We start from the raw sequence: 136,209 nt of genomic DNA, 5'->3' as shown, positions 1-136,209 counted from the left end.
TATATGGGTGGCAAGTATAAACAGCGAAGGTTCATCCTACAAGATAGAGAAAGCTTTTATTGTACAAAAATTGTGTATGTATGTATGTATGCAACAAACCGATTTATGTGCATGCATGCAAACATTTTTTACATTCACATAATCATGAAACAAAAATCAATCACTTTCTCTATTATTATTATTTTGCTTCGATCACTTCCTAGAACACCACACAAATTGCACGCTACTACAAGCCATGCATAACTTTAGAGCATTTGCTTTTGAACCAACTATACCCTTTTTTTATCGAAGATTTAACTTTCCCTTCGACAGAATAGTACTTATATTTGGCAACTCTCCTCCTCCTCTTGTTGTCAGCATCATTCCATGGCAACGAGAATGTAAATGCCGATGATCTTTTCTTGTTCCTTTTGGCAATTTTGGTGCTCTTGTGGCTGTGATAATAAGGATTATTATGACCATGCAATGAACGAGAGCGGGCGACGCCTTGGAGCCTGCCGCCGGTCCTTGGGATTTTCACTTCAATTATCTCAAGGTTCCGGCCGTGGTGGCCACCTCCGTTGGATCGGTAGGAGGCCGGCCGGAACTCGTTCATCATGAGGGAAGGTCCTCTCTCCTTTTGTCACTTTGTGCGATTGTTTGAGACAAAAGAGAAAAAAAAATAGCAAGAGTTTCAAATTATATATATAATGGGTGGCATCTTTTAACTCAAATTTTATTTTTATTCTTTTTGAAAGAAAGAGAGGCGGAGAATGAAGGAGCTCTTTTTTTCTGTTGTAAAAAGAATGGAAGGTGTTCAATTAAGATAAATATTTACTAAGAATTTTGGGGTTACAAATTTTTTGTGTTCAAACTCTATATTTGGATTTTGTACAAATAATTTTCGTGCGAACGATATTCGAATCCGAAGTCTCTCATGTTCGGCACATAGTCGTTGTACGATGATTTGATTGTATAGAAAGCACGATACATTGATCTTGCTCAAAACCTTTTTCCTTCGTTTCACGAGTATCCCCTTAGCCATTAGATCAAAATGGTCGGAGGTTGTTCGATCCACATTGTCGTTTTATGATTTATTTTTTTCTCCCCTATTTCTAGCCGTTTTCCAATTCTGCAAAAAAACAGTTATTCTCAAAAAGGCTCTCAAAAGACCTCCCAAACAGCCACTTTGATGAACAACAAAGTCTAAGATTAGATAAACCATGATACTTTGGTCAAATAAACAATAGGATCTTCGTAGTTTTCTAGTCCGAAATCTTAAAGTATAGGAAAAATTTTAAAACCGCAGGATTTTAAAGATTTACAACTTGAAGCGTTTAAAGTTTAAATCACACGATTTATGCGTTTTTTCGGACGTTTCCGCACTTTAAAATTCCAAATTGAAACATTTTTAGGATCTTCCAACTAATGATAAATTTGTATAAATAATCTCATAGCTGGAAACAAAAAAATTTTGGCCGAGGGGTTAGCTGGTTGATCGAAGTTCAAGGAAGTACTGCTGTATTAGTTTCATGACATAAAAGGAGCACATTACATCCATATAAGTCTTAACTCAATGGGAATATTTACAGATGAATGTTGGTGTACTGAGAGGAGTTAGAAAACTCGATTGTCAATGGTAGTTGGCCCCAGATTCTGTCTCCTTTTTAATCGTTGGTCTCTTTTTGGACTTCTTCGGGTTATCCATATGCGAGACCTGCACATTCATCCCCACAAACAGACAAGTTTAAGCAAGAACATGCACTTGCCAAGAAAGAGAGGGATAGCACAAAATTGCCTTCCAAATAAAATTTATTTTTGTTAATATACTCACAATGTAGGATTTCCACTCAATTTTATCGTGCCCCTCCGAGACATCGGTAGGCTGAGAGCAACTACGAACATGGTGGAATATTTGAAGAAGTACAACAGCATCCAGAGCAGCGTATTCTAGCTGCAAGATACCATTAAAGAGAAAGCAACACAATTTTAAGTTTATTCATCATAGATAATGATATAGAAAGGATATGGCACATTAAATACTCCATCCTTCACTTAAAGATCTTCAAAAGCAATAAGAACAACGATTCCTATGGCGTGACCCATGGAAACTAAATTCTAAGACGTTTTCTGACATCAGGCTACCTTCTTGTTTGCTCTTAATCTGATCTTATTGGTAAAGGCACATACATCTTTATGCACATAAGCAGTGGCAATGCTGTGCAAGTGTGTTTTACTGTACTTTCACAAATAAATAATGTGTTTGCAGAGAGGATACAAACTGAAAGCTACTGGTTCCCTTAGGCATAGGCATAAGCTTCTGTACCTTTTAGCTTGGCATAGAAGTAGTAGCAAGAAAAAAGATGAATGCATCACAGATTGGATATACCTGATTTTGACTCAAAGGCCGCTGCTCCCAGTTGCTATTCCTTCTTGTTTTATTCAAGCCTGCTCCCAATATTTTCTTATTTTACAATAAGCAAATAGAGAGAGAGGGACGAGGTACAATCATAAGCAAGCACTAAGTTAGAAAAAAAAAAACACAGTGGTGACTTGAAAGAAAGAGCTGAGACTGATGTTACGTTTAACTACCTCTGCAAGCCCTGAGAGACCACCTTTAGGTTCCTTGAATACATTCTGAATGTCCAGTAACATCTCATAGTGCTTGAAACATTCCAATTCTCCATAAGAGTGAGCCAATTGCTTTATATCACATTGAAAATTATAACCTACAAGTCACACAAAGCACACATTTATAATGTTCCGCTGTAAATGGAAAAATAAAAGAATATTCTAGTGGAAATTAAACTATTCAAAATAGACAGACATGTAGTAATATGTACGACAGTAGCTGGGATGAACTAAAGCATATAAATTGGAAATCAAATATAAGAGAGTAAAACTGATTAATAAATGTAATATTTAATCTAAGCCACTTCGTAGAAGGCCCTTAATTAAGAGTCCTAAAGGTGATATAAATACTTCTTGAGGAATCAGATTCTGTATATATAAGAATAATCCTTGGAAAACAAGAATGCTTTGATCTCATACCGAGTTTTAGAATTCCAGGAGATTGCAAAATGCGGGTTAGGCAGCTATCTAAAACATCAGGTACATCTTCAGCTAATTTAATCAAATCAAAAATGAAAACCATCTCATCGGAAGCAATTTGCATGATAGAAACCTGAAAGATGGAACAGGAATTTTATTATACAAAGAAAATGCATATGAGATGATCAAGTGATGAACATTTTGCACGTTCATTAAGAATAGCTGACAACAAACATTTCTCTGAAAAAAGTAACTCCTATCATCAAATTGTTAAACCCAAAAACACATTTTGTTTCTTTTTCTGTGAGAAATTTTAATTAGATGCAGCAACGTATTATGACTGAGGCATACAAAAACAATGCAAGAACAGTCCAAATACATTTATCACTTATCAGAATAAGTAGAATCTATTATAGTTGCCAATCAAAGCTACTTGGAAAATCCAGAGAAGAAGTAACTGAAAAAAATGGATTAATTACAGGAAAATGGAATGAGATGCAAGTACCTTGTTCATTTTGCATCCTTTTACATAATTGGGTTTCCATTCACAATCAATGCCCACGACCTTACATCCCTCAATGTGGCAAATTGCTTTATGCAAACCATCAACTTCATCAACCCAGATTATGTCTTCTACAACTACTTCCTTAAGATGCAAAAATCGACTATGCACAAAACCAGCCTCAGGTTCTGACCAACATCAAACAGGAAAATAACCCAAAATTATTCCAAAAGCAATGACTTGAAAATGAAAACTTTATCTAGTAAAGCAGATACCATTATCCAGCATAAATAATTCTTAAAAAAAAAATTATTAAGTATTTGCATTACCTCGGGTTTTGAGAAATCCTTCAAGTGAGTATCGCTCACACAGTTCATCAACCTTCTCTGAGTAACCGGCTTCCATTGCCAAATAAACCTTAAAATTAAGGAAGTTAAGTTTAGTATATAATCTACAAAGTAGTTCAAGAAAAAGGGAAATTTAGAATATAATCTACAAAGTAGTTACAGAACAATCAAGAAGAAAGTTATGTTCAAAATAAGATATACAGAGCAGTTCATAGTAAACCGTAACGATGGAGCCTAAAGTACATCATTCGATTTTGTAAGAACCATAAGCTAGAACAACTTCAATTAGAAAACATCAAAGCAAGAAGAAATTATTCCTGAATTTTTTTTATCCGAAAAAGAATTAATTTTTCATACTTAATAGAAAAGTTATGCAAAACTAACTAAAAAATTTTATATTCAAACACCCAAAAGGGCGACCAAGTAGAAAACTCTTGCAGTGACATTGTGTATTATAAGTAGCACTTACTAGGATGCTTCCAGTTCCAGGTGAGTAATCGAGAAAACTGTGAATTCATAATCAACCATACCCAAGGCTACTCACCAAATACTCTAGTAATCGCTTATCACCCTTTGTCTTTGCCTCTGCAATATCCCAGCATGCTTTTTCTGCTAGCCTTTTCAGTAAGCTGCACTAGACAGAACACAGTTAAATTTTCTTGCATTTAATTTTTGAGAGATGCATTTTGAGCCAGAGAAATAAGAGGGTTGAAAGGAATCAAGAACCCAACAGCACAAAATTCTCCTGGAAAAGAAAACTTATGAGAAAAGATAAGCCATACTTTTCTTTGCACTTGTGATATACGTCAGGAAAATCCTGTTGGAGATCATTTTTCTTTATAGTATCATAAGCACTTTTTAACATGTTCCTGTCTACAAATTGCTGTACAAGTAGGCATTGTTAGCCTATATGGCTATAAATATTGATTTTGATGATAACAAACCACATGTATTTTAAAAGCTTTGATAATGTTTTTAAAGTTTCGGATTTGGACTTATTTGAAATTATTTAAATGGTTTTAGGGTCATTATATAATTTCACAAAGTTTGGGCAAAGTCATAATTTCAGAAAGTTTGGGGTTAACGAAGAATTATTTAGAAATTCTAAAATTGGACTTATTTGCAAATTTTCATAACGTTTTGGGTCATACTACAGTTTTATAAAGTTTTGGGGTCAAATTGTAAATTTCGGGAAATATTTTACTGTAGCAGTTACTGTAGCAAGCGGCTTACCGGATACTGATAAACGGCAAGCCGGATACGGGGCAGTAAGCACCAGAACGAAAGCGGCTTACCGGATATGGTTAAACGGCAAGCCGGTTACGACCAAAAATGTGCATAACGGCTAGTAACGGCTAGTTTTTGAGTTCAAACTATATAAACTCAAAACCAATTCATTTTTGGTAACTCAAGCAAGTATAAACAAGTGCACACAACTTATATTGAGCTTCAAATTCGAAAATCTTCATAGATTAAATCTTCATTGAGCTATCATTTGTAAATCCACTCTTAAAGAGAGTTTTTGTTGTAATTTTCATTTCTCATCAAATTGTGAGAGTACAAGTGTGAGAAACACTTGGAGTGAAGAGATTGGAGAGATAATCTCTTGTTGTAAAGGTTCATTGACACCTTGAAGTCAATTGTAAACGTTTGAAGCCTTGGAAAGGCTTGGATAGTGAAATCCTCAAGCCCGGTGTGCTTGGAGGCGTGGACGTAGGCGGGGATTGCCGAACCACGTAAAAATCCTTGAGTTTGCTTTCTCTTCCCTTGCTATTTAATTATTGTGCTTTGATTGAACTTATTGCTTTCAATTTTTATTAAGACATTAGATTGCTTGTTGTGTGGATTTGTTAGTATAATTTTTAAAATTCCAATTCACCCCCCCTCTTGGGTTGCACACTCATATTTCATTTGGTATCAGAGCGAGGTGCTCTTGTTTAGACTTAACCGTCTAGAGCTAAAGATCAATGGCAACCCAATATGACTCAACATTTAGGGAAGGACAATCCACAATTAGACCACCTTACTTTGATGGAAATGATTACCCATATTGGAAAATTAGGATGAGAATTTACTTGCAAGCCTTAGATTATGAAATTTGGGAAATCGTTAATGATGGTCCTTTCATGCCTTTGACTAAAAATGAAGTCGGAGAAGATATTCCAAAACCTTCACAGGATTGGAATGAATTCGAAAAGAGAAAAGCTTCTCTAAATTCCAAGGCCATGAATGCCTTGTTTTGTGCATTAGATAAGAAAGAGTTTCATAGAGTGTCTAGTTGCGAAAGTGCTAATGAGATTTGGCACAAACTTGAAGTTGTCTATGAAGGCACAAACCAAGTGAAAGAATCTAAAATAAGTAGATACACTCGACAATACGAATTGTTCCAAATGGAACAAAATGAAAATGTGTACTCTATGTATACTAGATTTACGGACATAGTGAACACTCTAGGAGCCCTAGGGAAACCTTTTTCAAATAGTGAGAAAGTCAAGAAAATCATTAGGTCACTTCCTAAGGAATGGAGACCAAAAAGGACTGCCATTGAGGAAGCCAAGGATTTAAATATATTACCTATTGATGATTTAATTGGCTCTCTTATTTCTTATGAGGAAGACTTGGCAGCCGAAAGAGGCAATGAGGAGAAGAAGAAAAACATTGCTCTCAAAGCCTCAAAACATGAGAGTGATGAGGAAAGCGAGCTGGATGAGGAAGAGATGGATATGCTGGCTAGGAGGTTCAGAAAACTTTTTAAGAAATCCGGTGAGCGAAGAAAATCTAGAGACCTCAAGAACCGAAAGGAGAAGAAGGAATTAATCAAATGTTATGAGTGCAAGAAGCTTGGCCATATAAGAACGGAATGTCCTCTTCTCAACAAGCTCAAGAAGAAAGCAATGGTAGCCACATGGGATGATAGCGATGAGGAAACAAGTGATGATGAAGAGCATCAAGAAATGACAAATCTAGCTCTCATGGCAATTGGAGATGAATCGGATGATGATCTTGATGAGGTAAATGATCTTTTTACTTATGATGAATTATATGATGCTTTTAAAGAATTGCATGATAATTGGATAAAAATTGGTAAAAAGAATGCTTGTCTTAAAAAGAAAATGGTAGAGCTCAAAAATGAAAATGAATCTCTATGTGCAAAGATTACATGCCTAGAATTAGAAAATAAAACATTGCACGATAGTATTGCATTATTTGAAAATTCTAGCACTTCACATGAGCACTTAGAGACACACATGAATGACTTGAAAAATGAGAATGAAACGCTTAAGAAAAAGAGCAATGAGTTGAATGAGATTGTTTTGAAATTCACAAATGGGCAAAAGATGTTGGATAACATGCTTAATTCACAAAAATGTGTGTTTGATAAAGGAGGACTTGGGTATAAGCCTTATTTGAAACAAAAATATTATAAGAATTATTTTGTTAAGGCTACCTCCACAAGTGATCATAAGATTGTTTGTCATTATTGTAATGGGAATGGTCATATGAGTTATAGATGTCCAATTAAGAGAAATGTATATTATGGAGTCAAGTGTATTTGGGTTCCAAAAGGAACCATTGCTAACACTCAAGGACCCAAGAGTATTTGGGTACCAAAGCACACAACTTGAATTTGTTTTGTAGGTACCACAATCAAGGAATGGTGGAGAAGTTCCTTGATGGAAGCTTGTGAGGATGATCATGGTCTAGGCAAAAACAATGAGGCAAGATGGTTTAATTGTTTTGGTAATAATTATTGCCTTATTGATTATGAGTGATGGTCTTTTAAGCTTAGTAAGTATTTAATAATTCATTTGGTATCATGTTGAGTGGATCATGATAAATGGATAGTAGCTTGAATTTGTGAAAGTATGCTTGTATGTTTACATGATGGAATTATTATTGTGTGTAATATTGAGTGATTTATCATGATGGATTTGTTTGATGTTAATGTTTATGAAGTGTTTAAGCATGATAGTTAAGTGGTGTGTTTGATTTATTAACTTTCGAATGCTTATATGTTTAATTATTACGAAGAACAATTTTCAAAAATTTGGCATGAACTTGAGATGATGAAATTTTCGCATTAACATCTCTATTTATGTTATTGAATCTATTAAAATTGTTTGGAAATCAAATGAGTCGTTGAAAATCCTGAGTCTGCACATGCTGAAATGAATCGGTCATAACTTCTTTTAGAGAACTCCAAATCCAGATCTGTAAAATTTATTGGAAAGCTAACTCAATTATCTTTCCAATGGTATATAGCATGCACATTACTTCTTGCTCAATCAATACAGTTTTTATTCTGAATTTGACATTTCTGCATTTTATCCTGAGTCTGCACAGGCTGTAATGAATTGGTCATAACTTCTTCTAGAGAACTCTAAATCAAGCTCTGTAAAATTTATTGGAAAGTTAACTTAATTATCTTTCCAACGGTATATAGCTTGCACATTACTTCTGGTTCAATCAATACAGTTTTTATTTTGAAATTGACCTTTCTGCATGTTCTTAAGTTTTGAATGCTTATATGCTTCATGATTGTATGCTTGTTGGATGCTTATTGTTTCATGACTGTGATGAATGAATTATATGCATGAATTCTTGTGTCGTTAATTGTGTTATATCATCATTCACTTATAAAATTGACATAATTGTTTGATACGATTTCATATGTTTGATTTTGCATGCATTTTATGTCTCATGTACTAAATGGCTTATTGAAAAGTTTTAAATCTCAAAATGATTTAAAATTAATCAATTTTTAAGGCCAAAAATGAAATGGTGTGTGTAGTACAAGTATAAGAGCTAGCAAATATTTCATTTCCACTCATCCGGAATCTTATTGATTTCTCTCGAAACAAATTCCGGATAACCGGATTTTCAATCCAGAAAACCGGATTAGCTTTGGTTGCTCTCGGGACAACAATCGGATAACCGGATTTTGTTTTTCGGTAAGCCGTTTTCGGCTTTCAACTCTCTGACCAAGAACCGGATTTCCGGATTTTTTGTTTCCCAAGCGAATCGGCAAGCCGTTTGTGAAATTGTGTCTTGCTGCCCATTAACCGGTAAGCCGGTTAGTAAATCCGGCAAGCCGGATTCGTGGTTTATGTTGTTGTTCATCTTCTTCCTCTCTCGTGAGTTTTCTGCACATGTTCTCTTCCTCTCTCTCAAAACCGTGAACCACCCTCTTCCATTTCCAATCAATTCCTCTTCATTTCTCAACCATTTTTATGCCAAGATCAATCTCTTAAACCATTACGCATGCATTTCATCTTCATTAAACACTTCTCCATCATGATTTCTTCACTTGTTCTCCATCATTCCATCCTCATTCCATTCCCGCGTGAATAGTGTTCTCCATTTTTCTTTCTCAAATCTCTTCATCTTTCACTCATTTTCTTGTTAAAATCAATCATCCAACTCATTATTCATCCATTACTCTTTCAATTTTCACTCTCAAAACTTGATTTCATCATCTCTCCACATAAAACCCAAAATAAAAAAAAACCTAACTACCCGTTTCTCTCTCTATATTTTCAAGCTTCCTTTAGCCCATTTTTGATCCAATCTACATCATCTATTAGCTTCATTCATCTCTAGGATCGATTTTCTTGGCTCAAACAAATCCATTTCACTCAATTTTTGTAAACCCGAAATTGGATCTTTAAGCTTGTTTTTGTTCCAACAATGGTGGATGGTTGTATTATGCACCTATATTTTCATATGCATAATTGTTTTAATTGTGGATTACGGATGATGGTTGTTTAATATTTGGATAATTTATATTTGGATGATATTTTTCTGAATTCTTAGAATGAATATGACTCTTTGAATTAATTGCATGCTTTATTTTTATATGCTTCTTGATTAATCATTGAGATGTTCTTTTTGGTATAAATATGGATTCATATTGAATTTGAAAATTATATATGTGTCGCTTGATGAATGGATGGAGTTGTTGGTTTGGTATAATTGTTTAAGCTTATATGGAAACGTTTTTAACTATATTGTGTATTTGAGGATTTGTGATTTTAAGGGGAGACTCTGCCGAAATTTTTCCTCGCACAAAATTGGTAATATCTTTATCGAATTATTTTTGATGCTTTTGTTTCAATTGCATATATCTTTTTTTTTATGATAAATGGGGAGATAAATATGATATGTTTTTGGATAAAATCATTTCGGTTAAAATTTTAATTGGCCATATATTTAGGGGGAGCATATAATATGTTTTTGGATAATATGCATTTTGAACTTTTTTGTTGTCCAAAGGGGGAGACAAAATAATATATCATTTCAATATTGTCAAAATGAGGACAATAATATGCACTTTGAGTATTCTTTTGATGATTTTGATGATATATGATTATGGTGAGGACTTGATGATTTTGAGATATAATGATAATTTGTGAGTATATTACTATCTTGTATTTAAGGTAATGCTTGTTGTTAGGGGAAGATTCTTTCAAAATTTCCACTTGAACAACATGGGTAACAAATTTGCTATTTTTATTCTTTTCCTTTAAGTTTTCTTTTTGATGATGAAGGGGGAGAAGAATACATGTTTTCAAACTTATAAAAATTTGCTACTTTTGTCTTTGCCAATTAAGTTTTTCTTTTTGATGATGAAGGGGGAGAATGATTTAATTTGTGTTATGAAAATATATGCATGTATCTAGGGGGAGCATGTATGCAAGGGGAGTTTTTTTATTAAACTATTTTCAAATCATTTTTTAACTTGCATTGATTAAGGGGGAGCTTTTTCATAACAAGATTAAATTTTTGAATGTGTTTTGTCATCATCAAAAAGGGGGAGATTGTTAGCCTATATGGCTATAAATATTGATTTTGATGATAACAAACCACATGTATTTTAAAAGCTTTGATAATGTTTTTAAAGTTTCGGATTTGGACTTATTTGAAATTATTTAAATGGTTTTAGGGTCATTATATAATTTCACAAAGTTTGGGCAAAGTCATAATTTCAGAAAGTTTGGGGTTAACGAAGAATTATTTAGAAATTCTAAAATTGGACTTATTTGCAAATTTTCATAACGTTTTGGGTCATACTACAGTTTTATAAAGTTTTGGGGTCAAATTGTAAATTTCGGGAAATATTTTACTGTAGCAGTTACTGTAGCAAGCGGCTTACCGGATACTGATAAACGGCAAGCCGGATACGGGGCAGTAAGCACCAGAACGAAAGCGGCTTACCGGATATGGTTAAACGGCAAGCCGGTTACGACCAAAAATGTGCATAACGGCTAGTAACGGCTAGTTTTTGAGTTCAAACTATATAAACTCAAAACCAATTCATTTTTGGTAACTCAAGCAAGTATAAACAAGTGCACACAACTTATATTGAGCTTCAAATTCGAAAATCTTCATAGATTAAATCTTCATTGAGCTATCATTTGTAAATCCACTCTTAAAGAGAGTTTTTGTTGTAATTTTCATTTCTCATCAAATTGTGAGAGTACAAGTGTGAGAAACACTTGGAGTGAAGAGATTGGAGAGATAATCTCTTGTTGTAAAGGTTCATTGACACCTTGAAGTCAATTGTAAACGTTTGAAGCCTTGGAAAGGCTTGGATAGTGAAATCCTCAAGCCCGGTGTGCTTGGAGGCGTGGACGTAGGCGGGGATTGCCGAACCACGTAAAAATCCTTGAGTTTGCTTTCTCTTCCCTTGCTATTTAATTATTGTGCTTTGATTGAACTTATTGCTTTCAATTTTTATTAAGACATTAGATTGCTTGTTGTGTGGATTTGTTAGTATAATTTTTAAAATTCCAATTCACCCCCCCTCTTGGGTTGCACACTCATATTTCAGGCATAACATTGGCTTCCCCATAAAAGTAGCCCATTTCTCAGCTGCTTTGAATTCTTTGTTCTGTATCATTTTGAGGAGAAAAGACTCTCCAGATTGGCGAATGGAGAAGTGCTCTAGCAAAGAGACTGCTGTCATATATGACTGTGAGTCTATCATTGCAAATATATATTGCTCAATAACTGTCTTTGCAGTGTCGAACCTATGTTCATTTTGCGCCTTCAATTGGGTTATGGCTTTCTCAATGTCTGTCAACCTGACATCAAAAGCTTCAAGTATCTTCACCATTAACTTCTCATCATGGTCAACAAACCCCCCGGTGATGTCAAGAAATAAGTAGGCAGCTATCTCTTTTGCTTGAGTGGAGTCTGCTGAGTTGACTGTCGTTTTTTGATGACGTCGAAGAGCAGAAATGATCAAGTGACTGAACCCTTCACTATAGACTCCAAATATAGGCAGGACATTGAGGCATCTAACTATAAAAGTAGCTGGTCCAGGTTCAGGAGAATTACATAGTGCTTGTGAGACTTGTTGTTGGAGAGCCCGGAACTTTCTGGTTGCTTTGCATGTTCCTGTCAAATGTGTTTAATGAGAACCAAATATGCAGATTGTACCATGCAATCGCAACTAAAGTGAGCAAGAAAGGAAGAGTCCTTAGAACATATATTAGAAGGCCTACCATACCAGGTCTAGATTCAAGTTGAAACCAACTAAGTTCTTTTAGATTGGATTGCCTTTAGAATCTACACATTAGCATGGTAGCATCCAGCTCCAAGGCCAACCTAACCTTACCGGAGAATAATAGATTCCATTAGGAAAATTTAGTTCCTTTGGATAGTGAAGGACCACCATACATCAAATACTTAAACTTGTAAATTTACTGTACTTCTGTCATCCAGCCCGAACAATAAAAACTTAGATTGTAATTTTCTTTTTGTTTTCGCTTCTAAATGGACCCAAAAACATAAATGGGAAATTATAAAATTTGCAAAGAATAAAATTAGTCAATGATGGAAGAAACAGCTTACCATGAATATAACATTCTTTCAGAAGGTATAGGAATACAACAGGAGAAATGTTGGTTATGTCTGAAAATGTATGCACAGATACAGTCCATGCGCAGTCAGCTTTGTGTCCATTAATGCACGACTCGGCAACTCTTTCCTCCAAACCCATGCCCAAAAGACACAATGAAAAATCTAGAAAAGATATGAAATAATATAAATAGCACATTAAGTCCAGTAACAGAACATCATTTCTATAGTTCTATTCACCAATATATATTACTAGTTTAAGAATAAAATATCCACTTAAGAAACTAAGAGATAGATTGCAAAATCTAAAAATTTAACCATAACTACTACACTACCACTTGTTATGGGAACCAGGGATCAAAATCATCAAATAGCTAACCACCCATCTAGATTACAACTTTTTGCTTTTCATTTTCACATCATTCTTGTCTTCAGGTTTCTCACAAACCAAGCAGAGGGTAAATGTCACTAAGAAACATGGGATCTACCACTCACTAACTCTTAAAAAGTAAGACTTTTCAGTTGGTCATTCTTTCACACAATATATTACACACAAAAAGGAGTCCTTTATTAGTCAAATTAGCAAATAGAACTCAAATAACAGACAGACATTACTTAGCTACAAACACAAGAAGATTAACAGGCATACAAGTAAAATCAATAAAATTCACCCAGTCTGCAATTTAGCTTGAATGAGCTGACTTTTTATAGTTACATTTCATTAGAAATTTTTTAAAAAAATTAAAATAAAATAAAACTCACACTCCTATATTTTCCTTCACTTTCTCATCAGCCAAACACCATCTAACAATATATAAAACAATAGACAGATAAATAATGAAACTCACTCATCAACAAAAAAAAAAAGAAAAAAGGAAAGGATTATCTGTCCTTCAATAGAAAAGAAATGAGTACTAATTAAAACTCATATTCGTTTGTTATCCTTCATTTTCTCGGCAACCAAACAGAAGCGTCAAATCAAAATAAGCACAATAATCCAGACAGCTTACTTGCTGAATTAATTCAACAGTTTTGGTTTCCCTCTCTACAATGCTGCAAGCTTCTCTCTCTCTGTGCGTCACCCTCGTCTTTTGTATTTACACAGCGACTTCTGCGAATTGTGTGCATTTATACATCCGCACACAAACACACACAAATGCGGCCGGTGGCCCACTGGATTTTTTTTCCCAAAATGGCATATTTTATTTTTTTTCCTATCTCACTACCTTTTCAGCACAGAGAGGGCTCTGTCTGCCTGCGTGAATCCTGATGTTTCTTCCCTCGCTAACGTGTAGTGGTCCAGTGGATGGTATGGTGCGCACCTTGTATTTAAATGTAATTAAATGAGAAAATTGCAAAAAAGAAAAAACAATTTTAATAGAATTGGTTTCCTGCGGGCGGGATCAGATTTTGAAATGATCTCCTACAGTTAATCAAACAAATGGAACTGATATAGCTTGTAAGCAATGGTAGATCATGTAATATATGATTTGACTTTTAAGAAATTATGATTTATGTAAACATGATTTAAAAATAATCTTTTCATTTCACTTGTTTGTGCAGGAGTTCGAGCCCCCTCTTCTATAGTAATAGTAGAAATTGACTTTTTTTCAAATATTTAGAATTAAAGTTAACTTATTTTTAAATTCAAATATTCGAAATGGGACATCACAAAAATAACGTGCAAATTGCAAGTATCACAGGAAGTAAAGTAAAACGGGTTTAATTAGGTTAGACTCAAATAATAATTGTTATTTTAATTAATTAATCCCCGCCTGTCATAAGGAAGTACCAAGTCAACGAAAATCATTGCTGTAAATAAATGAGCTGTGCGATACCGGCGGCGTAGCCTATCAAAGCCAGTGGATAAGGTTGTTAAATTTTAAATAAATCCAAATAGTTAAAAAAATATTTTAATAAAAGAAATACAAAAATTTTTAAAATCAAATTTTTACTGTTTATTTTGGATAGGATTGGATAAGATTGAATTGGATAATATTAAATTACATATAATATTATGTTGTGTTTGATACAATATTTGATTGGATTATAAATAATCAGGTCTTATATTATAATATTACAATTTACAAGTAGTTGTTATTATTATTATTATTATTATTATAAACTAAAATTTTGTATTATTAATTATACAAATCAACCTTAATGATATTAATGAAATATAAATCATAGTTTAAATAATTTTTTTAATTTTTTTATGATATTTTTATTATTTTTATTTAATAATCTATTATTTTATAAAATTTATATTTTTGAATATTAATTTAATAATTAATTTATAATGTAAATTTGAAATTATAAAAATATTTAATAATTAAATAGATTAAAATAGAATTTTAATTTAATGTGGAATTAATAATGATTTTTAGTATAATTTATTATTTACATTATTAAAATTAATTTTTTATTACATTTATCACTTATTACTATAATTTTAATATTTATAAATTATTATATTAATTGAGTTATCAATATAATCAAATACTAAGTAATCACATGACCCCCCTTAGAATAATTTACTTTACAAAATTGAGATTAACTTGTGGGCTCAGGATAACTAAATCCTAATATTATTAAAAACACTAAACATAAGACTAGGATAAATTTTTTTTTAAAAAAAAAAAATTCAATCCCCACTTTTAATCCTTCAATGATTCACCGTGAAAAAGGTTAATTTGTCCTTTACAATTCATACCATGGATTGGAAACCATGCAATCAAATTCACGTGACTACCTTATCATATTAGATCACGTGATAAATTCACTTCTCTTATTGACAATCACTTTTTACCATGCAATCTGGTTACAGGCTGTTGAATCAAAATAAATTGAATAATGATATAGCCACAAATTCTTGTACAAACTTATTTTGTACAAACTGATGTGGCATGATAAGATTGGTTGAATTAAATATCACTTGGCCCACATGATTTGTTTTTATTAATTTATATTTTCATTTAACCAATGAATTAATGCCACGTCAGTTTGTACAAAATAAGTTTGTACAAGAGTTTGTGGCTGTATCATTACTCAAATAAATTAATCAAGTATACAAGTGTTAATTATTTTCTCAAGTTGATATGTCATTCCATACTCTTTAGATTTTTTATTGTCAATCTACAGAAATATCGCTCAATTTGGTTGTTATAAAAGCTGTATAAATTATTACAGAGTTAATTCTAAAAAAAAAAAATCATAACAAAAAATTTATTTAATTATGCTAGCCTGGTCCTAACTCATGATGTAATGTCAAATTTTACCCTTTAATTATTCATTGACAATAATTCATCTTTCCATCTTGTTTAGCCTACAATTTCACATCTCAATATTCCATCGTCCTGCCCAAATAGGAGGTTATTCTCACGCAGTCATTTATTCCTTAATCATGGCATGCTAGAATACTTACTATGTCTATAGTTCCCATCACAATTAGAAGTTGTTTGAATAATATGTACAATTAGTTTCAAAATTAAAAAAAGATTACCCAAAGACACAAGACAAAGCTACTCTTGGGCAAGCATATGAGATCATTCACTAGCCTATGGTTGGATTCTCATGAGGTATTATTGATGGAAGATGCCCATTATGATAAAATAAGATATGCATTCAATGCTAATACAAAAGGTTTCGAAATCTTTTTCAATTTTCACAACACAAATTATGGCAACCACCCAATTACTATTGGCCAGTCAACCTCCATTGCCATTGATGGCTGCTAATGTCATGCTAAAACCAGGTAGCACTTTCACAACACCACATGACTTTTCACGTCTATGCATCAAGTCTGGAAGTTTTGGAGGTGCCGTATGCTAAAGAAACTGCTGTATTTTTGGCTTTTTGGCTTTTACTTAAAGCAGAGCAAAGAAAAAAGCAGAAGTTGCATATACTATATCAAGAGTTCCATTGGAATCAGAAACCAGGAATTTCTAGCATATTAATCAATAATTATTACCACATGTGAATCTGCTTACCAAAGAATCACTACCTTCATGGTTTGAGGCCCATTTGAGCTAAGCTGGATCACCGTCCCGGTTTTCCTGAAGGCCTCCAAATAGTCTCAAGTATAGACATGGAGTCTCTATCCATCAACTATAATGGTGCAAAAGTTAACCTCCTTGTCTTCGCCTTCTGCAATCGCTGGATTGTCATCATAAACAACTTTGGAAAGTATCATTACATCAAATGTTGGGGACCGTGTTGATGAGTGTAGAGAATTTTCTCTCCAACTACACAATCTTCTCAAGGTTGTCCATATGTCGACGGTAAAAGGAGAACGAATTATATCACAGGCAGATTGTTAAGTAAGCTTTGAAAATTCATAAATCGGCAGACGGAAAGGGATCAAAATATCAACCAAAATAAAGTAAAGAATATTGAACCTCCAGGCCTTAGCTCACTTGGAATCTTGGCTCAACTTCTCTGAATTCCTAACTGAAGTTGAGAATTCATAACTGACGCTGTGGTACTTGGACAAGAACAAAGGTACTAAAAAAGTAAATGATAAGTACATTTACAAGGTCGAATAAGCACAAGCACATAAACCCTAGTGAAGATGATTGAAAAACAAAGGCATTAGAATGATGTTAGGCATCAACAAAACAACTGTGGTACTTGGACAAGAACAGTACCTATATATGCCTGGTACAATTCCATGCCAAAGCCATTAAAGTGGAAGCTGTTATAGGAGCAAACCTGTTGCTCTATAAAATTATTTACAAGTGATCAGCATCTCTTTCACAAGGAAATTTATCTTTCCGGTCATTTGAGCTGCTTGATGAACCCACAACCAACAATTCTTGCTTGAATATCTGAAGAGGTAAACTATATAAGTTGTTCACAATTTTCATCAAATAGGAATAAATTAAGAAGTCCGGTAAATAATTAGATAATTTAATGGAGAACCAATGCAAATTACAGAATGTATAAACAATGTACCTATTAGAATAAATGAAGAAACATATTGATCAAAATCTATGTTTACCGGAGAAAAAGAAAAGAACGAAAATTGTTATACTAGTGTCAGGTTGAAGAAATTACTTTTTTGAAGTGTTCTAATTCTTTCTCTAATTCTGCCTCAATGTTGTCCAGTGTGGGTTGTGAACTGCCAGGCAGATAAGGTTGATCCCTTGCTTCCTTGATTACCTGCTAGAAAGGGCTTTCAGGTCAATGTAAAAGGAGGGTGACCATCCTACGCAGCACCATAAGATTAAGTAAATGTCAACATGGAGAAGGCTACAGAGACTAGAAAGGAATTAAAATATTTTGAAGTCCTACTTAGTAACCACAAGAGAAAACTCATACAAACTACATGAGCCAGCAACTGATAAGTCAAAGTCCAATAATAGAATTTTTCTTCCAGTAATTTCTTAACATCTTCATTTATTCAGCACCACTGGAAGAATAATTTCCTATTATTTCCTTCATGTTTAATATAAATATGCTTATTATATAACCCAACAGAGAAACACAGAGTTGTTGCTCCTCTGAGCATTAATAGATTATAAGTTGGGTAAAAGCCTAATTTCAGCTGATAAAAGCCAATACACCAACACACTGTCCATAAATACTCTTCTCGTTTAACTTATCCCATTATTGAAAAATGGATCCTAGGAAAACAAATTAAACAAACAAATCCCATATTGAAAAAACCATCTCCCTAAGAATGGAAAACAAAAGGATATCAGACATAATGCGTACCAGTTTAAAACCTTCATAAGAATGGAAGAAGTCTACTCCTCGTAAATTCACACAATCATTCTGCTGTAATATAACTGATAAGCGGATGATTGCACAAAGTACTCTGAATTTCTGCTTTGCCTGGCAACAATACAAAAAATCAACAAAACACAAACCTCAGAAGTTCAAGCATAATAGATTTTCTACAGCAATTATTTGGATGACCAAATTCGCAGAGCATATGGATAAGTTACCTGCTCAGGAAACTCCTCTAAGAAAGCATGATGCGACCTTGGGAACTTTTTCCTGTGAAATCTTGTCAGCAGAGCTATTAGCTGCAGACATACCAAATGCTTATTAGCATAGAAAAACATGCTTAATATGCAAAATTACGACCAAAAACCAATCAATGTTCAATAGGCAGAAAACATACCTTGATTTCGTCAGTACTATATCCATAAAGATGGTCACCATTCTATTAAAGAAAAAAGATCAAGATGGGCAGGAAAAAAGATTCAACAAGAATGGATTAAGAAATTTCATCATTGATTGACAGAAGTTTGAAAGTATATAATCAAATTGTGTTCCTGGTGATCAGGACCTATTAAATGACTACTTTAATATTAAATGACTACTTTAATAGCCAATTTTATATACCACATATCATGAATGTTCCAAGAACATTCTCCAAAGGACGAACATAACATAGAAAGAAAAAGCACTCATACCATAATGATGTGACAAGACTGCTTATGATAACCCTTTTTACTGGTGAAGTGCCCTATATTGTGAAGCAAGCAAGCAGCTTCAAGGTATTCAAGATCCTTGTCCTCGAATGAGGCAATAAGTTTTACTTGATTGTTGTAAAGCTTATCACATTTTCTTAAACCTTCAAATATATCCTGCAGCAATCGTTGTGCCTAGCTTGTCAGACTGTACAAATAATATTAGCTGTAATTCAATTCAAATGCAGACACAATTAGCAGGACATTGTGCTTTTATCACGTCCTGCAACTTCAAACAACAATCCAATACAACAGGTGGTATCATATGACAGCAACAAAGATGAAACAAGGGCTGCTATTCACTTATGTGCAAAAATGGTGTCTTAAATCGACAATCAAATTAAAATTATGGTGTCATGCAACAGCAACCAATGTGACACAAAGGGTGCCATTAAATTATCGAAAAATGAACGGAAGTTGAGAACAAATTCAAGCATAATTCTCTAGAATAGAAACTACCACAACATCAACCGACAGTTGTTGCATCAACCTGGCGATTAGAGTTTCTATAGCTAAAACATGAATTTCTTTAACCATCATGATATAATTATGCTAAAACGAACACCTTACTGACGAAAAAGGACAGATCAAAATTTCAAGCTACCTTTGCAATGCTAGCACATTGAGCACCAGCTTTTACCCTCTTCTTATTGTTAAACCTCATTGCAAGCCTCACAACAGACCGCCACCTAGCATTTGCATTCAAATCATACCCATCAAAAACCTTAGCCAAACTATCAGCAACAATACCCTCTCCCAATCCATACCCAGAAACCTCCATTTCTTCAATCCCAAGCAACTCAAAAATCTCATCCAACAACACAGCACCTGCAACGATAAACTCTGATCTCCTCTTAAAAAACCTCTCCCTCCTTACCCTCTCAACTTCTCCATCTCCTCCACAACACAACCTCTCAACAATGCCCTTCAGTTCCCCTCTACTCAACCTCCAATCCCTCTTACAACCCCCAAAATCACCCACATTATCAACAAAATCTCGATCATAACCACTAACCACAGCCTTCTCAATCGCTCTAATGGTACCAGAAGAACCCACAGCCACCTCAAAACCACCCTCCTTCACTTTCTCAACCAACCCAAATTCCAAAATCACCATCCTAACATACTCCCTCATTTTCAAAACTTCCTCAAAATTCCCACTACAAGTCCCAAACTTTTCACTCAGACTCACATGCCCCAGATTCACTGACTCACAAAACACAACCTTTCCTCTCTTCCCAATCACAAACTCAGTGGACCCACCACCAATGTCAACACTCAAAACCAACCTATCAAACACAGGCAAGAACTGAAGCACACCCATGTAAACGAACTTAGCCTCTTGCTCCCCAGTCAACACATCAACTTCAAAACCAACTTTTTCCCTAACACGCTCAACAAACTCATCTTTGTTCTCAGCTGCACGCACTGCTGCCGTTGCAACAGCACGTGTGTGGTCTCTGCTTATGTTGTGGGACTGAATTATGTCTCTGAACATTAGTAACGACTCAACGGAGCGAGCCTGTGATTGAGTGGAGATTGAACACGAGGAAGACAAGTCACGGCCTAGAATCACGGGCTGTTTGAGAGTGTCTATTGTCAGGAATTTGCCATTTGGGTAAGCTCTAATGATCAAAAGCTTGAAAGAACTTGTGCCCATGTCAATGGATGCAAAAAGCGTTTGAGGGATTTGCATATACGAAGTATTTGTGGCCATTTTAATCAGTGATGGAGATTGTAACGATAATCTGAAAACGGAAACCGGTGATTAGCGGCGGTGACCGGTGAGCCGATGAGATCAATTTATTTTTTTAATATTTTTTCCCTTTCTAACAAATTGCAAGTGAAAAAAAAAATTCAATTTTTGGATATTAACATTTAAGTCCCTATATTTTAGAAAAAATCACAAGGAAGGATACGGTTTAATTTTTTCAAGCGGTCGGTGGTGATAGCTGACTTTAGAGTTTAGATCCATCACGGCGCCCAGCCCAATGGTACTTTATTAGCTGTAGTATCTGATACGACGTAATAACTTTTTTGTAGTAGTCATGAGTTGATGTTCGTCACGTGTTTCTTAATTTTTATTTTTTATTTTTTTGGGAACAGTGAGAAATTACGAATTGCGTCTTCAGTCTTTGGAAAATGATACTTACCCGAGTCAAACCCCAAAATTAACCCAAACGACACCGTTTCAATTTTTTTTTTTTTTGTGTTTCAATCTCATTAAAACGACGTTATTTTGGCTTAGTTAAGGCAAAATCAACAGCAGCCCCAAATTGTCTTCTCTTCCTCTTCGTCTCACAACCTCTGGTGTTGTATTTCTCTTCCTCTTCATTTCACAGTTCACAGCCACCACCATTGACAACCACCACCGACAGGCACTAGCAGCTACCATCACGCATACCCAGTCATAGGCACCACCACCACCGACAACCATCACACTTGACAACCACCATTACACGTACCCAGCCATCGTCACCACCACCACCGACAACCATCATAGCAAAAAAAAAAAATTATTTATACACAATAATTCTTTCCAACCACAGACCCTGCAATGTCTCTCTTGGTTTTGGAAAAAGAAAAAATATGTGCTTTGAGAATATTATCTTTGGATTTTTTAACTAAAAAAAGGTTGTGTTCGGGGACCAAAATTATAATTACCCATAATTGTTGTAATATTTTCCATCAGAATTATTAAAAACACATCTCAACCTTAGACTTTACTTCTGAAAACGATGCAAAAGTGAAGGCAAAAGCAGATTTTAAAAACCTAGCCAAGCTACATGATTTAAGTGCATTCATTTACTTGATCTGTCGTTTGCAGAAGTAGCGTCTTTGTGATGCATCGTTTTCAGAAGCAGATTTGGAGGAATTAGAGGAGGCTGTGAAGGAAGATAACAATGCTTTGTACTTGGGAAGAAAAAAGAACAAAATGAAAAAAGAGAGATAAATGAAGAAGCCGGTGTTTAATTTTAAAATAAAATAAAAATTAATTGTCAAAACGGCGTCGTTTTAAAATCTTCGGGGTTTGATCCGGGACAAATAGCAAAATTCTTAGTCTTTACATATACATTTATTATTTATTAATATTAGAGACATGCATGCTAATATAGCATATGCTATTACTTTCATTTTTTTTTATTTTATTGTTTTATGAAACAATTTAAAAAATAAAATAAAATGAAGGTACGATAGATGTAAGTCAAGAATTTCAATCACCATAAAATTTTTACAAAATAATATTGTTAGGCATTAAAAAAATTATTATAACAAAGTTATTTATTTATCAATAAATGAATAAGTTATCAATTTATTGATAAATGAATCTTATTAATTTATAAAGATATTTTTTGTTTTAAGAAGAGTTTTGTTGATAAAAGTACATACTCGTCTATACAGGTGCACAAATTATGTTTCCCATAAGTCAACAATACCTACTCAACGACTAGTCGACTACTGTCCATAGTGCTAGATTATCGATATTCTAATACAATATCTGTTATAACAGCTATTGGATATATACATCATTTTTTTTTTTTTGAGAAATACATCAATTTGTTAAAATGCCTACATTTGGAATATGCTGGAAAGAAAGAAAGAAAATAAAATGCCAAATGTAGTGCATGCTATGCACAAAATTAAGGACGTGGTTCAGTTTAATTTAGGGACAATAAGAAAATTAGATGCATATTTTGAAAAGAGTTCAATTCAAATAATTGAAGTTGGAAAAAAAAATCTTAATGTTATGAATTATACATTTTATTCATTATTAATTTTTGTATTTGATTAGTTATTAATTTATATTTTATTTGGACACTAAATGTTTTTAATTTAATACACTAACCCACATGAGAACCGAAAGATTTTATTATTTAATCAAGATTATTAATTTGTCAAATATTTATTTATCGAGATTTTATTGTAATAATATGCAAATTCTTAGTAACCTTAATTTGTCCATCTTAGTTTACAAAATGAGAAGTGATTCAATTTTTTTTTCCTTTCCAACAAATTGCAAGTGAAAAAAAAAATTCAATTTTTGGATATTAACATTTAAGTCCCTACATTTAGAAAAAATCACAAGGAAGGATACGGTTTAATTTTTTCAAGCGGTCGGTGGTGATAGCTGACTTTAGAGTTTAGATCCATCACGCCGCCCAGCCCAATGGTACTTCATTAGCTGCGGTATCTGATACGACGTAATAACCTTTTTGTAACAGTCATGAGTTGTTGTTCGTCACGTGTTTCTTATTTTTTTTTTAAATTTTTAATTTTTTGGGAACAGTCACCTATAAGTATGCCCACATTTGGAATATGCTGGAAAGAAAGAAATGAAAAAAAAAAAAAAATACCAAATGTAGTGCATGCTCTGCACAAAATTAAGGACGCGGTTCAGTTTAATTTAGGGACAATAAAAAAATTAGATGCATATTTTGTAAAGAGTTGAATTCAAATAATTAAAGTTGGAAAAAAAAAATTAATGTTATGATTTTATATTTGATTCATTATTAATTTTTATACTTGATTAGTTATTAATTTATATTTTATTTGGATCCTAATTTTTTTAAAAAAAATTATTGTTTTATACACTTAACGAAATTATTAATTTAATACACTAACCCACATGAGAACCGAAAGATTTTATTATTTAATCAAGATTATTAATTTATCGAGATTTTATTGTAATAATATGCAAATTCTTAGTAACCTTAATTTGTCTATCTTAGTTTACAAAATGAGAAGTGATTCAAATTAGAGCTTTCAATACAAAATTATATTATATAAGTACATATTTGACCTAAAATAAGTTTTGGGATTCTCCAATAGCTTATAACACATACGCATATAGTTTACCTAACATAACATAAGGGACTGTATAAGCTCCTGAGCAGCAGGCAACTAGCCTGGAAAAAAAAGGTCACAAAATGAATCTTTGAAGTTCCAGGAATTTTCCCAAATAAGGGAATTCTCCCGGAAAATCTACGCATGGAAAAACGGTAATCAAACAACAGAAATTGCTCAGAATCTGAACCCATGTCTCCTCTCCGACCGCTGGCCACTCACCACATAAATGAAACTATAAAAGCATCTCCAGAAAGATAACAAGCTTTAGTTTTTTTTTTTTTCTTTTTCACTTTTTGCTTGAAACAGAAAATACGAGTGAAGTTCTTCTTCGTTCAAAGGGGCCCGACATGGAAAGTGACGTGGTCTGGTTTGGTGGAAGCTTTGTAATTCATCATTATATTGTCTCCTTTTGAATATCACAAATTTAATGGTTTAGGTTAGGATTGATGATGGATTAGTTGGAAATTCAATGCCATAAATTTGAATTTTACACATACACACTTATACGTGAAGTAACGATAGATATTTTAAATTTTTTTTATCAAACAATATATCTTTTATTAAGAGGATAGTAATTATTTACTATATTCAAGTGAATTAGTTATAGTATCTCATCAATCAATTCATGAATAACACATTATTTAGAATAAATATATTACGAGTTACACAAATATACCTACGTTAAGATTCTGTTATTGATATACAAATTTTATTACTGTTCATGATTATTACAAGTTCGATGTTATACGTTTTTATTTTTTGTCCTGATTTATACAAGTCTATGTTATCGATACCACTATTGAAATCGTACATCATAATACAGTAACTAATGCTTGTTTTTCTAACTATTATGAACCATCTTCAACGTAGCCGTCAAAGAATTTGTCAGGAAATTCACATTCAACACTCGTAAAATCATATTTTATAATAAAATAATAACACAATAAAATGCAAGATGGGTGTTCAAATATGGGATCCGCGTTAATGCAGAAATTTTATTTTTGTGCTCTTAATTTTCCACCAACCTTCTTTATGATAATCAAGTCAGTCACGCGTCAAGTCTTTTTTTTCAAATCAATCTTTTGAATTCTTTTTTTTTTTTTTTTTTAATTTTGTTAGTTTTCTTGTACAAAACAACAACACATGTAATCAAGTTCATCGTTTGGTGTGATCTCATCGTTTGTTTTTCTTTAAAGTGTATTTTGTACCTTTCAAATCATTACGCGGTTAGTTCGTTATCATGGAATTCAACGACCAGAAAGATTCTCAAAGTTCTTGTCATTATTTTTTTGTTTTATTTTAGGTGCTTTTATTGTAGTGACAAGTACAAAGTTGCTAGTATACTTTATTAGCATGCTAACATGCATACAAATCTTCTATCTTGTGTGTTCTTTATCATCTTCAGGCTTCAGCGTCAATATAATCTTGACTTTTTGTGCATAGCGCGTTTTATTATTTTTGCAGTGTTGTTTTAATTTCAAATGAAGCTTCCCAGTTGCTTCCCATCCATTAGTCAATGCCAATTGCTATATTTATAGGCAGCAGGTTAAGTAGTTTCGAGTTAAATTGTGCCGTGGAATTTGTTGAGAAAGTTTAATGTCGCAATCTAAAATGGTGCCGAAGAGGCCTTTTGATGATGACGGGTTCGGAGTTCTGGTTCCGGAGCCCAGGAAGAGACCTACTCTTAAGAAGTAATTTGCTTAATTTTGTTTCGTTTGAGTTGAAAGATTAGATTGTTTCTGTGTTTGTAGTAGCTGGTTTCTGATTCTGGGTTTTATGCGTTCTTGTTGCAGGGTCGTTGATGATGTAATGAAGGGGAACTGGCAGAATAAAATGGTAGCCTCGCTTGAACCTTGTATTCGCAGTGTGGTAAGATGATAAAAATCCATCCTGTTGATTTTGTTCAAATGAATTTGCTTTTGATTCTGTTCAGCTTGATTAAAGTTCAAGGCATGAGTTCAGTTTTGCTTGGTGATTGGCAGCATGGGCTTAACAGGATGATAATAGCAGCATTAGAGATGAACTAATAACTTGGTTATCTGATGCTGTTAATATAATGAGTCTGAGCTTTTTTTGTGTCTCTAAAGAAATTATTTCCTATAAGTTCTTAGCCTTGAACCACTTAAAAATCTTTTGTTAGGTGCGAGAGGAGTTGGAACGCGTGTTGCTGCCCCGCTTTCACCCCGGTGCAAGGTGAGTTCTTTGTTAATTGCTTCCTAAAGTCTGATGAATCACGTATTCATCCGGCTCTAAGTTAATTCGTTGTGCCTAATTCCCTTTAATGGGAGGGGTGCATAATTTGCACAAATTTCTGTGGAGGGTCTGATTTTGTTTCCCGTGTTGGCCTTTGCTTGCAGATCCTCGTTTAACCAAGCTGAGACATCTGAAGGAAGAGGCCTGCAGTTGCTTTTTGTTAATAAACTGCCTTGTCCAATCTACACCGGCAGCAGAATAGAAGCTGAGGATGGTGGGCCGGTTAAGATAGTGCTGGTAGATCCTATCAGCAAGACCAGAGTAACGTCTGGCCCCTACTCTTCGATGAAGGTCGAGATCCTTGTCCTTGATGGTGATTTTGGTTCTGATGACCATGAAAATTGGACTGAAAGGGAGTTCCTAGAGAAAATTGTTCGCGAAAGAGAAGGTAAACGCCCACTAGTCACAGGGGAGCTGCATATTACATTAAAAGATGGAGTTGGAATTCTCAGTGACATAGTTTTCACTGATAATAGTAGCTGGATAAGATGTCGAAAGTTCAGGCTAGGAGCCAGAGTTCTGCAAAAAGGCTGTAGAGAAGCGAGGATCAAGGAAGCTAAAAGTGAAGCTTTTGTGGTGAAGGATCATCGCGGAGAATGTAAGTTTCAAAGCTTAATGAACCTTTGTTGTTGTTTAGTGGCTAACCTTTGAAGACTGACTCGTGAAAATGTTCACTGCAGTGAACAAGAAACATTATCCTCCATCCTTGGATGATGATATATGGCGCTTGGAGAAGATAGCCAAAGACGGCAAATACCATGAACGGTTGGCTAAAAAGGGAGTTTATAACGTGAAGGATTTCTTGCGTATGCATACTACCGATCCTGGGTCACTACGCAAAGTAAGAGTTACCTCATAGCTAACTGAGGCTATTTATGCACAGTGATGTTTCTGATTCAACCTTAATTGTGGGCTGCAGATAATTAGTGCCTCAAACAAAACATGGGAAACAATAGTGGAACATGCTGCTACTTGCGTCGTAAATGATGGGAAGTTGTATGCTTTTACCGGAGATGGAATTATTCTCTTACTTAATTCCATATACAAGCTTGTAGCAGTAACATTTGATGGTGAAAATTGTGTGCATCCGAATGATCTTGCCTTCCCTCAGAAGGTAAGTATTTCACTTCCAGAAACTAACCTTTTTCGTTGCAAACACCATCAGATTTGGAGGCTAAACAACTTACCCGTCTTCATATGACAGATTTCAGTGGAAAATCTAAAGAGGGTAGCTTATAAAAATGTGAATCAATTCGTCCTAATTGATGCACGCGCCAATTTTGGCCCTTTAATGCCCTCACCAAATCTGCAAGATGAAGCACTTAGTAGTCCAACTTCAATTCTGCAGAATCATGAGTTCCCAGTCGCCCATCAAGGTATATAAGTTTTAGATTCTATAGATTTACCAAAGAAATACATTTGCAGAAGCCATAAGTTTTTTCTTTTTTTTTTTTTCCTTTCAGAAGTGCAATTCGGTTTAGACCATGCGTCAACTTCGACATCTTACAGCCAAGAAGCAGTAGCAGATGACCATCAGTCTCATCCCATCCAAAACAGCCTTACAGTGGGTGATTTTCCCCCGGTACCCGGCAACGGCGGCGGAGGAAACAATTGGTGCCCCAGTTGTCCACAATTGGTGCCAAGCAATCACTTAGCAGTTGAAATGCCTCAGCTTCAGATGCCAGGTTGGTCTCCCTGTAATGCAATATGGGAGCAAAGCAATGGCATTTTTTTTGCTCCAAGCAGTGACTCGAATTTTGGTGTACATATTTCCAGAATTGGGAAACCAAAAGCAGCCTGGTGCAAGATAAGAGCTGCTGTCATATTGGAATCAGTGAGGAGAGATTTGGCTGCTAGAAGAATGGCCTCAAGGCCTTTCTATATAAATATGAATACTAGGCTCTAACATTTAAGCCTCAAGAAACTGCACACGTGATGGTGTTGAAACTGTACAATAATCAGATGCAGTACCACCCACCATCGCCCCCCCTAAATCATCACTCCTTTATAAGTTGTGCTAGTTTAATTTTGTATCTAGTTTTGCTTCCTTGCAATTTCTTTTCCATTTTCCAGTTCTTGCTATCAGGAGATACAAAACTATAAGTTTCTCCTCGATGTGTTAGGTTTAGTTTCCTTTCAGAATTTCCTGCTTTCTAAACTAGTGAAGCAATGATCAGCCGCTGTACATAGTTTTCAAATAATCAAAGAAATGGTTATGATTTATTTATTTTATTTATTTTTTGATGGTACATAAATGTAAACCAATTCTCTCTCACAATTTTAAACATAAAGAAATTGCAAGAAAGCAATTGGAAAAATATTAGATTTAGCATTCGAAACATAAAGTATTGTTAAGATTAAATTGTTGTCATTATCAATTCTATTGGAAGCAATTGGGATCCTTGATTCGTGTGATGCCCAAAAAGATGTGAGACGAAGGATTTTTGTTTTAAAAGTGAGAATTGAAACGTCAGCCATCCAATGTGCCGGGAAATTAATTAATTCCTGATAAGTTTGCTTAATTTGATTGGAGGACTTGGAATCTCATCTCTTAATTACTTATGAGGAGTCAAACAAACATTTTAATGGCCTCCTTTTTCACCTTTAGTTAACATCTTCTTTAGCAATCATAAAGGAGAGATATTTCTTGAAAATTCATTAGCCATCCATAATCAAATCTTTTGCTTAGATTTGGGACTTAACTGGTTAGAGAATCAACCCCCATCAACACATTTTAATAAATTAAATTTTTTTTACAGTAATGCTATACATCTCAAATTTTTTATTTTAAAAAATTATCTTAAATGATGTGTCATTAATTGAGTAATTGATAATTTTTTATAAGATCTAAGTGAATTAATTATATTATCTCAGCAACCAATTGATAAATGACACATTATTTATAATAATTTTTTGGAATAAAAAATTTAGGATGTGTAGCATTACTATTTTTTTAATATTAAAAACTGTTTTATGCCCTTGGAATTAATGAATTATAGTTGGTGATTGGTTTTTGGGTTTTAGTTTTGTTCACCAAAATAAAATAAATAAGGTGTGGTTGAGTGGTTTGCATTTGCATCTTAATTGTTATTATTATTATTTTTAAACCAAAGCTGTTTTACGTAAAAAACGAAAAAAAAAAAACTTCTCTTCACTACCCTCAGCTTTTAGAAATCATGAACTTATCCCAAAGTTTTAAAGATCATCACCACAAAAATCCCCAGTAGCATTTTTTATCCTCATTATGATGTTCCAATATCTATTTTCAATAATCATAAACATGAAACAGCAATTGGCAACACAGAAAAATGAGGGCTCTTTGATTCATGATTCGAAAGTAGTTTTAAAAAGAGTAATGATACAGCCACAAATTCTTGTACAAACTTATTTTGTACAAATTGATATGGCATGATAAGATTGATTGAATTAAATATCACTTAGCCCACATGATTTGTTTTTATTAATTTATATTTTCATTCAACCAATGAATTAATGCCACGTCAGTTTGTACAAAATATATTTGTACAAGAGTTTGTGACTGTATTATTACTCTTTTAAAAATTAGAATAAAATTCAAATTGAGGTAATGACGGCGTAAATTAAACTTGTAAAAGATGAAAATTAAAGGGGTAAAAAAAGACTATTTGATTGTAAGAACTTATGAGAAAAAGAAAAGGAAAAAAAAAACGAAAATTGAACCTTAAGAATATCTAAAATGAAGTGATGCGCATGTTAGTGTAAAATAGGTCTATTCATAGTAATATAATAATACTATTTATAACTTTTTAAATGTCAATTGGCTCAAAAAATCAGTACATTACCAAATACGTTGTATCTTCCATGCAAGGTGCCAAGTGCCAACTTACAATTGCTTCCACAATATTGGCTTCAACAAATACACCGTACAATCTCAAATAGAATGATTAAAATAAAATTCGAAAAATATATTTTTCCAATAAATAATAATGCATCTTACTCGAATGTTTCTCTTATAATTTCAAATACGATATACTTTTTTATTTTATTTTTTGGGTTATACACAAGCCTTTAGTGATTAAATAAACATGCTTTAATTAATTAAGATTATCTTGAAATATGAGCATTTCTGAGTTTTTTTCTTTAAGCTTTTAATGAATATTAATTCGAAAACAAAATATTTTTCAAAAAAAAATTATTAATAAATATTAATTTTCTAACTCACCACCCCTTCAGTAGACGATCTAAAACAAAACGCTAACGTGTCACACCCACATTGCCCGATCAGAATAGTGGCAATCCACGTAAATTTTCTCAAAGTCCAATGCCATATCCCTAATCTCCTAAAAAATATCTAGCCTCCGGGCTCAAATCTCTCGAAGTTTCCTCCTTCGTATCTCTTCTGCTCCCCTAAGATATTTTCGTCTCTCTTCCCTTCATCACCCGTACAGTCGTCAATAATCCCCTTTTAAGTCTCTAAACGCAACACATACCCAGGAGGTGAGAAGGATTAAAAAAAAAAAACAATTAAAAAAAAGGAGAAACCAAAAAATTCCTTTATTTTTCTCTGCTTTATCAATCCTCCAAATGCTCTCTTCATAACAGTTTGTTTCCGTTTCTTCATATGATTTTATCTTGACAAGCATATTACATCCTTATTGCTGTTTTCTTTTTTGGTTGCTGTGATGGATGGAGGAGGAGGATCCAACGGCGGATCTTTGAGCTACTACGCGATTCTTGGGATTCGCAAGGACGCCTCCTTCTCTGACATTCGCTCCGCTTATCACAAGCTCGCCATGGTAACAATTTTAACTTCTTTCCATAAATCGACGTCGCTTTTTTTTCTCGTCAGAAGTTTTCCGATCGGTTAAAATTGTTTTTTTTTCTTGTGGTAATTATGAAGAAATGGCATCCGGATAGGAGTGCGAAGAACCCGGGAGTGGCCGGGGAAGCCAAACGCCGGTTTCAGCAAATTCAAGAAGCTTACTCCGGTAAAGTTATCGAAACTTGTATCTTGACGCCGTTGAATTCTTCATTTATTTGTTATTTTTTTAAAGCTTTTACTGTGTTCCGATTGACGGCGTTAAAACTTCCGTTTGATTTTGTTAGTCCTCTCGGATGAGAACAAGAGGTCAATGTACGATGCTGGACTTTATGATCCCCTTGAGGAAGAAGATGAGGTACCTCCAAAAATATCTTCTTTTTGTGCTATTACGGCGTCGTATTGCATGATTAGAATTTAGCAAGTAGGAACGCTACTAAATGACACGCCGGGTTTCGAGAGTACTCCGTGAATTCTTATGCTGGTAAAACGATGTCGTGTTTTTTTCCATTGGACCAAATCACGGCATCGCTTTGTCCCGTAGAAGTATCTTCGTTAATTTTCGATATTTGCATTAATTACTTTCAAGTTACCCAACTCTGTGAAATTTTGCAAAACAGGACTTCTATGGTTTTATGCAAGAGATGGTCTCCATGATGAATAATGTTAAAGACGAGGTATGTCCTTGCCCTTCTTACCTTTTCAGCACCATTAGTGAGGGTATAAGTGTAATTGCAAATTCTCAGCCGGTTGATTAATCTTCCAGGGGGACAGTTTTGAGGACCTCCAAAGGACGTTCGTGGAAATGGTGGATGGGATGAGCTTCGACTTTAATTATGATCCTACGGATGCGCAAAAAGCACGTGTCAACACATCAAAGGGTAAAGCGGCCAAGCGCGGTACTTCTCGTTGCTGACAATCGCTCTGGATCATCTCTGATCATTCAAGCTAATGATGATGTTGTTTATCAATTCCCCCCATTTTGTTCTAATCTTCAAATTAATCCCCATGTTGGGGGTGGGTAGTTTAAGAAATTTTTTTTTTTTTTTTAATCTCGGGGGTGTTAGCATTTGGACCGTGATATTTTCTTTATAAATAAAATCTCTTTTATTTAAATGATGTGTTATGTTTATGCTATAACTGGGTCGCTTTATTGACAATTATCATGGAGAAATTGCATATGAATGCTGTTGATGCTGGTGCCGATTGACAGTTGTACCTCATGCACAATCAGGCAGGTGTGGCCCGTTATGCGTTTAACTCATAAAGACCACGTGTCATTGACTGGCCCAAAATTTCTGCTGGATCCGATGTTTGTCATCAATTAAGAGACTGACACGTTTGATGATACCAACAAATATTTCATATTTCTGCTGGCTCGTAGCCCATTGGCACAGCCCTCGTACAAGGTTTGCGTGTGAAGCTTGAGTGTACGGGTTTGATTCGACTTCTGTTATGATAGAATTAAATATGGATAAAATTATCTTTTTATAATCTAAGATTAATAGATATTCTTTTAGTATTATGTAAAGTAGGAATGGTAAAAGGTCGGGTCGGGTTCGGACTTGACCAAGCCCAATCCGATCCGATCAAAATAAAATTAAAACCCGATTCTATAAAAGTCCAAACGAATTGGGTCTGACCTGACCTAAATCGGACCAACATCGGGTCGGGCCTAACCCGACACTATCGATTGTAATTAAAATTAATTTAAACAAAAAATAATAATAAATCAATTTTAATCCGTAAAACGTAAACTTTTTTTTTTTTTGCCGAAAACTTGCCTTGCAAAATGTGAAATCATTACCGTTGTCCATCTCTCCAAGTCTTTCAGTGTTCACAACAACCAATTTTGAAGCCGAAGCATCAATAGTTTAGGTTTTAATATTGGTATTTTAGAATATCTACATCAATCTCTGATCAAATTCAAAAGTCAAAAGTCAAAATAGAGAGAGTTCATAAATGATTCATTTGTAATATAATTTGGTTATATTTTACTTATTACTATTTGTAATTTTATGCTTATATGACAATTGGATAATATAATTTTATTTCCACCTACTTAATTAACAATTCAATTGAATTGGAATTTCATGCTCTTAGTGATGTAGATCTTTAATTTTTTTATTTTATTTTTCTTGTCTGAACCTCAGCAGAATATAATTAAAATCCAAGAAGAATGGAAAAAATAACAAACAATATATATATATATATATATGATGTATGTATGTATGTATAAATGCCATTACTAATTTATTACCTTGAGATGAAAATTCGAATGTCAATCATGCCACAAAATACTCTAAAATATTTCTATATACTAATTTAAATAATTTGATATTAAATACTCACTAAAACTTAAATTAATTTTAATTCTAATTTCCTCAACTAATTCCACAACCATTTCAAACATAATCTTTTTTGTGTGAGTGTGTTAGTTTTTTTTTTTTTTTTAAATAGGGTCGGGTTGGCTTTAAGCCCGACCCTAAACCCGAAAATTCGGGCCAAAGCCCTAAAAATTAGGGTTGGGTTAGTCGGGCCAAAAATAGGGTCGGACTAAATTGTCAAGCCTAATATAAAGGATCCGCCTAAAAATTTGTTTAATTATAAATTTCAGTATAATTATTAATATAATTTTGATAATATACGAGTGTATCGGGGAAAAAAAAAACAGAATTTTCACGGGATGAAGATACAAGTCTATGGCAGCAATAATTGGTGGGGGCCTAGTAATAGCATCTAATACTCAACTCCCTCTTGGGTTGGATAACTTGAATTTAGTGTAGGTTTGGCATGGGTATGTATGTGTACGTATAATTGTTTTGTTCTCTGGATTAGTAGGGAAAGAAGGGTTCTAGTTGAAGAAACGTGGGACAATTCGTCGTGTTATAATCGTTTGTTTATTTAGAGGCGGTTGTTTTCATCGTGTTAGTTGCGGCTGTCGAGTGCGGAGGCATCTCTTGGTGAAAAAGACTTAAAGAATTCCTTTTGGGTGCAAGTTGCAAATAACTTGCAATTGCCTGGTGGTAAGGTGGCAGTTAGGAATTGGGTCGAGCTGCTGTTTTGAGCCAGTCATAGCAAAATCGATGTATTATGGGGTGAGTTTGAGCGGTAAAAACCTTTTGAAACCCTTTTCTTACCGGCACCCCATGAAATAAACAATTAAAACAAATTAAACATTCTGTTTTGTCTACACCTATCTTTATTCTTTATCGTAACAGGAAGTGTGCTATTAACAAATTTTTATAAATATTTACATTAATAATGGCTCTTTATATATATATATATATATTAACCTTATTCTTTCTCTTTTGAAGTAAGTGGACAATTCATATAATTTGTTATAAATTGCAGTAAAAATAAGAGATCTATTAAGTTATAAATATGTTATTTTTACTACAAGAAATAAGTTATATGGATCGTCCACTTCCTTTAAGTTGTTTATTCAAATATAATTCTTATAATCTCATAATAACAGCAGAATAACAATCACAATATGCTAGAATTTTTGTTCCTCCTAAATAGAAAGATATACATTGATCCTACGATGCTGTAAAGTCTTAAAAAAAAAAATACTTTTTTCATTAATCATGAATCGTCCAAAAAAAAAAATAATTAGGATATAAATCCACCTTGGAATAAAAAATATATTACCTAACACAAGAGGATTAATTAACAATTCTCAATCGTTATTTAGAAAAGATTTACCTAATAACAAATAAAGAAAGGTAATGGTTCATAATTAACATTTTCATGAAAATTTAATCTAATGAACAATTAATCAATTTATGAAATTGGCAGCCCTTCAACATTAAAATTTAAACACAAAAATTGTTTTTCTAAATTGTAGTATTTTTGAGATAATTTCTATGAAATTTTATTTTTATTTACATCAATTTAATATTTTATCATCATTGGCGATAAACGCGGTTCCAACTTACAAGTGGGGTTAAACAACTGTGATATTTCAATCAATGGATAATGATTAATGAATTTTGTAACAACTAAACGACGCCGTTAACGGCAACCGCAATGGCAATTCCCGCAATAAACTCGCGATCCAAACCCGTTTACTACTCCGCCTCCTCCCCTCACAATCCTATAAAAGCCCCTCCTCTTTCCCCTCTCTCTCTCTCTCTCGTTTCACTTTCTTGAAACTGCCTCCAGGCCCCAACAATCTCCCTTCCTCTCTCTCGCTCTCTCTATATATAAATATATTTGAAATTTAATTAGGGTTTTAACTTCAACCGCGAAACGATGTCGTTGAGGCCGAACTCGAAAGCCGACAGTCGACGCAACAAATACAAGGTAGCAGTCGACGCCGATGAAGGTCGCCGGAGGAGAGAGGATAACATGGTGGAGATCCGAAAGAACAAAAGAGAAGAAAGCTTGCAGAAGAAGCGACGTGAAGGTCTGCAAAACCAGCAACCGCTCGCTAATGATGTTAACGCTCCTGGTACAGCGAAGAAGGTCAGTCTCGTAAATAACTAGTCCAATTTTTTTTCCTTTTTAATTTCTAGTTAATTTTTTTTATGTAGTATTTCTAGTTAATTGGGGTTTGTTTTCCGTATATTGTGAATATTGTCTCTATATCCTCTTAGCTTCTAGCACAAGTTTTGTAAAAAAAAAAAATCTCAACTCAATTGAAGTGAAGTGAAAAATTATAAGAATATACTGCTGGAAATTAGAGCTTGTTTGCGGATATTTTTAATTCATATTGTTTGTAATCATGATCAGGGTATGTTTTTATTGGTTTTAACTTTTAATTAATTGTTGAGTATATGATTGTTGAAGTTTGATTAGGGTTAATACATTGTGGCTCCTTTTGTTTGATTTTGTGTAGGGCTTGTGTTTAATTTTACTTTATGTGCAAGTTATGACTCTTGTGTTCATAATGTTTTGACAGTTGGAAAATCTACCTGTGATGGTAGCCGGTGTTTGGTCTAATGACAGTGGTGTGCAGTATGAGTGTACCACTCAGTTTCGAAAATTGCTGTCCATCGGTGAGATATTGGTTCTTTTAATGCATAGTTTTGGATGCTAATTGTTTGATTATTATTATTTTTTAATATTGAACCTTTTTTTCTCCTCTCATGCACCAGAACGCAGCCCACCAATTGAAGAAGTTATACGATCTGGTGTTGTTCCTCGCTTTGTTGAGTTTCTTCTGAGGGAGGATTATCCGCAACTTCAGGTATGTTTTGGTTTGGTAGATGTCATGTTGTATTTTAAGGTTCTACTTAGTGGACCTTGTATGTGTCAAGGTTCTGATTAATGAAATATCTTTTAAGATTCTAATCTATTTTAATTCTTGTAGTTTGAAGCGGCTTGGGCTCTTACGAACATTGCTTCTGGGACTTCCGAGCATACTAAGGTGGTAATTGATCATGGTGCTGTTCCAATATTTGTGAAACTTCTTTATTCTCCAAGCGACGATGTTCGCGAGCAGGTATTTACAAATATTAGTGCTGAATCATGTTGATATAGTTTAGATTTAACTTTCTGAATGTTGTCCTTTTATTCTCTTGTTTTGAGTTGGTAGTTTTTTGTTTGATCAAATTATTAACTAAGCAAGCTTTATTAATTATGAGCATTGCTATTGATACCCTTTTCATTTCTTTCTACAACACATAGGCTGTGTGGGCATTGGGAAATATTGCTGGTGACTCTCCAAGATGCCGTGATCTTGTTCTTAGCCAAGGAGGTTTGGTCCCTTTGTTGGCACAATTGAATGGCCAACCAAAGCTTTCCATGCTTAGAAATGCTACCTGGACTCTTTCAAACTTTTGTCGAGGAAAGCCTCAACCACCTTTTGACCAGGTTTGACTTTTATGATGTTCTAATTTCTTGAGTAGTACTTGCCTTCAAATGTAATCTCTGAATTGTGGATTTTTGTTACTATGTTTGGTTTTATTATTTTTTTGATTTTTTCTAATTATTAGGTTAGCCCTGCACTTCCTGCTCTTGCACATCTTATTCATTCAAATGATGATGAAGTTTTGACGGATGCTTGTTGGGCACTTTCCTATCTTTCTGATGGCACGAATGACAAAATTCAAGCTGTTATTGAAGCTGGTGTATTTCCTCGTCTGGCTGAGTTTCTAATGTGAGTCTTTAGCTAATTATGCTCTCCTTTTGATAATACATTTTGTGCTCTAGAGCTCTGAACTCTTGCTGAATTTTCCAGGCACCCTTCTCCTTCAGTGCTTATACCTGCTCTTCGCACAGTTGGCAATATAGTCACCGGGGATGATATGCAAACTCAGGTATAAGATGCTTTATAGGTTGCCGTCCTTTTAACTGCTGTTTTCTTTCTAAGAATTTGTTAATGGTTATCAAATGTTTAGCTGTGTTCCAACCAACTTTGACTGAATTAAATAATAGCAGTAATGCAAGAGAGACACCGATGATAACTTATTGATGCTCCAGTGTCATTGGCTGATTCCCTTTTTTCTTTTTTCTTGTTTTGGTTGCCACTCAGTGCGTTATCGAATATCAAGCACTTCCGTGCCTTCTTAATCTGTTGTCGGGCAATTATAAAAAGAGCATTAAAAAGGAAGCTTGTTGGACTGTCTCGAATATCACCGCTGGCAACAGGGAGCAAATTCAGGCAATTATGCATGTTCATGCATTCTCAATTATTGTAGCTTTTTTTTCATGTTTCTGCATTTTTTTTTTGGGGGGCTATTATTTATAAATTAGCCATATGGTTGTGCCTTGTCACTTGTTGTGAATGAATTTTTGCAGGCTGTGATTGAGGCTAACATAATTGGCCCCCTTGTTACTCTACTTGAAAATGCTGAGTTTGACATAAAGAAAGAGGCCGCATGGGCTATCTCAAACGCCACATCTGGTGGTACTCATGAGCAAATCAAGTACGAACATACTTTTTGTACCATTTTTATTTAAAGGTATGAAAATGCATATTGGTCTTGACATATTATTTATCTTTGTTGGTTGCAGATTCCTTGTGATTCAAGGGTGCATCAAGCCCTTGTGTGATCTTCTTGTATGTCCCGATCCAAGAATTGTTACCGTCTGTTTGGAAGGGCTTGAGAACATATTGAAGGTGGGAGAAGCCGAAAAGAATTTGGGCAACACAGATGTAAATGTCTTTACTCAAATGATTGATGATGCTGAGGGGTTAGAGAAAATTGAGAGTTTACAAACTCACGACAATGCTGAGATTTATGAGAAGTCTGTAAAGCTTCTGGAAACATATTGGTTGGATGACGAGGATGAGACAATGCCACCAGGGGATGCTTCTCAACCTGGTTTCGGATTTGGAGGCAATGGGAATCCTCCTGCTCCATCCGGTGGCTTCAATTTCAGCTAGAGGTACGTGTGTGTAATCTTTACCATCGCAAATACTAAAGTTTCGGTGTTAGGTTTCTATTGTTACTTAATCTGATGATTTATTCAAAATTTGTCAATTAATTCAGGAGTTTTAGCTGCTTTCATGTTGAAGTCCATGTGACAAATTAATTCAGGAGTTTTAGCTGCTTTCATGTTGAAGTCCATGTGGAGTATGATGGTGTTGGATTCTTGTTAGGTGGTGGTTGTGGTCATAGTTTGGTCCAGTTCAGTCCAATCTCTGTGTGTTGTGTGAGTTTGGAGGATGGACTAGCTCAGATTCTGAACAATGCTGCTGCAGATACAGAACTACATTGGATGTATTGTGAGACTGGTAATCTGCAGATGCTGCAATAAGTAAAGGAAGCATTGCATTCTCAGCAAAGTGCCTCCCCTCCATGGAGCTTGGGTTGTGTCATATAAGCAAATATACGCTAATATAGCTTGTCTTAAGATTGTCATTGCCACGGTAGTGGCTTCATTGCAGATGCCATTTTGTTTAAGATGATCATTTTGAGTTTGTTGTCCGTCACTCCAAAAATGTCATTTTATTAGCATAGGCATAGCATGGGTATACCTTCTAGTCACTAATGTCATGTTTAAAGCTATTCAAAACTTGTAAGATTGAATGGAAAGAAATAGATTTTTTTACTATATTGATTTGCATCACTTTCTCTATACATCTGTTTTCTTATTTTTATTTGAATTGATGATACGACACGACATCAGGAATGGTTCAGCTTTGAAACATGTCCTCGGTAGCTGAGGAGCCTACGGAAAACAAATTTTTGACATGAATTTGTGTTAGCAAAAAATAGGAAATGATTCAGGCAAATTCAGCTTTCTTCTCCAAGCACTTATCTGTCCTCCACTCTTATTAGAGAGAATGGAGAGACTTCAAAGCGCTTCTTTTGATGGAAATCACTTAAATAGTCTGCAGCTTGGGGAAGTGAGAACAGGAGACACAAACCCCATCTTGACAATTTGATTAATTGATTATAATAGCATTGGAGAAAGTGCTCAACATCAGACATAATCTCCTTTTCAGGCTCTTCTGTTTCCCATCTGTGACTAATCAAATAAAATCAATGCTTCGGGTAGTACAGAAGGGCATGGTTTGGTTTTAGCAAGTGTACTTTTTTGTGTAAGGTCAGGAGGCTTTTTGTCTCTTTATGAAGACAAAAAATAGTCTTCTTTACTCTTTTAAGGCCATTCGTTTTTCATTTTTGCTGCCAAGAAATTGTTGGATGCCTCAGTTGCTTAGAGCTTTACTGTGCAAAGTCACCAACTTCTTGTATGATATCCTAATCATATAGGTATAATGTGTTTATGTTCAACAAATTAAATATCAATTAATTACTAAAACAATATTTGCTTTTTATATATGATTCATGACCTGAATTTTTCTGAAAATTGAGAATACCTTTTAAGGTATTAAATGATGCCATGATGGGGTGTTCAAATTCTTTACATCCTAATGTTGGTCTTAGAGAGGAATTTAATTACTATTTTATGCAGTACTAAAAGGATTTTGAACAACAAAAATAAGTAGCAACAAAAACATTCCTTGTATGTACTTGACATTATAAAGACAGCGAGTACAGAATTTCTCTTCATCCACCGCGAGTATGAATAATGATAAAAACCCGAGTCTCGTTGCATGTTGCCACGTGTACTCTGCCGTTCTCCAAAAATTGGCGGGTGTTATCGTCAGCCTGAAGAGAAAATATATTTTAAGCTGACCCAGATATTGTTGTTGTCACCAACCAAGGTCATTTCCGTCATTCTAAAACCCTAGCTTCAGATTTAGGGTTTTTGTACTCTTCTCTCTCTCTCTCTCTCACTCTCACTCGCTCATCACTCTTCATTTTTGCATGTCGGTTCATCGACTGTTTTCAGTTTTCTAGAAATACCAGAAACAAACCCATTTCTCAAGTGCTTTTTTTGCTGCGAGAAATGAGTTTTTTGTTGCCACTGCTGCCATAGTACCTCTCACTCAAGTCTCTTCTCTGTGTTTCTTGTTCAGAAACTTGAGAAAAAGTGAGACTTTTGATGAGGGGTTCATTGTTATAAGGTCAAAATTTTGAGCTATACCCATCATTGATTTTTCCTTTTTGATGCAGAAAATCATTGCCTAAATTTGAAGAAGAGACATCATCTTCATGAATCAAAACGACAGCAACTTGAAGTATTGTACGGACTGCAAAACCACAAAGACTCCTCTTTGGAGAGGTGGCCCCGCTGGTCCAAAGGTGAAATCACTGTTGTCCATGATCATGATTACGATCATCATCTTTCTTTTCGTTCTCATGCATCTTTGCTTTAACTTTCAAAGTAGAAAGGTTCAATTTTTTCATCCGGGTTTTGTGATTTTGATTCTGGGGTTGGTAATTCCTCTTTTTTTTTTTAAATTTTACTAATGGGTTTACTTTATTAAATTTTTTTTTGGGGTTGTTCTCCAGTCACTTTGTAACGCATGTGGGATCAGATTTAGGAAGAAAAAGAGAGTTTTCGAGGGCCTAAAGAAGCGATCGGATAAGAAAAAAGACAAAACAATAAATGCTGCTGCTGCTGCTTCTGCTTCTGCTTCTGCCAAAGTTGTTGCTGAAAAAGCTGATGGTACTGGTAACGCTTCGTGCTGTGTTAACGGGCTAGGTGATTCTTTCAAGATGAGGTTAATGGCTTTGGGCCAAGAGGTGCTTCTGCAAAGATCATCGCCTTCATCGTCGTCGCCATCAACAACATCAAAGTCATCGCCATCGTTGTTTTTACCATCTGTAGTGGCGAAAAAGCAAAGGTGCCAAAGGAAGAGGAAGCTGAAAGAGGAAGAACAAGCTGCTTTCTCTTTGATGGCTTTGTCTTGTGGCTTTGTTTTTGCTTAGATAAAGGAAACTAAAACAAAAACAGAAGAAAATGGGTCCTCCAGATACCCATTATTAATACATCCTTTCACCAGCTTGTTAGTTTTCTTGTTTTTGTTTTAGTGAAAAAAGAAAATGAAATCAAATGGCAACTTTTGTTTAGGATACAGTTGCTGTTGAAGAAGAGAATTGATGAATGTGAACTTGTAAATAATATTTTGGCTAATCAGACTTAAGTTTTTTGTTATCATGTATCCTCTCTCTCTGTCGTTAATTTTGACATCTTTTTTTTTTACTCCCCTCCTATTAAAAAGATCTGAAGTTAATGCTATGCACTTCTGATAATTGTGCAAAAGTCCAAGGGTAGAGATGAAAGCAGCTGAGATTTAAGAGATTTCGTTCCAACCCGAGCCAAGCAAAATTGCTTACTTGATAAGTGATGATGACATTGACTGGAGATCTGGTTTACTGGTTCGTCGTGCGCAAATGGAACAAGACTATGCAGTTGGCTTGGGCTGGCATAGGCCTCAATTCTTGTACAACAATTGAAATAGGTAGTCCGTATTGGTATCAGATCTATTCCCATGTTCCGATCTTTCCATTTTTTTTGTTTTTTGGCCCAACGTTTTAGCTACTGGGATTCACTGAAGTCCAAGAAGTAATGAGAACATATTTACTTCTACGACCCCCTTAAAAGCCTTATGAAACTCCATTTTTCATGTTAATAGCTCTGATAAAATTATAATAAACGGTAAAAAAAATTGCAAATAGCTTAAATAAAGTTACTACCATATATAATAAATTAAGTTAATTAAATTAAATAAATTATTGTTGAGACTCGACTCTCCTCTTATGTAGGGGTTTATTTGTCTCCCCATATTTGGGGTAGAATAGATCTCAATCTAGTATTGTACTATATGAGGGTTGACTTTTGGGATGTGTTATAATAGGATTATTAAGGAATAAGGAGAGTCTTGACTAATTTCTAATAATATACATCAGTTGAGTTTTGATTGTAATATATCAGTATATAAAAAAAATATTGTAAACATTTTTTTTTTGTAATAAAATGCATATTAGTAGAGAATGTATTTCTTCATTGGTTTAAGATAATTTTAATTTTATCAAAAAATAATTACATGATAGCATTTAAAGGTCGTTAGGGTTGTTGATGATTTGTCAAGATATTTTGTCCTTTCTTGTAATTTTCTGCAGCAAAAGAGCTATGATTACAAACATGCGATTTTATAATGCCACCAGGGTGGGGGGGGGGGGGTGTGTGTTAAAAACCTTCCTCCTTAAAGAAACTATACCGCAGCCAGATAATGGGCTCAATTGAGGCCCATATAGCAGTGGGATTTGCTTCCTTGCCCAAGATTGAAGTTTCCTCCCACGAAAACAAATGTTGACTGTTGACCAAAGCGACATAATTAACAGGCTTTTAACAGCACATAATTAATTACTAATTAGCATTGCTTGCTTCTTGTTGGGGCATTGATTTTCATCTTTACTGGCTCACGTAAAGCATCATCTCACATGAACTTTACCCAAAACAGATAATAATTATTTCAGGTCAAGGAGTCATTTAGATAATTTCCTGTGGATACTTCTAAAGTGTTCTTTTTCCAATCTCTGTGCTTCGTAAAACTTGGGCTATTTTCTTTCTGAATATTGCGTTTAAATAAGTTCATCAATTTGTAATTCCAATAGAATAGACTCCTGTAAGATAATCTTTAATTATTATTAATTTACAGCGTCGTTTTATCCCCCCCCCCCCCCCCAAAAAAAAAAACAAAGAGTATTTTGAAGCACGCGGGCGAGGCCAGAGAGTGGGTCCCATTACCGGGTAATATGGATCGGACTCTAGATCCGCAAGTAATGGGTCTCCGCAATTACCCATACGACATCGCTTCTTGCCTCACATGATCACCTCTCCTTAAAATTGAAACCCAGACGAAAGAGTATCTCACGGACGCTCTTAAATACTTGATTATTATTTTTTCAAAAATTTTGTTCAAAGAAGCTTGATTCTATACCTCATTTCATATCCAGGCATGTCTCTTTCTTTCTCTTTAGTCATTTCTACGTGTTTGGTTGCTGAGAAAGTAAGAGAAAGTTTAAAAGTCTTTGAATTTTAATGTCCTGCCCACTGCACGTAAAAAGTAGGAATACCCAAACGAAGTTAACAAGAGTTTTTTTTTTTGTTCTCTAATGCATTCATTAATTTCTTAAATACCCATTTGAAAATTTTAATCTGCTAGTGAAATGTTGATTCGACGTAAAACTGAGTTGTTTGATGAAACCGCTTGTTCTTTTTTAGTTATTATCAGATTTTTTATTGGCAGTTTTTGATTGTGATATGGTAGCTTTAGGATAAACAGCCTCTGATCTCTTTGATTGTGAACTAAGATTTTGTAAGAAAATTTGGCTTCCAAATGATTCATTAAAGTTCTTTATTAAATTGACAAATTTCTTTGGTTTTTCGTTTGTGATTATGAATTGTGTGTCTTGCTGTCATATGGGATTAATGAGTCTATGAAGTGCCGTTATGCTAAGCTTGTTTGGTGTGAACTGAACTGTAAGTGGCTGGAAGAATGATTGGTCCTTATGTTTTGAGTCAGTTTGGCTTTTGAGAAATTATAAGTTGTCACCTCATCTTAGCCAGATGGTTTTATTAGATTTAGATTTGTTTTTTCTTTTCCTCCGATCCTTAATAGTGAAGAATTAGGTTTTTGAAGTCTTGAATTTTCCATTTAAGCTTTTTATGTCATATGCAATTGAGTTGTTTGGCTAGAGAGATTGAAGAATCTATGACATTGTGAGTGAAACATATGATGTTAAACCCAGTTTCATTAAATTGATTCTGTTTTTTGTTTTCAGGTCATAGGCAAGTGCTTATGTGATGCAGAATTCTTCAACTGTGGGAATCTTGATCTGTTAACAGTTGTTGAGTTCAGATGAGGACAGTTCCTATGTGCTTTTCAATCTTGGAAGTTCCCAAAGGCAGAATAAATAGCTTAGCTAACTTTTGTCGGGAAAGTTTCCATTGTTTCAGTAGAAGATATGGACACAGTCCCAGTTTTAAGCTGCTCTGCTCCAAAACCTATGGACTTGAAGATCAGGATTCATATACTGAGAGGTGGAGTAGAAGACGAATAACTACAGGAACAGAAGGAAGCAAAAAGACCATCCAGAGCCATAAATTAAAGAACATCAAGTTTGAAGCAACAAGCACTACTATAAATGTAAATAAAACAGAAATAAGTAAAATTCAAAGAATTCAACACTATGATATTCAACAAATAATTGCCGAGAACAAAGACTTGGCCAAACTCGTGACAGCTATTGTTTTTGATATTGAGACTACTGGCTTTAGCCGAGAGAATGAACGAATTATCGAGATAGCTTTTCAAGATCTCTTGGGGGGTGAAAACAGCACATTTCAGACGCTCGTGAATCCCAAACGGCAAGTTCCAAATGCACATGTTCACGGAATCACAACTGATATGGTCTGCAAACCTGATGTTCCGAGGTATAGTTTCCCTTTAGTTTGCTAATAGTTTTGAAGGTTTGCTTCCATCAGATCAAGCCATATGGTGAAACATGTCTGGTTAGGTAGCATATGGTTTCATTGGCACAATTTGTAGTTGTTATTTATTTATTTTTTTGGGAACTGTTAATGAATTGCTAGTGGCATTGCTACTCCGGAGTTTGTTTTCAATTTTCTGTAAGTGGGCATATGGATGAATAAAGTATTTTGTCGGGTTGGGGGTCATCATAATAATGATTACCATGCCAGGTCTTTCTACCTATCATCATGCATGATTTCTCCAACTCTTGATGATGAAACTGGTCAATAACTTGGGATAATATACAGCTGTGAAGTGCTTTGATGCTATGTTCACAACCAACTCCCAAACAAAACACCCCACCCCCTGTCTTTTATTTTATTTTATTTTTAAATTCTACATGGATATTGTAGGTTCTAAAGATGGTTCTTTGTTTTATTTGTGTATTTCCATCAAGTATATACCATTTGGTTCTCCTAATTAGTGATTGAGCATTAACCCAATTGGTTTAACATTAATTTTTATTCAATTTTGTTCGGTAATTTTTTTCTAGTGCAAATTTTCGTAACATTGTACTGATAGAATCACTCTGTATGCACTTCTTGTAGGATGGAGGACCTGATACCAATCTTACTGCACTATGTCAAAAGCCGTCAGAAACCTGGGGGCTATATATTGTTTGTTGCTCACAATGCCCGTTCCTTTGATGTACCCTTTCTGATTAATGAATTCAGTCGTTGCTCATATGAAGTTCCAAATAATTGGCTATTTATGGATACACTAACTCTGGCCCGGGAATTGATGAAATCTGGAGGTAACTTAGATCATTCTCTTTCTGTGTGCGTGCGTGTGTTTGTGCTGCCACGAATGCGTATTTGCTTATGCATTTGTGCATCAATGTATTAGTGCCAAAACTTGATAATTTGAAATATGATGTTGTCCACAGGATCCAACCTTCCCTCAAAGGTTTCATTGCAAGCCCTACGTGAATACTACAGAATTCCATTAGTTGGTTCAGCTCACAGAGCCATGGCGGATGTTAACTGCCTGTCATTGATTCTTCAGAGACTGACTTTCGACTTGAAGTTGTCATTATGTGACCTGATTGAAAGAGGTTTCACACCCTCGGATTTGATAAACCCTAAGAAGAAGAAAAAATCAAAGCTGGTATCAAATCAAGAGTAGCACATGTAACCAATGTACTGACCATCAATTTGTGACTTGTAAACTCATTCTTATCAATAAGAAGAATTCACAAATCACAAGCCATTATTTATTCAGCCACCATTTCTAGTGATACACTTTGTAATCCAAATAAACAGAATCGTATTTTGATATTTCTTTTGTTTGTTTTTGTTGTGTATGCTACAGGCCTGAGACTAGAAGATTAGAAGTAGGTTGGTGTAAGCAGTCATGACCAGTTTGCAGTAAGACTGAGGAGGCATTTGACCAGCTTGATAACAACTATACACTCGAATCTTTAAAAAGTTTTTTTTTCTATTATTAAAATATTTAATTTTTCTAGTAAGTTTTTTGCTTCTCTCCTTCCTATTCTGGATATTGTTCCTAATAACATTGAGCTGGAATATTGGATGACAAATTAGAATTTTCTTTTGTTTTACTAATGAGGTCAGATTGTGTTACCTGCTAAAACAAAAGCAAGTTAAGTTACTTTAGGAGGACTTAAGTTGTATACTTTTTAAAATTCAGTTCTCTAAACTTCTTTTGTCAAAAAACAAGGAGTCAATTGAGAATCATCATTAATGTTTAATTATCCAAAATATAATTAATATATACCACTTACCTCCTTATTATTTTCATAATACCCAATAACTCCCCATGTACAAAAAAATTAAAGGAAATGAGGGACAAATAAGTCATTTGTTTCATATATGATCTTAGAAATATGAAATATACATTTATTAAATGAAGGAATGTTTAAAAAATAACAGAAAAATATCTTATTAAAATAAGTATTTTTCTTGTTTTTAGTATTTAATTTTTTTTTATTTTAGTGTCATTTTATATGATTGATTTAATTTAGAATAAATATAAATAAAAACGTATTTGGAAATAAGGATAATACTTATAAAATTATGATGCAAAGGGGGCTATTGGATATTATAAAAACAATAGAGGTTAACAAGTATATATTGATTTTACTTCAAAAAAATTGACAATCTGCCATAGGTAAACATAAAGGAGAAAATTGAAAAGTACATGAAAATTCAAAGCTTAGAAGTTGTCCATCAAAATGAGTTTGCTACGCAATTTTGGGTAGAAGATTTTAAGATCTTTCTATATTAATATTTATTTTATATTTTAAGTGTAGTTGATTTTTAATAAATCAAAATTAAGTTGTTAGTTGGTTCTTTATTTTGTGGATTTATAGAGTATGAAGGCGAACTTGTTTAATGCTTGCTATTTTCAAGCTTGTAACTTTGAACTAAATCTCTATTTAGAGCTTGATGTTATTCTATGAAAGGAGTGATATGATGAAAAATTTATTATATTTTTATTAATTTTTATAACATTAAAAAATAAATTAATTTGATTTTACACTTGTATGATAAAAAATTATTATATCTTTATTAATTTTTGTAAAATTATTATTTAAAATTTAATTTAAAAATTAAATACATATTATTAACTTTTATTTTATTATTACAATTTTTTTTTAATAACAACTATTGCTTGAATGCCAAAAGGGACTTTATTCTTCTGCGCCAAATCAATGCACCTAGCCTACCTACATCGCCTGGGTTTTTATCTCATATTCTATTATCTTTTTTTGAGGAGATCAAGTCATCAAGTGAATATCGGATGAAAATATGAGGACTTGACCTCCTTTTTTGCTAATTTTATTCTGGAAATAAAAGCAATTAAAAAAAATAGCTTTGCTTTCGTTGAGAGTCGAACTCAAGACCTCCCGCTTACTAAACGGGTGCTCTAACCAACTGAGCTACGAAAGCTATTCGTGGACTTCATCTTTACAAATAATTAAATTATTTTCAACCAGTTTGAGATCACTGTTGGGTCATGGTACCACTTTTGTACGTACAACCAACGTGGTGTGGACTTAGTTAGGGCCGCCCCTTCAAAGTTCTTTTAAAAGCCCTCTTGTTTGTTTACAATTTTAACCTTACTCAAAATTACATAAAATTAAACAATGAATCTAAAGGCCAAACCCAAAAAATAATAATAATAATTCACATAACTGTTGAAGAAAATTTGATTAATTCATACCACAATTAATAAGAAACTTATTCAAATGAAAACTCAAAACTCACACCATTGTTCAAGCCAAAAAAATACCATTTCATTTGAAAGAGATAAACTGTACTAGATAGAGATCAGCAGCAATTACATGCACACCATAAACTTTATACTTTTTTATGTTGTAATAGCAACTACAAATTACAAAAGATAAAATATTGAAAACCAATGACTGACTAAAACCCAATCACATAAAGAGATGAGTAGTAAGGCTTTTTGTTTTCCTTCTTTTGATTGAGTTGCACATGCATTACAAAGCGTAAAGAGTGTGTGAACAGCAATATGTATGATTTGAGATTTAAGGCTTCCCCCCCACATTCCTTCTTTTTAAAAATAGCTTGCTGCTGCTTTAACCATGATGAGTGTATCACGTATGTATGATCAACAGGTGTGTGTGTGTGTAGTATGATATTTATTTTACATTGGGGTTATTTTTTAAATTGAAAAGGGTGCTGTAAGAATTTATACAACCAGAATATATTTTTTTGGGGTAAATATATATAAAAAAAAAGGCGGTTTTGGGGATTATGAGGATTTCGTGAGGGTGCTGATAGCTTCGCTGTACAATGTAAACTTAAAAGCCTTAATTATAATTATAATTAAGCAAAGTGTGTTTTACTTTTACAGATGAAATAAAAACCCAAATGACTACTCAAAAGGAATCAATTAAGACAGACTTTTTCCTCTGGACGGGACCCAGAGTAGAGAGAACCTGCCATTGGTTTTTTTAATAAATTTAAGATCATCCAAAAACAATCAATTAAATAAGATTTATTTTTTCAGATTATAGAAGGGTCCTAAGTAACTATATATTCAGAATTATTTTTAACCTAGGGCCTGTTTGTTAAAAATGCTTGAAATAGAAAATTTTCTACATTTTCTAAATTTCACCGGTTTGCTTTCCTTCTCTTGTATTTCGGACAAATACAAAAAAAATTTAAAGAACTATCCGATTCCACTTTAAAGTTGTCATTTTGTGTGGATTTTAAACGATTGAATCAAATTATTCTTAATAACCAAATCATCATATGATTGAATGAAGATCGTGGTACAAAATTCTCAAAACATTTTTAATAATAAAAGCTTACGAAAGCCTGAGATTATTTTAGTATGACAATTAGATTCTTTTAATTTTATTACACGAAAAAATTGTTACAAATAAATCAAATGCCTCATTTTCTCGTAAAAAAGGAGCAGTGCCACCCCCCAAGTCCCGTGCATTCATTCATTCATCCTAAGAATAGATGACATGAAATTAACACAAATACAATATCAGCACTATACAATTTCCCCTATTAACTCCATCCCTCAACCCCAAAAAAAGAATGAAAAAGGAAAATACAAGGAAACAAAAAGTGCCCCATCATCTCGTATCTGTAAAAGAGGCAATTCAAAACTCCCGCTTTCTTCCAGCAAGGCATAGCCAGCCACGCCATAATCCCACAGCGCAAAAGGGTTGCCAGCGGGTAGAGTCAGCAACAACATGTGATATGTGAATGGTTCGTACAAACAATTAGGTTTGGGGATCAAAAGATTATCTCCTTCAGGATTAGGAGGACTAACATGACAAAGCACATAATAACAAGTACTGTAGCACACATTACCATCCCCCCTTTCTTTTGTGTTCTCTCCGCCTGCAATCCCAGCATCGAACTGTAGGAGTCAGAGAAACAGATAAAGAAAGCAAGAGAGAGCAAGAAACGTTTGGAGAACAGAACAAGTACCTTCTGCAGTTGTTTGAGGCCTTCATCAACTGTTGTCGCTACATTTTGAATGTTGTAATCTATACGATCAACAATAGTGCCCTGTTCGGAGATACATTAAATTAGTGACTGGAATATAAAAAAAGCCAGTTGACTTATTAGAGGATGGACAGTTTCTAACCTGGTCTATTACAAGTACTGAGAGATCCTTCATAATTTGCGCAAGCTCATTTACTGATTCCACAACCTACCAAAAATAACAACAATAAGAAAACATATAGCAGCTGCTTTTAAGAAACAACAACAGAGACTATGAAGAAAGGGAAAGAAAAGAGCTTCCACTTGCCTGTTGAATCTCTCTTTCTCTTTCTACTGTAAATGCCTCACTCTTTTTCAGCTTCGCCATCTGATGCTCATTGAACACCTAAATTTTTGTTGATTATAAGCATTCAGTTGAGGTGAAAAATTGTGAAACACACAATTATCAAAAGTCAATATCTTAAAAAAGGAAGATGGAACAGTTGTTAAAATGCAAATTAGAGCTCAAATTCTCAATAGATAAATTCATTCAACCACAAGATCCTTGTACAGCACAAGAACTCTGTGTTATATAATTTAATGTAAGCTAATGTTAGAAAGTGTTCACTAAATCTAACAACAGTTCTATGAAGGAAAAGGTTAAACATCCGCATACCATGTCATCCAAATCATCATCTTCCATTCTAGATCTACCTCCATTTAGATTCATCTCCAGATCAACTCCATCTTGACCCTGCATCAGGCAAATCAACGAAACAAATATTTCATAACCTAAAAAGAGTTGAATGTCTATAAGAGATGAGTTGTAATGAACTAATAGAAATGAAGAAACACAGAAAATCAATATCCTTTGAGTACTGTAACCATGTAAAGAACAGTAAGCCACTAGCCCAACAGTACAGCAGTTATACCACTAATACTATGTCAGAAAATTGTGATGGTCCATATACAAAATCACAGCAATAAATAAATCTGTCTGTATAATAAATTTAAAAAAAATGTAAAGTGCTAGTGGTTCAATAGATTCTACAGGGAAATTCTTCATGCACCTCTTTCTGCTGCCTGAGGCGTTTCAAGTAAGTTGACTGTTTTTTACGAAGCTCCATAGACAGGTTCTGTAGGTCAGTGGCAAGGGACCGCTGCCAAAAAAAAAAAAAAGAGCAAAAATGTACGCATAAGCATAGTTCAGCAGAATGGGCTACCATTTGAGATTCCACAAAAAGTAATTTCTAATGCCTTTCCTGACATGGGAGCAGGGGTGGATGAAAAATGCTGAAACAGCATCACCATGACTGCACAAGCAGTGACAAATAAGACACTGCCTAAGGGAAATTCAGAGAACATAAAGTCATACCTGCACATTTTTTCTGACATTTGAATCTTCAGAAGGCCCAGCTGCAGAAAGTTGTTGCAATCTCTTCTCTGATCTCTTCAAAATGTTTGTTATTTCTTGGGTAAGAGATTCAATAGCATGTTGATCTTCTTTACCATCTCCAAATGATGGCATTAAAGCCTTTGCATGAGCCCTGGCTAACTCGGCCATTTTCGTCCGAGCACGTTGCACATTGGTTGCTATTTCTTCAGACACATCCACCCAAGCTGGTGGAAGACCCACTGTAACTGCACCCCTACTGCAGCAGGAAACATTTGCATCCGTTTCATTTCCCCAAATAAAGAACTTTACAGCAAAATGCATTTCAATTGAAGTAAAGTAATAGATGAACTAGTCAAGAGTTAGAAAAAGAAAATACACAGTCATCCACATCTCAACCCACTCACAAATGTTCTCTTGTTTGGAATAACTTCTTCAAGTATGCTAATAGCCATTAAATGCCTTCCAAAATGTGAGGGTTCCTACAGGTTAGATGGTACAGAGTATATCTCCAGTCCTCAAGACCTTTCTCATCACCTCAATAAATGCTCAAATTGAGCTTTCCCCAACTCATGTGCCATATTCAGGAGAGACCGCAATAGCTACTAGTCTCTATTCCCATTATTCATTTTACAAGACCAAATACATCTATTTCCAAGTATTTCGCATCTGGGACGCAAAAATTTTCTACCTCTGGCCTTAAAAGAATCCGCCAACAGACTCACAACCTCCCCAACTCAACGAAGCAAATGCCAGCAACTTCACCCTACCACTAAGACTAAATCACTCTTCTCCAAATTAAAGCCAGTTTAATACAAACAGATTAATGGTTTTTTAGAGGCAAGTATAAGACCTTAGGAACTCAAAACCAAAGCTTCAACTTAAAAGTTAAGTCACGCATCGACTAATCAAGAAGTAATCAATCCCCAAATATTTTGTTTTTATTAAGAAAATAATCCACAGAGATAACCAATTCAGTCTTATTATTGCTGCAAAAGCAAGCAAACCTTACATACTCCAAATCCCTATTCAGCTTGTGTTATTAAACTTTGTTTTCTTATTCTTTCTTATCTAGATACATTATTCATTTTATAATTTCAAATTTTCATTCAAATGCACTAAAGATCAAATAACATGAATCGCCTCAATTTTATGAGCCACCTAGAATAAGGAACGAGCAGAATCAATCTAATTCCACTAACATTACATTTTAGTTCAATATACAAAAAATTCAAAGATAAAACTACATATTCACTGATTCAGCTAAATTAAAAATAAATGAAAAAAAAAATTGATCACTAAAATACTACCTTGAATTGCCGGGATCCTCGGTACTAAGAGGAGCATAATTTCGATTTGGATTCAACAGCGAGGAGTTGACGAGCTCGATCACCGGTCCGCCGCCGGAACTTTTCCCCGAAGATTGCAGCGGCGACGTGCTCGTCGGAACCCGAACCGTCTTCAAGGCATCTCTATACCTTTTATATATCAAGGTCCGATTTCTCGTCGCCATTTTCTCAAAAGACTAAACAAATTAATTCGAATTTCGGTTCCAAATTCGATGTCGTTTTAGATCTGAATCAGAAGATGAAGAAGATAGAAGAAGTCTTCTTTCTTCTCCGGTCGCGCGACCGGCGGGAGGAAGTCACGTGCCGTCGAAGTTGCTTTTGCAGTTCACACGAAGAACGGTTAGTGAAAAAAATTATATATTTTTTTGGTGAATTAAAAGCCCCAAAATGGGAAATTAATTATTATTGTGCTGGAAGAGTAGAGCTCTTTTATGTTGTTTCATGTTTGTTTACCGGGGCATGGTTGGATTGAATCGGGTCGGATTCATGTTGGGGCTTCGCCCGGTTTGTAATAGCTAGACAATACGCATTTATGTTGGGAATAGAAATTCAACTTATTATAGTTGTCAAATAAATGCTTTCAAAAAGACAAGGTGTGAAATAAATAAATATCAATTAAATGTTTCGAATAATTTCTTAAAATATTGAGAAAAATAATGAGATTAAAAAAATTATAGAGTAGTGTTTGGGAGAAATACGTCGACGAGACCAGGCATGGTGAGCAGATATCTGATGGCAGAGTTCTGCGAACCGGTATGTCCCGTAAAAGCCTTGTGCGCGGGGGAACAGGAGCGGAAATATCCTGCTCATCCACGAGCACGTCATCCGCGAGGCCAATTTCCTGTAAGAGGCATAAGGCCATTCCGGCTCGAGGTCGAGAGGCGAGGAGACCCGGTCGACGGCAGTTGGCAAAACAGGCTCCCCAGCCCGCGAATCTAGGCACGACGGCCACGCTTTCCCCAGGACCGTGGCGTAACACGCAAGATGTCGCAGAACCACGACAGCCACGCTTTCCCCAGAACCGTGACGTAACACGCAAGATCTCAGAGAACCACGACAGCCACGCTTTCCCCAGAACTGTGGCGTAACACGCAAGATCCCGCGTTTGCCCATAACGCAGCAGTCAGAGTCCCATGCCGTCTCGAAAAAAGCGGAAGACTGGGATTCAGGGGAAGCCTATAAAAAGGTAGCCAACGAAGGTAAAAGGGTTAGCAATTTTGATTCTAAAGGAGAGAAAACAACCTAACAGCCATAAGATTTGTGGCAAGCGTTCCCCGAACCTTCATATCTGACTTGAGTGTCGGAGGGTTTGCGCCGGGAGAACCACCGGCGTACTCTGACTTGTCTGTGTGCGCAGGAACCTCTGGAGAAGAAGCCTTGAGAGGAGACCCCCGGGTCGTGATGAAGTTGATCGAGTAGAGATCCTGGTCATAGAACGAGGAGAACTGGAATCTCGCATCAACAAGTAGTTTTTAAGAACTAGTCTTATTTTTTGTTTTGAAAGAACTTTTTTAAAGAATATTATCAAACTTTTTTTTTGTATATTTTACTGCAATTGATAATTCGTAATTTATATAATAAGAATTGTAGAAATTGACAGATTCGTGGATAAAAATAGTTTTAAAGAATTAAAAAAATCCCATGTATGTCTGAGGAAAAAAAATTATAAATATATTAAATAACCTAAAATTCTGTTATCTGAAAAAAAAAGGCAAAAATCAATGAATAGTATAAAAATACCAGCACAACACCAGATAACATTTCTTCTTTCTCTTGCAAATCCCAAACCGACCCGCCCGTCATTGATTTTCTCTCTCTATCTCTCTCTCCATCGAATAAATTTCTGGGTTTTGATCAAGATTGGAACTTGTATTTGAATTCAAGATCAAAGCTTTGAAAACCCCTTAAAAATTGTTCCCATTTTTTGTCCAAGCTTAAAAAGGAGCTTCTTATACATAAATATGGATGCTGATTCATGGAGTGCCCGTCTCTCATCAGCTTCAAAGAGATACCAATCGGCTCTGCAATCACGATCTGGTAAGCTTATTCATTTTTTTTTTTTTTGGGTTACTTTTCCTTTGTGGGATTTTTAAGAAAACAATGGAAGATATGTGAACTTGATGTTGAAAACTATGAGAGTTTAATTTTTATTTGGTTATTTGTGAATCTATTTGTTTACAACTAATGGTTATTATATTTGATTCTGTGTTTTTGGTTTTCTGTTTATTTTTATATCCTAGTTGATTAAAGTGTGGTATCTGTATGTAAAGATTCTGTTTGTTTTCTGAAAAATGAAGGGAAAGGAAAGAATTCGAAAATTTGAGCTTGACTTGTTACTCAGAGTTTAGATGTCAAAAGCTTGAACTCAACTGAGGTTATAGCAACAATTTAAATGGAAAGTTTAGATTTCAATAATGAATATCGAGCTTGTAGTTCAGAGATTAGAATTTCGTCTATTTTATCATTTTTTTCTTAAAAGAATTTTGCTTGTAGCTTCCTTTTGTGTTGTGTGTGAAATGTCCAAAGTTTTGAGTTGTATGTTTCTTAATGTTAATATTTAGAGCCTTGTAGAACTGGATTAATGTACTTGTACCAATGGAGAATGTTTATATAAGATATTTGGTTTCCTTTCCTCACATCTTAATAATTAATGGTGCTTAAGGCTCTCTGAAGAATGAGGAAGCTTTTTAACCTTCCTTTTGCTTATTGAAATGATTTTATGTGACTGCAGAGATGTTCATGGGGTTTGAAGAAATTGATGGAGATGATGATCTAAGGGAGGAATTTCCATGCCCATTCTGCTCGGAGTATTTTGATATTGTTGGCTTGTGCTGCCACATAGATGATGAGCATCCTGTGGAGGCAAAGAATGGGGTAAATAACTAGCAGATAATATATATAGAGAGATCTTTTATGTAGTTCTAAAGAACAATTGGTGCTTCCGATTTCTGCTTCTGAGATAGCCTGTTGATGATGCATGAAAATTCAAATGGTTAACGCTAATTTTTTCTTTCGATTGTCGGCCAACTGTCATTATTTGCCTGCTTCCATCTGCTCAAATCAGCAAAGCCATAATTTTTAGCCAGTTGAAGAAAATCTTAGTGATAATGGGATCCGTCTGCAGGATGCTATGCTGTTGGCATGACCTGAAGTCACCTAAACTTTGTTTCTTGACTCATGGTGATAGTTACTTGATTCTGCTCATTATGATGATAGAGCTCGTCTGTCACCTAATCGAGGGATATCATCTGTAGATTTCTCCATCACTTGATAGACATAAATTGATTTTAACAATGGGGCTTGAACCTCTTATGTTGTTGACTTAAGTGTTTATACCTGCCAATGAGCTTCATTTTCGCTGTTGGGAAGGCTTTTCTTCATTAGGAGATAGGATCAACTTCCTGTAGTCCACATCCATAGGTGAAATGGGATGGCTAATGTTCAATTTGAAAACTCCTCACCACCAAAAAAGTAATAATAGTAATAAATTTTTTTTTTAAAAAAAATCTTATCAAGAAAAGGAGAAAGGCTAAAAAATTTGACTGATGGAAGTTTTAATTTTTTGCTTTGGTGTTTGTTGTTGTAGATTGCGTTGGAACTTAGAATCACGTATTGGATCTTACTAATGATCAGGGCTTTTTGCTTGCAGGTTTGTCCAGTTTGTGCAATGAGGGTGGGGGTGGATATGGTTGCCCACATAACCTTGCAACATGGAAATATATTTAAGATATCCATTTTTTCCCAAAGACTTATTTGTGTTAGGGGTTTCTGAATCTTGCCTTGCTGTGTTGATTATTTCTGTGCTTGATTATGATTTAATATGCCAATACATTAAACATCCTAGTGTTTGGATCTTACTTCCATGAAAATTTTTACGAAGGAGGTGAACCGACGATACTGATGTTTTGATTAACTTTTCTTGATAATTGACTTTGATTTTTGTCTTTAATGACCTTTAAAAATCTTATCATTGCCAGAATTTATGAGTCATTCTACTGGCCACACATTTTTCTATGTTGTTTTTGATGTAGGCATTCCTACAATTTTTTAGGCTTCCTCTCAAAATATAATCATGATGTAGAGTTGACATACTGCTATGAATTCCTTAACGAGCAGTTACATGCAGCGCAAGAGGAAATCACGTAGAGGTGGATCGCATTCAACTCTTTCTTTGTTGAGGAAAGAGCTGCGAGAGGGAAATTTACAGTCCCTTTTTGGGGGCTCTTCTTGTATAGTTTCATCATCCAACGCGGCAGCTGATCCGTTGTTATCTTCATTTATTTTGCCCGTGGCTGATGATTCTGTCAGCGGTCAATCTCCCTTTGCAACTGCAGCAAACTCAGCCAAAAAAAGCTCAGCTGCGAAGGTTTCTGTGCGGTATGATCACTTTTATCATTCCCCTCAGTGGTTTTTTATGTAGCTGTGCACTAGGATCATAGTTCTATGATTGTAATTAAAGCCATAATACTGTGGCAAAGAAAAGGGGGCTATGCTATGACTGTTTTATACTTGTCGTGCTGTTGAATACATTCTCTAAATAATCAAATGGGTGAACCTTTAGCAATTGCTCGCAATTGCTCTTTATTGATATCAGTTTAGCAGTGTTTGGATCGTAGTTCTTCTATCTAAATCACATCGGTCGAGTAACATTCAATGCTTTCTTCACTTTCCACGTTTTAATAATTTGGTTTTTGATGACAGAAATGTCCAGTCAGCTCCCGTGTCCCTTAAGGATCAGGAAGAGAAGGCAAAAAGATTGGACTTTGTTCAAGGGTTGTTGTTGTCCACCGTTCTTGATGATATTTTATGAAGATAATGCAAGGCAGCTGCTGCATCAGTGGACTTCAAAGTTAAAACCAAAGCTGTGCAATCTATGGTTTGCTTGTAGTTATGCCAATGTATTGAACAGTGTGTCGAATAAGGTGTAGTATGAGTGTAATTTATGTTGCAAGAGTACTTTCTTTAGGCTTAGAACAGACTTTCGTGTTTCCTTTCAATCTTCAGATCATAAGTTGATGATGAAGATAAAAAAAATGAAAATAATTTCTGTTCTTCTTTTGCCAGCTCATTAATCACTGTTATTTCCTTAAAGAGTTTGTAAGTTATCAGAACGACGGTAACAAAGAAATATACAGCAGAAAGAAATTGTTATACAATCAGTAATCGAATAGTTTTGACTTGTGCCGTCTAAACAATGATTGTTGCTACAATGATCAAACAAGAATTGGGGGAGCCCTTTATTGGTGCTCAATGTCAGTTAATTATCTCTATAAACAAGAAAATTTTTGACTACCTCCTAACAAAAAAAAAAATGAGCAGAGAAATCAACTCCACTCACTGCACTAATGCTAAAGGCCTAAACTTAACCATTGTGGTAGTCTTGTATCCATTATTCTCTTCACTACTTCTTTTATGAAAGAATCGAAACATGATGAGCAATGACTTTTCATCAGGCTAGTTTGTCCAGATGATACTCTTTCGACATGGGAACAAATTGACGGTGGGGGCACAATGTGAACCTCACTCCTGCTGTGTTCGAGCCCACAAGCAGCCAAGATGGTGTGAGTTGAACTTCCTGCTATGTCTTTGAATGTACTGGGGTCTGCATAAAGAAAACAAAGCTGTTTGATCATTTTTAAAAACATGGAAAATGAAAATTCATTTCACACAACAGTTATTTGCTAATACCTAATCTGAAAGGCCTAGTTAAGAATTAAATATGCAGCCTCTGGAAATGAACATTTTGTACTAAAATAGAAAGCCTATTTCTGAAGGACTCTCCCTCTCTAAAATTTGTGAAGGGTTGATTGCATAAAATTGATAACAGAAGCACATTCATACCTAATTGAATATCTCTGGACAAGTTTTTCAAATGACTTTTGACAACTGATTGCAATTGTTCCTTTGCTACATGAGAATCAAACTCTTCTTTTGCTGTGAAAGGGATCGCAAAGCCATCAGACCCAATGTGTGATAAGCTGCTGCGCTGATGGAGTTGCCCAAAGGAAGGTAAGGAATTGATCCCAGCAAGTTCAGGCCACAATGTCAAATTGACAGACCCATTTGCAGTGCTGATTGTTGGGTCCTGAACTGCTTGTCTTCTCAAATAGTTTAATCTTGGAGCCAAAAAATCCCCATTTTCCACCAAGGAAGTGGGATGGTCATGTGACCTCTCCTCAAAGATTGCCTGATGCAACGGCTCTGTTTCTTGTCCCCTTGCAGGTTGAACTACTGTTTCCCTACCCTGATCAAGTTGAGAGTTAAAATTTTCACTATTCAAATTGGCTGTTGGCATTCCATCATTATTACCAGACATAAAATTCATTCTATTCATTGAAAGGAGATTTTGTATGTGACGGTGTATCCAACGTCTTCCTGTAAGTGTTGGTGCCCCTGCTCCGGATCCAGGTGAGGCTGCCTGAACATCTCCAACAGTAAATCGGGGAGATGAAAGATTTCCAGATCCTGGAGTTAATGGTATACGTGGTGAAGACACTGAATAAGGGTCGAAACCTTCCCCAAAACTTACAATGGGTGATGGTCTATTATGCAAGTTGGTACTTGCAGTCCTTAGATCAGGCAATGGATCTTGAGCTTGGGAACTAGAAGATCCAAGAGCAACAGGTCTACAGCCATCACAGTACCAATTGCCTTCAGGCACAACCCGGCCAAGGCCAACACAATAGGTGTGTGCTGATGAATCACAGATGTCACATAATAACATAAGGCCATCATCTCCTCCTTGGTGGCATTCTGAACAAATAACATTCTCATAGGGATCAAGAAAACTTCTAAGGTCTTCCTCAGATGGTTGATAAACCTGTTTTCGCAATAATCCCATTTTAGGCCATAACATGAGAAACAAAAGATAAGAAGCATGAATCGGAGAAAAACAAATAATATACCTGATCCCGCTCAGGTACTTGAATTACCACACTTCTCAAATCAACACCGGCTGTTGATCTTTCTGGTTTAGTAATTGTCTTGAACCTCTGCTTGCACAGAGGGCAACGAGATTCGACTTTCGACCACTCCATGATGCAAGTGAAACAAAAATAATGACTGCAACAGTTGAGGGTTCCCCTCAACCTTCTTTTATCTTCCTCAGACAGACATATCCCACAAACCTGCTTTGCCACTTCACTCTTCACTTCTTCTATCTTCTCCTTACCCTTTCTTCCTAGTGTTTTTCTTGGCTGGCCTAAATTGCCATCCTCTTGAATTGTCTTGGAGGATGAGGACTTCCGCAAGCTAGTTTTCACTTTTCCACATAATTGACTAGCTTCTCTCACTTGTTCTCTCTCTTCTTCTGAGATTGTATATTCATAATCAGATGATCCTGACGATACAAAATCTGAATCTGAAGGTACAACATACCTTCTCCTTTTCCGACTTAAGGTTGTCTTGCTCTTTCCTTTCACAACTACCCCTTCATCTATAAAGTTGATATCATCATCATCATCATCATCGCTCCTTTCTTTCCTCCTCAACCGATGATTCCTTCGTTTCTTTTCCAAAGGCTTCTTAGAGACCTTAGATTTTCTCCTTTTTTGACCCCTAACAGAACTTTTTTTCCTCAGACATTTTCTACGCGAGTTATTGTTCTTCCTCTTCCTATTGCTACTGTTTTTCTTCTTTGTGACCACCAGTTCCTCTTCCTCATCCAAACAATCATCATCATCTGGAGTGAACTCCTCATCCTCATCTTCTTCTTCCTCTTCATAATCTTCATCTTCATCTTCTCCATACCTTACCCTTTTCCTCTTTCGTGCTGTTTTAACACCATTTTTCCCATCCCCTAAATTACTCTTTCTTGCTTTTGATCTAACAACCTTTCTCACATCTACCTCCTCTTCTTCGTCTTCGTCCTCTCCTTCAAAACTATCAAAAACTTCTTCTCTCTTTCTTACTTTTGATCTAACAACCTTCCTCACATCTACCTCCTCTTCTTCCTCTTCCTCCTCGACAAAACTATCGAAACCTTCTTCTGACGCATATCCATCAACAGAAGAGCAATAATCCTCCAATTCATCTTCAGATACCTCATCTTCTTCATCGGAAATCACATAATCCTCATCTGAATCATCAGAACCCTTATCTTTTGACCTAGCTCTTCTCTTAAAATCTTGCTTAGAACCAACCTTTCCTCCCCTTCCCATGAGTTCTCACCCTGAAAAAAACCAATCAAGTCCAAGAACCACCCAGATGCCAAAAACCAACTATTTAATTAAAATACTATTTCTCCTCACAAAGCAATACCAAATCCAACCGAATCAAATCAATTCAATTCATAACGCATCAAAGTAAATTCCAAGATTCTTGAATTCTTCCTCCTTTCTATTTCTTGCTTAGGTGCCACTCTAACAAGGTAACAATATTAATACCATCTAATAAGGCAAAATAATTCCCCTTTCCAAATTACCTCTCCACCATGGATCTAGTCCCATAACAAAAACCCAAATAAGGTAAAATTATTAAAAAAAAAACTAAAAAACTAAAAATCAGACCCAGATCATAAAAATCAAGATAAACCTTTTATTTTCACAAATAAATTTAAATTTCACTAAGTAAAAACAAAACCCAGAAACTAATTTCATTAAATTACAATCTTGAAGCTCGAGATTAATAAAATTTCAGGAACTGACAAATAAATTGGAAACCCTAAAAACATCGAATTGTCAAATAAAGCCAATTATAGAAAAACAAAAAAGGGAGAGAAAGCGTGGAGAGAGAAAGGGAGGAGGTTTTGGTGTTACCTCAACTGTGAGGAGGAACAAGGAAACCAGTGAAAATAGAGGAAAACGTTCGTGGATTTTGGGAAAATGTTTTTCTTATTTCAGTTGTTGCGCCTTTTTTTTTTAATTGATTAATTAACTGATTGTTTTAAAAAATTAATAATTTATTTGTTTAGGAGGAAGATGGAGATAATCATACACGTAATGCGTTTTAATAAATAGAGATATTAATGGATTTGAGTTTTCACATGTGCATGACATGGCGTAGGCAACTCCGCCGATCATTTCTTGTAAAGTTACTGGAATATCCTTCAAATTTGGTGCTATTTTCATTGTAATTTTGACTTTGGGATGTGATAAGGTAAGGTGGTATACAATTATGTTACTGTGGGCTCCTTGAAACGTAGAGGTATTTCATTGGGCCAATCGAAGTGCTTTGCAGCGAATTGCGTGATGCCATTTCATTGGAGTTGCTCGACTATATAATATATAACTTTTTAACTTTCTTAAAGGTTTTATAAAGAATATCCACAGATGGCAAAATCCAGACTCGGGTTTAGATGTGCCAAAAAAACTCGGTTGGACTTAAAATCTTTGAAAATCCCGGCAGTTGACCGAGTTTTTTTATTCAGAATTTTATGTCTGGATTTTATTTTTTAATACTACATATGTACTTTTTTGTAATTTTTAATTTTATTTTAATAAAATTGGACATGAAAATATTAACTTTAAATGTTTAAAATCTTACCTATATGTAACAAATAAGTCAAATAAATATAATTATTTAAAATAATATAAATTCTACAATTTTTTAATAAAATTCAAATTTGAGGTAAAAACTTCATGCTTATCAAGTGATGCTCGGGATTGGTCCAGCCAATTTCCAGGCTGGGTACCTAACCCGCATCACCTGGGTCCAGTGTGGATTTAAGGCGAATAGATATTTTTGACACTGCTAAGAATATCTTGAATTTAAGTAATAATAAGAATTAAGAATATATCTAATTGATAAAGTTTTTTTTAAATTTAATCATTTTTTAATTTAAATCAAAGAAAACCTTAGAAAGAAACTTGGAAATGTAATTACATAACTCAAGCACTAAATAAAAACAAATGAATGTTGTGCTATCGAAAATTTAAAATCAAATTTTAAATCTCATATGAAGTTCACCGGTTAAATCATTTAGTGCCAATATACATACAAGTAATTGTGGGTACATGTCAACGATTAAAATATTTTGACTTAGTATTAAGAAATTTAAAATTTGAATAAGTAGAAAGGTAATTAAATAGATGTCCCAAAAAATCTACATATAAATAATGAAATACAGATAATTGTGAAAATGAATTGGTATGAATAATCAACAACTCACTAGTATTTAGAAAATAAGAAAAATTTCAATTCTTTTTTAACAAATATAATATTCTAAAATCAGGTTATGAATTTTCCACCGTGGTGAAGTAGTTGCCAAAGACGATATAAGCCGGTCAAAACGTTCACAGTGAAAAATAAATAAATAATTGGCTTATATTATAAAAATAATTGGTTTAAATGAATTGGATTAGATTCCGTGATTAGTCACGATTGGTAAACGGTTGAGGCATGTTAGGTTATTGCTGATGTACCGGTTATCTTACGTATCAGATTTACCTAAATATCCTTTAGCCTGGTAAATCAGTTAAACTTGCTTTTTGGTCGTTTGTTCAAAAATATAATTATCCACTGCGACGCGCTTCGCGTAGCCATCAAAATCACCATCATTCCCTGGGAATTTGATCAAGACGGTTGATCTTGAGCAACGTGGATCCGCATGATCGATACAGTGTAATCTAAATATTGATATTTTTAAGTTATAGCGCGTGCACAACTACGGGGCATCTCTTTGGCCTTCGCCTCGTGGTTAAGGCGAAGGTTGTGTCCTTATTATTGTAACTAGAAAATAAAATCGCGCTTCACGCAGCTTTGAAAAAATAATTTAGTATTATATTTTTTTCTTACTTTACACTTGATGAAACTGATAAAAAATATGAATTGATTTTTTTTAAGATGAAACAGCCTTATAAAAAGAAAAAAAAAGATATTAGTCAGCAATACAAATAAAGAAACAACGCAAGATAAATAATAAAATGAGAGAATATATTATATATTAATTTTATTTATTCCAATTGTGTGTGTACAAAACAAAAAGATGAGCTCTCCTTTTATAGTTACATAATCACTCCATGAAATTAATGAAAAATTATGGATCATAATTTCTTGTGAGATAGTGAGAGTTATAGGAAAGTTAAAGGTTGCTAATGGGAGATAGTGGGGAGACTAAAAGATATATGTTATGAACATCTACATTTATTTTAATAAATTCATAACACTCCCCCTTGGATGTTCATTATAAAGAATATGCATCGTTAAAATCTTTACATAATTGTTATTGTATAATAACAATCAAATTAATTATAAGAAGATGAAAAGCTAAATCTAAAAGAAAATTTATCTATTTATTAGATAATAGATAATATACAAAGGTTAGAAATGGTGATGCCACATCACCTCCTCAAGTCCCAGCTTTATATAGATATATAGATAGATAGATTGATTTATTTTTAACAGTGATGATAGAATTATATGTTTTTTTATAAATTTATTTTGTATAAATAAATGTGGTATAAATTAATTAATTTGATGAAAATTAAAAAAAAAAATCATGTGGATCAATAGTTACTTAATCCAATCAACCAAATTATATCACATCAGTTTATATCAAAATTTGTAACTCTATTCTTACTCTATTTTTAAGTATATGTAAGTATATTCAATCTGTTTAAATAAATTATGATACATATAATATACTTTTATAAAAACCACATTGCTGATCAGATCAATTATGTGATGCTATAATTAAGATATACTAGTGATCTAAAAGAACGAGACGAAAAGGTGTATTTATAAATCATGCAAGCATATGATTCATATTTGAATAATGTTGATTGTGTTGCAAAAATATTAGTTTTCACCCAAAATAAATAAGATACCCTAATATATAGAGAAGAATAGTAATAATTGAAATTCTATCCTATTATTTCCAAATATATATTTTCTTTGTTTATGTGATGATAAGCATTAACACATTGGCAATTTTTTTTTTGTATAAAAGTAGATTTTTTTCTTCTTCTGGCAAGCGATTTTCTTACTAATATCATCAATTTCTATCCTTCAAACTAAAGCAATAGTAAGCTGGATACAACTGATGCCCTAAATAATAAAAAAATTGCCAAATAAATACTGGCCTCGGTTTGAGCTAGCCGGACTAGATAAAATGAAATCAATCTTCATATATGAACTTGAAATTGATTTATTTAATTACCAGCTTCTATAATTCTATTTCAAATCCTAGCTGAATATCCCACAGCACAACTAAATGCTTCATTTTATTTCCTTATTTTTTGGATCATTTTCCCAATTGCTGTGGGAATAAAATGGGCTGTGCTTTTTTCAGCGAATTTCAGCTTTGGAAGCAGACTTTTGGTGGGCTCTCTAGTGAAGTCCAGTGTGTTCTGCCTCGATAGTTTGGGCTCATGCAGAAATTTAAAGTAGGCCTTTTCGCACCCCTCTAAATTCCTTATAAAATTCCTCTTTAATTGAAATAATCTAAATAAGTAAATATAAATTAATTTTTTTAAATAAAAGTTCAATTAAACACTTAAATAAATTATTTTTTAATAATTTATTAAGCCCACCCATTTTATAATTCATATTTACATTTTTAATTTTTAATTAATTTTTTAAAAAATTATGAATTATGGAGATAGAAGTTATGTATCAGGATTCAAGAAGAGAATAATTTTAAGAGATTAGTATTTGCGTGCATTTATAAATCAAAACTATGAAATTTAAGGAGAAGATGATTGATTTTAATTTATGAGTTAGTATGTTATAAATAAACGAGATAGTTTAGGAAATAAAATTCAAAATGCGTGCATAAGGATTTATTTGAATCTTGATTTCGAACTCAGTCAAATTACTTACAAATATTTAGAGCAAAATCTCTCCTCATACACATACGCACGGCCATATGAGAGGACTTTTTAAATTCACATACTACCGTAATGAAATGAAACATCGAAGCATTAGTCTTTTCAGGAAGCGAAATTGGAACAATCGAACAACAAACTTACAAGAAACCTTTGACAATATGAACCCAATAATAACCACAAAATGAATTTTCAATCCTGAAAATGTTCGATCTAGTAGAATTATTTTGGAAACATAAAGTCTCGGCTGTTTTTTGTGAAATGTTCCTTTGGTTTGAATCACTTTTCTCCAGAAAGTGCTTCCAAGAGAGTTGAGTTGTCCAATTCATTGACCCCTCAATGTTAATGACACCATATTCTATTGTTTATTTTGATAATTAAAAGTTGGAATAACAATAATAAAGATTGTGTCCATCACTTCATATAAAAATTGAATCTTTGTTCTTAAAAGAGGAACATCCTCTACTTACCTTTAATTTTACATCTCATTGGTTTAGGGAGTAGCATAAAAAAGCAGATGGAACATAATAATTTGATAAGTCATTAGGGCAAAATGAATAAGTACGATAGCAATTAAATTAACAATCAAATAAGGTGATTATACTTTTAAACAATCTGTGTCACATGGGCTGTGTTGAGAAGAACAATCTAGATAATGAAACATGAAAACACAACACAATGATTTTGATCAAAGTTTTAGTGAAACTTTGGAAAATATCTTAAAGAAAAATGTTGGACCAATGAAAGATTGTTATATGAGCATGCGAATATTTTAAAAAACAAATGGAATGGTGGCTTTAACTCTTAGCCCCAGAGAGTGTGGTAGCTAAAAGAAAGAAAGAAAGAAAGAAAGAAATGAGTTGTGTCTTGATTTATTGGGAATGAACTAATGCAGAACCATATGATATGTTTCTCTTTCTTTATTATTATTAGCAACACAGCTACTATTGTTAACTTGAATGAGTTATATTATAGAGCAATTGGATGCTTGCTGCCTATCTTATGAAATCAAACTATAAATTTAGCTATTTGGCTTGTGGGACATTTTTTTTTTCACTTTTAAGATTGTTCTATTTTAATAAACATAATAAAATGCAATAGTATTATACTAAGATTAAACCTAATAATGGGTTTGCTTGGACCCAATGCATTGACTAAAATTTTCCTACTTTTTCTTGCCAACTGAACTATTTTTTTTTTTTTTTCTTTAAAGATATATATGGGGTTTCATTGGAATTTTATGGAGCATTTTATAGGCTAAAAGAGCCGAAAGAGGGAGATTTGTTTGTGGCTGCAGGCCACTTGGTGGAAGTAAAGGCCCTTCTATTGTCAAGATGTCTTAATCAACCAACTAATCTCCTAACTTAAAAATTAAGCCTTTAACGTTATTCATTTTTATGCAAATAATCATGATTCAAACTTGGGGAACAATTAAAGAATTAGGATCAAATCATACCCTTTCAATATGTTATCTATAACAATTTTAAGCACTAATCCTTCCTCCAAAATGGTCATTGAGGTTTGAAAATGTTTAAGAACCATCTCAAGAAAGAGATCATGAAATAAAACTAATGCATTTCTGATCATTTGAGAAAAATTTTCAATTTTTTTTTTGGGGTAAAAATTGTGTACAAGTTTCCATTCTGAAAATTTGAGAAAATTTTGAGTTTCTTTTGGATAAATTTTTAATATGGAATGTAACCCGACACAGTATGGGCCTTTGCTCTTGCTTATGGATTCCAGGTACTTCCAATGCAACCCCCCCCCCCCCCCCTTGAGGATCTAATAATAGATCATTAATTAAAAAATAGTTTTGAGTTTGCTCTGTAAAATAAATTAATAAATTAGCTCACCCGATATTCGTTAATCAATATAGAGTTGAATTGGGATTTAACACAAAATAAATTATCCCCAAACTCTTAGAACATGCATGTGCCTCTAAGCACCAAAAAATTAAAATTAAAAATAAACATTGCCCTACTCCAAATCTATCAATCAAAATTTCCTTTTGCTAATTAAAGAAGTTTCTTTTTTTTTTTTTACTTTTTTAAATATTATTTTCCTTTATGTCATTTTTCTCCTTTTGTGTCTGATTATTAATCAATAAGTAAAAATTGAAATTGATGTAAACATTTGATTTGATTTTGTAGCTTTTCATCAACATGTGCTTCGCCGTGTCTTCAGTTGGGCTGATGGAGCCCACTTGTTTCAACGGCTGTGATTGGGCCGGCAGCCTTTTTTCCCTTAACTATGTTGTGCACGCCGGCATCGTGATTGAGGTTAGGACCCACTAATGGGCTTTAAAAAAGAGAAATAAATAGAAAATATCCGAATTTCTTAGGCTCGGATCCGAACCAAATGTTTGAATAATTTTCGAATATTGGAGGGAAATACCAATTATTTGACAAAAATACCCTTCCTGTGGTTAATGTGATTTTCTTTTAATCTTTAAATTTGTGCATCATGTACATTCATGCGAGTAATGCAATATCACAACGTCTAGCACTGAATTAAGAGCACAATTAATCATAGTTTTACTTTTTGTAAAATACGTCACGATAAGGACGATGCTTCTAACTATTTGATTCATTTATTAGTGAATAAACGTGAGATAATTATTTATGCTTGTAAAATGAATTTCAATGATATTTGGGATTCTTTTATAATTATCAAATTTGAAATTTGTTTGTAACATGCACGTATGCTAGACGTCACACGTGTGACATGCATAAAAAGATACGCAATGAAGAAAGACATAACTCTTTCTCCTTTTTTTTTAATTCTTTTAAAATTTCCTTATAGAAAATGGGCATCCTTATAATTACGTGGCAGTGCCCTAAATCATGAGATGAAGTGCACACATCATGTGCTCTTTCGACTCAATGTGTCCGTCAAGAAGATAAGGTGTTGTTTTGGTCTCAACTTCCCTTGGTGGATCCAATCTTATGCCATATGTCCTACAAGAAAAGGGCCTAATCCATTGCCCTTTTGGGTTTATAATTTTTATTTTTATTTTTTTTTCTTGTTGCCCAATAATGCATGTATATGTTCTCATTATTTGGTTTCATGATGAGACCGTATAAATTACTCTTGGTAAGTAAATTTTAACAACATTATCAATGATTGAAGAGCGACCACTTACTTAATGACTATTTACAGCTTTTAATATTTTCACTTTTACAAATTTTTATGTTTGTGTTCTGAATAATGAGATCAATAAATTTTTTTTGAAAGATATTATGGAATTACTTATATAATTAGGAAGCAAAATTTGAAAACATTGCTAAAATCAACAAGATATAGAACACGCAATATATATTCATAATATGAAATATTATACTTATGGTGTTAACATTTGATTATGGAATAAATTAACTTAAATTATGGTGTTAACTTCAATTCATAACATGCAATCAAGAACGAGAAATTTGCTTCCAAAATGATTGAGTTACTTCAAATTCAAGCGTGAGGTTACTCTAAAATTGAAATTATAAAGGGTGGATTTGTAAGTCATGAATTTCATACCTTTTTGGACAACTAGAACAACGTATTATGGGATTATGGGATTTAGCATATTGTGGGCTCATTGATATTTTGTAAAATGAAAGCAATGTCATATCTTTGTAAAGATACTTTGCTTTCCATGGAAATTTGATGGATTATTTGCATCTACTCACTTGAAAACAACATCGAATCTCTCAAATATAATTAAAAATCTTGCAATTATAATGACATGCATGAATGACAAAGCAAACGCCTTGATATTGTGAAAATTGAAGTGTCATGATTTGGTAGCATTTTAAAAGAAAATAATGTGAAAAATGTTTGTCAATTTCGACGAAGAGATTCACGTATTAAAAACTCTAATTTATGGTAAAGAACTAACATCTTAGTAATTTGGTCTCGTTAATTCTAAAAATATCAATTATCACATACGGAAATTCTTAAATTCAATGCACTAAGAAAAACAAAATAGAGACTACAAAATCCTTTTATATGTTAAAATCATGAAAATCTAATTGAAAGGAATTATTTCTATTCAAACACATGGATTTTTTTTCTTTCTTTAAATCAAAATTTTGACGCATTATATGTCAAGTTAAACTTTTTATTTCTTTCATTTCTAGGTACGAATACAAAATTAATTGTACCCACTCACATACGAATTGACATGCCAAGTTGCTCCATCGAGTTTAATTTTCTCAATTTCAACCAAAAATTAAACTATCATCACCGAAATAGATTTTTTTTAAGGCAAAATTCTTTAATGTAAATTAAATTATCTTTTGAGGAATAATTTTTTTTTAGTATACATCAGGATTTATTTGTATTTATTTCCCGAAAACTACTATTGTAAAAAAGAAGAAGAAGTAGATATTAATAAAAATTCAAAAGTCAAAAGATAAAACAAAAATAAAAATAATAATAGAAGATAAAAATTAGCCCATTATTTTCTCTACACGTAGAAAAAATATAAAGCTCTCAAAACCGGTAGGTTCGGAACCAGGTTCGGTCTGTAGCTTTTCTCTTCAATTTTAGACAGAGAGAACAAAGAAACTTAAGAGAGAAAGAGAGACGAAGTGATCATTTCAATTTTTTTTTTCGTTTTTTCATTAAAAAGATTCAATTTGTTTTCTTAAATCTCTTTAGTCCCTTTATATCTTCTCATAACAACCCACATTCAGAAAAATTAAAATTGAAAAAGGAAAAAAAGGAAAAAGAATCCCATTTTGTTTTGATCATTTTCTTGAGCAACTCTGCTGAAAAAGATTGGATTGTGATGATGAATGTGGGAAATTTAAGCTCGTTTTGAATTCAAGGGATTGAATTTTCTTGTGGGGTTGTTTTAAAAAAGGACTTTTTTTTTTCCTTTTCCCTGGGGTTGTGTTGTGCTAAAGGAAATGACAACAGAACAGGTTTTGACATTCAATGTAGCTTCTGTTGTGGCCGATGTGCTCCAAAAACATGGCCCTCGATTCAGTGATATCAATTTGGCTTCAAGGAAAGCTGATGAAGCTTGTAATAATCTTCATTTCTTGAATTCTTTTGATTGAATTTTGTGATGCATATTTCTTGTTCTTTTTGGATAATTTATGTCGTGGGGTTGAACTTAATTTCTTGAATTACGGTTTTGACATTGAATATTGAACATTTGTATTCATGTTTATCCAATTTAATGCAATGGTTCTTGATTTATTGATTGTATTTGAATTTATTGATGGTGATCCTCTATTGAAGAAGCTATATAGGATTTGGTTGCATGAAATTTGGTATTGGCATTGGCATTGAGTTGGAATCAAATCCATAAATGGTGGCTCACTGTTGCATAGGATTTGGAAATGAATAATGTTAGGGGGCCTTTTTTTTAATATTTTTATTTCTTTTTTGTGATTTATCAAGTTGTTTTGCAGCCCTGAGAAGATATGAAGCAGCCGGATGGCTGAGAAAGTCAGTTGGAGTTGTCGTGGGTAAAGATTTGCCGGCTCAACCTTCAGAGGAAGAATTCAGGCTTGGATTGAGAAGTGGAATTATTCTTTGCAATGTTCTTAACAAGGTTCAACCTGGAGCTGTGGCAAAGGTATGGTTCAACTTGGTTTCTTGTCTAGAATCAATCCTCAGATTGAATTTTGTTGTGGTTTCATTGATGGCGATTGCATGCTTCTAACTAGGTAGTAGAAGGTCCTTGTGATTCTGTTGTCATTCCTGATGGAGCAGCTCTGTCAGCATTCCAATACTTTGAAAATGTGAGAAACTTCCTTGTAGCTGCAGAGGAATTAGGGCTTCCAACATTTGAAGCCTCTGATTTGGAACAGGTGAATTACCAAAGTTTTAAATCATGAGAATGAAAAAGTGAACAATTCTATCTATAATATGCTTGGTTTTGAATTTGGTAATGACTCCATGATAACAATTGGGAATAAATTGATGAACCAATCTGGTCTAATTCAATTGCATCACATTTTGAACATAGGCTCTCTCTTGTTACTTATTTTTGTATTTTTTATTTTCAGGGTGGGAAATCAGCAATGGCAAGGATTGTGAACTGTGTTCTAGCACTTAAATCATACAGTGAGTGGAAGCAAGGTGGTGAAAAAGGTCCATGGAAATATGCTGGGAATTTGAAACCCTCAATCTGTGTGAGTGGGAAACCATTTATGCGGAAAACTTCAGAACCATTCATGAATTCCTTCTCAAGGACCTCATCCGGGGGTGAGAAATCTCTAGACGGAGTGTGCAGTGAGCAGGCTTTGAATGGCGATCTAGGCCATGACCTCAATGAAGCAGTTAGTGAACTTTATTCTTCTTAAATGTTAATTTTTTCTTCTCTCGTGATGTAAGAAAAGAAAGAACCTTAGAAAGCCTATTTTCATTGTAATCTGCAGGGAAATTTGCGTAACATAAATGTTCTAGTCCGTGCTGCTCTTTCAGATAAGAAGCCAGAAGAAATTCCAATTGTAAGTGCTCCAGTGGTTGTTATGTTAATTTTTTGAAAGCCTTTATCTGGTCAACAATCTTCAGAGTTATTTAAGTTGATAACAAGAATGTGATACCTTATAGGAGTTCGCTTAACATTCTCTGATTCCTCCATGTTGGTACTTCAAACCATTAATTGATCCAACTGGGAAATATTAACTCTTAGATTTGTAGCATTCTTCCCACAAATCAAAATTTGCTTTTATGACTGCTGTCTTATCTGAATCAAATTATCTTTTTCCTTGTAACAGACTGTGGAATCTATGCTCAGTAAAGTTATGGAGGAGTTCGAACGTCGCTTAGCAAACCAAAATGAACTGGTGGGTGGCTTTTCTTCATTATCCTTTTTTATTCCAGAAAGTAATGCGACAAAGCCTTAACCCTAAGTTTCGACTGCAATTATTGTGAATGGTTGAGTGGCTAACACGTATCCGTTTCTCAATGTAGAAGAATTGTGTGCATGGATAAATCTATAATGTCTCTTGTTGATCTTCTGCCAATTATTTATTTATTTTTTGTTATGCCAGATAAAAACAACTCCAAAAACTATCCAAATATTTGGCCCCAACAACTCCCTTACTAGTTCTTCTGGTGGTATAGAGGTAAGTTTAGTTGGCACTGCAGACTGTTAAAACTCGAGCAATAAATTCATACCACCTGAATTATATTTTATTTTGCAAGTTGAATTTGTTGTACTTTACATTTTATATGCATTTGGTAAACTGATGAAATGTTTAAAAGGAGGTTGAATGTCCCATCAACAAAAAGACAGAAGAAGGAGCTGCAACAGAAACAAAAGGAAAGAAACATGCCAATCTGATGTCTGCTCACAATGAGGAATCAAAAACCCGTCTTTTGAAACAACAAATGTTAATTGAGCTGCAACAGAGAGACATAGTGGTAATTTGGAGTATCACTCTGCTACATTAAGAGTATTTTCACCAAATGTGAATATGTTGTATAAGTCAGTGTTGGTGCTTGTAGGAATTGAAGCAAACTCTACATACTACGAAAGCAGGAATGCAGTTCTTGCAAGTGAAGTACATGGAAGACTTAGACACTTTAGGTACTGAATGTATATTGAACTTTTGTACTCTTTTGATGTTGTTAAAACATAAATAGTATATCTCATTAATAGTTTCCCTTAATAGGCAACCAATTGCATGGTCTAGCCCATGCTGCTTCAAGCTACCAGAAAGTACTCGAAGAAAACCGCAAGTTGTACAATCAAGTGCAAGACCTGAAAGGTAACAATTTTAGGAGTTCAAAATATTATAGAATGAATAAATCTTGGAAAATGGCTTGAGTATCCCAGCTGAATCTGATGGTCATCCATTATGTTTGATTAGGGAATATTAGGGTGTACTGTCGTGTCCGGCCATTCTTGGATGGACAATCAAGCTTTATGAGTACAGTGGAGCACATAGAGAAAGGAGATATAGTGATTACTACCCCTTCAAAGTACGGAAAAGAGGGACGGAAATCATTTAGTTTCAACAAAGTATTTGGTCCCAATGCAACCCAAGGTTAAGTCATTTTTACTTCTTTTTCAGAGTAATTCTCATCTGCAAGGATATTCTTTTAAGTCTTAAAAACCATTTTTTTTTGCTGCAGCGGAGGTGTTTTCAGATACTCGGTCTCTGATTCGGTCTGTTCTTGATGGTTACAATGTTTGCATTTTTGCCTATGGTCAAACAGGATCGGGAAAAACTTTCACCATGGTGAGAGAGGCAGCACATTATGACTGTGATGACAATGTTTACGACTGTGGTTTTTATGAGTCCATTCATTTATTGTTGCAAATAGAGATTTTTCAAAATGACTAAAATATATATTTTTTATCAATCCAGACAGGACCGAAAGAGCTTACAGAGGAAAGTCTTGGCGTAAATTACAGGGCACTGAATGATCTGTTTCTTATCTCGAATCAAAGAAGAGATACTATTCACTATGATATTTTTGTTCAAATGCTTGAAATTTACAATGAACAAGTGAGGGATCTCCTTGTGACTGATGGACTTAACAAAAAATATCCTTCATGATACTGCTCAACTTTCTTTCTATTATTTCTGGTTCAGTGCATATCACATTTCTATTTGTTTCCTTAACTTCTTAATACATTAGAAATCCGTAACAGTTCACAAAATAGAATCAATGTGCCAGATGCAAACCTTGTACCTGTTTCATCAACGAATGATGTTATAGAAATGATGAATCTTGGGCAAAAGAACCGTGCAGTTGGTGCAACAGCGATGAATGATCGGAGTAGTCGATCTCATAGGTGCATTTAATAGTGTATTCATGACTGTTGTAACAATGATTGTACATTTTTAAATGTTTAAAAAGGTATTTACTTCTAAACCTCATCAACTTGCAGCTGCTTGACAGTTCATGTTCAGGGAAGAGACCTGGCATCTGGAACCATTCTTCGTGGGTCAATGCATCTGGTTGACCTTGCAGGAAGCGAAAGGGTTGACAAGTCAGAGGTCACAGGAGATAGATTAAAGGAGGCTCAACATATCAACAAATCTCTTTCTGCTCTAGGAGATGTGATTGCTTCCCTTGCTCAAAAGAATGCACATGTTCCTTATAGAAACAGTAAACTTACACAACTCCTTCAAGATTCACTTGGTAAGAGCCTAACTTTTCAGTGTATAAAGACTTCTCTTAACTGATAACTCCTTCCTAATCACGGTCTTGGTTCTCATATTTATCAGGAGGACAAGCAAAAACATTGATGTTTGTACATATTAGTCCCGAGCTGGAAGCCCTTGGAGAGACAATTAGTACATTGAAATTTGCCGAACGGGTTGCCACTGTTGAACTTGGCGCTGCTCGAGTTAACAAAGATAGCTCAGATGTGAAAGAGCTTAAAGAACAGGTTCTTTCTTTATCCTCACTTTGCTTGTTAGTTTTGCATGACAAGATCAGTTCTCCTTCTTGTGTCTTTATTCCTTGTTTGAAAACCGATGTTACATTTGCTTACTACCAAAGGGCTTCCTGTCGTAGTTATTGACATAATATTGTTTGCAGTATAATTTGATAAGCAATGTCTCACTTATCCTGTCTGGTTGTCTTTTTCCAGATAGTTAGTCTCAAGGCAGCCTTAGCAAGGAAGGATGGAGACTTAGAGCACCTTCAATATACTTCATCTAGCACCCCTGAAAGATCAGCATTGAAGTCTGGTGGGTCTTCTCCTTCGAAATCTAGTTGCCACAGTTTAGGAGACTTCTCCAGCAATCGTAGGCAACCAATGGAGGAAGTTGGCAACATACAGGTATGAGTTAACCGTCATTTTGTTTCAGAAATAATATTGCTATGTGTTGTGTGTACACAAAGAAATTTGTGTGTGGGTGTGAATGTGCATTTTACACATGTTCGTGTTTGTTTTAGCCAAAGCACTTAGTTTCTCTGGGATTAGTTCTCTTTCAAGGGTTCATGCAATGCATAACGTGTAGTCCTGGGATTTAGGCATACAAATGAGTCAATTGACACCAATTGGTTCCACGTGGAGCCTAAAATGTTAGAATTGAAACCCCACTAAAATTTGATAATCTGAAATGAGATGAAAATCTGGCAATGAGAAAATCTCCGACAGTATGTGTGTATGGCCATCATGTGGCAGCCTGTTAAGAAAATAACATTTTGTTATTTAAGAAATTGGAGATTACATTATGTATTGGCTGCAGATACGGAACCTTTCTGCATCTAAACCAAGAAGAAAAAGCCTTGATCCCCGAGATTTGCTCGTAAGTTCACCCCCCTGGCCAATGAATGGTACTCCTGTACCAAATGGAAAGGAGGAAGACAGAGAATCAAGTTCTGGTGATTGGGTCGATAAGGTCATGGTGAACAAGCATGACCTTTTAAGTAGAGATGATAACCAACTCGTAAATTATGAAGTAGAAAACAAACTGTTGTTTTCTGAAAAGTTCTATCAGAATCATCACCGAGACCCTTCAAAGATATACCCAGAACATCCGACGAATAGATTGACAGCAAGCAGAAAGGACAATCAAGACTATGATGTACAGAGGAGTCGGAGCGAAATTGCCTCCACTGATGAGTCTGATCTTGAGGCTGCAGTTAGCGATTGCTCAGAACCAGACTCGCTTTGGCAGTGCAACATTCCTAAAGTTTCCAACATTCCAAGTAGTGTAGCCTCTAAACCAAAGAAGTCTCACCTCAAAGCCCCAACAAAGAGTACTGAAACAAGGTAACCTATCCGATCACTAATAGATTACTCTTTCTTGTCTTAGCAGTATTATTAACCGGCAAACTTATGCTCATGTCTCGTAAGCCAACCATTTTAGATTGTTCTAATACAAGCATTTGAATTATTCTATAGGAGTTTCATTCCATCATTAATTCCTTCACCGCCAACAAGGAAACTAAGCAACGGGGTTAGTCCATTTTTGCACAAGCCGGGAAGGCAGCTTAGTCTTGTTGATGGGAAGAGGAAAACTGGACATGCAAAGTAAGGATCCGCTAACTGTGAAAACGGCTTTGTTGTTATCATTTTGTTCTTTTCCTTTTGTGTATCTATTCTTTAGGTTTAGAGAAAGAGCAGGAGAGGGAATGTCAAACCGGCAATGTTCCGGTTGTCTTGAGTTTCTTCGGTGGTGATCAATGATCGCATTGGTGTTGAGTTTGTAAATTCTTTGCTTTCTTCTTTCATTTTTTTCCCCCATTATTATTCTTTCTTTCACTAGAAACAGAAAGGAAAAAAAGTTACCAAATGAGAAGAAAAGAAAATGTGTTTACATTGTTATTTGTATTTGTGTTCTTTTTCTTCCTTTTCCCCACTTGTTTGCTTAGAACTTGAATGCTTGCAATGAAGAATGCTAATCATTATCGTTAGAGCCATATTCAAGTTTAAAGATTATCATTAGAGTAAGCTTTGTGAGCACGTCCCAAATGCCACTAGCTTATTATACACGACAATATCTTTGGGAGAAAAAACAAAAACAAAAATAAATTTTATCTCAAATATACATTTTAAAATGTGTGAAAATCTGTTGGATAAGAAATCTTATATAATATATTATCCGTAGACCCAATAAAACTCTAATCAGCTGGATGTCTCAAAGTCAAAGTATTAATAAAGTGAGTTCGATATAATGAAAAATTGTCAAGAAGTTGATAAACAAACCGTGTGATTTAGGGAGATAATGTTCGTGTTCTGTGATCATAATTTCAAATGGTGATTCGAGCAAGCAACAAACATGAAACATCCACCAAAATTCCAACTTGTGCTGTTGTGTCAATTCAACTTTCCAGCTGGGGTTCAAAAACCCCCCTCCACATGAGTGGCTAAACCCTTCAATGGGTCCGAACTTGCACATGGCCATGTCATCTTATTGCTTGATTTTTCTTTCTTTTTTTTTTTTATATATATAATTTAAATTTTATTAATTTTTATGTGAGTTGGATTACGAACACATCCCACAAATTCCACAATCACAAGCAAGACACCACCACCACCCCACCAAACACAAACTACAGAGTTGACCCAAGCCAAGAATTCATTATCTCATTTCCCATTTACAAATTTCAAATGCCCACTTAAATTCTTTTTCTTTAAAAAGGCAAAAAAAAAAAAAAGAAAAAAAGAAAAAAAAAGGACCACTTTGGATTGAACCCTATTTTCTTTTTCATTATTTCCAAACAAATGTTATATTTTTATAATATTTTTTTAAGGACAGCGACGGTAAATGTATCCATGATGATAATATAATTAGAACTAATCAAACAAAATGTCGTTATTTTTGAAACAATAGTAGCATGAATGAATAATTGATTACTTGTTCAATTTTCGTGACCCTTTGACATTCACATTGTCTAGGATTCATCAACAATTGGCTTTAATTGGTCTATGTTGATTAATTGTTTGATCATCTATGCCGCTCATATTAATCAAATTAAAAAATAAAAAATAAACAATTTGCATTTTGTCTCAACTCACCTAATTTTTGCCAACCAAAACACAGCATTATGTTTGTTGTATGTGTGGGCGAATCATTCTATGTGAATGAGCACACTAATGATTATCCAAGTCAAACATTCCAAAATGACCATTTTGCCACCATTCCTCATTTAATTTTTACTTTTTTTTTCAATTTTTAATTTTTACCTTTAATTGTATAACGTATACACATTTTGACATTTGACTTAACATTATATATAAATGAAGTTTTAATTTTTATAGTGCTTATTTAAGTAAAATGATAATAAAAATTTAAATTTAAACAAAGTTATCACATGATTTTTTTAATTAATCTAAAATTTTAATATATTCACATAACATTATAAAATGCGTAGACTGTAGTTGAAAATATTCTTCAATAAAAATTATTTTTTTTTCTATTTAAAGTTGAATATCCTAACACATAGTTATAAATTTTAATACGAAATTTATTAATCTTGTATACTTTTGTACAACTTTAAATGACAACAATGCTTAATTACAATATCATTTTTCTTTAAAAAAAGCAACCCGAAGATAAAAATGTCATTTCATAAATTTTCTTCTATGGCAAATTACAAAACGAATATAGGACATAAATGTCATTATGAAAAAATGTGTCCTAAAATCTTAAAAATCAGACCTTTTTTTTTTCTCTCTCTCTCTTAAACCCCGCGTCTGTCTCTCTCTCTGGATTTCTCCCACCAATCAAATCACGCCACAGTTACCCTGGTTACTCTTTCTCTCACTAAAAAGTTCACTTTCTTTCTCTTAGGGTTTTATTTTGGTGCAAAAATTGTGTATGAAGTGACGTTTTGGGGGCAAATGAGGAGAGTTTTGTAGACTGAATGCTCAATGTACACTTCTCACTTCTTGATCTGTTGATGTGAGCTTAGGGTTTCTTGATTTCTCCATTTTTGTATCTCTTGTAGCACCTTTTTGAGTACACTATGCTCAATCTTAGTTCCATTTTACTAAAGTTTTGATTTTTGTGCGTAAAGTTTGAATCCTCGTTAAGGAACTTTTTTCTGGCTTGTGTACATAATTTTTTTCTTAAAGGAAATTTCTAATTGATTTGTTTTCGCTGGGTTCATTGTGTAGTGCGATTTGCAGTGATAATTGGATATATAATGCAATTAAGCTAATGAGTGAAGATTTTTTTGATTTTCATGTATGGGTTGGTGAAAAATGTGCAAAGAAATGTTAGTTGATTGGTTTTGATAAAATGGTGTTTTGGGTTGTGCTATTGTATTGTAAAATTTTCGCTGGTCATCAGTATATTGACTCTGTTCATAATTGTGTGCTACATTGTAGTAATATGTTCTGGAGGGAGCTCTATATAGTTGGAGAGATTCATGTGATTTGCTTTCTGATATGGATTAGAGTAAAACTGAGAAAATGTTTTGATTGATTTATGCGGTTATTGGGCATGTAATGTATAGCAGCATCAGCATTTGTGAAGAGAAGTTCTAATTGATTTGTTTGGTTGATTAGGGTGTTCTGAGAAAACGACTTGGAGATGTTGAAAATTAAACAAGCATGAACCAGACTGAAGTACCCCAGATGAAGGCTCCTCTTGTTCCGCTTGCAACTTTGATCGGTCGTGAGCTGAGGAACGAAAAGATTGAGAAACCTTTTGTGAAGTATGGACAGGCTGCATTAGCTAAGAAAGGAGAGGATTACTTTCTGATAAAACCTGATTGCCAGAGGATTCCTGGAAATGCATCAACGTCATTTTCTGTTTTTGCGGTATTAATTTTTCTTTGTTCAATAATTTTGTTTCTTTTCTATTCTTTGTTTGGTTGCTGAGAAAAATCGAGGTAAAGAAATCCGAGGGAAGTTAAATTACATTTTTTTTAAAACTGAATCTTTTGATCAACTTTGCAACCAAGAGCATAGAATAAGGTTTTATAGTTGTGATACCAATAGAAGTTTAAGTCCAGAGTTTGTTGGCAGATTTTTGATGGGCACAATGGTGTATCAGCTGCCATCTTTACAAAGGAGAGCTTATTGAATAATGTCTTGAGTGCAATCCCTCAAGGCGCTAGTAGGGATGAGTGGCTTCAAGCACTTCCTCGGGCACTTGTCGCAGGTTTTGTGAAAACTGACATAGAATTTCAAAAAAAAGGTATGAATTGTTTCCTTTCAAATGCTTTATTTGTGATTTTCTTATTTTGTGGCTTATCATTAATGGTCTATGTAAATCTCAGGTGAAACTTCTGGGACAACAGTGACATTTGTTGTGATAGATGGATGGACTGTGACTGTTGCATCTGTTGGTGATTCTCGATGCATATTGGACACCCAGGGAGGCATTGTTTCACTGTTGACTGTTGATCACAGGCTGGAAGAGAATGCTGAAGAGAGGGAGCGTGTCACTGCAAGTGGAGGTGAAGTAGGAAGGCTCAATGTTTTTGGTGGCAATGAGGTATTAACATTTTTATCTTCCTAATGCTATTCGTGGTCAAAAGTTGTCTTCTTTTTTGCGTTTCCTTTTATTTTCCTTCCTGTTTCTTATTTAAGTTTAATCTCTATTGGATTTGTAGGTCGGTCCCCTTCGCTGCTGGCCTGGGGGGTTATGCCTTTCGAGGTCGATTGGTGACACTGATGTGGGAGAGTTTATTGTTCCGATTCCTCATGTTAAGCAAGTGAAGGTGAGCACTCTGGTTCCTATGGGTAAAGGTCTTATTTCCTTCTCTGGCTTTGCAGTCTGAAGCTCATAGTGTCTTTGGTCTTTATTTAGCTTTCAAATGCTGGAGGAAGATTGATAATCGCCTCTGATGGCATCTGGGATGCATTAACTTCTGATATGGCTGCCAAGTCTTGTCGGGGTTTACCCGCAGAGCTTGCTGCAAAATTGGTTGTTAAGGTGACGTCTAGCATTGTTGTTTATATCATACATCGGGAATGGCAGTGCCTGTTTTGGCTTAATATGAATATCTGTGTCTGTTCTTCTCAGGAGGCTCTGAGGTCAAGGGGACTGAAGGATGATACAACCTGCCTGGTTGTTGATATCATACCATCTGACCATCCTGTCCCAGCTCCAACACCTAGAAAGAAACAGAATGTGCTAAGTTCACTTATCTTTGGGAAGAAAGCTCATGATTCTATGAAAACATCAAACAAGCTCGCTGCTGTTGGGGTTGTGGAGGAGCTGTTTGAAGAGGGTTCGGCTATGCTTGCTGAAAGGTTTGTTCATCATAACATTCCTTTTCTCAGCAGTTTATTCATTTCCCTTGAACTTTTGGCTTTCCAATTCTGTATAGCTACACGAATGCATAGAAATGTACCCACTTCTTATATTTTTGGGAAATTTTATAGTTTTTATTAAAGATGACAATCAGAAGCCGCTAAAAGAAGATAATTACCAAGTATAATTGCAGTTGCTTACATAATCATTTTGCTTGTTTATTAGAACCTGATATTATGATCCTATGCGATAAATAAGAGACCTTTTTATCGAATGGTTTCTAACAGGATTAGAGCATGGACATCTCTTTTTGTAGGTTCATAGTCTTCAACTTTTTCATTTTATTATTGGAATTGCAGGTTGGGTAGGGATTTTCCTTCGAATGCGAGCTCTGGTCTTTTCAGGTGTGCAGTCTGCCAAGTGGACCAACCACCAAGTGATGGCTTATCGGTAAACTCAGGGCCTTATTTCTCACCCACATCAAAGCCATGGGAAGGCCCCTTTCTCTGCGCAAATTGTCGGAAAAAGAAAGATGCCATGGAAGGAAAGAGGCCGGGTATACCCACGGTGATAACATAGTTATTCATTTGATAACAAAGTACATATTTGGTAAGTTTTTCCTCTGGCAGTGTGAGCATGTTTGGTTTTTCACTTTCCGGTGGTGATTTAATAGATATGTGTAAGAAATGAGGTAGAGATACAGAGAGTAGGTGTTTTTTATTCGTTGTTTTGTGGGATTCTGGTTTGTGCCTGGCTATTGTACTGACCGCTGAGAAACAAAAATGCTATCTGATTAGATATGTTTGTGACAGTTTGGTTGCTAACAATTTGAATCTGTAATTAAAAGCAAAGTATGCATAGTGGCATATGTGTAGTTGCTGCATCAATTTCTTTGTTCTGTTGAGAGTTAAAAGGCGATGTTTTTAACTCCTCTGCTCTCTGAATACCCTGTATTATAACGATATATAATATTTTTTACAAAATTATTTGCAAACTCAAGGAACTCATTCTGTATGTGGTTACTTTTACTTTACATTTAAGGTTTTTTTAGCATTTTTGTTCAAGTCGTATTCGCCACTGGCCCACTGAAATGGGCAAACCATGATGTAGAAGCAAGTTTTCTTCCCTCTTTACCCTTTTCCATCCTTACCCCTTTCCAGAATCTCTTTGGAATGAAGCTACTTCCACATGGTCACTATTTGACAGCTTCATGGGGGCATTTGAGCTTCACATTGATAGTCATCACAATATTGTTTAATTATTCCTTAGTTTTGACTTAATTTAGGTTTTCAAACTTAAATTTTATAAATTTTGTCGGAGGCAGGAGATGTTATAAAATTGGAACCAAATACACGAACTATGGAGCTGACGAAAATAAAGTTAATCTTTAGCTCCAGTTTCCCCAAAATTAGTAAATGCAAAAACTTCAGCCACCCAAAGTAGTAAAAGCAATGGCACTTCTTGGGCCCCAGCTTATTAGTATTCATTTCATGATTAAATATGGTAAGTTTGCCGCATCAAGATTAGATTAAAGCAAAACTTAACCATCTGGGGTGGCTAGTTTTGAGTGATGGAATATTGTGTAATAACAGGAGGATTATGAGCTGGACTAACATTTTCACTCAATGAAATCCCTTATTCACACAAAGAAGAATAATATTAATAACACATTACCATTACAAGAAGACTCATTCATTTTATCAAAACAAGAACTGAACATCCATCCAGACAAAGCAAGCAACTGCAGAGAAGCATATGAGGTGAAAAAAAAAACACACACACACACACATGAAGTTTAAAGACAGCGCGTGTTTAGAAGCTCCCTCTCGACGAGGGGCGCTTATTTTGCTGAGAAGGTTAAAGCATTACAAGTGAAAAATATGCTTTGAATTATCAACTAATGATACGAGGATCCTATACACAAGACTTCACGCAAGCTTGTCTGTAACTTAGTTGGGGGGCAACCACTGCAGCTCAATGCCGTAGTTCCATGAATCAATGGAATCGCCTGGCCTAATGTCAACCACAGAAGTATAAGCAGTGCAACCTCCGACTCTAACTCTAATCCTCCGTGAAGTCATGGATGAATCTTTCAAGAAATGGCAGCAAAGTGTACCTCGGCACCCATTTCCTGCCTCGACCTGCTCCTCAAAAAGCCTACAGAGGCTGCTTGAAGAACAGTTCAATGGAGAAAGGAGAATATTTTCAGAGCAGTTGAGTAACATGACAGTGTTACGAGTAGATATGTTAAAGGGTGAATCATCATCCAGCGTAAAGCCTCCTGAAGTGAGATCAGAAGAGTAACAAGTGTCTTTTGGTATCAAGGGAGGGCTTATAACAAGCCTATAAGAACTAGGATTAATGCTGATGATTTTATAGTAGAAGCCTCCAGCTGACAATAACTGTAGAACATCATTTTCGCAATACACTCTATACCTGGGGTCTCCACAGTTATCATTTGTGCTAAGAGGATATGGAACTTCAATGCTGCCACATTTGGGACAGGCATTGTGACCTGAGACATGGGTTACTAAGATGAGTACAAAAGATATCACAAGCATCATTTTCACTCTTGTGCTAAGAAGTGAAGCTGAGGAAAACGTCATGGTGAAGCAAGAAAACCTAGAGCTTTAGGAGCCTATTTATACAGCATTAGAGAGTGAGCTGCGGAAACAAAATAATAAAGTATATAAACAGATAATAATTACATGCACGGAGAGTGAAAACTGAAAAATAATCCCAGGCCCCAATCAAAATGCAGTTTTCTTAGTGCATTACCACCGAACCTTTGATCTGACACCTGTTAGGATCTTCGACATGTTGGCAGGATTTTTATACACTATCACTAATAATAACTGAATTAAATACTTATTATCAAGTTTTATGCACCCCCATGAACTTTGAAGCTTATTAGCTGTAACACGGACCGCCCAAATAAATCCGGCATTGAATATAAAACTAGCAAGTCTGAATCCTTATTATTCAATTATTCAGCCATTAATCAATTGAATCGAATTCTAATGATTAACAAAATGATCAGCAATATGGGGTATCACTTGGATTGAGCACCAGTGAATAACAAAATAACCTGCGAGGTTGTACGCAGCAAGGGAAACAGGGAACACAATGGATCAAATACACCAGAATCAGCCGCATTCTACAGGTGAAAATGTGCGAAACCATCGACTGAATGTCCAAATCATGTAACAAAGTCAGTTATAAGAAGACCGCAATCTCTCTAATATCAAACATTTTCTCTGTTACAATTTCAACCAGAAAAGATTAACAGACCAGGGAAACCATGAGGAAATTGAGCCTGGAATGTACTGATGAGAAACTTGGTGTTCAAGGTTGTAAAGTAAAACGTGAATCCAAGACAAATCAAGTGTGTCCCACCATATGGGATTTCCATGTACTGTGCGAGTTCCTTTAATAGTTACAAATGATACTTTAAGCCGACGCGTGTTGAGGAAATGGCACTCCTAAATCCCACTTTCCTTGTTTAGAATATCTGGAGGCCATTTGCCCTTTGAGGGGAATCCATTTTCCAAAGTGCTCCAATTAAATAATAGAAAAGCTTCGGCTTGATTATAAGAGGAAAGAGCAAACCGACAAAGTTGATAAGCTAGTGTGAGGCTTTATTTTACTTTATTAGAGACATTATGTGGGGATGGGCCATGTATCCGAGGTCAACAGACACTTTAATGGTGCACATGAACTAGCAATACAATCGCACAGAAGAACCTAATACAACCGGAAAAAGACATCTCATTATCTGAGCTCTCGTTAGTTTTTAAAAATTTTATGTCACATGTCTTTAAATAATAATGTATAGATATAATTTAATTTTTTTATTTTATTTATTTATTAACTACTAATTATCATATGTATTTTTACTCAGAAAGAGATCAGATCAAGACAGAATTCTGATCCAATACAATCATCTAAGTGACTTTAGTATGTCAGAAAAACTAAATGAGTGAGAGAGGATCTTTACTGAATGCTACATCCTAGATTTTGGGAGTACAATTCTTTTTTAGCTGTATGATCACGATACCATTCAACAGATCATTAAGAAAAAAAATTATTCAAAATGGAAAAAACAGCTCCAAATTTTAGTATGTTAAAGTGTAATATGTCTGGGCCAGAGATTGTTATCTTACATAATCATATAAGATACATGATTTTTTCACAGCCGTTTGATGAAAATCCAACGATTGTGGAAATAATAATAATTTTATTATCGTATATTTTCATAACCGTTGAATTTTCATCCAATGGATGTAAAAGAATAATGCATCTTACATGATCACGTAAGATAACAAAAGCCGTTTAAAAAACCAAGTTATAATTTATAAATGCTTTCAAAGTTGTGAAAGGAGATTTAAATAAATGGCGACTTAAATCTGGATTTCTCCATCACAAAATAATGGCAAAAATCTAACATAGTGTTCAGTATTTTCCAAATGAGGCTAATTATTTCCCAAAAATTTTCGTACAAAAGTCGACCCAGGCATGTCTGGCATGCCATGCCATCATATGCATCATCGTACTCGGCATTGTGTAGCACTCCATTTGGAATAGAATACCAAAAACATCAACTGCAGGTTGAAACCTAAATATTTCTCATCTAGGGGCAATTAAGATTACACATATTCCTGGTATGATTTTATGATACTGATATTACTAAAACAGGATAATAAGCTATGAGTTATTACAAAAAAGAATAAAAGGAAAAGAAGAAGAGAAAATAAGGACTTCAAACTCTTCTTTCTTTTTACTAGAAAAGCAGGGCTGAAAATGCCAATGAAGCAGTTGAACTTGTGCTGAAGAATCAATAATGACATGTACCCATTCATAAATTGAGAGAGAACAGTTTATAGTTAAATAACATCATAGCATCAATCAAATGAATGCTTCCACACTATACATCTGAGAAAACCTAACAAAATTGTTCGTTCAACAAGAAACAATGAAAATTCATACCAGTGACATATGATTCAAGATGGCAATTAACGGTTATCAATCCTAACTTTCATTCGAACCCACTAATACTCTAATATTATACCCAAGACCTTCATGTGTATCACCACTCACGGTGCACAAAGCAAGACAATCACATTGTCCTATACGGGGAAAATAAATGGAGCTATTAATTGCAGAGTATATTCTGCAAAAAAATATTTGAGTATCAAACATACTATATCATGTGACCTTAAATATCATATCAAATCACCATTAAAGAGAGAGCGTGAGAGAGAGAGATTCAGAAATAATCATATTCACGGGCAGAAATAGTCATATCCATAGAGAGAGGAAAAGACAGACTAAAAGACCAGGTCATAACAAAAACTATAAAACCATCAAAGGATCATTTTCTCCAGGCTAGTTACAATATCTGTTTCTTACAAAAGTTAGGTTTCAGCTTCTCCCACTTACAAATGAATAAGATTTCCGCAACGTGTCTATTGACTTTCAGCTAAAGCAATCCCTCTCCTGCCAATAAAACAAAAGGTGCGTTGTTCAAAAGTTTAAACTATCACTCACTGAGACCTGATAAATTGGGATGTAATATGAAATATTGAAGAATCATTAACCCCAATCAAATTGTCATAATTAAGAATGGCAATACCATACTGGTAGGCCAAGCAAACTTTTGCACAAATTGACAAGAGAAGATAACTTACGCAAATCATCAAAGGATATTTTGCTGATGCTTTCCCCAGACTTTACAAGGCGAAGTGTCCCTGCAATGGGCATGTACAGCCATGAAGGAAATATACAATGTACTGTCCTATTGTTGAATAAGAATATTACCTTACTTGGTAATCTGAAAAATGAATCATAAGCATAACAAGAATGTCACTCCATACCCTCCCCACCCCCAACCCACACTTCCCTTTATTACACCCATCTACCCTTCATATGGACCCTGCACTAGATGGGCAAGAAGAAAGTGCATTAAAGGTATTTAATCAGATATTCAAGGAAACTGCCATTGGCACATTGCATTCAATATTTAGGTTGCCGACTATTCCGGCCTCCTGCAGTCCTCATTCACAAAATACACCATCAAAGTTCCTAATTTGATGGTCTGAGATTCATTTAGTGGACCAAACTAGTTTGAGACTCAGTCTTAGTTGATTTAAGGTGGGTTGAGACATTGCAAAGTTTGGCTTCTCTTAACTAACATGGAAAATTGCAGAAATCATATGCACGTTACATTACCAGGTGAATCCAAACAGTACAACGCCCAATATGCCACCGCAGAAAACCAACAAAAAAATAATAATAAATAAATAATAACAATAATAATAATAATAATAATAATTATTATTATTATTATTATTTAATAAAATGGAAAATGAGAGAGAAGAAACAGTTAATAGTAGGAATTACCATCACGACGAATGCATATCTCTGGGATATTCTTTACTTCACCATTAATGCTGTCATTATAAACTCTAATTTCAATGTCACCCTCAACATAAACTGAAGAGCTGTGTCAAAGCTTCACTTTGTTAGATCAAAACAGTATGAGGAAAATTCTTTTTAACTTCTCAATGATACAATTAGTTTTCTTATAAAGTGGATGCATATACTTTTTGACAAGTTGTTTGACGGCATAAGACCCGAGTATTTCGTTATGCACAGCAATTCTATGCCACTGAACAGGTTTCGGCAAGTCTTTCGACCCTACAATTCTTTGGTCAAACAGACCCCCTGTTCCAACTGAAAAGATGGTTACAGTTTTGCCATTCCTTAGGATCTTCTGCACGGGGGTGTCTTTAACTTTTCCACAAATAATTGCCTGAAAAAAATTATGACAGGTTAAATTTTCATTTGGAGGAAAAAAAAAACACCTTGACAATGTAATATAATAATCAACACTTTAAAATTGCAATGAAAACTAAAGATAAGTTTTTTTTTTTTTCCCTCTACTAGTTTCCAAATCAGGAGAGCCTCAGATTCAACAAAACTAACAGCTAAAAGGTTGAAATAAATTCAACAGAATCTTTTGTTTCCTAAATTCAGAAACAAATACTGCAGAAATAAATTCTAAAACAGTGCAGCAGGGCAAGAAAATGCTAAGAATCTACAAGTTCCTTATTTTGTAATGCAGATTATCACGGGAAATATAAAAATTCATCACTAAATCACACTACCCAATAATCAACCCACACAATCATTAGTTCTAACGAGTTTCCGACAATGGCCATGTGTGATATCAAAACATTGGTCCTATCCAGTGCTATACAAGACACAATCCGGGGAATATCCAAAAAGAAGCTAACTGTTTCTAAGTAAAATTTCAACGTCAAATACCTTATGCACACCACGAAATCCCCAACCCCTTCTAGGATCAACACCTTGAGGCTGTAACTCCTGCTTTTCAACAACAAAATCATCAAACACATCATCCACCTCATCCATATTCTGATCATCATTTTTGCCATCAAATGACCCACTCGAGTACCACATCTTTGAGCTCCTTTGCACGCCAAGCACTACAAACGTAACACAAAATCATCACAACCACCCACCTTTCTCTCGGCTATCCACATATAAGACCAAAAGCAAATAAGCAATTCACTGGACACATTCATTTACAGTTTATCTGGAAAAAGAAAATGTATCACAATGCGCAAACTTTTTTCAGATAATATTCAAAATGATATTATTTTTACTAAACCAATAAGTAAATCCCGGTTAAAAAGAATTGCCCTCTTGACTCAAAGAACAAATTGCACATATATTAAACATCCATTAAAAAAGTGATCAAAATGAGATTTTTACCAAAACCCAGAAAAACCCTGTACAAGAATTACATAACCATCAATTTATATCAACAAATATTTCCACAAAACCATTCACCCATGCATCATAAAAAGAATAAAATTGTATATAATAAAGAGGAAAAGAGAGAGACACCTAGCGAGGTGGAGTGTGATGAAGAAGAAGCAGGAACTCGCAGCAAATTAGCGAATCTAGCAGCGAGTGAACTCATTGTCAAGAAATTTCACTTTGTTAATTGCGATTTGTGTGTGTGTGAGAGACGGTAAGAAGAGGCCGCAAGCAAGGGGAGAAGAAGGGTTTAGAGATTTGGGATTTGGTTCATGGGCTGACCCGTTTGTGAATTTTGGCGGGATACAGATCTGAAAAGATCCGACCTGTTTCTTGGGCTATAAATTAATAATTCAATATTGCACCGAAAAGAAATAATGTATTTAGCAATCATTTAAAAAATAAACAGAAATTGGAAATTAAATTCACATCTAGCTCTAGACAAATGGAAGCGGGGCGCTGAGCAATGACACGAAATGTACAGCGCGGTCGAAAAATATGGGTACGTATCATTCTAGATAAATCAGACACAATAAGAAATTTTACATTGTTCCCTATCTACATGAAATCTACTAACTTCCTCATTATTTGTAACAGTTCTTTATTTGATGAAATAAAATCTACTAGATTTATTTTCACAGAAGTTGCGTTTGAGATTGATATTGGGCAGCTGTAACTTAAAAGCTACCGTATTAAAATATTTAGTAAACACTAACTGTTGTACTTTGGAAGCTATGTTGATATGATTTTTTACTTGTATAATAAAAATTTTATTATATTTTTAATAAATTTATTAAAATTATTATTTAAAATTTATATTTATTATATATTACTAACTTTTTTTTTATAATTATAGTTTTTTTTTTCACGTAACTGTAACAGCATCTCAATCCCAAGCGCACCCATAATACACGAGTGCGATGAAACTCAATGAAACGTTTTGCCTCTAAATTTTACAGTGTAAGGTTTGACGATTAGCAGTGCACAATACCTCGGAGTCGTTGAATGGAAATGGCTGAGCAAGTTAAATAATTGACTCCTTAAACCTTCCTCAATGAGTTAATGGATGCCATATCAACATTACTGTTATAGTTTTTTGGCAGGCCTAAATCTGTTTTTTTATTCTAACCAATGATTTGATTTTGAGGCTTCAAAGCACTGTCAAGGTTGAAAATACACAACAGAGGAAAAATTAGGGAAATAATTGATTTGGTTATGGTGGTGGGACTTCAAATTATTGAACTTTTTTATAATAATAATAAAAAAAAAAAAATGCGAGAGCAGTTTTGATGAACTCTTGTCTACTAGACCGAAGAATATTGTCTGTTTAAAATCGTGTATACTTTTGTGTCTCCTGAATGTAATGGTCAGATTAACGTGCGGAATTAATTAAATAAATATATATCTTTGAACAGTATTTACCTATAGTATATACGATGCAAAACATATCATTTGCCAATACTTAAATGTAATTTCACCTTAATAAACATAATATTCATCTTACGAATTAGAAAAAGGCAGTCACTATGAGATCAAAACGCCTGGTAATTAATAATGAACACGAACCTGACTAAAAAAATAATGTCCCAAAAAATCTACCCAACCGATTAAAACAAACAAATTGGCTGCTATTTGCATTTTGTCAACCCTCGACGGTTGGCTAGGAAATCAATAAAACTTTATTGGCATACAGACAACTGAGTCTAAGACACTCTGAACTACCGAGGAAAATTTGCTCTCAGCTCACTTGCTTTTTGATGCAAAACATTGCCAATTCAACTGTACCAAGTTTTGAGTGTCAAAAATCTTCGAGTTGCTTGCTTCGGACTACAATAAATATCCTCGGGTTTTCCCATACAAAGCCAAAAATTTAAAAAAAAAAATGGAAAAAAAAAAGTGAATAACAAATAACTCTAGCAAGTCCCAAGTTTCCTCTTGAGCTCGTATCAACAAAAACCCATCGACATTTCAGCATAAAATCAAGATATCCCAATTTAAGCATCAGCCAGAAGCAATCCTTGATCAAAGTGGAGAGGTCAACGTGGTGGTCTGGATGACGACCAAGTGGAGGATGACCTTGAGCCCCCACCAGGACGCCACCTATCACTGGGTGGGCCTGAGCGATCATCTGGCCTGCCCCAGCGATCAGCTTCAGGTGGAGCCTGACTGGAACCGTCAGTCCGCCTGCTGGGCCCCCATTGTTCTGGTCTGGTACCGCCAGCCCACCGCTCCTCAGATTGAGGAGGTGCTGATTGCCCACCTACACCTGCACCTTCCATTTTCGCACGCAGGTGCCTGGGGATGTATTTTCCAGAGGTTGGTGCAGCTGCGGCTGCAGCTGCAGCAGGAGCAGCAGATCCAGGCTCTGATGTACGAACAGGAGGCTCGAAAGGTTTAGAAGCCCCATCAGATGACCTCCCCAAGATAGCTTCTTTTCTGAGTCGTTCTTTTTCATCAAGCTCTCGCTCTCTTTGCCTCTGTTTTTCAGCAAGCTCATCCAATTTTGCCTGGCGTTCAGCTTCTTCCTTCTTTCGTTTCTCAGCCTCTGCATGTTCCAGAACAACATAAGCAAAATAAACCAAAAAGTAAAAAGAAAATATACAAAATAAAAATAAAAATTCAAGAAATACTGGAGGGACATAATTACTATGCTTAATGTTATTTGTTAACTTTTCATCATGGAGCCAGGGAAAATATATTACGGGGCTTATTTTTGAGCAAAGAAAATGAGCTATTCAGAATTCAAGATACAAGAGGAATCTCACTCCAACTCTCTCATATAACGCTTGAGGAACAAAAGAATATAATTGATTTGTAAGAAAATATCAATTTATATGTATACCTTCACGCTTACGAGCTTCTTCCTCCTCACGCAGCCTTTTTATTTTCTCTTCTTCGGTCCTAACGTAGAATATCTTCTTTCTCTTAGCCTCCCTCTCCTGTTTTCGGGCCTTAATAATTAGGCTGATTCTTTCCTCCCTCTCCACTTTGCGCCTGTCGACCTCAACTCTTCGACGGTTCAGCACTCTTTCCTGGAATGTGTTCTGAGAAATAACAGATCTCAGCAACTTTGACTATCCATTTCATGTCAACAAGCCAGCCAACAGTCCAAAGGAGTTGTATGGACAGGCAAAAGACAAATTATATCTTATAACAATAGAACTCTCCATTCAGGGTACACACCTTGTTGTCCAACATCCTTGAAAGCCTATACTTTTCCCTCAGGTCTCCATCATGTCGCTGCCGGCTCAACTCAACCTCTAGCTGCAAAGCCAGAAAACAAAATTGAGACTTCCTCTTAAAGGGCAACAATTACGTATATCAAACACAGAGACACGCTCAGTTGAAGAGAAGCACATTATCACAGAAAATGACATCATCATTTAAAATACTGTGAAAAAATTGAAAGGAAAAGCTTGAACAATAGGCATATTTATCAAATGTTAACGACGAAACAAATACATACCTGTTGTTCACGTTCATGAAGCACCTTCTCCTCCTCCAACCGTTGTTGGAAAGCAGCATCAATCAAGGGGGCAGCCTCTTCTCTTTTTGCTCTTTCCAAATAATCCATTGTCTTGGCTAGTTTTTGTAACTTTTTCTCCATCTCTTGCCTCTCCCTCAGCTGCTCGGTCAGGGCTCGCTCCATCAAAGTTTGTTTTGTCACTTTTTCCTGCATTTAATAATAGTAATGAAAATGCAATGGTCAAAATTGCCCATCTTATACAAATAAGATACCGTGTAACCAAATTTTAACTCACCCCCTCTAAGATTGGCTTTTTGCCTCCCTTCTTTTTATTGCGCTTCTCAGCTTCTTCAAGCAGTGCTTGCGCTTCTTCAAGTTCACGCTCCTCTATTTCTCTGAGGATCCTTTGATTTTTCCTATGCTCAAATTCAGCAGCAAGCCTCTTCTGCTCAGCCTCCTCTGTTATCTTCTGTTGCTTTAGCCTCCTAGACTCTTCTTCACGTTCCTTGAAAGCGAAAAAAGTAATTACTTAAATTCCATGATTGTAAGCCAACAATTAAAAAATAAAAAATGCAAGCCATCAATGCAGTTTAGATGGTAATACCATTTCAATAAGTTGGCGTTCATGCTCTTCCTTCCTTTTCTCAATGATTGATTTCCGCGCAAGAAGCCTCTTATGTTCCTTATCTACAATCTCCCCTAAACCAGCCAACATTTCACCTAGCTTTGATGCCTTATTTGCAGGAGGATATATCAAGGCCCGCACTTTATTTAAAGACTGAGCAAAAATAGTCAGGTGATCCCTTAGACCATCAGATTCAAGGCCCTGAAACAGTCGCACAATAACAAAATCAAATTATAGATCAAAACAATATTATAGGTAATCAAGTCATCCAACAGTATATGCACAAGACTTACCAAATTACAAAAAACTACAACACCTCTCATATGGTCAATTTTCATAGCTATGAAATTATGTTTCACAGCTTCAACAGAAATTTTCTCCACGACAGCAAAATCAAAGAAAGGAATCATCTGAGATAAGCTCTCAATTCTCATCATCTGATACACCTCCGACACCTGGAAAAGAAGAGAAATTGAAAAGCATAAAGTGTTAATGACCAAAAACAAGGAAAAGAATGCACATACTTTGAAAATAAACCATAGAATGAGTTACCTGTTGAAGCACCCTTAGGGTAACAAGCTTTTCAAGAGCAGGAATATAACGGGAAAGTTGCACTTCCGGTACAGAAGAAGCTGAAGCAAGTTTACCACCATACTTTGAGATTTTGGCCAACAAAGGCTGCACCTTTGAGGCAAGATCTAGAGGAAGAAATTCATGCTCTAAAAGATTGTAAAGGTCTTTCACTTCCTGAGTTGCACAGCTCATAACACCTTTGGACACCTAATGAAAAAGACAACCAATTTAAACAGAAGTCAGAAACTAATATGCATACAAAGAAATGTTCAAACATAGCAAACGAGGTATAACTTTTCTTTGACTTCTTTTAAGCATGGCAGAACTTGTATCTCTCTTACCCGCTTTTAAGGGCATGGAGTTCTAGGAAGTGAAGTGAACATATAGATCAAGTATGTGTAAATAGAAACACATAAAAACTGATCACTTTGAACTTACCAATTCTGAGAGAAGGGAGGATCTTGAAAGCTGCAAGAAATGGGAATCATCAGACAAAAGCTGCTTAAATAAAAAAATAGCATGAAGCTAAATTGAATGGATCAGATTACCGCTTCTCTACTATCAAATTTAGGATCAAGCTCAAATCCTATAAGATTAGCCATCCTCAAGTTCCGATCCTTCTCGTTTTCAAGCTCCAAATGAGATGCACTGCGACTGCGGTCATAAGGAACCACTAGAAGTGCAGCCAAAACAACAGATGATGCTATTAGCTGCAAATCTTTTAGGCTTAAATTCTTATTGTATGTTTTCTGGAGCGTAAAAAGCTTGAACCATGCATAAGCATGATAAAGATGGCTTGATGATATCCAGAATATCTCTGTTAGCTTCGCATAATAAACAACTAGCAGTGACGGCTTTGGAGTTTTCTTAACCATGCACATCAAACCATGTATATCTTCAACAGAATAAAACGCTTCCTGCAGAGAACAAATGAGAACGTGATGGAAAAAAAAAGTGAGATGTCCATTAAAAATACACATGAACAATTTCGTCCATTAAAAAAGACAGATGGACAATTTCCAGCCATACGATAAAAAACATTGAAAAATAAATCATACAGACCTGCCAGAGCTGAAGGTCAGTAGCAACCTTCAGCTGCTCAAATCTGGTGTCCAGATAGAGTTGCAAACTCTCAGGGGAAGAAAGGTCAGGACGATCCCTTTGATCTCTGTACTTGTTAAGGTTCAACAAATGGTTCCGGATAATTTCACAAAGCCTGCGAAATTCAGTTGTGCGCTTGTATTGCTTGCAGAATTGGAAGGCACGGTGTGCAGTCATCTACACAACATCAAAAGCATTTAGACTTCCTTCTCTTCTCTAATTTACCAAGTAGATTGATTAATTTCTAATTTTTTACTAAAACAAAATTCAAGTTCAAGCAGAAAATACCGCATATAGTGCCTCCAACTTTGAGTTGTTCCGCAATATTTCAAGCACTGTTCTATAAGTCTCCCACAAAAACTTGAACCAAGGTGTAACAAGTTCACGATCAGACCTATCCTTTCCCTTCTCCCCACTTACATAACTAAGCATTAGATCTTCTGGCCTTTTATCTGCTTCAAGGTCATCAACATCAAGAGCTTCTTCTAGAGCTTGTGCCTGACTACGAGCCTGCTCTGCCTTCTCAGTGGACAGATGCATGAAGTGCTTGATGACCTCCTCCAAGGAAGTCACGTTCACTTGTTGACAAACAATTCGATATTGAATTAAACCATCCTTTGCAAACTTGCCTCTTCGCATGTCAACGCAAAGCTCAACATACTTGAACATTATCTTCTCAAGTATCTTTTGCCATGCCCGGTGTCTTTTAGAAGTTATCAAATCATGGAGAACTTGTAAGGCATCTTGCTTCTGTCCAACATTGATCAATGCTGCACCAAAACATACCACAAAACAGATAAAAAAAAATTGCACAAACATATACATAATTCCACCAATTAAGGGACAAAAGATACAAAACAGTAATAAATTTGAAGATCTGACCTTCAGCTTGATTCAATGCTGCCTCAGGTTTGGCATAAGTCGACATAAGTGATCTAAATTTTGCAGCCCAACCAACAGAGAAATCTAAATGTCTCAATCGAAACCTAAGCAATATTACAGACAAAGCAAAATAATAATTAAACCAAAAAAGATATTTGCCATCAGCAGACCACAATGCAACTTGAGAAGCAAAACCTAATTCTCCAGAGAAATATAATATAAAAAGGTAAAACGATCTTCTATTCAATCAATTTAAATCTTCTAAAAACCCGCAGCGCTAAATCTAACACACAACTCGCCAATTTACTCGCAGTACGATGAATAGAAAAAAAAATCAAACTTTACATTAATAATGAACGAAACCCAGATCTAAAAAGCTCTAGTGTTAAGAACTCTTCAAATTACGTCGATAAAACAATCGCAAAAACGTAATGGTTCAAAAAAAAAAATTTTTTTTTAAGAAAACGTAAATTTATGATCCTTTATTTAACCAAAAAAAATACACGACAGAGCTGCGACTATAGACAGAGAGAGGAAACCATAGCGAGAGAGACCCACCTGCAGAGACACTGAGAGAGACCCACCTGCAGAGAGAGAGAGATGAGCGTGGCTGCTTGCACTTCTTTGTAGAAGATAAAAAAGCAAGTCTAGGGTTTTACAGATTTGTAAAATTGCTTCGTCTGATTTTCGGATTTCGTTTTCGGTTAGGAATAGGCCCAATGGATATATTGGGTTTAAAATTATAATTTTTTGGCCCATTTCTCTTTTTATGTGGGAAAAAACAATTCATATTAATAATTTAATATAATAAATTGTTTAAAATTCAATTTCTCGTTTTATTATTTAGATTTTTGTACACCGTAATTTCATGTTTATTTAAGTTGATTATTTTATAATATTTAATAATAAGTTAATAACGTGAAATAATAAGTATTTTCTTGATATTTGATGGTTCATTTACCTAGACACTCATTATTTGTTTATAATTTTTTTAGGGTTATTATCATTTTACTACTTCAAAAATTGAAAAATATCAAATGACTATAACAAATATTGTCTCCTATCATTTTCCTACTATATCTTTACAAAAATATAATTTTACTACTTTTCCGTTATAACCGTTAGTTGACCGGTTAGTTGACTAACAAAATATCAATTTTACCTTTCATGATAAAAAAAAAAATACTTGAAACTTATTTACAAAATTAACTCTTTTACATTTATTCGATCATCCAAGTTTCATTTCCAACATTAAGATATAAAAATGGAATCATTAATAAGATAAATTTGTAATTCATTTATAAAAATGGATACAAAATACCAACATAATTCTTTTTGCTGGAATTATGATATATGGATTAGGGGTGGGCAAAACCGAACCAAAACCGAAAAAAATTCGATTCGGTTCGTTTTTTCGGTTTCGATTCAGTTTTTTTATTTCAAAAAATTGAATATCAAAATTCGATTTAGTTTTTTTTTTTATTCGATTCGGTTTTTGGATCAAACTTTTAAAAATCCGAACCGAACCGATAATATCATTTGGGTCCCTCTCTTTTATAAAATTTTAGTATGACAATATTTAGAAAATATTTGCATATAGAAATTCTTTCATGGCCTAACATATTTTGCAAATTTTTCAAAAGGGTCCTTGACTTTTAGTCAAGATAACATTCGAATCCCTAGGTTTTTGATAAGTTATATTATGGCACACAAACTTATTTTATTTTATTAACGTTTTGAGCCAAAAGTTTTGATATTAAAAAAGTGACAATGATTCTAAAAATTATTCCGTTTAGTCCAAACTTTTGCAATTTTTTTTTTGCTTATACAAATTTATAAATTATTTTTTTGTTGATTATACATTGATTATAGAGGCCTTATGTGCAAGTTAAGATAAACCGAAAAACCGATTTGTTAATTCGACCCGTTAAGTGAACCGTTACCGAAAAACCGAAACCGAACCGAAAAGCTAAAGTTGAACTGAAACCGAACCGAACCGAACTATCGATTCCAGTTCGGTTTTTATTTTCTCTAAAAACCAAACGGATTTTTTGAATTTAGGACCCGAACCGAACCGAAACCAAAAATTTATCCTGAAATCGAACTGATGCCCACCCCTAATATGGATTACAAATTTATCTTATTAATGATTCCATTCTTATATCCTAATGTTGGAAATAAAATTTGGATGATCAAATAAATGTGGAAGCACTGATTTTGTAAATAAGCTTCAAGTATTTTTTTTTATCACGAAGGGTAAAATTGATATTTTGTTAGTCAACTAACGAAAAGTAGTAAAATGATATTTTTGTAAAGATATAGTAAGAAAATGATAGGGGATAATATTTCTTGTAGTCATTTGGTATTTTTCAATTTTTGAAGCAGTGAAACGATAATAACCCATTTTTTTATCACTATTATGGCAATTTATTTTTCTAAAATAATTAAGAAAATAAATAAATTAACGTGGGATAATAAACAAAATGAAATGCAACAATGCTAGTTCTTATGTAACATACTTCATGGTTTAGACTTTGTTCACAATCTCAATGGTGAAAATTAGCAAAATTAAGCCATTTTAATGTAAAAGATTTTTAAGACTTCACAATGAGGAGGTGATACGTACGTGACAAAAAGTAAATGCTGGGATAGTGTTGAGAAAGAAATTCCGTTAGTGACATTTCAAATTTTAATTTGACAAGCATTATTCTATCTTCAAGCTTCTAATTACTAATTAGCCCTCAAATTTAAACCCAGTTTAAAGTAAAATTGATCACGTATTAAGAGAGAATTATGGAAAATCAAAGATGCAAAATCCCATAAAAAATGCAACTTCTTAACCCACGTACATGTCTCCATTTGATCAATATTTGAATTGGTTAGAGAGCTTTGCATTGGAAGTTAGCAACAATGGCAAATTCACTGCAAAAAATGAATACAGTTGAAGAACAAAGTCGTGAAAATGCAGCTGCTGATAAGGCTTGTCGGGTTCTTGTTGATCCATGCAATGCACCAAAATCTCCATTGGCATACTTCTTTAGTATTTCAATTGCTCAGCCAAAGATAAGAATCAAGATTCCTAAGGCTTTGGGGAAGAGCATACGGAAAAGAAGCAGTGATCAGTGCAATGACAGCACGAAGAACCGTGGTAATGCACCGGAAAAGCTTTTCGCAAAGAAAGTTGGTTTGATTTTCAGCAAGGTTTTTAGTCACAAGAAAAGAGAAGAGACTTGCTCTTCGAGAGCCGGCAAAAATAGTAAGGCTTTCAGCAATGGGGGAAAGGTTGGATTTGGTGATGTGGGATCAGTTGAGAGTGTGAGCAAAGGCAGTGAAAGGGGTGGTAATGGTGAAGGTAAGCAACCTAAAGATGTTGCAGATGTGGCATTGCCGAAGATGAAGAACATTTTGGTGTTTCAAGAGGGAGGAAAGAAAAAGAGACTTGATAATGGAGAGCAACTGCCTTCGAAAAGTCTCTTCAACAGAAAGAAGGATCGATTTTCTCTGTGTAGAGGCAACTCTAGAAGAAGTTTAAGTAGTGCAAAGGGGGTTGCAGCAACTGATTTTGTGTCCGGGAAACTGGAAAGGTCACCTGAATTGGCGAGGGTTCCAGCAAGAATACTGACCTCCCGCCAGAAGTTGAACAGGGATAGGTCTATGAGAAAGAATCTGATTGGGCTGTTTGAAGAAGAGGGAAAAAGGGAACAGAGAGCAGATGAGGTGCTATGCAAGAAGAGGATCCTAATGGGAGAGAAATGCAGGCCACTGCATCAGTCAGGCACCCTGAAGTATGATAAAGATGGCATTTTGTTACCAGAAAACATTCCATAATTACGCAAAAATAACTTTCCCTTTTCATCTCTTGGGTTTCTTTTGGTTTTATTAGGTGTTTGAAATGTTATAGCTTTGAAATGCTGTTGCAATGTAGGAGAGCCACGAAAATTAAAAACTCTCACCAAGTTTTCCTGCCAATGGGTTGTGTTTGTCTGCTTTCCATTTGAACCCAACTCCAATATAATTTCAAATGAGCGTCAATAAGATTTGATACCGTAAAGCATATAGCTGAATATGGATTCAACACAGTTCATTAAGATAGGAGCAAAAAAGTACAACACAAATCCTCAATATACACTTTCTAATGTATACATGCAGTTCTGACAGCCAAAGCTGCTGAAGAGCCAAGATAACAAAACACATCATCCTCAATTTCGTGATTATAGCTTCAATGGTTTCAACCCAAGTGATGCTCGGATCCTGTTAGCTTCAGCAATTTCTGGATCTGGGTGGTCTGTTCCATCATCCTTCTTTTCCTTCTTCTCTTTCTTCTTCTTTGGCTCTGCTCGGGTGCCCACATCCTCCGGTTCATCCCTATCTCTTCTAGGACTCATGCTACTGCGAGCATGTCTCTTGCGATCCCTACTCCTGCTTCTGCTCCTTGAACGGCTTCTCCGCCTCCCACGATCCCTATCTCGCCTCTCTCGATCCCTTCCTTCCCTCTCTCTATCTCGATCCCTTTCACGACCATACTCCCTATCGTCCCGCAAGCGATAGCGGTTCCTATCCCTGTCTCTTTCCCTGTCCCTGTCTCTGTCTCTATCTCTATCTCTTTCTCGACCACGTCCTCGGTCCCTGTCATAATCTCTATCATAGTCCCGATCCCTGAGAAAAGAAAACACAAATGACCCTGAACTTCCATCTAGCAAAATATTTGAGGCATTCATAAACCTATGTTCCATCTGACATTATGCCATGCTGTCACAAAGGCAAACGGTTGTCACTCCATTCACCAAAAATGGTATGTAACAAAAATTCAAAAGTCAAACAGCAACAGATAATAAATAACAAGCAATAATATTGTTTGATCCATCATACTTCTCACTGTACACTGTCAGTACAGAGAAACCTGGCAGGATCATATGATATTACTATAGGAAGCTGTTTTAATCCACCATGGCGTTAAATGCCAATGTGAAAACATAATGGTTTGATGCGCTATTTACATATGCCAAGATACTAAAATTCCATATAACAGCTTCCACCAACAAACTAGCAACACAAGAAGCTCCTGGGTTTAGCAAGAGACTAATTTACCGGACACCTTAAAACTTAATTCTGAAGCAATCCACCAAACCTGTTGGTTCATGTTGGTCTATCAAATAGTTCCTCATCACATGCCACTAAGTTTAAAACAACCCACAGAAGGTGCTGAGTTTTTAACCCCAAAAAAGTAGTAATAATAATAGTTGCGGTATACAGCACATTTATCTTCATTCTTTAGTGTCATTTTTTCAGAAGACTAAGTTAATTTTCAACAAGTCTTTTTTCTCTTCTCCTGCAAGAATATATAATAAGAATGCATAAACGTATGTGATGTCATGGCATTGTGTCTCAAGGTCATCTTCATCAGACTTAAGACTTCTAATTGATGACTGAAAAATTTTACTTTTCAGCAATAACTTAGAATGATCACACATATCAACTTCGTAGTAGAAAATCTACAAGATAATAAAACATTCTGCCAGAGGCAAATGATAAACAAGAAAATTAAAATTAAAAAAAAAATATAATTCCATATGACATGTTGAGAAGAAACAAAGAAAGCAGAAGGAGATCAATAGTTCGTACCTGTATCTGTAACTGTCACGCCTTCTATCTCTATCTCTTTCCCTTGTTGGACTTCGCCCGTGGTGGTAATCCTGTTAACATAAAAGAACATGTCAGAAAAAGGAATTTTTATATAATGAAAGCAGTGGAAAGAAGATCATGCAGCAGGAAACAAGTGCCAACCCTTTCATAGGCGCCGTCTTCTAATCCATCATCTAGCTGATCATTCTCCTCTTTCTCTTCTTCTTCTTCAAAATCATCTTCTAAAACACTTTTTCTAGGTTCCAGAGCACCAACAGTCTCAAGATTCCATCTACAGGATAAGAAACAGAAAACAAGCAAATCATAAGAGAAATTTTATTAAAAAGAAAATCCTAAAATAATCTTTACCAAAATCTTCCCAAATTTCCGTTAAATACCATCTGTTATCCAACACACAACATATAACATTTCTTATAACAGATTCCAATGCAGCAATCACCAAAACTTCTAATGCATATTCAACCAATACCGATACAATCATAACAGACAAAAGAACAATACTAGCAACTTGCGAATAAATCAACATCTAAAAAAAATTACCTTTTCTTAATGCGAGGCAAGGCAATGTCACACGAATAATCTTTTGTCAAAAGTTCATCAATCACTTCATCCACATGCGTCAAAATAAATCTCCCATCACCAGATTTTTGCCTCAATTTCCGATAATCATTATACAAGGGCTCCAGGTAACGATAAATATCAATATCAGTCCCCGTAAGCCGCAAGTAAAATGCACCCAGAACACGGACATATCTGCAATTGAAAAAAATAAATTAATTAATTAACAAAAACCCTAAAAACAAACAAACAAACAAACAAACCGAGAAAATAAGATAAACTTGCGGTTTTGATTTAGGGTTTACTTACTTGTAATCGTCATTTTTGATGAATTCAACGACGATATCTTTCTCGGGCTGGATCTGGAGCATTTTCATGACTAGGCACATAAACGGCGTCGGCTTACGGTTTCCACCGAAGGTTCCGCCGAGGTGGTCGAGTTCCATGGCTTTGTCCACCAACGTCTCCGCCGTTAATCCGAAACATTGTTCTTTCCAGTAGGTGTTTTGGTAAATCTTCGACCGTACGATCTTTTCCACTAGATTTTGCGGGTTCGTTCCTCGTATGCTCTTCGCTGCTGGGTCCGTACGGTTCGCCATTCTTTTTTGAGCTTCAGCTCTGAGAGAAGATCTGTTTGGGCGTTAGGGATTTTGCTTTAAAAGAGGGGAAAATTTTTTTTGGTGAAACGCCGACGTATTTGGATTTTTTTCCCTGATATTTTGTTTTTATTTTTATAATTTATCAATTGCTAAGTTAGTAACTTACACTCCATTCAAAAATTTTTAAAAATTTTAACAGGCGATGGGACTTGTATTATTTTTATGGATCCGGCTACGGTATCACAGTAGTACCGTGCCACTTCTTTTATTTTTTATGACTGTGTTATTATAAATTTTCATTTAACTCCCTTCATTCATTTTTATTTAAGCTTTACTTTATAAATATTAAGTTAATTTTTACTACATTCATATAAATATTTTAGTTAGCACCTTGTGTTATTTATTATTTATAAATTTTTATTCTATATTATACCTATATCACAATACCCCACTCTTTATAATTTTGAGATTAAATAATTGACAAGGAAAAGAATTGGATTGACCCGAACTCGTAAACCCAACCCGGATTCCGTTTTCATTTCCGACCACTCCACCAGCCAAGGTTGGTACCAATCGAAAGATCGTGCGACGCCGGTCATCTCTATGTCATCCTTGTAGCAAAAAGAATTGGGTCAAATCGAACCTGCAAACCCGACCCGCATGCCGTTTCCGTTTCCGTTTCCAGCCACTCCACCGGCCAAGGTTGGTACCGATCGGAAGCTCGTGCGATGCCGGTCATCTCCATGCCATCCTTGTCGCCGGAAAGTGTTTGAAAAGCTGCCGATCGAAGCCGTGAAAAGCCGCTTCAATTCGCCACGATTTTGCCGGTTTCCGGTGACGCCACCACCTGGGTTTTGTTCCCCTCAATTCTCTCTGTCTTTTACAACCAGCCACAACCACCGAAGGAGTTGATTTGCCGTTGATCGGCCGTTGAAGGATTCACGGGTTTGGGAGAAATTAACTTAATATTTGTGAAACAAAGTTTAAATAAAAATGAATGAAATAGGTTATATGAAAATTTACAATAACACAGCCATAAAAAACAAAAGAAGTGGCACGGTATCACTGTGGTACTGTAGCCGGATCCTATTTTTATATGGAGGGTAACTTATAACATCTTATAATTTAAAGCTCATTGTTTCTTAAATAATATATTTTATTCTAATTTTCTTATTCTAGTGCGTCCTTGGCCACGTTATTGTGTGTAATAGTACATGTGGTGAGTTTTCATTAGTCAAGCTATGTTGTGAGTCATAATTAGGCCAATAAGAACTCACCACATGAACTGTCCCGCATCATAAGCAAGTTAAAATTCCTGTATCATAGTAGAGTCTCTTTAAATTTAATAGGACAACTTATTTTAATAAACTAAGGGATAAGTCATTAAATAATTTCTCCAGTATTGGGATCAAGCTACGGTACCACAGTGGTACCGCACCACTGTTTTTGTCTTTTGTGCCAGCACAATTGTAAATTTTCATAGAACCGCTTTTACTCAATTTTATTTAATCTTTGCTTTACAAATATTAAGTTAATTTTTATTGTATCCATATAAACATTTTAGTTAGCACCTTAAACTATTTACTATTTATACATTTTTATTCTATATTGCACATACATCACAATACCCCTCTCTTTATCACAATACCCACGAACCCGACCCGGATTTCGTTTCCGTTTCTGACCACTCCTCCGACCAAGGTTGGTATCGATCGGAAGCTCGTGCGACGCCAGTCATCTTCATGCCATCCTTGTTGCAAAAAAGAATCGGTTTGACCTGAACCCTCGAACTCGACCCAGATTCCGTTTCCTTTTCCGGGCACTATACCGGTGAAGGTTGGTATCGATAGGAAGCTCGTGCGACACCGATCATATCCATGTCATCCTTATCACATGAAACCGTTTGGAAAGTTGTCGATCGAAGCCTTGAAAAACCGCGGAATCGCCACTTCAATTCATCGCGATTTCACCGGTTTCCGGTGACGGAACCAATTGGGTTTTGTTCCCCACAATTCCCTCTATCTTTTCCGACCAACCACAGCCATCAGGGGAGCCGATTTGCCGTTGATCGGCCGTTGAAGAATTCATAGTTTTGAGAGAAATTAACTTAATATTTGTGAAGCAAAGTTAAAATAAAAATGAGTAAAAGGGGTTCTATGAAAATTGACCGCACTGCTAGCACAAAAGACAAAAACAGTGATACAGTACCACTGTGATACTGTAGGTGAATCCCCAGTATTGTATATGTTTATTTATTGTTTTATATATTTTAGATTTAGAAACTCAATTTCAACTTTTGATCCATTCATATTTTCAAACTGAACTTCAATTTTTGATATGTTGAAGCAGATTTATTTATTTATGTACTTGTTATTTTATATAGTTTCAAACTTTAAAAAATTATTATTTTTTGTCTGAACCACGAGATAACTATGAGTTGATCATAACTGTGGGAGATACCTTTAAGTTCGTACCACAACCCAGACTAATCTCCGCTCGCACCGGGTCGGCCCGTAAGGGGTAAAGTGCTAGTCAAAGTAGTGACTTCATACGAGAACATGACTTAAACTCCTGATCTCTCTTAAAGAGTGAAAATACCGAACCACTCGAACCAACCAACTTTGATTTAAAAAATTAATATGTGGAGACAAAGCGGAATATTCAGAAAAACAGAACGATAACATATACTTTATCGAACAATTTATAGATTTTATCAAATAAAACCCGTGTGTATGACAAATGGGATGTCAGGACTAACAATTAAAATGTTATTATGTAATAAATCAAATTGCATACAATTACATACATAGATTCAAGCTTTCCCCTCTGCTGACCCATCAAACTTCTTCTCTATAAATCGCTTCTTACAATCGTAGAAATAAATCATAAAAGCCACCCACTTCATCACGCTCCCCAAACAATCCAAACAAGCCTGCGCAAGAATGACTTCAATCACCACATTACCCTTTTGCCAGCCAACACAGAGACTTGATAATCTCAAACCAAAGCTCCAAGCAAAGAACACAAGCATTATGAGAAACCCACGCTTCCTGCTGCCTCTACTGATATAAGCCGAAACCCCTAGAGCCACATCCCCATGCTTGTTCTGTTCCAATATTGATATCACAATGCCCGTATTCCAAACAGCACTCCACTCAATATATTTTGTAAACAAGGCCACAAAAACCAACATATACGTCAACGTGGAGAAGATGGACCACATTAGATAGATGTTTATCGACAGAGTGAACAATCCAACCAAAGCAAGTGAATTCAAAAGAAGAGCATAAATGGATGTAATCAGAGGGCCCTTGAATAATGCTACCTTATTCTCGATGAAGGGTTTGGTCAACGTCTCCTTTTCTTGTGCGTAAATGGCTGAGGCAGTACTGACAGTGATGATAGTGTTGAGCAGGTCAAAGAGATGAATGATTGCCAAGAACGTGAAACTTTGCACTAGGAGTTTTCGGGAGATAAAGTTGCCAATCCAGTCTCTGAAAGCATGTAGGGAGGGGGAGGGCCAAGAAGATCTGTAGATGATGACAAAGCCTTCATGGGGAGGAGGGTCATCAGCTTGAGATCTGAGTGATTCAATCAAGGCGCGTTGGAACATGGTCTCGTGTAAACACAAGGAGCAAAACAAAGGGAAGAAAGTGAGTAAAATTGTGAAGAAAAATTTGGGATTTTTGATGGGTATCTTCAAGGCTTCTTTGATGATTCCAACGAATTCTAACTTCTCCTTCATCGCGATCCGGCTGTCGTCCATTTGCATTTCTGGTTTGAGCAGAGGAATTCAGTCCACTCACACAGATATGAAGGAGTCAAGGGAGGAGTTACAAGTTTAAGTCCAACTCATGACTTTAACGGTACTAATAAGAAGCAAAGAGGCAAGAGCCACGAAGTCTCTGGGATACGACAAATTAAGTTGACTTGCTAAATTACACCACCGTCCTCATTGTTGTTCAACAACTTATCAGAAGAAATTGTAAATTAGTAATTTTGCATAGTCTTATCATGTTGGGTTGAGGGAGGTTGCAATGTTACGAATTATGTAACATACACACCCAATGGTCGGCAGCCATGTGTTCTGAGAAGAGAAAAAAAGCATTGAAATACAAGCAATGGGAGTTGGCAGCCACCGGATCTGTAAGTTACGTGATCCGTAACTCAGCCAACTCCTGGGTTGAGATTTCTTTTCATCTTCCGAAATGATGATGATGATGATGAATGTGCCAAGAGGCCCAGCAATCTGAAAATCTTCAAAAAGGTGCATACGAGGAGAACCTCAAAAACAAAGAGAATGAACATTTTTCATTCATTTTACAGATACAAGCCGATCGTCTCCATATATTCAAACAAATGATCAACTTTAGGCTGTGTAAATTGATCGACTAGCTCCGCATTTACAGCACACATTTGAAGTAAAGAAGATGTACCGATAAATTGGTCTATTAACAAAATTTTTATCCGAGATTTTCAAGGAAAGAATACGAAAGATGCAATTAATATGCTCCCTTATATTGTCCTCTTGAGGCTATAAAAGAAATCAAAATAAATCAAGATTGCGTTTATTAGTACAAATATTAATAAACAATAAACACTGTTGATCATTTCAAAGAACAGGGCACTCAGAAGGGGAGAAAAACAAATAACAAATTGGAGTTTAACTAGAACTGCAGAAAAATGTGCATCTGTAACTGTATTTCTAATAGAATATCCTAAACTTACCTTTTGATATGAAACATTAGGGGGAACTAACATCCTAACAATCTACAATACAGACAGATTTAGATACAAGTTCATCTTATCTCTGTAACTGATCTGGGGTGTGGTTGCTTGTAGATGATGATGTTGTGCGGCTATTTAGTATCCCGTTATCTACAGGTGGAGACACTCCCCATTTTCCTTCAGATTCTGAAGGCTCCATCACTTTAACGGATCCATCTGTTAATCCAATCGCGAATTGGTTGGGTTCAAGGGGATGTGCGGCAACAACAAGTGGGTAAACAGTTTGGCTTCTGGAAAACAATGTGTACAGCAAATATTATAACAGCAACCTTGAAAGATAATTTGAAAAAAAAGAGAGCTTTGAAAGATTGCGACTTCAACAAAAGTTTCTTAGTGTTTGCAAATTTGCATACAAGCCATGATGCCCTGACTTACCCGTTTAGAACTGATGGTGACAGATATGTGGATGGAGCAATATAGCATCTTAGTCTGAGGGTATCAGCATCAAACACCCCAATGTTACCATCACAAAAGGTAGCAAAAACTAATTGGCTGTTACAAGAGTATACAGCACAAGATATGGGAGCAGACAGTGCATCTTGTGGCGTCCACTGCATGAAATAATTCACACGATGACACGAATGTAATCACTTGGTTAATTGCAAAATATAATCGAACATATATGTGGACTACCAACCTGCCGTATGCGTTCCATTTTAGAGGCATCATATATCGCCAGTTGTGTCTCATGAACTACCAGCATGCGGACCTGATCTGCATTGAATTGTACTCGAGTGTCACCGGTAGGTGTTTTTCCAGCAGGAATATGGATTGTGACTGATTTCCTCTTCTCCCATGTATCAATGCTCCACACACAAAGCTGCAGAAAAGAGTTACCATATCAACAAGTTCTATGTAACCAGAACTGCAAAACAAGCTCTTAGAATTGTGACAGACTTGTGCTCTTTTTTTAGCTTTTCTAAGTTAATCCCATTCCACTTACTTGAGCATCAGCACCTGATGAAACCAAAATATTAAGACTTGTGGAGAAGGCTAAACCAGTTATACGCTTCTGGTGGCCTTTCAATTTTGATTTCACCTAGAATAAGCGAATCAGGACACATCAGTAGGGGTTTAAGAGCTTGGAAAATTCCTGGAAACAAAATAAAAATAAGAGAAAAAGTTTTAAGATGTAATCACCTCATCCACCCTAACATTGTATATGTGAATGGTGGAATCCTCCGTTCCAATGGCTATGATGTTATTATCCTGGGGGTGAAACGCTAGGAAGGTAGAAGCAGGGGGAGGCGACATGAAAGTTGTCATTACCTGCAGAATGTAAAATTCATGAAGAACTGTATTTACAACAGTAAATATAGTAGCTAGTTGGACAGCCTTACCTTAAATGTCATCATGTTAAACAGTGAAATCTTTCCACCGGTTGCTGACATTACATACGAGTCATTCTTAGAAAGCGCTATGCATGGGACTGCTTCTTCGAGGTTGACACCTGCGACATCATTAGCCATAAGAAGGCCACTGCTTGGTAGCCAATGCTGTGGAACGGCACTGGCAGTGGCCTTTAAATACCGACTGACTTCAGAATCTCTTCGTCAACAAAAAATTTCAGTGAACATACACAAAATTAAACAGAGTTTTCTTACAGTTCTCTTAACATAATTTCTGCATGTACCTGTGAAATTTATTACCTTTCCACTTGGATTCTGTTCATTACGGTGCCACTTCCATAGCTTCTGGACACCATTTGAGCCAAGAGCCAAAAGGCCAACAGCAGAATTTGTATATAGAAGCCTCACAACCTGGATATGAAGAAAACGGTTGAAGCACTAAACAGTAAAAGAAAATTATATCAGATTACTTCTGAAAGTCTTCAGCCCACCTTGCTGGATGTATCTGTGCTCTCAGGCATGGTAACTAACCGACACTGACCACTATCCACAATTTCAGCTAACTGCCAAGGCTTGGGTTTATCAGTAACGTCATCCACAGTTCTTGGCTTATCCATACTTCTACTGGTAGGATCAACTCCATTCTTAAAACAGAAATCATAAGGTCAGATTAAATGTTATGCCAACACAGGACTTAGTCTAGATACAGAAGCTAGACAGAGCATAAGATGGAGAACAGTGAACCCTAGTTCTTTTGACGTGACTGAGTAGCAGTAAATATCCATGAACTAACAAATAACTATGCCTAATAAACATATTCACAGTTTCATAGCAGGCAACCAACCCACGAAGTTGTTGCCACAAGCATGTGACAAACTCAGTTTTTAACTAAAGGAAAGTTATAAAAACAAAAAACAAGTTTGAACTAACAATAATTGGAGACGGCCTGACAGGAGAGCTCCTTTCTACTTTACAATTGGCTGGAGTGCCACTTGAAACTGCAGAACTGGCAGAAACCTAATAATAGACACAGTATATAGACCAATAGATATCAGGATTTGAACATTTTCCAGGAAGCAACCAAAAATGGTAAATTGTTCTAACCTTCAATGCCACAGATTCAATTGGTGTTCTCAACGCTTCAAAAGGTGGATTCTCAACTGCTCTTAAAGATCTGAGGCCTATAGCATTAGCAAGGATCTTGAATCCATTGTCTGCAGTGGTAACAGCTAGCAGATTTCCTTCCTTGCTGAACCTCAGTCGAGGAAGATTCTGACAAAATTAAGATGATGATGTAAGTCCGAACTTCCAAGTAGGTGAGTTTTGCAGAGAGATGAAGTCAATTTTGTTAACTCACCGGGAGACCACCCTCTGCATCTGTGCTAGTCAGAATATTGACATTGTCCATATCCCAGAACTTTATCTGGCTATCTTCACCAACAGCCAAAAAGTGATTTTGGGTTGTGTCAAACTGCACTACACCGTTAGATTTCTTTCTAAATCCAGCATATGTTCGCTTTATCGTTCCTTCACTTTCATTCCATTCAACTAAGAAAGAGTCTCCATCTTTACTTGTTCCACAAGAGAACAATCTGGAAAAAAAGTGATAATAACAAGAAAAGAACCTTGTATAAAATATATCGAGTCACTATACTGTTTAAAATAAAAAGTAGGTCTGGAAAAAGAAGCAAAAACCAATTTTACTCCCAAATTGTTAGGATTGCATTTCTCATTCCACAGATCTTACCTGCTTCCATCAGCACTGTAAAGCATGGTAGTACACCAGTGTCCAGGAGCATCATAGTCAACTCTGGAACCCATAGTGTCATACAGCCAGGCCTTTATTTTCCCATCAATAGCAGTTGAAAATATGAACTGCAGATCCACAACTAAAGGCTTTAAGCCAGTGAAACACAGGTTCACTAGAACTAGGTCAAAGAAGTTGAGAATACTGAGTAAATGATAGCGTTAGAAACAATTCTTAACATCAGCTACCAGTCATACCATATCTGCAAATCCATGCAATCAATGGGTACTGGCATCATTACTATAATTGACAAGATGATGGCAGGAATAACCATAACAAATTCCCCACCATAAAAATCCAGTTAAAATGAAAGCTTCTTATTGATGCCTCCCATCCTAGGGAATGAGACATTAATAATAAGCGAAGCAGAAGCTTTAAGTTTAACAGATATGAATGCGCTTCTTAATTTGAGCATTATCAACAAAGTGCATGAAGCAGAGAACAAGAAGCCTTTTCCATTTTCGTGATACCTGAATGTTCTCTTTGTGATGAGGGCAAATGGAATATACTGGTGCCTCATGGCCTTCAAAGTTAAAAAGCTTCCGTCCTGACAATTCCCATACCTGTTTTAATTACAACGTTAAAGAATCATAGAATTGGCCATCTAATCAAAAGCTTCTTGATAAGCATGTCTATCTCATACCTTGATTAGCTTGTCATCTCCACACGTAACCACACATAATAGTTTGTTTGGATAAGCAAAGGCCAAGTCATTTACTGCGCCAACATGAGCATCAATCTGTGATGACAAAAAGATTCAACTCAAATTTAAGTTAAAAAAAGGGGGGCAAAGTTGGAAGTTGCAATTTCTGCCTTGCCAGACAGATGGCAAAACATCAACTGACCTGTGAATGCTGGCGCAAATCATTCGATCCAGCATAGGAATACAATTGAATTAAGTGTTTTGTAAATGCAACCCCTGCAGCACAAAAATCAATAAGATACATACTTGGCACCTCAAAAACACCAATTCGGATCAAAGAAACTTACCCACATAATTTCCATCTGGACTCCATGCAACACGGCTGACAGAGATCGGTACATCTTTGAAAATGGAAGCCTGTAAGAAATCCTCAAGTATAAGGCTTCACCAGAAACAGTTCTGATGTAGGAAGCATATAGGTAGAATAAATTCGGAATTCTAAATTTTGAGGTAATTTAGTAATTAGTATTTATTAGGATTTATCTTGGTAGTATATTTTAGTCATATTGGTAGTATCATTTCTGCACTGCATCAAGTTCCTTCAGATTCTCAAGCAACAGTATACAGGATATTGAATAAATTCCAATGAAATTGCCAAATGTCCTATTGCGGCACTTTTACATCAGAAATCTATGAAACATTGGCAACATAAAAACCTGAAAGGGCAATGAGCAAGCAGCCATATCCCAGATCTTGAATGGTTTTGAAACCAACCTATCCCGCATCGCAAGTTCCCACAGTGTGATCTCACCATTACTAGAACCAACTGCTCAAATGAAAAAATAAGCCAGCAAATGAATAAATATGCTTTAACCTATTTGATCAGAACTTATGTACAAAAGCAAACAAAATGATTTATTTGGAAAGATGAACTTTCATACCAAGAAGCAATGTTTGATGGGAAGGATGAAAATCCATGCTTATGACTGTTGATCCTTGATGCAATGACACAGCCACTGTCCTTGGCAGGTCATCCAGTGACCAAGTTTGATGTCGAGATGATGAGTAGGTAACCTGAAAATTAAAGCACAGAGATGAAAACCAGCATCGTAACGAATACAAAGCAAACTATCTTAGAATTGCTTGGTAGCGGATGGAAAAAAAAGAAGATAAAACATCCTAAAATTGTATGCATGAAACAAATGAATTTTGGAACTACCTCCTCAGCAGATGGAGCGGGACGTAGCCGTTTCATAAGTTGTTCATGATCAGGATTCTGATAATCAACCATTCCAGGAGTAGGAGGTGTTCTTGGATGTTTTAAGACCGAAACTACACAGATGAGAAAGTATACCATTTAAGCACATATGCATGACAACTAAAAGGATATTCTTTACATACATAAGCTAAAGTGCATGTGACAGCTCATTCTTATCTCATACCAAAGGTTAGAACTTTTGGGTCACTAAGCTAAAGTGCATGTGACAGCTCATTCTTATCTCATACCAAAGGTTAGAACTTTTGGGTCACTAGTTGAGTAAAACTAAGTCTGCCAGGGCCATACTAAAAAATTAGGACAAAAATTTACAAGATATATAGACTTAAGAAATATAGATGTTAAGCATCTAAAATAACTTCAGAAATCTACTCAAGATTCATTCAGATGGTAGCAATGATGAAAATGACATCAAAATAAATTTCTTTGACCCCAATCCTCCAAACTCTTTTTCCTTGAAAATCCAGGGGCGGGAAGGAAGTCATAGGCAACTAGTTCTCCGAGTGCTCATCAGCTCAATTTCTCTTAAGCCATGTCCTCTTTGCTTTTTCTTGTTCCCTCAAAGCCATAATATCCAATTAAACGAACAACTGCAGTTCAGTTGAAATTCAAACCTTGATTTTGAGGAACAGGTATAGATGATGCAGTAACAACAGCTGCTTGAACAGATGAAGAAGCAGAAGCATTGGCCATCCAACCTGCTAAAGCATTTGCATTTGCATTTGCAGCAGCTGCAGTAGGTGGAAAAGGCTGTGCACAAGAAAATTGGCAAAAAAAAAAGGGATTATTCAATGTTTATTATATCCTCAATCTTGTTAACATCTTTTTAAGAAAAACGAGATGTGAGCATCATACACTGTGTGTTCCAAGCGATGCATAGGATGCAGGCTTTGCAACTGCTGCAACTGGAAGATTGACAGGTGTAGGTGCAAGAGGACCATTTGGAGGTGAACATGTGTGGTCAGTAAACAAAGTCTTAATATCAGGGTTTGCCCTTGGGTTCTTGCATAGCTGGTGCTGCCAGTTCAAACTGCAAAGAGGAAGTACTGATGAATTACATAACAGACAAATATTGAAAGGAAACAAATAAAATAATTTGCTGCAACACCTTTTGTATGAAGAACATGCAAAATTAATGGCAGTCTACCATAGCCTTGCCACATAAATATGACACACAATTGGAAAGGAATGTGCTTCCCTCTTTTTTACGCAAGCATACAGATAAAGGAGGGAAAGACAACTCCAGTTTTCAGGTAAGATGACTATTCTTCAATAATTCAATAACCATAACTTACAAAATCTTTCCCAAATAACATAATCCAAGTTCATGCAAGTGGACTCAAGTTCAGCTACTTTGATAGGGAAGCAAGCCCAAACAACAACAAAGTTCTACCAGGAATAGCATAGGAGTCAAAAGAGGGGGGTAAAAAACTTCAACAGAAAAGAATAGCAGAGGGGCTGCTTGTTAAGCATGATGAATGGTTGACAAAAAAAAAAAAAGTTGGCTGATCTACGGCAAAACGAAATAGAAACAGAGAAACCGTAATTAGTCCTTTATCGAATATTATATCATTTTTACCTCTGATTTATTAGAGTCCGCAATCTTGATGACTTCAGGGTAGGAAAAGCAAGCTTATCACGGAACAGGGGGTTTGCTTCTATGAGCTTCTTCAGTTCTATCAACATTATGCCACGCGCTGTCTTAGTGTCACCGTACTTGGACAGCTGCTCATTTTCCCTGTATTAAAAAAAGGAATATACAACCACACAAAATATAATTAGGTGGTATCAGTGTGTCATTAAGTCAAAAAATCTAAAACAAGTAACATCATAAATACCTCCCTACTAATAACACTTAAAAGCACATGGCTTTATAAGGACACAATCTTCTGATAAGCTAATGAGAAAGTAGAGGAAAGATCAAGCAATAAAAATCATAATACTATCATAAACATTGCTTAATCTTTATATGAAATTAAACACACATCAACACTCTTCACCTAAGCTAAGTTTCTAGCTCTTTTTCGTTGAAAAGCAGAGCTTTTACTTGAGCTCAATTAAACAAAGATTCTATTTTCTCAAACTCAGAATATTAAAAAAAAAAAATTTGTCAGCAATCCAATTCATCATAAACAAATTTATATTATCAACTAGACCTTGCTATCTAGGAGATAAACATGACAATATATGTTGGAAGGAGGTTAAAATTAAAAAAAAAATACCTGAAATTGCTGAGAGTTAAAAGCTGTGTGATTTCTTTGAACAATTCCTCATTAAACGTCGAGAACACTTTCAAATCATTCACTAATATATCAACCGCCTTTGCCTTGTCTTGCCTGTAAAATCAATAAAACAATCAAAGGTGACTAAGATTATACTCCTCCGAAACAAAGAGAAAATACAGATAATTTTCAAACCCATAACGATAGAGTGCATATACCTATCAAGCGCTTCAAGATACTTCTGCTTCCTAATTTCAAAGAATATCTTCATGGAATATCGATTATCATCAACTTTGGTAAATCCGGATAAGTACTTCTCAACTTCATCCCAATCTCCAGCTTGAACTTTCTCCTCAAAGTACTTCATGTTGAAGAAAAACCCTGATTCTTTCTCAAGCCTACCCCAAAAGAACAAAAGTGAAAATCTTAACAATTATTGATTTTCATTTAAATAAATCAGTTAAAATGCAGATGAGCTTCTACACTTAGTCTCCATTATTCCAAGTCTAACAATAGACCACTTAGGCTAAGCTCTAAAATTTTAGTTGTCTATTGAGGTTTTTACTAGTTGCTAGGATGCTTTTGTTTAAACTAAGCGCTTCACGAAAAAAGCACGCAAATAAATTTTACAAAAAGTAATTTTAAGTGCTTTTCTTGTTACAAAGTGCTTTTAGTAAAGCACCTACTAAACTGCTTCTCAAAAAGCTTAGAGCAATTTTTTTAGGTTAAAAATCACTCCAACAGAACAATACAAAATTAATGCAAATGTTCAGTCCTAATCTCACTACGAAACAATCCATAATAATTTAACGCTCTACAATGAAAACGACAACGCCACATGCACAAAACAAAAACTATTCCATAGGAAGTAGTAAATACATCCGTTATAACAGATCATGCATACAAGAAGCCATTAACTCCCACAATACATACATTTGTTTTGAAAACAGTCAAGCTAGTTAGTCCCAAAAAGTTTTAAATACATACATTCTACCACATCATCCGTACAACAACCCAATAAAGTCCTGCCATACATGCATTTCTTTCCAAAACCGTAGGACAAAACAACAAAGCAACAAGCACAAACAAAAACTCTTCACTATAAATTAGGAAGCATGTCTGTCCTGCCATACATACATGTATTTTCAAAACTACGGAACAAATCAAGAAAGCCAAAAGCACAAAACAAAAATCTTTTCTACAAGGTAGCATCCGATATACCATATCATCCATACAACAACCTAATAAAATCCCGCCATACATCCGTTTGTTTTCAAAACTTCTGGACAAAATCACAATGCCACAATCACAAAACAAAAGCTATTCACTACGTAGTAGTAAACATGTCAGGCATACCACAGCATCTGTACAACAATCCAATAAAGTCCCTCCAAAGTACATTTATTTTGAAAACTGCTAAACAAGTTGATAGTCACAGTAACTCTACCATCAAAAAGTTTTAAATATATTCATTATACCACATCATCCTTATAACAACCCAATAAGGTCCTGTCGTGCATACATTTATTTTGAAAACTGACGAACAAATTTGGAGCTACAAATGAAATACAACTTTGCACTATAACAAAGTCAAAATTTCACAAAATCCAAATTCAACCCCTAATAGTCATATAATTTTACAAAAGCCCCTCAATTCCATTTCTACCAACAAAACAAGGTCAAAGTTTCACAAAATCCAAATTCAACCCCCGAAAGTCACATAATTTCACAAATAGACCCTCAAACTCACCCAAATCTAACAAAACCATCCTCAACCTTCATTTCATGTCACAAAACAGAGAAAAGAGTGAATTAAAAAAGCCTTACTTGTGAACAGACTCCTTGAATTTCTCTTCTTCGAGAAACTGGAGTATAAGAAACACCAATTCCCTGCTCAAAGACGACATCTTCCCCGGCTTAAAACGACAATCGTAGCTCAAACAAGCTCAACGCGAGCTTAAATCGAAGAGCCCTTCAGCCTCTAGAATCCCTAATTTAGCACAAGTTTCGAGGATTCTAGGGTTTCAAAGGCTGCGTAGAAAGAAGATAATTTAGAGAGAGAAAAAGATAGAGAGAAAGAAAGAGAGAGAGAGACTTAGTCTCGCTATCTTCGATAAAATTGCACAGAGTTCTATCTTTTTCTACTGATCGATTTTTGATAAGCTGTCTGGTTATTTGATAAGTAAAAGTACTTATCACTTTCGGTTGATCTGGTTATCATTACTTGAGATAATACGAAAGAGTGGGTGGATAAGCGGATTCGAAACCACTAATTCAAATTTGGTGAATATTCGCCACACACGTCCACTGGGGCCCGCCTGTCTGTCACTTTCACTTTTTTGGCAATTTTCGGGATTCACTTGGAACTGTTATCTCGCGATACTGTGTTTCTTTTTCTCGCGGTGGATGAATCCCACGCGCGGTGGTGCTCACGCGATATTGATGCCGGGGGGCAGGGGTCTCCCAATGATCACATGGTTTTTGTCTTGTTCTGGTGAGGGAGCCTTCTTATCATTTAAAGCATCTTATAATGAAATATAATTTTATTTTTAAAAATATCAATATTGCGATCCAACATTAGTGTCAAAGTAAAGTCTAATTGAGTTATCAAATATGATTTTGATGAGAGTGAAATTAGAGATTAAAAAATTTAACTTAGATTTGATTAAGATAAAGTGAGCGGTGAAAATTTAAATCAATTATATGATCTCGACTCATTAATAATCGGTATATGAAAAGAAAGAATAAATAACGACGATATGAAGTCAAACTTAACATGAATAATATTTAGTATCACCATTTGTCGTATATTTATAAACAATTTTACTTATCAAATACATTGATTATTACTTGTTCTTGAAATAACGGTATTTGACATACTGAAATGAAAACTATTTTTATTGGAGTCTTATATAAAAATAAGGGTATTATATCCATAAATTCATAAAATCGATTAAAAATTGTCCAATGTAATCTTGAGAGAAATTAGTTAAATACTCGTACATATAGTTTGTACCAGTGAGGTCAAATGTTTGAAAATTTTATGGGGACATTATATTTGAATAAAGTATAATTTACCTAACATTATTATAAAAGTCCGCGCGTCAACATTATACGGTTAACATTAATCTTGACATCTTTTATCTCCATCTAAATACACAAAATTTACGAAGAAAATGGAATGCAGTTATCTATTTTTAGGATTTTTTTCCCATTAATAAATAAATAAATAAAAAGTTTACAAAAAGTGAATGAAGGGTTTGTCACATTTTAATTCGTGAGAGACTTTTAGAACCTTTTAGTTTTATGGAACAAATATTAAGGCGGTACAGTGGGCAGCAGATTCGTTCGCTTTTTACGGGAAGGTGATGACGTGTGCCTTGGTTAGTCAGTGCGAGTCAGGACCGTTAGATACGTCTCCGTGTACTGTGTCTATGACAAGACAAGGACTGAGCCCATCACCCCACATTTAAAAGCTCTTTACTTTTCCCATTTCGCAGTTAGTGGTCCCAATCCTCATCTATTTTTATTTATTTTTTAATCGCGTACACCACTACTACAATATTATGGGATTTTTTTTTGGAATCCTAAATTCCTATATTTTGCATTTGTCGGGCAAAATAAACATCAAAGCGCGACCGAAAATAGCTAAAATATATATTTTAATTGTAAGTAATATCTTAATTCTATTGATGTTATGGTCGGAGATTGATAAGTACATTAATATCAAATCGGTTTGCTCAATGTCGCCAACGGCATCAGTCAACCAATAATTCTTGAACACGTGGCTCGTGCACTTTTATGATAATCCATAAATAAATATATTTATCGTCTAAGTTATTCTATTTTATCTCTATTGTTATCATTCGGATTGGTAGCTTCAAATGATCTGTGTGTGTCTTTAAAATTTATAGCATTAGCCTGTAGATGACGTGGTACGATGCATCACTTTAAAATTTTCCCATGTTTAATTATTTAAAGTTATGCTCACATGAATGGGGAGGAAATTTAATTGTCATTAATTTAATTAATAAAAATTTAACAATAAAAAATAATTTGCCTAAATTTTTTAAGAGTACAATAGTTTGATAAACACGTTGATGGGTGTTAATTTAAAAGAAAATTATATCTAAGGGTGTTCGCTAATTGGATTTTACGGATTGAATATCAATTTATATCTGATCCATGATTTTTGCAGATTGTAAATTTTCAATTCAATCCAATCCACAGATTGGCGAATTCAATACAAATCCAATCGATATGTCTACGAATCGGATGCGGATTTGACATAATTTACATCCAATCCATCATTTTGCGGATTGATTTATTGATTAAACATTTTAATTATGTTCATTCTACGAATTAATTAAATAAAAAAATCTAATATAAAAATAATTTTACTACCGATCAAATTCAAAATTGAATAAGATTTAATAAATTGAGTGTTTAAATAAAGTTAGAATAATACATTCAAAGTCTCAAAATATAACACAGTAAAAAGAAAAAAAAATATAATTTGTTTGAATCAATACATGAAAATTAAATTAAATTAAATTATAAAAATAAACTAAAATTAACTTTTTTAAAAGCTATATTTGTTTATTTAATTATTCAATTCTTTAATTATGTTTATTATATATTATTATCGGATAATATATGTACAATTTTAATGTAACTACATTTTAACTTATTTATTTATTAGTATCTAGTAACCCCACATTCATAAGTTTTTTTAATTAAATAAATACATATTTTTATTTTTTTTACATATTCATATATTTTTGCGGATTTACAAAAGTAAATCCCGAACTAATCAACCGACTGCAGATTTTTAAATTTTCAATCCAATTCAATCAACAAATTAAATTTTTACGGATCAAATTTTTACAGATCAGATAAATTAAGTGGATCGAATTGGATTTTGAACACCCCTAACCGTATCTTTTGTTTTGTTTCTTTTGGAACAATCCACCTCTTAGAAAAAAAAAGAACTTAAAATCAAAATACTTAATAGCATGGTGATAACATGAACTTTTTGATGGATTAATATAGGAATTAATTTCTCCGATATATATATATTTTTAATAATTATGTGTTCTCAAATGAGTACATTCTAATTTTAACAAATTGAGTGTGTCGTTAAAAGGGGGAATAAAAATACGGATCACACATTAAAACGTAAATACTTTTAAATGAGTTCCAAAATAAATAAAAAATAGTATTATTGTCAATTAACAGGAAAAAATTACAAGTATTTTATTTTAAAATAAAAAATAAAAAGAAAGAAGGAAGAGTTGCAGGACACAAAAGTGGTAGGTGTCCCATCAAGTACAAGTTCTAAATGTTGCCTGCTCGAATTGCACTTGCCCACGCACCTGTCAGAAGCGCGTAAAGTTCGAAGTTAAGACGTGAAGTAACGTATGGTGCGCACGTTGTGAGTCATTATGACAGCGATAGAAAGTTTTTCTCGTTTTTATCGCGATAAGGTTCACTCCCCTTCACGCGGCATTTTCACTGTTTGGATCCACGCGCTCCTTCATTCTTTTCACCGAATTCTTTTCGCGAACCAGTATCGGGTTGCCACCTCAACCCCACCATTATCGAAATTACAGGATAGATATGGTATGTTATAATGATTGAAATCTTGAATTTCATTTTAATTTAATAAGTTAATTTCACTGTAATATGAAACCTTGACGTAGACATCTACGTACCATATTTTAAAAAATATATATATTAATATGGACCTGTCTATGGTACAGATTCTGTAACAAACATCTCCCGTCATCCCACCATCCGATTTTCTATTGTTTAGTTTCTCACTCCACATCCAACCACATCCAACGGCTGATGCTGCAGTCTGTAGCTTACAGAATCCGTAAGCTAGTCGAGTCCTATTAATATATATATAAATTAAAGGGAATATATTTGACCTCTATAATGCGGCCATCATTATTCCTTCAATTATATGGTTCTAAATTTCCAATAAAACCAAGCTTTGGTGCGAGTGGCAAAAATAGAAAACACGATGAGACTTCAAATCAAAAGGAGTTTGATAAAACTGTCAACACAACAAGGCGCCTCAAATATTCCAAACATTTTTGACGCGTACATAACGTGTTTATAAAAATCAAGAAACGAAAATTCAACTCTAAATTTGTTATTCAACATAGACTTGGGGATTCAAAATTCTTCTTGTAATTTTTACACATCTTGGACCATGACTTTTACAAATCAAAATTGTACAAAAATTAAAAGCTCATATTATTAGTCCAATATTCAACCTTAGAACTTTTTTGTCAGTCTCTTCTTATTATGGTTTTTCTTTTTTTTTTCTTTTCTTTTTTTAAATGCAGTCAATTCGGGTAGTCCCAATCAATTTTAGAAGTTGTTCAAAATCCCTTCAAAAAATCATTTTTTTCCATTATTAATACACACGCTCACATTTAAAAAAAAAAAGTGATGATACAACTACAAACTCTTATACAAACTTATATTGTATAAACTGATGTAGTATTAATTCATTGGTTGAATGAAAATATAAAATAATATAAATAAATCATGTGGGTCAAGATATTTTTAATTCAATTAATTTTATCATGTCATATCAATTTGTACAAAATAAGTTTGTACAAGAGTTTGTGACTAGATCATTACTCTTTAAAAAAATATTTTTTTCAAATTCAACATTAGTGCAGCGCCTTAAACTAACATTATGAGCTTTTCAAATATTTGTTTAAAATCCTTTAATTGTATCATTATTTAAAATCCGAACACAAATACATCTCAAAAGAATTCTTTATATACCGCACCAAATTGGAATTTGACACGTCATCTAGACAGTTTAAAAGTCGTTTAAATTGCTCAGCTCGACAGTTCCCGCTATTACAAAAATCACATGAAACCCGCCATAATCAAACAGTTCTATATGTAAGGTCACTTAGACCCAGAAAGATATTTGACGATATCACAGCAAATCCATTGCTGATGAAACTTTGATATGCTAGTGAGTTCCCGTTTAGTTTTTAATTTGCATGATTGTGCGGAACCTGTTTGATTATATGCCTCAAAGAAGCTTTCATACTGTTTTCAGTTGTTTGATATTTGTTTTTTCCTCATATAGAATGAGATTTTATTTTATTTCATTATTTTTCCGTCTGGGTATCACTGAAGTTTGATGTCTCATTCATGCATAAACAATTAGGATCAATCTACAGTAGAACATCTGTGGCGTTACAGTCGTCAAATTTTCCATTACAAGTGTTATGTTTTCTGTTAATTTCTCAATTTATGCATTATATTTTGCTTTTAAAGGAACTTGAAAAAAACTTGAAAAGTGTAACGAAAAATATGGCAACTGGAAGGGTACAGCCGCTGTGTTCTAGCCTGACACCGTTATCGTGCGATTGCTTACAGAGTTTAGGTTGGAACTAGTATCCCATCACGTTCAGAATTGTAGTTGCTACTTGCTGCACGCTTGAATTTTATGAAATTGTACATTGCTGTTGAAATTATAGAATACCGAATTTTTTTTGGATGTAGATTTAAAGAAATTCAGTTACAGAATCTAGTGATCCTTCGTATTCTTGCTGGTCTTTTTCTTTAATAGGTTCTAGATTGAACTGATATTGGAGGCGTTTCGATGGCATCTTCTGCAATAAAATCTGGGGCATTGGTTAATTTAACAGAGCTACACCCATCTTCGCAATTCTACGAGGAAGGGGCTTCACTAAGAGTTACTGGGAAGTAAGATTTCTGATATTCCAAAGTTTAGTAGCGGTGCTTTTAACTGCATTTGTAATTTTATTTGTTTGCATGCATCTTCATACTGCAGTGGCTCTAGTGTCTATGTTCCTTGTCAAGTTTTTTGTATCTTTTGGGAGCATTCCTGAGTTTTGATAGTATTAGATTATGATTTGATTCTCTTTCTGGATTTTTGAGTTGTGATAACGTAGTTAAGTAAAAAATTAGAGTTTGGTGAAGATTGTTATTGGTGAAAAATGCTAGAGTGCAATGGAGGGGTTGTTGAAGATGGTGGTGAGTGTGGTACTGTAATATGTTGGATGATGAGATGAGATGGATCTGTGGTGGTGGCATTAGTGCTGGTGATAAATAACATTACAATTGCCGTGGTGGTGTTGGGATTGATTGCTTAAAAGTGTGGGTTACCATGGCCTTAAGGTGGTTAAAACTTTGAAAGTTTGTTGACCTAGAATTGGAACCAAGGAAAATGCCGTCATTTTCAATGAAAAGAATAAGATTTACTATAGGTTTGTGTCAAAACAATATGCGGCAAACAGTAATATATCGTATAATACAAAGCACATCAAATACCAGATCAACAAACAGTAATAAAAAATATGCAGCAAAGAGTAATAAATGTACTGCAAAGGATGTTAAGTCCAATAGTCAAAAGAAAGATTGAAAAAAAAAAGAGAGAAAAAGCATCTAATGAGTATGTAGCAGAGGAAGAAAACATCTGCAAGTGGGCATTACATGAAAGGATTTCTTTAATATCAATAAATAATAATTTTCCTATCTTGTATTGATGTGTTTGCAGCTCATGCGTTATAGCAGCAATTTGTTTGATTGTTCTCATCGGAGTAAATGCCCACAAGGTCTAGGATAAAATTCCCTTCCTTACATTCTAAAAAATTTCTTACACATTTTGGTTAACCATATACCTACATGTTGTTATAATATTTGGTTTCCTGCATTAAGGTGGCATGTATCCTTCAAAACCAATGAAGTGAATGCTTTTATGTGTACCACATTACTCAATAACAAGTAAAATCAACAGCTAGTAAATTTAAGTGTTCTGTCATCCCTTGATAGTTTGTGTCTAAAGAATCATTTTACTCTTGATGGCAAATTACTTGTTAGTAGGTTTTTGATCATGAAAAAGAGCAAAATATTGAAAAGCTGTTTACAGTTGTCTAGATATTTGTTATGTGGATGTTAACAGAAAACATTATTATCCAATCAGGTTTCCTTTTGACCAGGAAATTATCTTCTGTCAGTGTCAATAAATGATGTTTGAGCCATTTATTATTAATAATGTCTTCCTATTATGCGTTGTTTAGCTGCTAAGTGAGATTAATTATTGGGACAGGTCAACCATTCTAGTATTGTATTGCTGGTGCTGTTAGCCTGATACTAGACACTGACACTGTATGATTGCACCAGAATGTTTTTTTTTTTTTTTTGGGTCAAACTATCATTATTTTTTATATGATAATAGCTTATCATTTTAAAGCTTAAAAATCTTTCCGACCAGGTTACAGGATTATGCTGTAGAGACAGCTATGGCTATAATTGCTGATGGAAATGCCATCCTAAAGATTGACACTCAGCACCTGAGAGACCTTAGCTTTCAAGTTGGATCGATCTACCAGTTCATCGGTGAACTTCATATTCAAGCGGACTGTGAGGTAAGAGGTTGATATCGTCATTCTACACAGTTGACGGCTTGCTAAATTAATTATTCAATTAATTTGTCCCAATGTTCCCTTATGTTTCAGGCAATCTTGCAGGCAAGAGTAGGTAGGAATGTTGATGGCCTTGACCTTAACCTGTATCACCAGTCTTTGCAGCTTCTGAGACAGTTTCAGGCTGATCGCATGAACAATACAGCAACTTAGAATGCAGTTTTAATATTGAACAGACACAGATAATTAAATGTATCAAATTAAATTTATCAGAAGCTAAATGTTTGACAAGTGGAAAATTGATGAAACTTTTCATAGATTCAGTAAACTGTCCGAATCTCTGCTGTGAACTTGCTTTATTTCTAGAAAATATTTGTCAGATTGAGCTTTAAAAGCTGTAGACATTCTATTTGATTTAAAAATTTAGGTTATATTTGGAATTGAAGTGTTAAGCGACAGTTGTTGTAGAAAAAAAACTGTAATTATAAAACAAAAGTTAATAGTATATAGTAAATACAAATTTTAAATAATAATTTTGACAAAATTATTACAGATATAATAGATTTTTCATCATATAAGTAAAAATTATATCAACATAACTTTTAAACTACAATATATAGTATGTACCAAATACTTTAGTGCTATAGTTTTTAAGCTAAAGTTACTCAATTTCAATTCCAAACGGATCTTTAATCTAAGCTTTAAATGTTTTGACCAACAAAAGGCATCTATGTATACTTTTACATTTTATTGGTTTTATCAAGAACTTATATATCAATTAACTAATTAAATAATTGATTTATACTTAGCTCTAGATTGAAATGTTATTAAATTTGAAAAAACCAAAGTTTTATAATTGTGCTCATTAACACGTTAATAATCCTATATAATTGGAGATGTCAACAGTCCAATATGTTAGCAATTTCTAACTATTTTAACTCATCATTTTCAAGAATAAAAGATCAAATATGGTATTTTAAATTGTTATATAAACTATAAATAATTTCTTCAAATTAATTTATGTAACGATTGAATCCCCAAACTCTTTCTGGCGGAGCCCTCCGAGTTTTTAGAGAAAAACCACACTAAATTAATAGAACCGGCAAACTATTTAGATGCATTCTCACAATTCTCAATTTCTCGGTCGAATTTGATTAGTGACATTGAAAAATTATAAACGAGAAAACATCGCTCATGCAAAAATGAGTTCATACGATAACAACATCTTTAAAGGTTCATAAAATACTTGAAGAATTTTATAATAATGTTAAGCGGATGATATATTTTTACGAATCATGTTTTGTAAAATTTAATTTCTGAAACAAAAATTCTACAAAGTAAAAATTTATATAGATTTTAGCCAATAAAATTTTAGCTGAATTTAGTTGATTCTAGGTTAACTAAAAGCACTTTTCGTTAAAAGCCAGTTCAAAGCAAAAGCAAATTATGTAACAAAGTGCTTCTGATAATCTGCACATGACATGTCCATCATTATTGTTTAAATTAATTATTACATAATTATTTTTATATATTAATTATTATAATATAAAAATATTTAATATTGTATTGTATTGTATCATAATAAAATAAAAAAATGATACAAGTTTTTATATAAATTACATTATATTAACAATACAATATGCTTTCTCAGAAGTGCAAGACAAACAAGAATGATACTTTCAGTTTCTTGCTTTTTCTTTGCCAAGCAAGAGGAACAGGCAAGAAGAACCCATTACCCATACCTGAATTATCAAGGGATCAAGATAACGTTTCTGAGGAGAGTGTTGATGCCGAAAAACGACCTCAACAGCTGAATTTGTTTATTTTGGGGAATTACAGCGCGAATCCAAGCTCAAACGCCAATATGACCGCAATTTTTTGTACATGTCAACCAGAAAACACGGTTAGGATACGTTGATGGGGTTCCGGCGCAGACCCTCCGATGGTTAAGTCAGAAATTGTGTATAAAGAGATAAAAATGAGAGGGAAGAATTGTAAATGAGTTCAAAATAAAGGAATTTTCCGATAGAAGAACTAAAAATCTGGTCGGGAATGTTAAGGCTCTTAGATAGGTTACTTATAGAGTTTTTGGTTGATTTTTGTTAACCCACTTCTCTGTTGCCCTCTTCAGCTTAAATAGCCCTTGGTCGTGGGTGGTTACCACCTTAACTTTAGCCCACCTTCTTCAACAGTTGCGAGTGGTTAATAATTGGAGACAATTTAACAAATCGTGGCGTACAACTTCCCTAAAAATTAGGCCACGTTATTTAAACCAATAACTTTACATGTCAAACTAATTCCCGGGTTGGACAAATAAATTTTGAGGTCAGATTTCTTCATTTCTAGGTGAGACTGGTGAATTTTCCTGTCGCTCATGTAGGTTCAAGATTGTATTTTAAAACCCAGTTGTTCACATAAATCTCAGGTCGTATTTGTAAACCAGATTGCCAACATAGGCTCTAAGTCGTACTTATGAGGTCAGCTCGATACTAATGAGTTCTGAGTAGATTGGGGTTGACCATATTTTCAAACGTTATTGGAAAAATCCAACACAAACACCAGTCCCCTAGTTTTCAATACCAAAAGTAATTGCTGGTGTTGTAAACTAATTATTTAAGATTAGAAATTTTTTTTCTCAAACCCAACACCAGTCCCCTAGTTTTCAATACCGAGAAGGTACGATCGGTGTTGGAAACTTGAGCAGAAATAACTAGATAATCAATAACAATAACGAGAAAAACTAATAATTATGCAAGTCTTTTATTATAAAGTGAATTATTAAATTAAGGAAGATAATAAAGAAAAAGTGAAAGAAGTAATAAAGTGGTGAGAATTGATTAAATTTGCAAATTAATTAAAAATAAAAGCAAGAAATGAGTGCGAATTTATAACTAGCAAAGATTTAATGAATGAAAGTAGAATAAAGTTAAAATAGCAAAATTAAAATGAAAAAGGAATGGGTAATGGGCATCACGTGTGGCCTAAAGAGAGTTTGAAATTTAAATAGCAAATACCGTGCTTGACTGCAGCCATCTGACAAACTGGCCACACTCCACACCATCATAGCCATTCGTTTTCTACAGCCAGGATTTTGCTTTGATTATTATTCTCTACGGCCACCCCGTACATGACCTAGGTTTTTCCTCCTCTCCAACTTGTGCGGCTGATTTTGGGAGCTGGTCGTTATCAACATGAATGGCACACGAGTCTTGGTGAGTTCAGTTGTCCTTCTCCATCCGCTGCTTTCCCTTTTTTTTTGTGAAAATCGAACTTCTTGTTTTGTCAAAACCCGAAGTTCTTTTTTTTTTTTTTGTTGGCGAATGCTGGGCTCATGGTAGTGTGTACTGTTGATGTAGTAAATATTGTGCCGCTTGCTTTTGTCGTTCCTGCATACTATAGAATCCATCTGGGTTGCAAACAACTTTGGTGAGTTGCCTCGTTTCAAGCATTATCTGGCTGTTGCATTCTTGTATTTATGAATGAGAATTTTATTGAGCGTTGGGATGGTTGTGTTGTGTACTGTGTTGCGTGAAAGCTCTGATGAGTAAAGCAAAGTGACATTGGTAGTGAAGGGTTGCTGTCATTTAGCTGGGTTAACAGTGGAGATATTGATGCATTATGTGTTGGCATTTGAATGAGGAATTAGGTTTTTAAGCATATATGTTAGGCAATAATGGAGTTTAGAAGTGAAGATGGGTCACTTTGTAGCGATTCGCAAAATGCGAATAAGGAGTTGTTGGATGGGCTCAGTGATATTGCATCGGGTGTAGATGATAATGGAAAAGTCAGGGAAGATAATGTAGAATTAAATTATAATATGGCTTAAACTAAGTCTAAGAAAATAAGATGCGGAAATGAGGTGAATGAGGAATCGAGTTGTGCACAATTTGAAGATGAGGGAGATGAGCATGAAGAATACGGTGTGAACAGACTAAACTTTGATACAACAGAGAAAGAGATTGAAGAGTTGAGGAAAGAATATCTGATTCTAGACGATATTACACTTAGGTTTGTGAATCATATATTCACACTTAGGTTTGTGAATCATATATTCTTTCTCTATTGTATCAAAGTTTAGTTATATACGATATTACACTTAGGTTTGTGAATCATATATTCACACTTAGGTTTGTGAATCATATATTCTTTCTCTATTGTATCAAAGTTTAGTTATATTCTTTCCTCAACTCTTCAATCTCTTTCTCTGTTGTATCAAAGTTTAGTCTGTTCACGCCATATTCTTCATGCTCATCTCCCTCATCTTCAAATTGTGCACAACTCAATTCCTCATTCACCTCATTTCCGCATCTTATTTTCTTAGACTTAGTTTCGGCCATATTACAATTTAATTCTACATTATTTTCCCTGACTTTAACATTATTATCTACACCCGATGCAATATCACTGAGCCCATCCAACAACTCCTTATTCGCATTTTGCGAATCGCTACAAAGTGACCCATCTTCACTCCTAAACTCCATTATTGCCTAACATATACACTTAAAAACCTAATTCCTCATTCAAATGCCAATACATAATGCATCAATATCTCCACTGTTAACCCAGCTAAATGACAGCAACCCTTTACTACCAATGTCACTTTGCTTTACTCATCAGAGCTTACACGCAACACAGTACACAGCACAACTATCCCAACACTCAATAAAATTCTTATTCATAAATACAAGAATGCAACAGCCAGATAATGCTTGAAACGAGGCAACTCACCAAAGTTGTTTGCAACCCAGATGGATTCTATAGTATGCAGAAACGACAAAAGCAAGCAACACAGTATTTACTACATCAACAGTACACACTACCATGAGCCCAGCATTCGCCAACAAAAAAAAAAAAAAAGAACTTCGGGTTTTGACAAAATAAGAAGTTTGATTTTCACCAAAAAAAAAAAGGGAAAGCAGCGGATGGAGAAGGACAACTGAACTCACCAAGACTCGTGTGACCATTCATGCTGATAAAGACGAGCTCCCAAAATCAGCCGCACAAGTTGGAGAGGAGGAAAAACCTAGGTCATGCGCAGGGTGCCCGTAGAGAATAATAATCAAAACAAGATCCTGGCTGTAGAAAACGGATGGCTATGATGGTGTGGAGTGTGGCCAGTTTGTCAGATGGCTGCAGTCAAGCACGGTATTTGCTATTTAAATTTCAAACTCTCTTTAGGCCACACGTGATGCCCATTACCCATTCCTTTTTCATTTTAATTTTACTTTATTTATTTGTCACAGCCACAGGTGATGCCCATTACCCATTCCTTTTTCATTTTAATTTTGCTATTTTAACTTTAGGGAAATTTGTAACCTACCCCCAAATAAATTGACATTTTGCACCGCGTTCCCAATAAATTTGACTTGTTGCACTGCGCACCCAAAAAAATTGACATTTTTGCACCACGCCCCCAATTCCGTTATTTTCTCAGTTAAGTTTAACGGCTCCATTTAACTTTTGATTGAATGACAAAAATGCCCCTCTATGTAAAAAAACAAAATTTTTAGCTCATTTAATTTTTTAAGGTTTTTTGTTTCAATTGCAATAAAAAAAAATAATTCTTCTTACATGTTCATTGTCACCACTATTATTTTTTCTTTAATTTTTTAAAGATTTTTTTTCAATTTTAATAAAAAAAATTCTTGTTACATGTACATTTGTCACCACTATTATTTTCCTTTAATTTTTTTAAAGATCTTTATTTCAATTGCAATAAAAAAAATTTCTTGTTACACGTACATTGTCACCACTATTATTTTTTCTTTAATTTTTTAAAGATTTTAATTTCAATTTTAATAAAAAAAATTCTTGTTACATGTACATTTATCACCACTATTATTTTCCTTTAATTTTTTAAAGATTTTTATTTTAATTGTAATAAAAAAATTTCTTGTTACATGTACATTGTCACCACTATTATTTTTCCTTTAATTTTTTAAAGATTTTTATTTTAATTACAATAAAGAGAATTCCCATTAAAATTAATTTAAGGAATAAACTTCCAATTTTACCCCTCCACCGTTAAACTTAACTGAGAAAATAACGGAATTGGGGGCATGGTGCAAAAATGTCAATTTTTTTAGGTGCGTAGTGCAACAAGTCAAATTTGTTGGGGACGCAGTGCAAAATGTCAATTTATTTGGGAGTAGGTTACAAATTTCCCTTAACTTTATTCTACTTTCATTCATTAAATCTTTGCTAGTTATAAATTCGCACTCATTTCTTGCTTTTATTTTTAATTAATTTGCAAATTTAATCAATTCTCACCACTTTATTACTTCTTTCACTTTTTCTTTATTATCTTCCTTAATTTAATAATTCACTTTATAATAAAAGGCTTGCATAATTATTAGTTTTTCCCGTTATTGTTATTGATTGTCTAGTTATTTCTACTCAAGTTTCCAACACCGATCGTACCTTCTCGGTATTGAAAACTAGGAGATTGGTGTTGGGTTTGAGAAAAAAATTTTCTAATCTTAAATAATTAGTTTACAACACCAGCAATTACTTTCGGTATTGAAAACTAGGGGACTGGTGTTTGTGTTAAATTTTTCCAGTAACGTTTGAAAATATGGTCAACCCCAATCTACTCAGAACTCATCAGTATCGAGCTGACCTCATAAGTATGACTTGGAGCCTATGTTGGCAATCTGGTTTACAAATACGACCTGAGATTTATGTGAACAACCGGGTTTAAAAATACAACCTTGAACCTACATGAGCGACAGGAAAATTCACCAGTCCCACCTGGAAATGAAGAAATCCGACCTCAAAATTTATTTGTCCGACTCGGGGAATTAGTTTGACATGGAAAGTTATTGGCTTAAATAACGTAGCCTAATTTTTAGGGAAGTTGTACGCCACGATTTGTTAAACAGTCTCCAATTATTAACCACTCGCAATTGCTGAAGAAGGTGGGCTAAAGTTAAGGTGGTAACCGCCCACGACCAATGGCTATTTAAGCTGAAGAGGGCAACAGAGAAGGGGGTTAGCAAAAATCAACCAAAAACTCTATAAGTGACCTATCTAAGAGCCTTAACATTCCCGACCAGATTTTTAGTTTCTCTATCGGAAAATTCATTTATTTTGAACTCATTCACAATTCTTCACTCTCAATTTTATCTCTTTATACACAATTTTTGACTTAAGCATCGGAGGGTCTACGCCGGAACCCCATAAAGCCAAACATGTTACAACTCAATTGCGTGAGAATGCTGCATGAAGAGCTGCTTTACTTTTGGATGATGCTTTTCGCAAGAGTTGTCAGTGCAGTATCTGTCATCAATGTCGTGCCATTCAGAATGTGCTTTGAAGGATGAAAGAACTAGCATTCTGAAGATGGGTCGTTGGATGTGGCAGAAAACTGATGGTCTGATGAAGTAAAGAGCTTCTTTTAACACATGAAGGGTACCATTCATTCTTTAGTTGCACATAGAATATATAGTGATAGATCAGCCCTGGTTTTATCAGTTATCTGGTAATACATGTAGACACGCTGATACATGAAGCACACAGGGTGACAGGACTGTTGCAACTGGAGTTAAAATGTAAGCATTTGTTGTTTTGTTGCCACCAGTGAGGGTAGATTGATGTTTGTAAATGGTACTTTTGATTTTTGCAACTCATGGTTATTCAAGTTGAATACATTGTTCTTCAATTGAATCTTGAATTCTTTAGTTTTATTATTTGTAAAATGAGGTGAAAATATTGCTAGTTCATTGTTCTTGTTCAACTAGCTTTTTGAAAAGGTCAATCTGAAATGTTACAGAAAGTTGGTATGCAGAATTTTTCAAACAACTTTTATACATTTTTTTTCCTATCTCCTAATGCAGAAAATGTTCTCCTTTTTACTTGTCTTCGATAATTTTCTTACTAACAGCTAACACCTCTGAAGGGTGCCTTGTCCAGCAAGAAACAGATTTCTGCAAAAATTTACCACAGGAATATTCTCAAAATATGAATTATACTATTCCTTTTGTTTCAGGGCTGAAAAGATGGAGCATCAGAGAAAGTGCATTTTGCATGTACTGTAGATATTGGAGGCATTTAGTACGTGGCGGTGCATCAAAAATGAAAAAAAGAGAAGCAGAGATCAAAGCTGCAAGAACTGCTTTCTCTTCTAGCTATCCAATCAAGAGCATCTGAGTTATCCGGTATACTAGTTGGCAAAGCTCTGTCGACTGTAATCCTTTCCAGAAAAACAGGAACAGAGCTGGCTAAATTTGAGGAGACCGTAAATGTTCCGAAGGCAAAGAAAAGCCAATTCAAGAAGAAAATTTTGAAAAAGAAACGCCCTGTAGGCAGAGAAGAATGTAATCAAGCATAGTACAGGAAATTTGGTAAGCATGCTTGCTGGTTAGAATGGATAAACTGGATCAATGTAATACATATCTTGGTTTCAAGTGGTGGGTACAAAAGTATTGTCTGCAGAAGGGAGATGTGATATTGAGCCTATTGAGAGAGAAATGCCTCATCACATTGGTGATGATTCTGAAAGCATGCATTCAGCAGCTGCAAATTGTAATTAATGCAGCAATGAGGGTCCAGTCCTGAGGTGGGTACATCTATCTTCTTTGGAAAAGTGAATGAGGCAACTTCTGTTTCGGGAACATCTTCTGTGTCTGACAGACATCTTGTGAACGAGGGTACATCTTCTATGTCTAGTGGACATACAACTGCTATGGCAGAGGAGGTGAATGAGGCAAGTGGGATTATTGAGGCAGCTTTAATGATGAATAATTCAACATTGTGTGGGTCAGATAGAATCCTCATGTGCCATTCCTGTGATAATCATAAACCAAACCGGAAGAAAGGATCCGAGCTGCTACAAGCCAAGCACAAGTAGCTGCTTTAATATTTAGAAAAATTAAAGCATAAACTAGCTCGTTGGCTCTCTCAATAGTCAGTTAATTCTCTTGGCATATTTTGTTTAATGCATCACACTTCTTTTATTTGCCAATTTCTTTATATAAATTAAGATACTCTGAATAGTCAGATAATGAAAATGCCTTCATTTTCAGTGAAAATAACAAGATTTACTGTAGTTTTCTGCTCTAAGATATGCAGCAAACAGTTACAAGTTGCATAACAAAGCACATCAAATAAATGTGCAGCAAAGGTTGTTAAGTTCAATGGTTAAAAGAAAGATTAAAACAAAGGCATCTAATAAGTATCTAGCAGAGGAGGAAATCATGTGCAGGTGGGCATTACATATAAGGATTTCTTTAATATTTATAAATAATAATTTTCCTATCTTGTGCAGATGTGTTTGCAGCTGACATATTGTGCTGACGCAGCAATTTGTTTGATTGTTCTCTTGGGAGTAAATGCCCTCGAGGGACTAGATCCAGGATAAAACTCTTACATTCAGCAATTGGTTTGCAGCTCACATTGATTAATAACAATTTAAATGAACAGCTAGTTAGATTTGAGAGTGTGTCATCCCTTGATGATTTCTGTCTAAAGAATTATTTTACTCTTGCGGGCAGACTACTAATTAGTAGGTTTCATCATGTAAAAGAGAAAAATATTGAAAAGCTGTTTACAGTTATCTAGATATTTGTCATGTGGATGTCAACAGAAAACATTATTTATCCAATCTGGTTTTTCCTTTTGACCAGGAAATTATCTTCTGTTTTCGGTGCCAACAAATGATGTTTGAGCCATTTCTTATGAGTATTGTTTTCCTATTATGTGGTGTTGATCCGCTAAGTGAGATTAATTATTGGGACAGGCCAACCATTCCAGTATTGTTTTGCTGGTGCTGAAATTAGACGCCGGATGATTGCACCGGGTTTTTATTATTTATTATGATAATAGCCTACCAATTTAAAGCTTAAAATCTTTGCCACCAGGTTACAAATCATGCTGTAGAGACAGATACAGCTATAATTGCTGATCGAAATGCCATCCTGAAGATTGAAGGCTTCCTGAGGTAAGAGGTTGATATCATCATTCCAAAAGGTTGAAGGCTTCCCGAATTAATTATTAAACTAAAGTGTTCCCATGTTCCGTTCTCTTTCAGGCAATCTTGCGGGCACGAGTAGGTGGGAATGTTGCTGGCCTTGACCTTAACCTGTACCACCAGTCTTCGCAGATTATATGACAGTTTGAGGCTGATCGCATGAGACAATCCAGCAACTTAGAATGCAGTTCGCATATTGAACAGACACAATTAATTAAAGGTATCAAATTGAATTTATCAGAACATAAATGTTAAGACAAGCAGAGAGCTGATGAAACTCTTCATATATTCAGTACTTAACTGTTGGACCTCTGCAGTGAACTTGCTTTATTTCTAGAAAATATTTGTCAAATTGGACTTTAAAACTGTAGCTTTCTTTGTGTTGTTTGTTACATATAAACGAACAATAGCCATGTTCTATGTTATGTAGAACTAGTAGCTGGAAAAGCTGTCTGTTTATGATAGAATCGCAAGTTAAACATTGAAAAACAACTTAGCTCAGCCTTTCCCATGTGGTGTGGTGTCAGTGGCTGAAGTGAATCGATAGCCATCCGATCAAGTGCTTAACATAATGGCTTTGGACCTTGGAATGGGCTGTTAGGTATAATAAAAAGGTCTAGCTGTACCACCAATAATATTACATCGCATCTTATTCACAGTTAACACCAGTAGTGTTGATAATTTTATACAGAAGCTCCCACTAAAAGTTGGTTATTTTTCTACCAACTCTTCTTTACGCAATTAGAATAAGTTAGCAGAATGCAACCGGGGTTTCAATCGTCAAAGTTTGATTTTCCTTTCTTAATAAAATATGAGTCATATTACAAAACAACAGGCTAGACTGGCATATCGATATGCTTCTTGACTGTGTTCTCCTCTCACCCAGGCAAATGTGCTGGGGATTGATTTTTGCAGACGATAATACAAGAAACAGTAGACTCTTTACATGCACATGTAACATGTTTCTTAATTATTATGGGTTTTTTAATTTCTTATTATTTTAGTAATTTTTATCTGAAAATTCACAGCTGTCCAGTTTTAGCACGCACATCTTATAATACATTCAAGAACCGATAGGTGATATTCTTGGGTGTCAAATCTAAAGTTCTCCTCATCTGGGATCAACAACTTATAGAATAAAATCTCTTTATCTACAGTATAAAATCAATGTAACTTTGCATTAGCCTGAAATGCAATGCCATTGACAATGAATAGTTTTATCCATCCTTTCATCATCACGTGACTGTCAGTTTCACTTTCATTTTCCTTGTTGCCACTCATTTGGCTCTGCAACTTTTTACACTCATTCACTCAACACTCAACACTCAACACTCAATTGCCATTTGTCTTCTTTTTCTATTCATTAGAATATGACCACCCCCACCCCACCCCCAACTGGACATTTTTTTAACTCATCAATTCAAAGACAATGAAGCTTTCTTAGTCAAAGACACCCATAAAAAGTACCTCTCCCAATCCCATCATCAAAATATTATAAACACGACTCTTCATCCAAAAGCCATCACACAAAATCTTCATTAGGGGAAAAAAAATTTTAAAAAAAAAAGTTATGTAAATTGAACAATGATTAGTATGTTAAAAACTTAAAATAATATTTAAAAACTCTAGAATGATCGTCTCGGCCGCATGAGAAATCTAATCTTCGTGCTAATGTGACCCAAGAGATCTTCCATGGGTCACCACCACCCTTTGTTCCAAATTAGCCAATTAAAATGACCAAACCCTCGATTTCTCATTATTTTATTTTAATTTTTGAAAGGTTAATTTAATTTAATTAATTAATTAGACACGACTAAAAAGACTCGAAAGCTAAAAAGACTTGAAAGTCAACAAGTCAACACCTACCCAATGAAAAGGAGAAAAGTAAGGGGGCGTGGGCTACTGGCTATTACTGTTGCTTCTCATGCTTATGCATTTGTGTGGAAGCTTGCGTGTCCTCATCCAGTGCGCCGCCCCGCATGTGATTGTTCGGTGTTACGTGGTTAGCTCCTTATTCGTTAAATTCTAGGATGCATTAATGGTTCCTGGGCCGCTGGTCCCCTCCTGATCATCCCGTGGCCCCCATGTAATCGATCGGTCGCTCCATTTGTTTTTCCCACCGACTCCATCATGGGGTCTGAAGGTGGGCTGTTGCAATTCTGTGCATCACATGCGTTGCTGTTACTGTTTGCATTTTTTCAGGGTCGCCACGTCCTCGGCTCCTCGTATCATTCATTATATCCGTTGGATTGGGTGGTTTTTGTTATTAATTATGTCTACACACGTACACATTGGATTCTTTCGAGTGCATCCTCCATTAGAGTTTTAATTATAGAATTTGGAAGAGAAATGTAATTACGCGTGTGATTATTTGTAGGCCGGCCACGTGTAAGGTGTTTACAG

General features: G+C 34.8%; 20 protein-coding genes, 1 long non-coding RNA gene and 1 other non-coding gene across 42 annotated transcripts; 11 read left to right on the top strand and 11 right to left on the bottom strand.

Annotated features, from left to right (window-relative positions):
* Positions 1–1,483: 1,483 nt before the first annotated feature.
* On the bottom strand, positions 1,484–14,042 carry LOC102615303 (uncharacterized). Its single transcript, XM_052442492.1, has 12 exons — positions 13,752–14,042; positions 12,736–12,906; positions 11,711–12,279; positions 4,662–4,774; positions 4,424–4,508; positions 3,862–3,949; positions 3,536–3,720; positions 3,031–3,163; positions 2,572–2,708; positions 2,369–2,443; positions 1,814–1,933; positions 1,484–1,696 (listed from the first exon to the last, which is right to left on the bottom strand). Exons 2-12 carry the CDS (start codon positions 12,881–12,883, stop codon positions 1,613–1,615), a joined length of 1,737 nt encoding a protein of 578 aa, XP_052298452.1. The 5' UTR covers positions 12,884–12,906; positions 13,752–14,042; the 3' UTR covers positions 1,484–1,612.
* A 2,278-nt stretch (positions 14,043–16,320) lies between these two features.
* On the bottom strand, positions 16,321–21,070 carry LOC102614703 (uncharacterized). 10 transcript variants are annotated; one of them, XR_003064569.2, is made up of 9 exons: positions 19,825–21,070; positions 19,164–19,337; positions 18,869–18,910; positions 18,690–18,770; positions 18,457–18,576; positions 17,797–17,904; positions 17,388–17,567; positions 17,139–17,244; positions 16,321–16,994 (listed from the first exon to the last, which is right to left on the bottom strand). XR_003064569.2 is itself a non-coding variant. In XM_006472110.4 (7 exons), exons 1-7 carry the CDS (start codon positions 20,935–20,937, stop codon positions 17,472–17,474), a joined length of 1,734 nt encoding a protein of 577 aa, XP_006472173.2. In that variant the 5' UTR covers positions 20,938–21,070; the 3' UTR covers positions 16,321–17,471. The 10 variants fall into 10 exon arrangements, 3 of the variants coding, with proteins under 3 accessions (XP_006472173.2, XP_006472174.2, XP_024952523.2); XR_003064570.2 differs by having other exon boundaries at positions 17,139–17,224; XR_003064565.2 differs by having other exon boundaries at positions 17,139–17,567.
* Positions 21,071–25,502: 4,432 nt separating this feature from the next.
* LOC102614233 (calmodulin-binding protein 60 B-like) lies at positions 25,503–28,553 on the top strand. 2 transcript variants are annotated; one of them, XM_006472109.4, is made up of 9 exons: positions 25,503–25,759; positions 25,862–25,937; positions 26,209–26,261; positions 26,426–26,919; positions 27,002–27,162; positions 27,241–27,435; positions 27,526–27,697; positions 27,785–28,006; positions 28,098–28,553. In XM_006472109.4, exons 1-9 carry the CDS (start codon positions 25,665–25,667, stop codon positions 28,130–28,132), a joined length of 1,503 nt encoding a protein of 500 aa, XP_006472172.2. In that variant the 5' UTR covers positions 25,503–25,664; the 3' UTR covers positions 28,133–28,553. The 2 variants fall into 2 exon arrangements, with proteins under 2 accessions (XP_006472172.2, XP_006472171.2); XM_006472108.4 differs by having other exon boundaries at positions 25,510–25,759; positions 27,785–28,553.
* Positions 28,554–30,675: 2,122 nt separating this feature from the next.
* LOC102613931 (uncharacterized) lies at positions 30,676–32,235 on the top strand. The gene is made up of 5 exons (XM_006472107.3): positions 30,676–31,096; positions 31,201–31,288; positions 31,407–31,477; positions 31,740–31,796; positions 31,886–32,235. Exons 1-5 carry the CDS (start codon positions 30,983–30,985, stop codon positions 32,033–32,035), a joined length of 480 nt encoding a protein of 159 aa, XP_006472170.2. The 5' UTR covers positions 30,676–30,982; the 3' UTR covers positions 32,036–32,235.
* A 2,994-nt stretch (positions 32,236–35,229) lies between these two features.
* On the top strand, positions 35,230–39,126 carry LOC102613635 (importin subunit alpha-1b). Of its 2 annotated transcripts, none has more exons than XM_052441756.1 (11): positions 35,230–35,589; positions 36,026–36,122; positions 36,222–36,313; positions 36,437–36,568; positions 36,754–36,939; positions 37,062–37,225; positions 37,307–37,385; positions 37,601–37,729; positions 37,867–37,994; positions 38,083–38,457; positions 38,610–39,126. In XM_052441756.1, the coding sequence occupies exons 1-10, from the start codon at positions 35,377–35,379 to the stop codon at positions 38,453–38,455; spliced, it is 1,593 nt and encodes a 530-aa protein (XP_052297716.1). In that variant the 5' UTR covers positions 35,230–35,376; the 3' UTR covers positions 38,456–38,457; positions 38,610–39,126. The 2 variants fall into 2 exon arrangements, with proteins under 2 accessions (XP_052297716.1, XP_006472169.2); XM_006472106.4 differs by having other exon boundaries at positions 35,231–35,589; positions 38,562–39,126.
* A 1,138-nt stretch (positions 39,127–40,264) lies between these two features.
* LOC102613347 (GATA transcription factor 15) lies at positions 40,265–41,361 on the top strand. 2 transcript variants are annotated; one of them, XM_025096027.2, is made up of 3 exons: positions 40,265–40,283; positions 40,596–40,724; positions 40,935–41,361. In XM_025096027.2, exons 2-3 carry the CDS (start codon positions 40,635–40,637, stop codon positions 41,352–41,354), a joined length of 510 nt encoding a protein of 169 aa, XP_024951795.2. In that variant the 5' UTR covers positions 40,265–40,283; positions 40,596–40,634; the 3' UTR covers positions 41,355–41,361. The 2 variants fall into 2 exon arrangements, with proteins under 2 accessions (XP_024951795.2, XP_006472168.2); XM_006472105.4 differs by lacking the exon at positions 40,265–40,283 and adding an exon at positions 40,296–40,512.
* A 1,806-nt stretch (positions 41,362–43,167) lies between these two features.
* Positions 43,168–46,523, top strand: LOC102613049 (exonuclease DPD1, chloroplastic/mitochondrial). 3 transcript variants are annotated; one of them, XM_025097048.2, is made up of 5 exons: positions 43,168–43,385; positions 44,214–44,865; positions 45,511–45,716; positions 45,849–46,092; positions 46,274–46,523. In XM_025097048.2, the coding sequence occupies exons 2-4, from the start codon at positions 44,291–44,293 to the stop codon at positions 46,085–46,087; spliced, it is 1,020 nt and encodes a 339-aa protein (XP_024952816.2). In that variant the 5' UTR covers positions 43,168–43,385; positions 44,214–44,290; the 3' UTR covers positions 46,088–46,092; positions 46,274–46,523. The 3 variants fall into 3 exon arrangements, with proteins under 3 accessions (XP_024952816.2, XP_024952815.2, XP_006472167.2); XM_025097047.2 differs by having other exon boundaries at positions 43,169–43,385; positions 45,849–46,101; XM_006472104.4 differs by having other exon boundaries at positions 43,169–43,385; positions 45,849–46,523.
* Positions 46,524–47,800: 1,277 nt separating this feature from the next.
* On the bottom strand, positions 47,801–47,874 carry TRNAT-AGU (transfer RNA threonine (anticodon AGU)). The gene has a single exon. It is a non-coding gene; the product is annotated as a tRNA-Thr (tRNA).
* Positions 47,875–49,224: 1,350 nt separating this feature from the next.
* LOC102612546 (syntaxin-43) lies at positions 49,225–53,118 on the bottom strand. 2 transcript variants are annotated; one of them, XM_006472103.4, is made up of 8 exons: positions 52,603–53,118; positions 51,275–51,548; positions 50,970–51,059; positions 50,576–50,653; positions 50,228–50,305; positions 50,063–50,128; positions 49,903–49,983; positions 49,225–49,812 (listed from the first exon to the last, which is right to left on the bottom strand). In XM_006472103.4, the coding sequence occupies exons 1-8, from the start codon at positions 52,803–52,805 to the stop codon at positions 49,705–49,707; spliced, it is 978 nt and encodes a 325-aa protein (XP_006472166.2). In that variant the 5' UTR covers positions 52,806–53,118; the 3' UTR covers positions 49,225–49,704. The 2 variants fall into 2 exon arrangements, with proteins under 2 accessions (XP_006472166.2, XP_006472165.2); XM_006472102.4 differs by having other exon boundaries at positions 51,275–51,551; positions 52,603–53,108.
* Positions 53,119–54,393: 1,275 nt separating this feature from the next.
* LOC102612247 (protein DEHYDRATION-INDUCED 19 homolog 3) lies at positions 54,394–57,709 on the top strand. The gene is made up of 5 exons (XM_052440408.1): positions 54,394–54,678; positions 55,373–55,515; positions 56,291–56,370; positions 56,764–57,018; positions 57,343–57,709. Exons 1-5 carry the CDS (start codon positions 54,603–54,605, stop codon positions 57,449–57,451), a joined length of 663 nt encoding a protein of 220 aa, XP_052296368.1. The 5' UTR covers positions 54,394–54,602; the 3' UTR covers positions 57,452–57,709.
* A 62-nt stretch (positions 57,710–57,771) lies between these two features.
* LOC102611360 (uncharacterized) lies at positions 57,772–61,571 on the bottom strand. Of its 3 annotated transcripts, none has more exons than XM_006472099.4 (4): positions 61,398–61,571; positions 59,547–61,078; positions 58,483–59,461; positions 57,772–58,243 (listed from the first exon to the last, which is right to left on the bottom strand). In XM_006472099.4, exons 2-4 carry the CDS (start codon positions 60,798–60,800, stop codon positions 57,990–57,992), a joined length of 2,487 nt encoding a protein of 828 aa, XP_006472162.2. In that variant the 5' UTR covers positions 60,801–61,078; positions 61,398–61,571; the 3' UTR covers positions 57,772–57,989. The 3 variants fall into 3 exon arrangements, with proteins under 3 accessions (XP_006472162.2, XP_006472163.2, XP_052296366.1); XM_006472100.4 differs by having other exon boundaries at positions 59,547–60,811; XM_052440406.1 differs by having other exon boundaries at positions 59,547–61,571.
* Positions 61,572–69,931: 8,360 nt separating this feature from the next.
* Positions 69,932–76,769, top strand: LOC102611056 (kinesin-like protein KIN-14G). Its single transcript, XM_015528672.3, is given in 18 exon segments — positions 69,932–70,424; positions 70,817–70,983; positions 71,075–71,218; positions 71,417–71,689; positions 71,789–71,860; positions 72,131–72,199; positions 72,407–72,481; positions 72,621–72,779; positions 72,864–72,945; positions 73,031–73,126; positions 73,229–73,405; positions 73,494–73,600; positions 73,730–74,160; positions 74,257–74,510; positions 74,597–74,760; positions 74,965–75,156; positions 75,569–76,095; positions 76,228–76,769. Coding segments are annotated over 18 exon segments (3,240 nt in total). The 5' UTR covers positions 69,932–70,306; the 3' UTR covers positions 76,361–76,769.
* Positions 76,770–78,489: 1,720 nt separating this feature from the next.
* On the top strand, positions 78,490–82,033 carry LOC102610553 (probable protein phosphatase 2C 5). 2 transcript variants are annotated; one of them, XM_006472096.3, is made up of 8 exons: positions 78,490–78,701; positions 79,339–79,593; positions 79,801–79,972; positions 80,055–80,272; positions 80,391–80,498; positions 80,588–80,713; positions 80,804–81,033; positions 81,394–82,033. In XM_006472096.3, exons 2-8 carry the CDS (start codon positions 79,384–79,386, stop codon positions 81,611–81,613), a joined length of 1,284 nt encoding a protein of 427 aa, XP_006472159.2. In that variant the 5' UTR covers positions 78,490–78,701; positions 79,339–79,383; the 3' UTR covers positions 81,614–82,033. The 2 variants fall into 2 exon arrangements, with proteins under 2 accessions (XP_006472159.2, XP_006472160.2); XM_006472097.3 differs by having other exon boundaries at positions 78,490–78,730.
* A 622-nt stretch (positions 82,034–82,655) lies between these two features.
* Positions 82,656–83,655, bottom strand: LOC102610253 (wall-associated receptor kinase-like 20). Its single transcript, XM_006472095.4, has one exon. The coding sequence runs from the start codon at positions 83,638–83,640 to the stop codon at positions 82,984–82,986; it is 657 nt and encodes a 218-aa protein (XP_006472158.3). The 5' UTR covers positions 83,641–83,655; the 3' UTR covers positions 82,656–82,983.
* A 2,589-nt stretch (positions 83,656–86,244) lies between these two features.
* Positions 86,245–89,188, bottom strand: LOC102609734 (single-stranded DNA-binding protein, mitochondrial). 2 transcript variants are annotated; one of them, XM_006472093.4, is made up of 6 exons: positions 88,967–89,188; positions 88,361–88,542; positions 87,637–87,845; positions 87,434–87,534; positions 86,722–86,781; positions 86,245–86,530 (listed from the first exon to the last, which is right to left on the bottom strand). In XM_006472093.4, the coding sequence occupies exons 1-6, from the start codon at positions 89,040–89,042 to the stop codon at positions 86,514–86,516; spliced, it is 645 nt and encodes a 214-aa protein (XP_006472156.1). In that variant the 5' UTR covers positions 89,043–89,188; the 3' UTR covers positions 86,245–86,513. The 2 variants fall into 2 exon arrangements, with proteins under 2 accessions (XP_006472156.1, XP_006472157.1); XM_006472094.4 differs by having other exon boundaries at positions 88,361–88,589; positions 88,967–89,149.
* Positions 89,189–90,598: 1,410 nt separating this feature from the next.
* LOC102609271 (eukaryotic translation initiation factor 3 subunit A) lies at positions 90,599–96,242 on the bottom strand. Of its 2 annotated transcripts, none has more exons than XM_006472091.3 (14): positions 96,085–96,242; positions 95,527–95,630; positions 94,933–95,414; positions 94,606–94,821; positions 94,092–94,460; positions 93,982–94,011; positions 93,523–93,750; positions 93,264–93,425; positions 92,950–93,171; positions 92,641–92,850; positions 92,346–92,552; positions 92,063–92,143; positions 91,722–91,923; positions 90,599–91,424 (listed from the first exon to the last, which is right to left on the bottom strand). In XM_006472091.3, the coding sequence occupies exons 2-14, from the start codon at positions 95,570–95,572 to the stop codon at positions 90,916–90,918; spliced, it is 2,964 nt and encodes a 987-aa protein (XP_006472154.2). In that variant the 5' UTR covers positions 95,573–95,630; positions 96,085–96,242; the 3' UTR covers positions 90,599–90,915. The 2 variants fall into 2 exon arrangements, with proteins under 2 accessions (XP_006472154.2, XP_006472155.2); XM_006472092.4 differs by having other exon boundaries at positions 96,111–96,149.
* Positions 96,243–98,380: 2,138 nt separating this feature from the next.
* LOC127902633 (uncharacterized) lies at positions 98,381–99,490 on the top strand. Its single transcript, XM_052442308.1, has one exon. It carries the CDS (start codon positions 98,437–98,439, stop codon positions 99,352–99,354), a length of 918 nt encoding a protein of 305 aa, XP_052298268.1. The 5' UTR covers positions 98,381–98,436; the 3' UTR covers positions 99,355–99,490.
* Positions 99,491–99,582: 92 nt separating this feature from the next.
* Positions 99,583–102,365, bottom strand: LOC102608987 (pre-mRNA-splicing factor 38). The gene is made up of 5 exons (XM_006472090.3): positions 102,037–102,365; positions 101,710–101,922; positions 101,311–101,440; positions 101,149–101,219; positions 99,583–100,182 (listed from the first exon to the last, which is right to left on the bottom strand). The coding sequence occupies exons 1-5, from the start codon at positions 102,324–102,326 to the stop codon at positions 99,738–99,740; spliced, it is 1,149 nt and encodes a 382-aa protein (XP_006472153.2). The 5' UTR covers positions 102,327–102,365; the 3' UTR covers positions 99,583–99,737.
* A 2,621-nt stretch (positions 102,366–104,986) lies between these two features.
* LOC102608697 (hypothetical protein) lies at positions 104,987–106,186 on the bottom strand. The gene has a single exon (XM_006472089.4). The coding sequence runs from the start codon at positions 106,096–106,098 to the stop codon at positions 105,139–105,141; it is 960 nt and encodes a 319-aa protein (XP_006472152.2). The 5' UTR covers positions 106,099–106,186; the 3' UTR covers positions 104,987–105,138.
* Positions 106,187–106,878: 692 nt separating this feature from the next.
* Positions 106,879–116,533, bottom strand: LOC102608406 (topless-related protein 3). Its single transcript, XM_006472088.4, has 25 exons — positions 116,239–116,533; positions 114,630–114,809; positions 114,412–114,525; positions 113,769–113,927; positions 113,045–113,219; positions 112,804–112,939; positions 112,133–112,245; positions 111,855–111,987; positions 111,630–111,739; positions 111,261–111,330; positions 111,116–111,189; positions 110,914–111,009; positions 110,741–110,833; positions 110,211–110,338; positions 109,821–110,055; positions 109,568–109,735; positions 109,394–109,480; positions 108,955–109,107; positions 108,764–108,874; positions 108,455–108,634; positions 108,255–108,383; positions 108,058–108,153; positions 107,752–107,934; positions 107,490–107,665; positions 106,879–107,344 (listed from the first exon to the last, which is right to left on the bottom strand). The coding sequence occupies exons 1-25, from the start codon at positions 116,316–116,318 to the stop codon at positions 107,131–107,133; spliced, it is 3,393 nt and encodes a 1,130-aa protein (XP_006472151.2). The 5' UTR covers positions 116,319–116,533; the 3' UTR covers positions 106,879–107,130.
* A 4,669-nt stretch (positions 116,534–121,202) lies between these two features.
* Positions 121,203–124,156, top strand: LOC102607923 (CST complex subunit TEN1). The gene is made up of 4 exons (XM_006472086.4): positions 121,203–121,417; positions 122,021–122,157; positions 123,689–123,842; positions 123,933–124,156. Exons 2-4 carry the CDS (start codon positions 122,054–122,056, stop codon positions 124,050–124,052), a joined length of 378 nt encoding a protein of 125 aa, XP_006472149.2. The 5' UTR covers positions 121,203–121,417; positions 122,021–122,053; the 3' UTR covers positions 124,053–124,156.
* A 3,671-nt stretch (positions 124,157–127,827) lies between these two features.
* LOC127902057 (uncharacterized) lies at positions 127,828–134,474 on the top strand. The gene is made up of 3 exons (XR_008054490.1): positions 127,828–128,984; positions 131,827–133,776; positions 133,867–134,474. It is a non-coding gene; the product is annotated as an uncharacterized LOC127902057 (long non-coding RNA).
* The last annotated feature ends 1,735 nt before the right edge of the window (positions 134,475–136,209 follow it).

The sequence above is a fragment of the Citrus sinensis genome, chromosome 5 (genome assembly GCF_022201045.2).
Source record: "Citrus sinensis cultivar Valencia sweet orange chromosome 5, DVS_A1.0, whole genome shotgun sequence".
Taxonomy (NCBI): Eukaryota; Viridiplantae; Streptophyta; class Magnoliopsida; order Sapindales; family Rutaceae; genus Citrus; species Citrus sinensis.
Note: the sequence above shows the minus strand (reverse complement) of the source record. Positions and strands in the feature narration are given on the sequence as shown.

Coding starts and splice junctions, on each gene's coding strand:
- LOC102609271 (XM_006472091.3), bottom strand. CDS start 95,572: ATGTCGACTTATGCCAAACCTGAGGCAGCATTGAATCAAGCTGAAG. Junction 94,822..94,932: donor AGTTGGAGGCACTATATGCG/GTATTTTCTGCT, acceptor GATGTTGTGTAG/ATGACTGCACACCGTGCCTT. Junction 91,425..91,721: donor AGAAGCTCGTAAGCGTGAAG/GTATACATATAA, acceptor TGGAACATGCAG/AGGCTGAGAAACGAAAGAAG.
- LOC102608987 (XM_006472090.3), bottom strand. CDS start 102,326: ATGGCGAACCGTACGGACCCAGCAGCGAAGAGCATACGAGGAACGAAC. Junction 101,923..102,036: donor ATCAAAAATGACGATTACAA/GTAAGTAAACCC, acceptor TTTCAATTGCAG/ATATGTCCGTGTTCTGGGTG. Junction 100,183..101,148: donor CGTGACAGTTACAGATACAG/GTACGAACTATT, acceptor TTCTTTTCTCAG/GGATCGGGACTATGATAGAG.
- LOC102615303 (XM_052442492.1), bottom strand. CDS start 12,883: ATGGGTTTGGAGGAAAGAGTTGCCGAGTCGTGCATTAATGGACACAAA. Junction 2,444..2,571: donor GTCTCTCAGGGCTTGCAGAG/GTAGTTAAACGT, acceptor TTGTAAAATAAG/AAAATATTGGGAGCAGGCTT. Junction 1,934..2,368: donor GGCCTTTGAGTCAAAATCAG/GTATATCCAATC, acceptor GGTATCTTGCAG/CTAGAATACGCTGCTCTGGA.
- LOC102607923 (XM_006472086.4), top strand. CDS start 122,054: ATGGCATCTTCTGCAATAAAATCTGGGGCATTGGTTAATTTAACAGAG. Junction 122,158..123,688: donor TCACTAAGAGTTACTGGGAA/GTAAGATTTCTG, acceptor CTTTCCGACCAG/GTTACAGGATTATGCTGTAG. Junction 123,843..123,932: donor ATATTCAAGCGGACTGTGAG/GTAAGAGGTTGA, acceptor CTTATGTTTCAG/GCAATCTTGCAGGCAAGAGT.
- LOC102613635 (XM_052441756.1), top strand. CDS start 35,377: ATGTCGTTGAGGCCGAACTCGAAAGCCGACAGTCGACGCAACAAATAC. Junction 35,590..36,025: donor CTCCTGGTACAGCGAAGAAG/GTCAGTCTCGTA, acceptor ATGTTTTGACAG/TTGGAAAATCTACCTGTGAT. Junction 37,226..37,306: donor CGTCTGGCTGAGTTTCTAAT/GTGAGTCTTTAG, acceptor TGAATTTTCCAG/GCACCCTTCTCCTTCAGTGC.
- LOC102613049 (XM_025097048.2), top strand. CDS start 44,291: ATGAGGACAGTTCCTATGTGCTTTTCAATCTTGGAAGTTCCCAAAGGC. Junction 44,866..45,510: donor TGCAAACCTGATGTTCCGAG/GTATAGTTTCCC, acceptor CACTTCTTGTAG/GATGGAGGACCTGATACCAA. Junction 45,717..45,848: donor GGAATTGATGAAATCTGGAG/GTAACTTAGATC, acceptor TGTTGTCCACAG/GATCCAACCTTCCCTCAAAG.
- LOC102613931 (XM_006472107.3), top strand. CDS start 30,983: ATGGATGGAGGAGGAGGATCCAACGGCGGATCTTTGAGCTACTACGCG. Junction 31,097..31,200: donor CTTATCACAAGCTCGCCATG/GTAACAATTTTA, acceptor GTAATTATGAAG/AAATGGCATCCGGATAGGAG. Junction 31,797..31,885: donor TGAATAATGTTAAAGACGAG/GTATGTCCTTGC, acceptor TTAATCTTCCAG/GGGGACAGTTTTGAGGACCT.
- LOC102608697 (XM_006472089.4), bottom strand. CDS start 106,098: ATGCAAATGGACGACAGCCGGATCGCGATGAAGGAGAAGTTAGAATTC.
- LOC102614703 (XM_006472110.4), bottom strand. CDS start 20,937: ATGGCCACAAATACTTCGTATATGCAAATCCCTCAAACGCTTTTTGCA. Junction 19,338..19,824: donor AATGTGCTAGCATTGCAAAG/GTAGCTTGAAAT, acceptor CGATTGCTGCAG/GATATATTTGAAGGTTTAAG. Junction 18,911..19,163: donor AGTCTTGTCACATCATTATG/GTATGAGTGCTT, acceptor TTTCTTTAATAG/AATGGTGACCATCTTTATGG.
- LOC102614233 (XM_006472108.4), top strand. CDS start 25,665: ATGTCGCAATCTAAAATGGTGCCGAAGAGGCCTTTTGATGATGACGGG. Junction 25,938..26,208: donor AACCTTGTATTCGCAGTGTG/GTAAGATGATAA, acceptor ATCTTTTGTTAG/GTGCGAGAGGAGTTGGAACG. Junction 27,436..27,525: donor ATCTTGCCTTCCCTCAGAAG/GTAAGTATTTCA, acceptor TTCATATGACAG/ATTTCAGTGGAAAATCTAAA.
- LOC102612247 (XM_052440408.1), top strand. CDS start 54,603: ATGGATGCTGATTCATGGAGTGCCCGTCTCTCATCAGCTTCAAAGAGA. Junction 54,679..55,372: donor GGCTCTGCAATCACGATCTG/GTAAGCTTATTC, acceptor ATGTGACTGCAG/AGATGTTCATGGGGTTTGAA. Junction 55,516..56,290: donor CTGTGGAGGCAAAGAATGGG/GTAAATAACTAG, acceptor TTTTGCTTGCAG/GTTTGTCCAGTTTGTGCAAT.
- LOC102609734 (XM_006472093.4), bottom strand. CDS start 89,042: ATGAGTTCACTCGCTGCTAGATTCGCTAATTTGCTGCGAGTTCCTGCT. Junction 87,846..88,360: donor GATTTCGTGGTGTGCATAAG/GTATTTGACGTT, acceptor AATTTTTTTCAG/GCAATTATTTGTGGAAAAGT. Junction 87,535..87,636: donor GTCAAACAACTTGTCAAAAA/GTATATGCATCC, acceptor GCTTTGACACAG/CTCTTCAGTTTATGTTGAGG.
- LOC102610553 (XM_006472096.3), top strand. CDS start 79,384: ATGAACCAGACTGAAGTACCCCAGATGAAGGCTCCTCTTGTTCCGCTT. Junction 79,594..79,800: donor CGTCATTTTCTGTTTTTGCG/GTATTAATTTTT, acceptor GTTTGTTGGCAG/ATTTTTGATGGGCACAATGG. Junction 79,973..80,054: donor CATAGAATTTCAAAAAAAAG/GTATGAATTGTT, acceptor TGTAAATCTCAG/GTGAAACTTCTGGGACAACA.
- LOC102613347 (XM_025096027.2), top strand. CDS start 40,635: ATGAATCAAAACGACAGCAACTTGAAGTATTGTACGGACTGCAAAACC. Junction 40,725..40,934: donor GTGGCCCCGCTGGTCCAAAG/GTGAAATCACTG, acceptor GTTGTTCTCCAG/TCACTTTGTAACGCATGTGG.
- LOC102611360 (XM_052440406.1), bottom strand. CDS start 60,800: ATGGGAAGGGGAGGAAAGGTTGGTTCTAAGCAAGATTTTAAGAGAAGA. Junction 59,462..59,546: donor AAGTACCTGAGCGGGATCAG/GTATATTATTTG, acceptor TTGCGAAAACAG/GTTTATCAACCATCTGAGGA. Junction 58,244..58,482: donor GTCCAGAGATATTCAATTAG/GTATGAATGTGC, acceptor TTCTTTATGCAG/ACCCCAGTACATTCAAAGAC.
- LOC102608406 (XM_006472088.4), bottom strand. CDS start 116,318: ATGTCGTCTTTGAGCAGGGAATTGGTGTTTCTTATACTCCAGTTTCTC. Junction 112,246..112,803: donor ACCTGTTCCTCAAAATCAAG/GTTTGAATTTCA, acceptor TCATCTGTGTAG/TTTCGGTCTTAAAACATCCA. Junction 109,736..109,820: donor ATGCAGAGGGTGGTCTCCCG/GTGAGTTAACAA, acceptor TAATTTTGTCAG/AATCTTCCTCGACTGAGGTT.
- LOC102610253 (XM_006472095.4), bottom strand. CDS start 83,640: ATGACGTTTTCCTCAGCTTCACTTCTTAGCACAAGAGTGAAAATGATG.
- LOC127902633 (XM_052442308.1), top strand. CDS start 98,437: ATGGCAAATTCACTGCAAAAAATGAATACAGTTGAAGAACAAAGTCGT.
- LOC102612546 (XM_006472102.4), bottom strand. CDS start 52,805: ATGGCGACGAGAAATCGGACCTTGATATATAAAAGGTATAGAGATGCC. Junction 50,654..50,969: donor GCCTCAGGCAGCAGAAAGAG/GTGCATGAAGAA, acceptor TGCCTGATGCAG/GGTCAAGATGGAGTTGATCT. Junction 49,813..49,902: donor GCCTCAAACAACTGCAGAAG/GTACTTGTTCTG, acceptor CTGGGATTGCAG/GCGGAGAGAACACAAAAGAA.